Raw genomic sequence first — 144,179 nt, 5'->3', positions numbered from 1 at the left:
TTGAGAACTAAAATTTTCCCCATGCAAGATATACTTAGATTTAGAATTTTCAGTGGGACTGGTAGAAAGGAAATACGTCTATTTTTGTTCACTTACGCTGTCTCTCCCTGTCCGTTTACCTTCTCGAAGCAGATATTTCGGGGCTGACATTTATTTAGCTTCGTTTTAAAAGTTCTAGTGCTACTTTTTTGGAAGTCTTCAATGTCATGAAGTTGACTGCTCTCTTACTGTCAGTTTTAGCACCTAATTAATTTTGAAGTTTCTTTTAGAGTTGTCACGAATATGTCATGTGGAATTTCTGATTTGTCACTATTCCATGTTTTGAATGCCTTTACGGTATCATGATTTAGCAGCTTGTACAGAATCTACATCCCACCAAGGGTGTTTTCTCCGCTTCTGTAAAGGAATTTCGTTTTTCACAGTTTTGATAAACTTGTGTTTGAGTTGATCCCAATTTTGTACTTCATTCGGGTTATGTAATGGTCTGTGTCAGTATTCGCCCCTTTGCGTACCTGATTCTTGAAAATATCCTTGTGATGTCTGTTGCATTATCTGTGCTACAACCAGGAGGTTATAGTTCGATTACTGGGGAAGAAAATGAAGAAAAATAATCTACTCTCTGTAAAATTTTTTGAAACATTCGTTGAAGTATATTGAACACGGTGACAAGCTAACTGAAGAAGAAAGAAAAAAAAATGTACCTCACCGTCACGTGGAATACGAGGTCATTAAAGAATTGCAATTGAATAAGAGATGGCAGCTATATTGGAGAAGTAGGGTTCTTGCCTCTAAGGCAAATGACAAGTCTCACTTGCCTTGGGCATCGGCACGACAGTCCGGCGCAGGGTGGGCAATACCGTCAGATCGTGGTTGGTAATAGTGAATAGACGGGACAAAATGCAACAAATCACTCTGCAGTTCCACGCTAGTGTAGGAGCCACGGCACAACATTTATACGTCTGCACACCGCGACTTACGGGCCACAGACACTTGCCTCAACGCAGGACCAGCACTACTAGCCGCTCGGGTAATAGGAATACATCACTTATAACAGCTGTAAACGGTCTGTACAAGTCTCATTATTTCTGCATAACTATGGCCATACAGGGAGAATTAACAGACTTAGAACGCGTAATGGGAGTTAGACACATGAGAAATTCAGTTTCGGAAATCGTTTGGGAATTCAATATTCCGAGACCCACAGTATCAAGAGTATTCCGAGAATAACAAATTCCAGGGATTATCTCTCACCATGGACAACGCAGTGGCCAGAGGCCTTCACCTAACGACCGAGAGCAGCGGCGTTTGCATAGAGTTGTCAGTGCTAACAGACAAGCAACACTGTGAATCAATTGTGGGACGTACTACAAACATAGAATAGTGCGACGATATGTGGCGATAATGGTCTATGGCAGTAGTCGACCGACGAGAATGCTTTTGCTAACAGCAAGGCATAACACGCTGCGCCTCTCCTGGGCTCGTAACCATGTCGGTGGGACCCTGGACGGGGAGAAAACGGTGGGCTGGTCAGATGAGTCCAGATTTTGGTTGATAAAGGCTGAGTGTAGCCATGTATGGAAGTGAAACGTGGACGATAAATAGTTTAGACAAGAAGAGAATAGAAGGTTTCGAAATGTGATGCTACAGAAGAATGCTGAAGATTAGATGGGTAGATAACATAACTAATGAGGAGGTACTGAACAGAATTGGAGAGAAGAGAAATTTGTGGCACAACTTGACTAGAAAAAGGGATCGATTGGTAGGACATATTCAAAGGCATCAAGGGATCACCAATTTAGTATTGGAGGGCAGCGTGGAGGGCAGAAATCGTAGAGGGAGATCAAGAGATGAATACACTAAACAGATTCAGAAGGATGCATATTGCAGTAGGTACTGGGAGATGAAGAAGCTTGCACAGGATAGAGTAGCATGGAGAGCTGCGTTAAACCAGTCTCAGGACTGAAGACAATAACAAACAAAGGCTGAGGGTAGGATTGCAGGGTTAGAGTGTGGCGCAGACCCCACGAAGCCACAGACCCAAGTCGTCGACAAGACACTGGGCAAGTTGGTGGTAGCTCCATAATGGTGTAGGCTGTGTTTACATGGAATGGTGTGGGTCCTCTGGTCCAACTGAACCTATCATTAACTGGAAATGGTTACGTTCGGCAACTTGGAGATCATCTGCAGCCTTTCGTGGACCTTATGTATCCAAACAACAATGTCATGTCACCAGGCTACAATTATTCGCGATTGCTTTGAGCAACATTCTGGACAATTCGAGCGAATGATCTGCCCACCTGGCCCTCCCAATACGAATCCCATTGAACATTTATGGGACATAATGGAGAGGTCAGTTCGTGCACATCATGCACCAACATCATGCACCTTCAACTCTTTCGGAATTATGGACGGCTATAGAGACAGCATGGATCAATATTTTTGCAGGGAACTTCCTACGCCCTGTGGAATCCATACCACTTCAAGCTGCTGCACTACACGACACGATATTAGGAGGTATCCCATGACTTTTGTCACTGCAACGTAATCTTCAGCGTTGTTCTGTAGCACCACAATTCAAAAATTTCATTCTTTTCTATTATGTTAGATTCTTATCTGAAATGTTTATTGTTCACAGACTACAGTCCAGACCGACACCTTCAGAAAACACTTCCTGACACTCAACAGCAGGTCTTCATCCGTTCCTATGGGCGTTTTATATGCCAACGTCTTTCCGTAACCACAGAGAAAAAATTCCAGACGTGCGAAATCCGGCTATCGCGCTGGACATGGATCAGGCCCTTCCAATCCAATGACCATGGTACGTGTTGCTCAGGTGCTCCCGGACTGTGCACCGTCGTGTTGACACCATATCCTTTCGCGGACAACAGGGGGTACAGTCTCCAAGAACTATTGCAGAACATCTCGCAGGAACATCACGTAAGATGGACCTGTCAAACGAGGAGGCAGCAAATAAATTCCTATTAGGTGATCTTCGACGTTGACAGAGAATCGTTGCTGGTTGCCACTGATGTGAGTGGCGCGGATGTTGTCCTCACGCCAAACATGGCTATTCCGGCTATTGTAAACACCGTCATGGGTGAATCCGTGAACAATACAAACTGCTCAGTGGTGTACGCTTTTTAACACCCGCTTCCTATTCCAACATACTCCCGGGACCTTTGGTAGAGCGCGGCAGAATTGCATCTGCCGTTGCAATATATGCATTGAGGCTGACGGTCGTCTCTTTGAACAAATAGTATCAGCTATGTTGGTGTTATGCTGTATACGTTGTGTATGCCATAACACAATGAATATGCATTTCCAACCATTGGTTCCCTTCCTCAATATAATCAGTTGCGCACCTACTATTACATGTTGTCTGGTCGGACGAGTCTCGTTTCAAATTGTATCGAGCGTATGGCTGTGTACGGCTATGGAGACAACCTCATGAATCCATGAATCCTGCATGTCAGCAGGGGACTCTTCAAACTGGTGGAGGCTCTGTAATGGTGTGAAGCGTGTGCATTTGGAGTGATATGGGATTTCTGATACGTCTAGATACGACTCTGACAGGTGAGACGTATGTAAGCATCTTGTTTGAACACCGGCTTCTATTCATTTCCAGTGTGCATTCCGACGGACTTGGGAAATTCCAGCAAGACAATGCGACACCGGATTAGCCGAGCGGTCTATGGCGCTGCAGTCATGGACTGTGCGGCTGGTCCAGGCGGAGGTTCGAGTCCTCCCTCGGGCATGGGTGCGTGTGTTTGTCCTTAGGATAATTTAGGTTAAGTAGTGTGTAAGCTTAGGGACTGGTGACCTTAGCAGTTAAGTACCATAAGATTTCACACACATTTGAACAATGCGACACCCCACACGTCCAGAATTGCTAGAGAGTGGCTCTAGGAACACTCTTCTGAGTTTAATCACTTCCACTGGCCACCAGACTCCCCAGACATGAACATACTGAGCATATGTGGGATTCCTTGCAACTTGCTATTCAGAAGAGACTTCCATCCTCTTGTACTCTTACGGATTTAAGGACAGCCCTGCAGGATTCATGGTGTCAGTTCCCTCCAGTCATGCTGCCGTACTTCTGCGCGCTTGCGGGGGCCCTACACGATATTGAGCAGGTGTACCAGTTTCTTTGGCTCTTCAGTGTAGTTTGGTACTATTCACGCATATCACCACCTGTTTTATCTCGAACAGTCGTCTTGAAGTCTAAGTCTGTCGCGCTTATTCATATATCTCGCCCATTAGGTTCGACAGTTTTGTCATAGTTGGTTATCATAAATACCTCAACAATTCTGACCAAATGTTTTGTAACCAAGGGTCCTCTTTCCAGTTTTCTTTCTCTGTGCTGATAAAATTTTTCTCACAATATCATATCTTCCATCTCATCTTCATTTACTTCCTCTTCTTTTCAGCATTGCGCAACATGAAGAATAACTTTTTCGTGACCCCGTAAATGTCCCCCATTGCGACACGTAAGTTGCCTCAAAGTTGTTTAAAACTTTCCTCTGTAATAATACAATAGAGTGACGCCCCGCGACGTTGTCTCTATGACGCTGGACGCTGGAAACTGCTAGATGTCGACACACACACACACACACACACACACACACACACACAAAAGAAGAGGGCACAGCTTAGAAATTCGCGTGAGCTGTAAGTTTGGCTAATGATGTCACGTTGGCACCAATTTCACCTTAATTATGCCCACGTCACCGTGGACGTGTCGCGCTATGGGGAGGTCGTCACACCCATCTTACGAACATTTTCCCCCTTCATTTGGCATGTCTGCGATGGAGGTCAGAACCGCGACACCCAGAGTTAATTCACGCAGTTTTCTTATGGATGGCTGAGGAAAACATTTCAGGAACACCGCCGCTCAGAATCGATACGAAAAGGCCTCAGAGGAGGGCATGAATGGCGTCAATGAAATCACCCTTTCCCTAGGGTGTTGATTCCGACGCATTTCGCGGTCTAAAACGATGGTGTGCAGTGTGATAAACAACATGACGACATTCTTGACAACGTTAAGACAGCGTTGCCACCCCCTGGGAGTTTCAACCCTGTTCTAAGGACGATGTGGGGCTGGAAACCGACTGAACCTGTTCTGATCCATTTGGAGCGATGAGCGACCCCAATTTTTGCTCTGGAATACAGCATGGAGGGATCCTCCAAAAACATTCGATGAAATTTGAACGTGATCCCAAGCAGCAAAGACTGTTTACGGGTTCTCAGTCCTACTGTTTTGAACCCTCCCGTGCTGTGATCATGGGGGGGGGGGGTTAATGAAATGGCAGATGGTCCCTCTGAGGCTGCCTCGCTCCCCTCCCAGTTTGGCAGCACCCTCGGTGCAACTCACGAACCTTTGCTGAGCATGTTAAAAATATACCTGTCAGAAATTTAGACACCAGCTCATCCTCGCGACTGCTCTCTGAAGGTAGGCAAACCCATTTAAGTGTTGCTGAAAGGATTGCCTAGCCCTCAGGCACTAGAATGGCCACAAGGTTGAACTGGATTCTGACAGGGACATTTTTAAAGTGCTCAACAAAGTTGCGTGAGTGGTACCGAGGGTGTTGGCAAACTGGGGGTCTTGAAGGGTCCCTTGCTGTTTTATTCACGCAAATGTTAATGCTGCAACCCCCACCCCTCCCCATCTCGCTGGCTGCCACCATTCTGAAGTACACCGCAGAGGCGTCAAAAAGATGAATGAAATATGGATAGCGGGCCAGAGTGGCGGAGCGGGTCTAGGCGCTACAGTCTGAGACCGCGCGGCCGCTACGGTCGCAGGTTCGAATCCTGCCTCGGTCATGGATGTGTGCGATGTCCTTAGGTTAGTTGGGTTTAAGGAGTTCTAAGTTCTAGGGGACTGATGACCTCAGAAGTTAAGTCCCATAGTGCTCAGAGCCATTTGAACCATTTGAAATATGGATAAGAGTGGTTATGACGGCCTTCTCATCGTTTGACTGTCCACGGTATCTGTGGACAGGTAGTGAAATTTGGTGGCAATGTAACATAAATACCCCACTTTAGAACTCACTTGTGACCTTTTCTGAGCATGTGTCGACATCTCGCCGATTGAAGAGTCGCCGTGATAGGGGGGGGGGGGGGGGGGTGGCGGGGGGGGGGGGGGTTGACGTTGTAGGTCGCCACGCTTTTGCGCCATACACAGGTAGGCTTCAGGCAACTTTGAGCCAAATTTCAAACTTGTCCGTTGCAGTGGGAGACAATTACGGTCTTTCGAAAAAGTGATCCTTTAATTCTCTTGTGCAGTTTATAATAATATCTTTATGTACATTTCAATTGTACAGCTCTTCTTCTTCTACAGCGGTGCAGCCACGCGGTGTCAGGTGCCTTGTCACGGTTAGTGCGGTTCCCCCCGTCGGAGGTTCGAGTCCTCCCTCGGGCATGGGTGTGTGTGTTGTCCATAGTGTAAGTCAGTTTAAGTTAGATTCAGTAGTGCGTAAACTTAGTGACCGATGACCTCAGAAGCTTGGTCCCATAAGACATTACCACAAATTTCCAAAAAAGTCTTGTTGTTGTTGTTGTTGATGATGATGTGGTTTTCAATCCGAAGTCTGGTTTGATGAATCTACCCATGCTGTTCCATCTTATGCAAGCCTCTTCACCTCCGAATAACTACTGCAGCCCCAACATCCATTTGAGCACGCTTACTGTATTTGCTCTTGGTCTCCCTCTAAAGTTCCTCCCCCCCCCCACCCCCCCCACCCCCCGCACCCGTGGTTCCTCCAAAACTAAACTCATGATTCATGTCTCAGAATGTACCCTGTCAACCGATCCCTTCTTTTAGTCAAGTTGTGCCACAAATTATTTTCTTCACAATTCTACTCAGCACCTTCTCATATATAACGCGATCTGCCCACCTAATATTCAGAATTATTCTGTAGCGCCACATTTCAAAAGCGTCTATTCTCTTCTTATCTGAACTGCTTATCGTCCACGTTTCACCTCCGTACAATGCTGTAGTCCACACAAATGACTTCATAATAGATTTCATAACACTTAAACTTATATACGAATTTAACAAATTTCTCCTCCTCAGAAACGCTTTTATTGCAATTGGCAGTCTACATTTTATATCCTTCAGCTATTGTCAGTTGTTCTACTGCCGAAATAACAAAACTCATCTATTCCCGTTTGTGTCTTATTTCCTGATTAATACTCCTGTAAGCGGTGTCTATCTTTCCTCTACTTATACGTATTTCTGTAGCCTCGCATTTGTCCTCTAGCCACTCCACTTTCTGTTAATCTGAGTTTTAGACGTTTATGTTATGTTTTATCCTCTCATCAATTAAATTCAATATCTCCTGTGATATCTAAGGATTTCTACTAGTCCTTATCTTTTTTACCTGCTGCCTTCACTATTTCATTTCTGAAAGCTACTCATTCTTCATCTTCTATATTCCTTTCCTCTGTTTCAGTTAATTTCTGCTCAATGCTCGTTCTTAAACTGTCAGCAAACTCCTATTCATTCAATTTATTCAATACACACCTCTTCAATTTTCTATCTTTTTGCAAATTGCTCAGTTTTCATCTGCAATTCATAACTAATAAATTGTGGCCGAAGTACACATCTGCTCCTAGAAATGAATTATCGTTTAAAATCTGGTTCCAAAATCTCTGAAACCTTCCAGCGCAGCCACGCGGGGTAGCCGCGCCGTCTGAGGTGCCTTGTCAAGGCCCGCACCGTTCCCCCCGTCGGAGGTTTGAGTCCTCCCTCGGGCATGGGTGTGTGTGTTATCCTTAGTGTAAGTTAGTTTAAGTTAGATTAAGTTGTGCGTAAGCTTAGGGACCGATGACCTCAGCAATTTCCAATTTCCTTCCAGCGCACTACGGCCGCACAGGGGCGTCATGTATCTGGTTGTGTGGTTGTGTGCATCGCATCGCAACGTACTTCACGCATTCTGCCTAAGTGCCTTAAGGTCCACTCTCCTCCACATTCGAGTATGTCTGTCTACCATCGCGTTCAACGTGCCGTACGTTTCAATAACGTAACAGAAATGTTAATCAAAAAATTGCTTTTTAAATTTCTTTTTCTTTTTCCTGAGAATTGTTTCAAACGTCGGTGAGTTCATTTGTCGCATAAAGCTGCATATTTTAAGCAGGACTGTCCTCGTTTAAGACCAAATGACATAAGCTGTTTTGGAAACAATGTCGGCGACGTCACTATTCTTATTTGCGAAGGCAACTGGGCTAGCTTTAGAAGCTGATATCGACGCCTACTCACTTTGCAGAGGCTGCACGTTGTAACATTACTGTGCAGCTTTGCCACGCATTTTCGGCATACAGTTTTCTGGAAGAAAGGAAATATACAGGCGCACCGAAACGTTTGGCCGAGTCGCAAGGTGATGGATGATGCAAGCAGTAGGGAATCTGCAGGCAGCCGTAAGTTGTATACTCCAAGACCAAGACTTTAACATTTCACGTAGTACAGCTACCAGTGATAGTACTCCTGTTGCAGTACGAATTTTGAAGACAGAGTACTGTTGTACATCTGTATGCTGCTGCTACATCTGTTTTCTGACAGATAACACAGTATGATTTTTCTTCGGTTACATCCCTTACAATCTTCTTATTCATTGCTGAAATAAATCTTAAGGAAAGTTTTTACATATACATAATAAGATGACTTCCTAAACGAGGACTAATAAGTGTTGTCGAAAGTAAGGCTCGTTTACGTAATAGTACACTGATGGAAAAAAAAACTGCAACGCCAAGAACGAGTTGTGCGTCATAAACGAAAGTTGGTAGGCGTGTTTTTACGTCTGAAAAATGGTGTATTTATTAAGTCTAGCGCTAGTAGCGCCACTACGGGGTACAAATCAGGTTTGCTTGAAGTACACGCTGTAGCGATCGTGAGTGCTACTTACCTTGATGTTAGTCAAGACTGCCTTCAAGGCGACAGACGCCACTGTCAGCACCTCACTGAATTTGAACGGAGGCGTGTAATAGAGGTATGAGAAAATGGATGTTCCTTCTGCCATTTGCAGAAAGACTTGCGGGAATGTAGTCACTGTACTTGATTGTTGGCAGCGGTGGTGACGAGAATCGCAAGAAGACCAGGCACCCGAATTCAAAGGCATTGTCGAGAGGGAAGATCACGTTAGGTGTATGACTCTGGTTCATTTTACTGCCTCTGCAGCAGCAATTTGAGCAGCCGTTGGCACCACAGTGACACAACGAACTGTTACAAATTGGTCACTTCATGCACAGGCCCGAGCTGGCAGCACAGTGACACAAGTAACTGTTACAACTTTGTTACTTCAAGCACAGCTCCGAGCCAAACGCCCTGTAGCGTGCATTCTGCTGACCTCAAACAACCGCCTTTTGCGACTTGAGTGGTGTCAAGCGAGAGCTCATTGGATGGCAGGGTCGAGGTCTGTTGTCTGATAAAGGTTGGTTTTACTTCGATGCCACTGATGGCAGTGTGGTGGTTAGAGGGAGACCAGTTGTGGACTGTCCACGTGCTTGACACGGTCAACCTACACCTGGATGGTCATCCCACGCACCATGACTGCAAGTTTGTGCGTCAATCTGGCGATTCGCCACTATGTGCTGCACTAATGAACATAATTCCAGGAGTTGATATCGAACAGGATAACACTCGTCCACACACCCAATATGCTCTACAGTGTGTCCACATGTTGCCTTGGTCTGGTCGATCACAAGATCTGTCTCGAATTGGGCACATGGGCACATATGGCACGTCGTCGGACGACAACTCCAGTGTCATTCACAAACAGCGTTAACCGTCTCTGTGTTGACAGACAAGTGCAATTTCGAACAGGATAACGCTCGTCCATACACTACAGTGTGTCCACATGTTGCCTTGGTCTGGTCGATCACAAGATCTGTCTCGAATTGGGCACATGGGCACATATGGCACGTCGTCGGACGACAACTCCAGTGTCATTCACAAACAGCGTTAACCGTCTCTGTGTTGACAGATAAGTGCAATTTCGAACAGGATAACGCTCGTCCATACACTACAGTGTGTCCACATGTTGCCTTGGTCTGGTCGATCACCAGATCTGTCTCCAATTGGGCACATGGGCACATATGGTACGTCGTCGGACGACAACTCCAGTGTCATTCACAAACAGCATTAACCGTCTCTGTGTTGACAGACAAGTGCAATTTCGAACAGGATAACGCTCGTCCATACACTACAGTGTGTCCACATGTTGCCTTGGTCTGGTCGATCACCAGATCTGTCTCCAATTGGGCACATGGGCACATATGGTACGTCGTCGGACGACAACTCCAGTGTCATTCACAAACAGCATTAACCGTCTCTGTGTTGACAGACAAGTGCAATTTCGAACAGGATAACGCTCGTCCATACACTACAGTGTGTCCACATGTTGCCTTGGTCTGGTCGATCACCAGATCTGTCTCCAATTGGGCACATGGGCACATATGGTACGTCGTCGGACGACAACTCCAGTGTCATTCACAAACAGCATTAACCGTCTCTGTGTTGACAGACAAGTGCAATTTCGAACAGGATAACGCTCGTCCATACACCACAGTGTGTCCACATGTTGCCTTGGTCTGGTCGATCACCAGATCTGTCTCCAATTGGGCACATGGGCACATATGGTACGTCGTCGGACGACAACTCCAGTGTCATTCACAAACAGCATTAACCGTCTCTGTGTTGACAGACAAGTGCAATTTCGAACAGGATAACGCTCGTCCATACACTACAGTGTGTCCACATGTTGCCTTGGTCTGGTCGATCACCAGATCTGTCTCCAATTGGGCACATGGGCACATATGGTACGTCGTCGGACGACAACTCCAGTGTCATTCACAAACAGCATTAACCGTCTCTGTGTTGACAGACAAGTGCAATTTCGAACAGGATAACGCTCGTCCATACACTACAGTGTGTCCACATGTTGCCTTGGTCTGGTCGATCACCAGATCTGTCTCCAATTGGGCACATGGGCACATATGGTACGTCGTCGGACGACAACTCCAGTGTCATTCACAAACAGCATTAACCGTCTCTGTGTTGACAGACAAGTGCAATTTCGAACAGGATAACGATCGTCCATACACTACAGTGTGTCCACATGTTGCCTTGGTCTGGTCGATCACCAGATCTGTCTCCAATTGGGCACATGGGCACATATGGTACGTCGTCGGACGACAACTCCAGTGTCATTCACAAACAGCATTAACCGTCTCTGTGTTGACAGACAAGTGCAATTTCGAACAGGATAACGCTCGTCCATACACTACAGTGTGTCCACATGTTGCCTTGGTCTGGTCGATCACCAGATCTGTCTCCAATTGGGCACATGGGCACATATGGTACGTCGTCGGACGACAACTCCAGTGTCATTCACAAACAGCATTAACCGTCTCTGTGTTGACAGACAAGTGCAATTTCGAACAGGATAACGCTCGTCCATACACTACAGTGTGTCCACATGTTGCCTTGGTCTGGTCGATCACCAGATCTGTCTCCAATTGGGCACATGGGCACATATGTTACGTCGTCGGACGACAACTCCAGTGTCATTCACAAACAGCATTAACCGTCTCTGTGTTGACAGACAAGTGCAATTTCGAACAGGATAACGCTCGTCCATACACTACAGTGTGTCCACATGTTGCCTTGGTCTGGTCGATCACCAGATCTGTCTCCAATTGGGCACATGGGCACATATGGTACGTCGTCGGACGACAACTCCAGTGTCATTCACAAACAGCATTAACCGTCTCTGTGTTGACAGACAAGTGCAATTTCGAACAGGATAACGCTCGTCCATACACTACAGTGTGTCCACATGTTGCCTTCTTCTGGTCGATCACCAGATCTGTCTCCAATTGGGCACATGGGCACATATGGTACGTCGTCGGACGACAACTCCAGTGTCATTCACAAACAGCATTAACCGTCTCTGTGTTGACAGACAAGTGCAATTTCGAACAGGATAACGCTCGTCCATACACTACAGTGTGTCCACATGTTGCCTTGGTCTGGTCGATCACCAGATCTGTCTCCAATTGGGCACATGGGCACATATGGTACGTCGTCGGACGACAACTCCAGTGTCATTCACAAACAGCATTAACCGTCTCTGTGTTGACAGACAAGTGCAATTTCGAACAGGATAACGCTCGTCCATACACTACAGTGTGTCCACATGTTGCCTTGGTCTGGTCGATCACCAGATCTGTCTCCAATTGGGCACATGGGCACATATGGTACGTCGTCGGACGACAACTCCAGTGTCATTCACAAACAGCATTAACCGTCTCTGTGTTGACAGACAAGTGCAATTTCGAACAGGATAACGCTCGTCCATACACTACAGTGTGTCCACATGTTGCCTTGGTCTGGTCGATCACCAGATCTGTCTCCAATTGGGCACATGGGCACATATGGTACGTCGTCGGACGACAACTCCAGTGTCATTCACAAACAGCATTAACCGTCTCTGTGTTGACAGACAAGTGCAATTTCGAACAGGATAACGCTCGTCCATACACTACAGTGTGTCCACATGTTGCCTTGGTCTGGTCGATCACCAGATCTGTCTCCAATTGGGCACATGGGCACATATGGTACGTCGTCGGACGACAACTCCAGTGTCATTCACAAACAGCATTAACCGTCTCTGTGTTGACAGACAAGTGCAATTTCGAACAGGATAACGCTCGTCCATACACTACAGTGTGTCCACATGTTGCCTTGGTCTGGTCGATCACCAGATCTGTCTCCAATTGGGCACATGGGCACATATGGTACGTCGTCGGACGACAACTCCAGTGTCATTCACAAACAGCATTAACCGTCTCTGTGTTGACAGACAAGTGCAATTTCGAACAGGATAACGCTCGTCCATACACTACAGTGTGTCCACATGTTGCCTTGGTCTGGTCGATCACCAGATCTGTCTCCAATTGGGCACATGGGCACATATGGCACGTCGTCGGACGACAACTCCAGTGTCATTCACAAACAGCATTAACCGTCTCTGTGTTGACAGACAAGTGCAATTTCGAACAGGATAACGCTCGTCCATACACTACAGTGTGTCCACATGTTGCCTTGGTCTGGTCGATCACCAGATCTGTCTCCAATTGGGCACATGGGCACATATGGTACGTCGTCGGACGACAACTCCAGTGTAATTCACAAACAGCATTAACCGTCTCTGTGTTGACAGACAAGTGCAATTTCGAACAGGATAACGCTCGTCCATACACTACAGTGTGTCCACATGTTGCCTTGGTCTGGTCGATCACCAGATCTGTCTCCAATTGGGCACATGGGCACATATGGTACGTCGTCGGGCGACAACTCCAGTGTCATTCACAAACAGCATTAACCGTCTCTGTGTTGACAGACAAGTGCAATTTCGAACAGGATAACGCTCGTCCACACACCCAATATGCTCTACTGTGTGTCCACATGTTGCCTTGGTCTGGTCGATCACCAGATCTGTCTCCAATTGGGCACATAGGCACATATGGTACGTCGTCGGACGACAACTCCAGTGTCATTCACAAACAGCATTAACCGTCTCTGTGTTGACAGACAAGTGCAATTTCGAACAGGATAACGCTCGTCCATACACTACAGTGTGTCCACATGTTGCCTTGGTCTGGTCGATAACCAGATCTGTCTCCAATTGGGCACATGGGCACATATGGTACGTCGTCGGACGACAACTCCAGTGTCATTCACAAACAGCATTAACCGTCTCTGTGTTGACAGACAAGTGCAATTTCGAACAGGATAACGCTCGTCCATACACTACAGTGTGTCCACATGTTGCCTTGGTCTGGTCGATCACCAGATCTGTCTCCAATTGGGCACATGGGCACATATGGTACGTCGTCGGACGACAACTCCAGTGTCATTCACAAGCAGCATTAACCGTCTCTGTGTTGACAGACAAGTGCAATTTCGAACAGGATAACGCTCGTCCATACACTACAGTGTGTCCACATGTTGCCTTGGTCTGGTCGATCACCAGATCTGTCTCCAATTGGGCACATGGGCACATATGGCACGTCGTCGGACGACAACTCCAGTGTCATTCACAAACAGCATTAACCGTCTCTGTGTTGACAGACAAGTGCAATTTCGAACAGGATAACGCTCGTCCACACACCCAATATGCTCTACTGTGTGTCCACATGTTGCCTTGGTCTGGTCGATCACCAGATCTGTCTCCAATTGGGCACATGGGCACATATGGTACGTCGTCGGACGACAACTCCAGTGTCATTCACAAGCAGCATTAACCGTCTCTGTGTTGACAGACAAGTGCAATTTCGAACAGGATAACGCTCGTCCATACACTACAGTGTGTCCACATGTTGCCTTGGTCTGGTCGATCACCAGATCTGTCTCCAATTGGGCACATGGGCACATATGGCACGTCGTCGGACGACAACTCCAGTGTCATTCACAAACAGCATTAACCGTCTCTGTGTTGACAGACAAGTGCAATTTCGAACAGGATAACGCTCGTCCACACACCCAATATGCTCTACTGTGTGTCCACATGTTGCCTTGGTCTGGTCGATCACCAGATCTGTCTCCAATTGGGCACATGGGCACATATGGCACGTCGTCGGACGACAACTCCAGTGTCATTCACAAACAGCATTAACCGTCTCTGTGTTGACAGACAAGTGCAATTTCGAACAGGATAACGCTCGTCCACACACCCAATATGCTCTACTGTGTGTCCACATGTTGCCTTGGTCTGGTCGATCACCAGATCTGTCTCCAATTGGGCACATGGGCACATATGGTACGTCGTCGGACGACAACTCCAGTGTCATTCACAAGCAGCATTAACCGTCTCTGTGTTGACAGACAAGTGCAATTTCGAACAGGATAACGCTCGTCCATACACTACAGTGTGTCCACATGTTGCCTTGGTCTGGTCGATCACCAGATCTGTCTCCAATTGGGCACATGGGCACATATGGCACGTCGTCGGACGACAACTCCAGTGTCATTCACAAACAGCATTAACCGTCTCTGTGTTGACAGACAAGTGCAATTTCGAACAGGATAACGCTCGTCCACACACCCAATATGTTCTACTGTGTGTCCACATGTTGCCTTGGTCTGGTCGATCACCAGATCTGTCTCCAATTGGGCACATGGGCACATATGGTACGTCGTCGGACGACAACTCCAGTGTCATTCACAAGCAGCATTAACCGTCTCTGTGTTGACAGACAAGTGCAATTTCGAACAGGATAACGCTCGTCCATACACTACAGTGTGTCCACATGTTGCCTTGGTCTGGTCGATCACCAGATCTGTCTCCAATTGGGCACATGGGCACATATGGCACGTCGTCGGACGACAACTCCAGTGTCATTCACAAACAGCATTAACCTTCTCTGTGTTGACAGACAAGTGCAATTTCGAACAGGATAACGCTCGTCCACACACCCAATATGCTCTACTGTGTGTCCACATGTTGCCTTGGTCTGGTCGATCACCAGATCTGTCTCCAATTGGGCACATGGGCACATATGGCACGTCGTCGGACGACAACTCCAGTGTCATTCACAAACAGCATTAACCGTCTCTGTGTTGACAGACAAGTGCAATTTCGAACAGGATAACGCTCGTCCACACACCCAATATGCTCTACTGTGTGTCCACATGTTGCCTTGGTCTGGTCGATCACCAGATCTGTCTCCAATTGGGCACATGGGCACATATGGTACGTCGTCGGACGACAACTCCAGTGTCATTCACAAGCAGCATTAACCGTCTCTGTGTTGACAGACAAGTGCAATTTCGAACAGGATAACGCTCGTCCATACACTACAGTGTGTCCACATGTTGCCTTGGTCTGGTCGATCACCAGATCTGTCTCCAATTGGGCACATGGGCACATATGGTACGTCGTCGGACGACAACTCCAGTGTCATTCACAAACAGCATTAACCGACTCTGTGTTGACAGACAAGTGCAATTTCGAATAGGATAACGCTCGTCCACACACCCAATATGCTCTACTGTGTGTCCACATGTTGCCTTGGTCTGGTCGATCACCAGATCTGTCTCCAATTGGGCACATGGGCACATATGGCACGTCGTCGGACGACAACACCAGTGTCATTCACAAACAGCATTAACCGTCTCTGTGTTGACAGACAAGTGCAATTTCGAACAGGATAACGCTCGTCCACACACCCAATATGCTCTACTGTGTGTCCACATGTTGCCTTGGTCTGGTCGATCACCAGATCTGTCTCCAATTGGGCACATGGGCACATATGGTACGTCGTCGGACGACAACTCCAGTGTCATTCACAAGCAGCATTAATCGTCTCTGTGTTGACAGACAAGTGCAATTTCGAACAGGATAACGCTCGTCCATACACTACAGTGTGTCCACATGTTGCCTTGGTCTGGTCGATCACCAGATCTGTCTCCAATTGGGCACATGGGCACATATGGCACGTCGTCGGACGACAACTCCAGTGTCATTCACAAACAGCATTAACCGTCTCTGTGTTGACAGACAAGTGCAATTTCGAACAGGATAACGCTCGTCCACACACCCAATATGCTCTACTGTGTGTCCACATGTTGCCTTGGTCTGGTCGATCACCAGATCTGTCTCCAATTGGGCACATGGGCACATATGGCACGTCGTCGGACGACAACTCCAGTGTCATTCACAAACAGCATTAACCGTCTCTGTGTTGACAGACAAGTGCAATTTCGAACAGGATAACGCTCGTCCACACACCCAATATGCTCTACTGTGTGTCCACATGTTGCCTTGGTCTGGTCGATCACCAGATCTGTCTCCAATTGGGCACATGGGCACATATGGTACGTCGTCGGACGACAACTCCAGTGTCATTCACAAGCAGCATTAACCGTCTCTGTGTTGACAGACAAGTGCAATTTCGAACAGGATAACGCTCGTCCATACACTACAGTGTGTCCACATGTTGCCTTGGTCTGGTCGATCACCAGATCTGTCTCCAATTGGGCACATGGGCACATATGGCACGTCGTCGGACGACAACTCCAGTGTAATTCACAAACAGCATTAACCGTCTCTGTGTTGACAGACAAGTGCAATTTCGAACAGGATAACGCTCGTCCACACACCCAATATGTTCTACTGTGTGTCCACATGTTGCCTTGGTCTGGTCGATCACCAGATCTGTCTCCAATTGGGCACATGGGCACATATGGTACGTCGTCGGACGACAACTCCAGTGTCATTCACAAGCAGCATTAACCGTCTCTGTGTTGACAGACAAGTGCAATTTCGAACAGGATAACGCTCGTCCATACACTACAGTGTGTCCACATGTTGCCTTGGTCTGGTCGATCACCAGATCTGTCTCCAATTGGGCACATGGGCACATATGGCACGTCGTCGGACGACAACTCCAGTGTCATTCACAAACAGCATTAACCTTCTCTGTGTTGACAGACAAGTGCAATTTCGAACAGGATAACGCTCGTCCACACACCCAATATGCTCTACTGTGTGTCCACATGTTGCCTTGGTCTGGTCGATCACCAGATCTGTCTCCAATTGGGCACATGGGCACATATGGCACGTCGTCGGACGACAACTCCAGTGTCATTCACAAACAGCATTAACCGTCTCTGTGTTGACAGACAAGTGCAATTTCGAACAGGATAACGCTCGTCCACACACCCAATATGCTCTACTGTGTGTCCACATGTTGCCTTGGTCTGGTCGATCACCAGATCTGTCTCCAATTGGGCACATGGGCACATATGGTACGTCGTCGGACGACAACTCCAGTGTCATTCACAAGCAGCATTAACCGTCTCTGTGTTGACAGACAAGTGCAATTTCGAACAGGATAACGCTCGTCCATACACTACAGTGTGTCCACATGTTGCCTTGGTCTGGTCGATCATCAGATCTGTCTCCAATTGGGCACATGGGCACATATGGTACGTCGTCGGACGACAACTCCAGTGTCATTCACAAACAGCATTAACCGTCTCTGTGTTGACAGACAAGTGCAATTTCGAATAGGATAACGCTCGTCCACACACCCAATATGCTCTACTGTGTGTCCACATGTTGCCTTGGTCTGGTCGATCACCAGATCTGTCTCCAATTGGGCACATGGGCACATATGGTACGTCGTCGGACGACAACTCCAGTGTCATTCACAAACAGTATTAACCGTCTCTGTGTTGACAGACAAGTGCAATTTCGAACAGGATAACGCTCGTCCATACACTACAGTGTGTCCACATGTTGCCTTGGTCTGGTCGATCACCAGATCTGTCTCCAATTGGGCACATGGGCACATATGGTACGTCGTCGGACGACAACTCCAGTGTCATTCACAAGCAGCATTAACCGTCTCTGTGTTGACAGACAAGTGCAATTTCGAACAGGATAACGCTCGTCCATACACTACAGTGTGTCCACATGTTGCCTTGGTCTGGTCGATCACCAGATCTGTCTCCAATCGGGCACATGGGCACATATGGCACGTCGTCGGACGACAACTCCAGTGTCATTCACAAACAGCATTAACCGTCTCTGTGTTGACAGACAAGTTTAATTTCGAACAGGATAACGCTCGTCCACACACCCAATATGCTCTACTGTGTGTCCACATGTTGCCTTGGTCTGGTCGATCACCAGATCTGTCTCCAATTGGGCACATGGGCACATATGGCACGTCGTCGGACGACAACTCCAGTGTCATTCACAAACAGCATTAACCGTCTCTGTGTTGACAGACAAGTGCAATTTCGAACAGGATAACGCTCGTCCACACACCCAATATGCTCTACTGTGTGTCCACATGTTGCCTTGGTCTGGTCGATCACCAGATCTGTCTCCAATTGGGCACATGGGCACATATGGTACGTCGTCGGACGACAACTCCAGTGTCATACACAAGCAGCATTAACCGTCTCTGTGTTGACAGACAAGTGCAATTTCGAACAGGACAACGCTCGTCCATACACTACAGTGTGTCCACATGTTGCCTTGGTCTGGTCGATCACCAGATCTGTCTCCAATTGGGCACATGGGCACATATGGCACGTCGTCGGACGACAACTCCAGTGTCATTCACAAACAGCATTAACCGTCTCTGTGTTGACAGACAAGTGCAATTTCGAACAGGATAACGCTCGTCCACACACCCAATATGCTCTACTGTGTGTCCACATGTTGCCTTGGTCTGGTCGATCACCAGATCTGTCTCCAATTGGGCACATGGGCACATATGGTACGTCGTCAGACGACAACTCCAGTGTCATTCACAAGCAGCATTAACCGTCTCTGTGTTGACAGACAAGTGCAATTTCGAACAGGATAACGCTCGTCCATACACTACAGTGTGTCCACATGTTGCCTTGGTCTGGTCGATCACCAGATCTGTCTCCAATTGGGCACATGGGCACATATGGCACGTCGTCGGACGACAACTCCAGTGTCATTCACAAACAGCACTAACCGTCTCTGTGTTGACAGACAAGTGCAATTTCGAACAGGATAACGCTCGTCCACACACCCAATATGCTCTACTGTGTGTCCACATGTTGCCTTGGTCTGGTCGATCACCAGATCTGTCTCCAATTGGGCACATGGGCACATATGGCACGTCGTCGGACGACAACTCCAGTGTCATTCACAAACAGCATTAACCGTCTCTGTGTTGACAGACAAGTGCAATTTCGAACAGGATAACGCTCGTCCACACACCCAATATGCTCTACTGTGTGTCCACATGTTGCCTTGGTCTGGTCGATCACCAGATCTGTCTCCAATTGGGCACATGGGCACATATGGTACGTCGTCGGACGACAACTCCAGTGTCATTCACAAGCAGCATTAACCGTCTCTGTGTTGACAGACAAGTGCAATTTCGAACAGGATAACGCTCGTCCACACACCCAATATGCTCTACTGTGTGTCCACATGTTGCCTTGGTCTGGTCGATCACCAGATCTGTCTCCAATTGGGCACATGGGCACATATGGTACGTCGTCGGACGACAACTCCAGTGTCATTCACAAGCAGCATTAACCGTCTCTGTGTTGACAGACAAGTGCAATTTCGAACAGGATAACGCTCGTCCACACACCCAATATGCTCTACTGTGTGTCCACATGTTGCCTTGGTCTGGTCGATCACCAGATCTGTCTCCAATTGGGCACATGGGCACATATGGTACGTCGTCGGACGACAACTCCAGTGTCATTCACAAACAGCATTAACCGTCTCTGTGTTGACAGACAAGTGCAATTTCTAACAGGATAACGCTCGTCCATACACTACAGTGTGTCCACATGTTGCCTTGGTCTGGTCGATCACCAGATCTGTCTCCAATTGGGCACATGGGCACATATGGTACGTCGTCGGACGACAACTCCAGTGTCATTCACAAACAGCATTAACCGTCTCTGTGTTGACAGACAAGTGCAATTTCGAACAGGATAACGCTCGTCCATACACTACAGTGTGTCCACATGTTGCCTTGGTCTGGTCGATCACCAGATCTGTCTCCAATTGGGCACATGGGCACATATGGTACGTCGTCGGACGACAACTCCAGTGTCATTCACAAACAGCATTAACCGTCTCTGTGTTGACAGACAAGTGCAATTTCGAACAGGATAACGCTCGTCCATACACTACAGTGTGTCCACATGTTGCCTTGGTCTGGTCGATCACCAGATCTGTCTCCAATTGGGCACATGGGCACATATGGTACGTCGTCGGACGACAACTCCAGTGTCAATCAGAAACAGCATTAACCGCCTCTGTGTTGACAGACAAGTGCAACAGGCATGGAACTCCATCTAACAAACTGACATTCTGCACTGGTACGACACAATGCAATCACATCTGCATGCTTGTATTCAACATTGTAGCCGTTGCAACGGATACTAACGTAGTAGTATTTCACATTTCCAGTTGGTTATAGAACGCTTATATTAACCTGTGGTCTTGCAGTTTCAATCACTTAAATATATTACCTATACAAAGGTATTCCTGAAATTTTATTGTTCTATATGAACTATTTTTTGGTGTTATGTTTTTTCCGTCACTGTATTATTGCAGTCGGTCAAGAAGTTAAGACGCTGTGGTTTCCACAGGTCGTAAGTCAATATTGTGGCGCTATTCCGGAAAGGGGTACTCTTTGAGTAACACGTTAATAACAAAAAGAATGTTGGTGTCGGAACTGGTCATACTTTTTGTTTGTAGGTGTTTTACTTTTTCATTCATGGAACCGACTGTCCATTAACCACTTCGGTTCTCCTCAGCCTACACGGTTTCTAAAAGTCACAGTAAAATTTTCAGTATAAAAGAAGATTAAGATAGAGGATTAAAACACATAAAATATATTGCTGAATATGACAGCACCGACTACTTGGTGGTTGTGAGTCCAGGCGAATAGTAGCTGCTCCTGCGAATTGTGAGAAGGTGGGTGATTGGTGGTAACGCGGCAGTGCGTGTTTCGTGGTAGGGGAGGAAGGGGAGTTGTATGTGGGAGATATGTGTGCTAGATGCGGAGTAAGAATGGGAGGAGTAACTTGGAAATTGGAACAAACTTTGGCTTAGGGAAGGTAGCTCTATACATTTCTGGTCAAAAAGCACGAATTGGTTAATGTTACATACGGCAGGATTTGGTGGTGAAAATGGGAGGGTACATGTTGATAACGCATGTGTTTCATCAACAGAAAAGTAGATGGGAGGTGTTGCCACAAAATGCCTGATCATTTCATCTTCAGTCTTTCCCTGGTGCGTATGTAAAGTCCGGCAGCCCCTCGGTGCTATTTGAGAGGAGTACTGTTCCAGAGGTGTAGGCTGTTTGCTGGCATCCTGTTTCACTTTCTCTCATCATCTTACAAGATAAAGAAAACACCACACTATGCAAACATCCATTACAATCAGCCACATTCAACAGCTACAATTAAGACACAACTCTCGTGCAGCGCATAGCGAGCGACCATTGTACAATGAGGAAGAAAACCAGTAATGCAATACGATTCTTATTTCTTTACCATCAGCCACACAACATGACGCACTCCAGGTCAAATGAGCTTAATTTTGCAGTAATTCTAATAGTATATCAGCAACTAATAGACTTGAGATTGCCACGTTGTTGGAATTTCGGTAAAACGGTAGTCCTGTTACGGACGTTGTGGAAGTATTTGGTTGCAACAGATTTACTGTATAGCTGTCTGTACAGATACAGTAAGCCATCCTCCTGTCACAGAAGATTTCAAATGTTCATAAAAAGTCACGTACACGTTGTAGACCATGAAATTTACACCCAGAAAGTTAATGTGACCGGCGGGGTCAGGGATTTTCTCTGCCTCGTGATGACTGGGTGTTGTGTGATGTCCTTAGGTTAGTTAGGTTTAAGTAGTTCTAAGTTCTAGGGGACTGATGACCATAGATGTTAAGTCCCATAGTGTTCAGAGCCATTTTAATGTGACCCAGCGATAATGCAAGCTGACGTTTTAACGATAGTAAATGGCAAACTCACTCAAAGCGCAACAAAAGGGTGTAAGCTACTCGGAAGTAATTCAGCTGAATTCTGAACAAGTGCATGAAACTATTAACACATGCATCCCAACCTTTCATTGCTGAAGACCGCACCTTATATGTCCGATTTTTGCAAAGGCAGATGACTTTGTCGTCAGATACCTAATTAGCTTAATAACGTATAAACATACAGCATGTGTGGTGAATGCAGTGGTCCGCAATAACGTAGTCTCAATAGCTGAAAATCTCGGAATAATTGTATCAGCTTCAATTTACCTTGTTTGCTGAAAACCATTAATAAAATAGAGAAATAACTCAACAGGGAATTACTTGAGCTTACAGACGAATTCATATCAGCTCGTTTTCGGAATCAAGTACAACGTGAACAAAGACATGATATTCTGTTGGTGAATTCCGCACACAAAACACTCAAAATCGGTACAAATTTACCTAACCTGACTTCTGTTATAATTCCCAATTATATGAAAGCGATTTCAATGTTTGTGGCGGGCTGCTTTCTTACCATAATACGGATGGTTGATGGCCAAATCCCTTCATACTCACACTCGAAAAAATATAAGCAAAACTGCTGACCACGGAGCGCTTTCCCGGACGACGAACAAGGGAGAAGTAGTTTCACCCCGCAAACTGTGGCGGAACGGTATCGCGTTCTGCCGCCTAGCGTTTGCATTGGCAGAAGGCGGTCGAAGCTCTTAGCTACCGGTAAGACAGACCTGCCATTTCTCGGTGTGGCAGCGGTACCTCATTCTGGCAGAAAGAACCGACGTGTGACTGAATAACAGTGATCGAACGAACTGTTTACTCCAAGAACAGAATGATTCTGCGATACGTGAAAGGCGTTCGTTCCCAAAACAGAACGTAATTATCTCTTCGTACACGGTATGTGTGTGCGAGAGGTTCGTACCTCGGCTGGTGCTCACGTCCGCCGCTGGGGTGTTCCCGTAACACCGTGCCGATTGATTGGGGCAGCAAGAGACGCAAGTAACCCGGAAAAGTCTTCTAGCGCCGCAGTCGGTCTGCCTGAAATGGATTCATCACTTCCAGGTCCTCTGTCATATGGTCAAAAATGAAACCGAGCGAGCTGGCTCAGTCGTTAGCACCCTGGACTCTCATTCGGGAGGACGACGGTTCAAATCCGGATCAGGCCAGCCAGATTTAGGTTTTCCGCGATTTCCCTAAATCGCTGCAGGCAGATTTAGGCCGATTTCCTTCCCCATCCTTGACACAGTCCGAGATTGTGTGCCGTCTCTAGTGACCTCGATGTCAACGGGACGTTAAACACAATCTTCTTTCCTTCCTTCTTAAAAAGTGAATTGACAAAACCGTTTTATCATTTGCTAATAGTGGATCGATTTGAAATCTATGAGGTGCGACAATAAAGTAATGAAAGAAAATGTTGCTGACCGTTTTAGTCAAGATTAGGGTTGTCTCCATCAAATTAGTTCTCTTCTGATAGCACACACTTTTTCCAGCGCTTCTGCCATTGATAGTAACATATCTGGAACTCATCTTCTGTAATATCCTTCAAGACGCTCGTCACAGCTTTTTGGACATCTTGTGTTGTTTGAAAATGGTGTCCCTTGACCACCGTTTTGACTCTTGGAAACAGAAAAAAGTCGCACAGAGCGATATCTGGTGGCTGTGGTAGTACTGAAATGTGTTTTGAGGTTAAAAATTGCTGTACTGACAGAGCAGTATGGGATGGCGTATTATTGCATACCGAGATCTGGAGTTATTATTAGACGAACCGTTTCTCGATTGATGTTCATTTCTTCTGCAATCATTTTCACTGATAATCTTCGATCAGACCATACAAGCTCACGCATCCTGGCCAAGTTGACATCCATCCGTGAGGTTGATGGTCGTCCACTGCAGTCTTCATCTTCGACATTCGTTGTGCCTTCACTAAACATTTTATGCCAACGAAAAACTTGAACTCTTGGCATAACCTGCTCTCCATAAGCCTTCTGAAGCTTACCATAAGTTTCACCCAATTTAACGCAAAAAGAAATGGCATACCGTTGTGCAGTATTATGCGGTTCCATTTGAGTGACGAGTGACGCAAACACGTGTTAACTTATTACAGCACAACTCACGACTGAGCAGTTGCATCGATGTCCCACTTGGACTAGAAGCAGCTTATAGACAAAGGTCAAAGATTTTGTGCCTACGCAAGCAAGCAGGGTTGCCACATCTTGCAAAGAAAATCAGCGTCATTACTTTATTGTCGCACCTCGTATCTGCTATAGAATCCGAAACAATGCAGGAGAGTAACCACAGTTACCACTTTGTGCCATGTGTGACTTGGGTTGTAGATGCATTTCGCAGGGCAAATCAAAAGGTGTGTTACAAGGGATCGTGGTTGGTAGGTGGGTACCAAGTGAATATGTTAGAGAAAGCCTCGTTTGCGTGCTAGCGTCCCTGAAATGTGGAGAAGAAAGTAGGCAGCTGGGGCCACAAAAGCTAAGCAAGGAATACAGGAGAAAATGTACTTTTTTTTGGGTCATCAGTCTTCTGCCTGCTTTGATGCGAGCCGCCACGAATTCCTCTCCTGCGCCAACCTTTTCATTTCAGAGCAGCACTTGCAACCTATGTGCTCAATTATTTGCTGGATGTATTCCAGACTCTGTCTTCCTCTATGCTTTTTACGCTCTACAGCTCCCTCTAGTACCATGGAAGCTATTCCCTGATATCTTAACAGATGTCCTGTCATCCTATCCTACTCTCAGTGTATTCCATAATACTCCTTTTCTCGTCGATTCTAGAGAGAACTTCCTCATTCCTTACCTTATCATTCCACCAAATTGTCAACATTTTTCTGTAGCTTCATATCTCAAACGCTTCTACTATTTTCTGTTCCGGTTTTCCCACTGTACATGATGCACAACCATACGTTTCTGTGCTCCAAAAGTACATTATCAGACAATTCTTTCTCAAATTAAGACTTATATCTGATAGTTGTAGACTTGTTTTGGCCAGGAATGCCTTTTTTGCCAGTGTTAGTCTCCTTTTTATGTCTTCCTTAATCCGTCCGTCACGGGTTATTTTCCTGCCTAGATAGCAGAATTGTCCTTGACTTCATTTACTTTGTGATCACCAATTTTTAAGTTAAGTTTCTCGCTGTTCTCATTTCTGCTACTTCGCATTATTTTCGTCTTTCTTCTATTTACTTTCAATCCATATTCTGTACTCATTAGATTGTTCATTTTATTCAAAACATCCTGCAATTCTTCTTCACATTCACTGAGGGCAGGAATGTAATCAGCGAGTCTCATCACTGAGATACTTTCCCCTTGAATTTTGATTCCAGTTTTGATGAAACGTCAGTTTGAAACTTCCTGGCAGATTAAAACTGTGTGCCGGACCGAGACTCGAACTCGGGCCCTTTGCCTTTCGCGGGCAAGTGCTCTACTAACTGAGCTACCCGAGCACGACTCACGACCCGTCCTCACAGCTCTAACTCAGCCAGTACCTCGTCCCCTACGTTCCAAACTTCACACAAGCTCTCCCGCGCACACTCCGCTGCAGAGTGAAATATCCGGCACACATTTTTAATCTGCCAGGAAGTTTCATATCGGTGCACACTCAGCTGCAGAGCGAAAATCTCATTCTGTAAACGTCAGTTTGTCAGTAAATACCAGTTTAACTAACTTACAGAAGGTGCTGAATACAACCAGCTTTTGGATGGCAACTTTGGTGACAGATCGACTTGACGTGGAGGCCTAGTAGCTTGGCCCCTTCGCGCGCTACACCTGATACCACTGGATTTTCATATCTGGGAGTACATGAAAACCTTGGTGTACGAGACTCCCGTGGAGTCATCACAAGATCTCGTAGCACACACGCAAGTACCAGATAGCGCCATCCGTCATACGCCGGGAACATATCCAAGGATTGCCGGCCGGGGTGGCCGAGCGGTTCTAGGCGCTTGGAACCGCGCGACCGCTACGGTCGCAGGTTCGAGTCCTGCCTCGGGCATGGATGTGTGTGATGTCCTTAGGTTTCAGTAGTTCTAAGTTCTAAGGGACTGATGACCTCAGAAGTTAAGTCCTATAGTGCTCAGAGCCATTTGAACCATTTTTTTCTAGGGGACCGATGACCTGAGAAGTTAAGTCCCATAGTGCTTAGAGCCATTTGAACAATTTTTTCCAAGGTTTCCTCATGATTTCATTAGGCGATGCACAAAATGTATCGAAGTTGGTGGTTGTCATATTGAACACCTTCTGTAAGTCACTTATACTGGTGTTTACTGATATTAAAGTACGTTATCTCTTTTACTGCTTTGCCTAGCTTGTGTGGCCCAGACTGCCTACGTCCACCTCCACATTTCAGCGACACTAGCATGCAAACAAACCGTTTTTGAACATAAATTTATTAGGAAAATTTGCTCAAATGCTACCCATCTACCAACCCCATACCTTCTGACACACTCTCTATACGCGGCTGAAACCGCGTTGCGATCATGCGCACTGAGCACAGGCCCTGGTGCCATCACACCCACGCCCCTTTTTCTCGACACGGATCCTTTGTTTGGCGTACTTCTACGAATTTTTAACAGTATCATACATTTTAATTGGAAAACTACTCACATGCGTGCGGAAAAAGAAGATCGCAGCGGTAATTTTTAAGAGCTAAAAACTAAAGAGTTCAAGCTCTCGTGGCGGCTTTTTTATAGGAAACTTGTCCCTCCTGTCCCTCTTCAGGCAATGACTTTGCGGCCGTAGAGAGAGCGCCATATTGTTTGTGGCTTTAGAAATAATTGAAATTAACTAGTGGAATAAAAATGTGAATATATATGAACACCAAAAGGAGCAAAAAATTAAGGCAGTTTCATGACAACACTATCCTCTTGTTTGGAATTAATACCTACTGACCTGCTTGCTGTAGACATAAGCCCTTTCCCCCAAAAAAAACCACCACAATAGAAGGGGCGCAGTGTGGGGTCGAAGCACATGGCTGCGTTAGTCAGTCGGACAGGTTCTTTTACTTTCTGTGTTATAAAATGCTTATAAAATGCTTCTCTTACCTGTCAGGAGCCCAAAATACAGGCAATATATTTCTAATTACACCCATGCTCATAAATTAAGGATAGTTGCAGAATATGGTGCAACACAACGTGGCACTACACGAAACTGCCGCTAATAGCGTAGGCACATACGGAACACACGAGACACAGATGTGTACGTCCACGGTGACAAATTGAGGAAACCGTCCCGAAAGACATGTGCTACAAAACGCCACTGTTTCCTGCGCATGTACCCCGACATCAATATGGGGTATGATGGGGTATGATCACCATGCACACGTACACAGGCCACACAACGGATTGGCATACTCTGGGTCAGGTGGTCGAGCAGCTGCTGGGGTATAGCCTCCCATTCTTGCACCAGTGCCTGTTGGAGCTCCTGAAGTGTCGTAGGGGTTTGAAGACGTGCAGCGATACGCCGACCGAGAGCATCCCAGACGTGCTCGATGGCGTTTAGGTCTGGAGAACAGGCACGCCACTCCATTCGCCTGATATCTTTTGTTTCAAGGTACTCCTCCACGATGGCAGCTCAGTGGGTTCGTGCGTTATCATCCATCAGGAGGAAGGTGGGACCCACTGCATCCCTGAAAAGGCATACATATTGGTGCGAAATGACGTCCCGATACACCTGACCTGTTACAGTTCCTGTGTCAAAGACATGCAGCACCAATCATAATAGCATCCCACACTGTCAAACCACGACCTCCATACAGTTCCCTTTCAAGGACATTAAGGAGTTGGTATCTGGTTCCTGGTTCACACTAGATGAAAAACCGGCGAGAATAACTGTTCAGACTGGACTCGTCCGTGAACATAAACTGGGACCACTGTTCCAATGACGATGTACTGTGTTCTTGACACCTGGCTTTACGGGCTCTCCTGTGACCAGGGGCCAGTGGAATGCACTTTTCGGGTTTCCGGGCGCATAAACCATGTCTGTTCAGTCGTCTGTAGTGTGTTTGGAGACAACTGTTCCAGAGGCTGCGGTAAGGTCCCGAGCAAGGCTACCTGCGGTACTCCGTGGCCGTCTGCGGGCACTGATGGTGAGATATCGGTCTTCTTGTGGTGTTGTACACTGTGGACGTCCCGTACTGTAGCGCCTGGACACGTTTCCTTTCTGCTGGAATCGTTGCCATAATCTTGAGATCACACTTTGTGGCACACGGAGGGCCCGTGCTACGACCTGCTGTGTGTGACCAGCCTCCAGTCGCCCTAGGATTCTACCCCTCACACGTCATCAATATGTGTTCTTTGAGCCATTTTCAACACACAGTCACCATTAGCACGTCTGAAGACGTCTGCACACTTACTCGCTGCACCGTACTCTGACATGCACCAACACACCTCTGCATATGTGGACTGCTGCAAGCGTCACCGTGCGACGACCGCAGGTCAAATGCACCGCATGGTCATACCCCGAGGTGATTTAAACCCGCAAATCTCCCACCAGAGCGTTGTTTCACCATGTATTAGCATTATCCTTAGTTTATGACCATGAGTGTATTTAGAGAGTGCCCTACGCTTTTCTCCAACGCAATGGTATCATCTACAGGTAAGAGAAAATACCAGTTGACTGAGCTGAGAAGAATTCGACTGATTATCGGTGGAATAACATACGACATGCTTGAAGACATACCTGGGTGATAAAAAGTAAGGAGAGTAGCGGCGCATCCTTTCGCATCGTGTACAAAGCACGTTTTCCGTTTCTCCTGTATATTACCTCGGTGTAGGGAAGTCCCGAGATTATTTGTTTTGTTTTTGTGAGCTGCACGATGCGGTGGTAGTTACACGTGTTTTAGGTGTGGTATAAAGGAAATAGAAATAAAAAATATAAAAAATGTCCCACTGTTGATTTCTCCTCACCATTCCTAATACCTAGCCGGCGAGGGTGACACTGTGGTCAGGCCTGGGGTTATGACTCCTGCCCACTCTGCACTCCTCGCACTCGCCTCCAATGAAAAAGATATGTAACTGGAGTCTTTTTATTGAGACCTGTGAAAGAAATGTAACGAAAAAAGTCCTTGCCATGGCATAAATAAAAAAAGAAACAAAAGAAGAAAAGTGTCTCTTCCGGGACGTGGAGGTGCACCTAATCGAATACGCCCGGCGGATTAACGATGAGGCTGGTGTGCCAGCAAGCCTGAATGTAGTTTTTAGACGGTTTCCCTCATCTGACTATGGGAATACTGGGTTGGTCACAAGTCGCACCTGTGTTACACGATTAGAAAACATTTCTCAAACTTAGCTCACTTTCACATGAAAATCGCTGCAAGCAGACAGTTGTGCTACACATTTTCCGTCCCAGGGAGTAGCGGGTTAGCGACAGGAAGGGCATCCGCCCACTCCTTAAACTAACCATGCCACAGCCGTTAGTAGCCATGTCCACCCTGTGCCAATGCGGGACAAAGGCACAAGAAAAAGAAGAACACAAATTCTGACCTCATAGGCGAAAAATAGCTCTAAAGTAACAGATGGCCAGCCGCTGTGGCTGAGCGGTTCTGGGCGCTTCAGTTCGGAACCGCGCTGCTGCTACTGTCACAAATTCGAATCCTGCCGCGAGCATAGCTGCGTGTGATGTCCTTAGGTTAGTTAGGTTAAAGTAGTTCTAAGTCTAGGGGACTGATGACCTCAGATGTTAAGTCCCACAGTGCTTAGAGCCATTTGAACCAGTAACAGATGAAACGACACTGAAAACACTTCAGTCAGTTTTCCACCCTCAAGGCTAACAAACTTGTTAAAATAAGCATTTATCTAGCTTCTTGACGACTCCTGCGCTTCTTCCGCTATTTCTTCATCCACAATTGCTTGCGGGCTGCAGTACTAAATAGATCTTTACAAAGTTACCTAATGTTTCGTTTTCTTCTGCTGAGATGCCTCCGGCAGCTTCCAGTGATTGAAATATCTTAAATATTTATTTATGTATAGACTGTTCCACTGCTCTGATAGTTTGCCTCGAGCATTTGGTAAGGCGGCTTGCCCTTCATGGTATATTGTACACACACCACTCATTTCAAAAATGATTCAATAAACAAAAGTTTCCTCATATATGTATTTTGAGGTACGTTTTGTGTGTTTGCACTGCTTGACATATGAAGCGAATAATGAGAAAGTGAATGTTGTGTCTTCTTCTGTATGACGTGTGTCTCAATTTCGATGCTGAGTGTATTGAGAAGCGGCTCAGTCATTACAGTATTTGTTCCAATACGTGTTTCCAGACAATTGCGAAAAACGAAATGCGTTTAGCGTCCAGTCGCCGACATGGTGGTTGGAGTTCGATCACAAGTTTCGATTAGGTAAAGTTAGGTAAATCTATCTCCAACTCGGTTGGCTTGAAGGAAGGAAGTTTGGGTTTAATGTCTCGTCGACTTCGAGGTCATTACAGACGGAGCACAAGCTGGGATTATGTCAAGGATGGGAAGGGAAATCGTCCGTGCCGTTTCAAAGGAACCATCCCTCCGTTTGCCCGGAGCGATTTAGGGAAATCACGGAAAACGTAAATCTGGTTTGCCGGACGTGGGTTTGAACAGTCGTCCTCCCGAATGCGAGTCCAGTGTGCTAACCACTGCACTGCGCCACGTCGCTTGGTGGGTTTGTTTGTACACGCCATTGCTTTAGTAGTAGTAGTAGTAGTAGTAGTAGTAGTAGTGATATTGTTGAAAGTGGTATGCCCTTTCCTTCCTGCTACTTCTCAGTTCATGGACTGTACGGCTGGTCCCGGCGGAGGATCGAGTCCTCCCTCGGGCATGGGTATGTGTGTTTGTCCTTAGGATAATTTAGGATAAGTAGTGTGTACGCTTAGGGACTGATGACCTTAGCAGTTAAGTCCCATAAGATTTCACATATATTTGAACATTTTTACCTCTCAGTTGACTTACCCAGCTAATTATAGGTGAGTTTAGCATAGGTTCCAAACCATGGCGCAACTTGGCGTTTTGCACATATACAGATCATCGGCAAACGTGAACGAAACGATAATTAACTGTAAAATTCTTGGTCTACTCATATTTGAATCCCAGACTTTCGAATTTGTAGTCTGACACAAATCCAGCTCGGCTCTGAGGTACAGAAAATCGATGGTGTCGTTCTTTAATGGAGCCCTATCGGTGTTGGTCTTTAATGTAGGAAAATCACAGGAAATCTGTGAATGACTGGATGAAGAACTAAAATACAGAGTGTAATGGAAGTGCTCGATAGCTCATCTTTGGCTACGTATAGTACTTGCAGTTAAATTAAAAGAAATTGATTACTTGATGCATTCTATGAATTTACTATAGGATGCAGAGAAGTTTGAAACTGTAGTTTTACGTTCTGTATTATTTTAACCCCTCCAATAAAATCGTCTTGTTCTGTTACATACTGAATATGTTTTCAAACATGGATCTCACATAAATGATTTTAATTTCATTATTTTTAAGAAAGTTGATTATTTCTCTTATATTAGATTTACTTAAAGCTTTTGACTGTGCAATTGAAGACATTTACATTAACACTGTTAACCATAAACTGTAAGAGTAACTTCAAAGAAAAGGTTATCGATAAGTGACTCCTTTGTTGCGTAAAAGGATTTCGTTGGTACATGTAAAAGTAGTTGTAGGAAGTGATTGTCGTATGTAGCTGAGAGGAAGTTGTTGCACTGTGTATGCCACGCCGTATTCTGAACTTCAGACATATTTGAATGCTGACATTATGACGTCCCCTAATGAAGAGAATTAAATGCTATATGAAAGATAAAGTGTCTGCAGCAAGTTATTTCAGCGTACATATTTTAAACAAAAAACTTGAATATTCTCCTGCAAGCAGAAATATACCTCCTGCTGTAGAGCCAACAAATAAGTTATAATACATCGAAGAAAATGAAAATTACTAAATTAACTTTTATAGCAATCTTTATTTGATGAATAATTCAGCCTTTGCTCCTATTTGTTCCCAGTGGTAGAACATATCACGCAAGGAGCTGCAAATAAATAATTTGCGAGGTTTGTTGTAAAATTAAGTACTGAAGACTGCTACAGAGGTGTGAAGAGTCTAGTGCACCACCTCTCGCAGTAGTATAATTATCTGTTCTCTTTTGCACTGCGTGATATGAGAAGCGAGGTATGAGAGAGTGGATGTTGTTTGTCCTTCGGTACGACTAGTTAAGTTCCGATATTGAGTATACTGAAAAGTGGCTTCCTTTTTTTTTTGGCCGAGTTGCGCCATAAATTTCTTTACTCCCCCACTTCAATTCAGAGCCTCCTCCTTAGTTTCTTCATCTATCCATCTAATCACCAGCATTCTTCTGTAGCTCCACTTTTCAGGTGCCTTCGCTTCTTGTCTGAACTGTTTGTCCCTACATGTTGGATAACTCTAGTGTTAAATGTTTGCTGTTCGGTCAAGAAATCTTCAACTACCTTGGAGTAGGAAAATGGAATGCTGAAACTGGAACGTCTTAATTTAGTCTAACTTCTTACATGTATCTGTTGTCGTGACTCTACCAAATTCTACAATAGCTTTTTTCTCGGAAATGGGTGTCTGTGTGTTTCATGTAGCTAAATGTTCATATTATAATAAAGGAGAACGCTTACAAATTACTCGTGCGACAGGTTCTAGAATATTGCTCAAGCGTGTGAGAGCCGTACCAAATAGGAATAAGAGGGATATTGAAGGTGTATAGAGAATGGTCGCACGTTTATTTGATGCGTGGGAGAGTGTCACAGAGATACTTGAGGAACTGAACTGGAAGTCTCTTGAAGACAGACGTAAACTATCCCGACAAAGTTTCGAGAACCGCCTTTAAATGATGTCTCTAGGAATATACTACGAGGATCGCCCAGAAAGTAACGCACCACATTTTTTTTCTCATCCAACAACAATGGTAGGAATGCGAAACTTTATATACGCATTATTTGAAGTTTCTGGAGTGTGCGTGCAAATTTTTCGTTACCTCCAACAGATAGCGTAGCTGCAGTAATGTTTCAAAATGACGTCTGTAAGCCGGCCGGAGTGGCTGAGCGGTTCTAGGCGCTACAGTCTGGAACCGCTCGACCACTACGGTCGCAGGTTCGAATCCTGCCTCGGGCATGGATGTGTGTGATGTCCTTAGGTTAGTTAGGTTTAAGTAGTTCTAAGTTCTAGGGGACTGATGACCCCAGAAGTTAAGTCCCATAGTGCTCAGAGCCATTTGAACCATTTTTGGTCCGACAGGGCATACACAGCCTTGTGTCCCGCTGGAGGAAGGCCATGGGAGAGGAAGGAGATTACGTGGAAAAATAGGAAGTGTGGAAGAAATATCAGTGTTTCTTGTGTGTACGTTTCATTGTGTTCAATAAATAATTTTTGAAGAAAAAAATGTGGTGCATCGGCGGCCCTCCTACAACTCTCTATGTAACTTCCTGGCAGATTAAAACTGTGTGCCCGTGCGAGACTCGAACTCGGGACCTTTGCCTTTCGCGGGCAAGTGCTCTACCATCTCTTTTCTCTTTTTTGCATTTTGTTCATTATTGATCGTTGTGTTCGGTCGTTGCGGACGTCGCAAGACACCCTGTTCAAGTTCGGTGGTTGATCCTTCCACTCAGTTTTTTATTACAGAAGCCAACCGGCTCTCTGGTCGAACACGCTGAGCTACCGTGCCGGCGACCATCTGAGCTACCGAAGCACGACTCCCGCCCGGTCCTCACAGCCTTACTTCAGTGAGGAGCGGGCGTGAGTCGTGCTTCGGTAGCTTAGATGGTGGAGCACTTGCCCGCGAAAGGCAAAGGTCCCGAGTTCGAGTCTCGGTCGGAGACACAGTTTCAATCTGCCAGGAAGTTTCATATCAGCGCACACTCCGCTGCAGAGTGAAAATCTCATTCTGGAACTCCCTACGTATTGATCACATTGGGATCGTGAGGATAAGATTAGAATAATTACTGCACACACAGAGGCATTGAGACAATCATTCTTCCAGCGATCTGTACCAGAGTGGAATGGGAAGAGAGTCTAATAATTGGTACAATGGGACGTATCCTCTGTCACGCATCTCACGGTGGTTTGCTGAGTATAGATGTAGATGTTAAGCTACGGTTTTATGACTTTGGTAACAAATGAGCCGTTTCAGCATGTTTATTATGGAGTGCGTGGCTGTGATTCGTACATAGTCAGGAAGCGTAGCACACCTATGTCGATACTTTCATTATGAAAGAATTGTATAAATACTGCAATTTGCACTACAGTACACGTAGCTTGACGGAGACGATCGCGTATCGCCGTGCCGTCGGCCGGTCGGAACTAGGAGCTGACGGTGAAGACACTCCTGCCGCCGTTGAGGTCCCTGAGGATGCTGTCCAGAGGCCGGCCTTTGGTCTCAGGCAGCGCCGCCAGTCCGACGACGGTGCACGCGATGCTGACGGCCGCGAAGAACCAGAAGGAGCCGTACTCGCCCATGGCGTCGGACATGAAGGGGTAGAGCTTGCTCATGAGGGCGGCCAGCCCCCAGATGGTGCAGAAGCCGAGCACCGAGGCGAGCCCGCGCAGGCGCGGCGCTACCAGTTCCATAACCAGCACGTAGGGCAGCGGACCGGGGCCCACGGCCATCACCATCACGAACAGCGACAGGCACAGCACCGGCAGCCAGCCCACGGACGATACGTCCGTGGCCGTCTCCATCCGCAGGTAGAAGTACGCGCCCAGGGCTATCAGCGACGCCGAGGCGAACACGTTCGTCACGAAGAATATCGTGCGTCGGCCGACGTAGTCCATCAGCGGGGTGGACAGGGCACCGCCGGCCACCTACGCGTACAGACACACTTGCGACAATGGCCACCACTACTCTCCTTCATAGTCAGTTCGGTATGTTTTTAATGTACAAAGTGCTTCTTGCTTACAAGGGAACCTCCCCATCGCACCCCCCTCAGATTTAGTTATAAGTTGGCACAGTGGATAGGCCTTGAAAAACTGAACACAGATCAATCGAGAAAACAGGAAGAAGTTATGTGGAACTGAAGAAAATAAGCGAAATAAACAAACTGAGTAGTCCATGCGAAAGATAGGCAACATCTAGGAGAGTGTGAGCTCAGAAGCGCCATTGTCCCGTGGTTATCGTGAGCAGCTGCGGAACCAGAGGTCCCTGGTTCAAGTCTTCCCTCGTGTGAAAAGTTTAATTTTTTATTTTCAGACAATTATTATCTGTCTGTCCGATGCGAGGTAACTGCGCCGTAGTATGGGGACGCTACACCTAAACAAACATCGAAACACAGGACGTCACTCGACTACAGCGCACGGAAGAGAGAGTATTCCTGTTAACGAGGCTCCCTGGCTTTCAGTTGACTGTTCGCTACTTTGGACGAGAGTGCATTAAATACGTGAGGTGTACTCCGTGGGCAATATGAATCCAGCAAATATAGCTCGCGACTTCAATAATAATCGCACGGTTTTGCGGTGCGGTCGCAAAACACAGACACTAAACTTATTACAGTGAACAGAGACGTCAATGAACGAACGAACAGATCATAAATTTGTGAAAATAAAGAAAGTAAACTTTTCGCTCGAGGGAAACTTGAACCAATGACCTCTCGCTCCGCAGCTGCTCACGCTAAACACGGGACCACGGCGCTCCTGAGCTCAATCCTTGATGTTGCCTATGTTGTGCATGGACTACTCAGTTTGTATATTTTACTTACTTTTTTCATAGTTACACACAACTTCGTCCTGTTTTCTCGATTGATCTGTGTTTAGTTTTTCAAGGCCTATCCACTGTGCCAACTTATAACTAAATCTAAGGGGAGTGCGATGGGGAGGTTCCCTTGTTAGTAGCATGCCATATGTTGAGTGGTAAATTCGAGGGCGAATTTCTCCGAAGAGTGGAGGAATGTTGAGTGGTACTTAAGATAGGTAAATAAACTAGTGAAATCAGTGTGAAGTACAAATTAGAAAATAAATGAAAAACTTAGTTTAGTTTAGAAGAATTAGACACTGGCAAACAGCGGACAAAGCAGCAGTGGCAATGGCCGGCGCTTGAAGTCAGCACGTTCAGGAGAGAAGCGGAAACTGTCGATTCAGCCGTCAGGGCATCGCCCGACCGGCTCACGTGTTTCTCAATTGTCACATGTGATCAACGGCCCTCGCCTACATTCCAAGAGCCAATGACCAACGTTAAGAAGATTCTTCGAGAAGCTTTTCAGCGTGACAGAAGAGGCAATGACCGTGAAGTCGTTCACCTCCAGCGAACTGAAGTGAATAAACACGCGAGACGCAGTGGGCCCGACAAGAAGAGTAGTTTCAGTTCAGTTTCGGAGCTGAAGACCGTCATGCAGGAAGAGACTACATCGTACACAGAAGCACCAAGTCCGCCGCTGTGATGGAATAGCAAGCCGCACCTTCGCCGCCAGAAGACAGAACTAAAAGGTATTTGAAGACTGATTTTTACGTACCCCGGTGACTCGTGAGGACGGGAAGGAGACGGCCTCACATCAGCAATCACCTGTGAGCTGGGATGAAGATCGGAAAGCCGAGGACTGGCAAGCTGGAGTCTGTTGTTCGAGTCCGGGACACTAGCCTTCGCCCGCCGCGCCGCTCCGCTGGCCGTCGCACAACACTGACACACGCGGTCGCTTAGAGAAGAGAAACACTGGGACGCCACATCCGAGTTATCACCATCCGATTCACGACTTCGTTCTCAATAATTAAACGGGTCACCACGATGCGCGTCTCCAGTCAACTGGGCGAGACGGCGACACGAAATACACACCGTCAGGCGTAATCAGACGCCGCCGCTGCCGCAGCAGAAGGCTTCACAAACGACACAGCTGCCGCTCTACCCAGCCAGGACAATCCAGTAAGAAAAGCGTTGTACAAATCTTCAATAAAATTTATCTTATGTAAAAATGCTGTTTCATTCTACCTCATACCCGAGCCAAGGAAGAACCCACCCTGCCCACATGTTGTTAAGAAAAAAAAAGTATTTTATTTTGTGTTTTTCACCCTGACATAAAGCTTTAGAATCAAATGCCCTTTGCAGTAATGCTCATCCTGACAACTGACTAGCATCAAAAGAGAAAACTCAGTTACATTTAGTGCCAGAAGTGTTACACATAAATAACGCAAAATCTCCAAAATTGGCGAAGTTTTGCAGAAGTTCAAAATTTGGCACGAACTTAAAGGCGCGATGCTTTTAATCCACCAGAAAACCCAAAGACATTCTTGTATGTCCAACCTTTTGACTGGAGGTCCGGGGGACTAGAGCCGTTCACTCCAGTAAGAAAATGAAACACCTACAGCCGTCCTCTTTGTGTCATTTACTATGTAGGTACCAGTTTCGGCGCTTCAATGAACCATCTTCAGGCCTTAGTTGATGCTGAAGGGCTTATCACCTCCATATACAGGGTGAGAAGTATTTAAACCGACAGCCGCGCGGGATTAGCCGAGCACTTAGCCGGCAGGGTAACTCAGCGTGTTCGGTCAGACGGTTAGCTACCCTCCGTAATAAAAAAAACTGAGTTAATGGATCAACGACGAACTGAAACGGGTGTCTTGCGACGTTCGCCCCGAGCAGATACAAGAAACGAAAACGAACAAAATGAGATTTTTTTTTATTTTTTTATTTTTTTTAAAGCGGTCTAAGGCGCTGCAGTCATGGACTGTGCGGCTGGTCCCGGCGGAGGTTCGAGTCCTCGCTCAGGCATGGGTGTGTGTGTTTGTACTTAGGATAATTTAGGTTAAGTAGTGTGTAAGCTTAGGAACTGATAACCTTACCAGTTAAGTCCCATAAAATTTCACACACATTTAAACCGACAAACTCTGGGAGGTTGTAGGGGACATCAATACAAATATTTTTCCCTAATGTCATTTTTTCCTATGAGGAATATTTAAACCGGCAGAGGAAGATTTCTCTGGCAGCAAATTAATTAAACCAACAAACACTTTTCCATTTTTTTATGACCAAGAGACAACACATTAACACAACCCAATTTCAATGACTGTAGATTTTCAGCCGGCCGCGGTGGTCTCGCGGTTAAGGCGCTCAGTCCGGAACCGCGCGACTGCTACGGTCGCAGGTTCGAATCCTGCCTCGGGCATGGGTGTGTGTGATGTCCTTAGGTTAGTTCGGTCTGTTCTAAGTTCTAGGGGACTGATGACCACAGATGTTAAGTCCCATAGTGCTCAGAGCCATTTGAACCATTTTTTTTGTAGATTTTCAAAAATGCCTCCATTGACACGTAAACAAAGGTTACACCGTCGGATCGTGTTCTGTCTACAAGGGCAAAAACCCCAGGAGTATCCTGAATTGGTCCTGCTGCTGCTACTATCCGGGCAACCAGATCCTCACACACAAAAAAGTCCAGAGGGGACATATGTGGGGATCGAGAAGGCCATCGTACAGGACCACCTCTGCCAATCCACGTTTCTGGGAACCGTCGGTACAGGAATCGACGCGCACGACGACTAAAATGTGCCGGCACCCCATCGTGTTGGAACAACATGCGTTGTCTTGTAAGGAGCGGGAAGTCTTCCAGCAATTCTGTCAGTGCTCTGGCGAGAAAATTGTAATAGTGCCTGCAATTTAATGGCCTATGTAGGAGATACGGCCCAATAAAACAGTCCCCAACAACACCGCCCCACACATTAACGAAGAACCGCACTTGATGAGCGCTATTAACTTTGGCATGGTGGTTATCCTCACTCCAAACATGCGAATTGTGCATGCTGACGATTCCATCACGCGCGAACGTTGCTTCATCGGTAAACAACACAGAGAATGGAAATGTACGATGCATTTCACGCTGTTCCAGGCACCACTGCGAAACAGTGCTCTGAGTGGATAATGAACTGGTACCAGGTTGTGGACACACTGTAAGTGAAATGGACGTAACAATTGCTCTCGAAGGACTTTTCTTACATTCTTCTGATTCGTCCCCATGTTACGTGCAATTGCACGAGTGCTGATTGAAGGATCCCGCTCCACATGCTGCAAGACAGCTTCCTCAAATTGCAGCGTTCTTACCGTGCGACGGCGTCCCTGTCAAGGTAATCTGCTAAATGACCCGGTCTCACGCAGACGTTGGTACACAGCAGCAAAGGTCGTATGATGCGGGATACGGCGATTAGGATATTGTTGTTGATAAACCCGCTGTGCAGCTCGTCCGTTGTGGTGCGCTACGTAGTACGCACCAACCATACCAGTGTACTCGCTCCATGTGTATCGCTCCATTAGTGAACAGAGAAAATGTGCTACTACACTGGTGGACAGCAGTTGCCTACAACTGAAGTGCATATTACGGCCTCCACAGGTTTAAATAATCCTCATTGGGAAAAATGACATTCGTGAAAAATATTTATTCTGATGTCCCCTACAACCTCCTAGAGTCTGTCGGTTTAAATACTTTTCACCCTGTATACGATGCATCAGTGGCCAACATAACTGGTTTAAGCAGTTACAGATAGTCTGCATACAACGGTTATGTTGAAGAGGAATGCAAATCTCTAAAAAGGACATCACGGAAGTTGGAAAGAAAAACACAGGTTCAAGGAAGGAAACTGCGAAGAAACCATGGGTAACAGAGGAAATACTTCAGTTGATCGACGAAAGGAGGAAGTAAAAAACGTGTTCAACGCAATTCAGAAATAAAGAAATACAAGTCACTTAGGAATGAAATAAATGCGAAGTGCAGGGAAGCTAAGGCGAAATGGGTGTATGAGAAATATGAAGAAATTGGAAAAGAAATCTGTGTCGGAAGGACTGAGTCAGCGTATAGAAAAGTCGAAACAACTTTCGTTGAAATTAAAATAAAGGGTCGTAACATTAATAGCGCAATGGGAATTCCTTGGTTGAATGCAGGGGAGGTAGCGGATAGATAGAAAATGTAAAAATGGTTCAAATGGCTCTGAGCACTATGGGACTCAACTTCTGAGGTCATTGGTCCCCTAGAACTTAGAACTAGTTAAACCTAACTAACCTAAGGACATCACATACATACATGCCCGAGGTAGGATTCGAACCTGCGACCGTAGCGGTCTCGCGGTTCCAGACTGCAGCGCCTAGAACCGCACGGCCACTTCGGCTGGCAGAAAATGTACATTAAAGGCCTCTGTGACGTGGAGAACATGTCTGATGACGTGATAGAAGAAGAGATAGGAGTCGACAGAAAAGAAATAGTCGATAGTTAGAGTTAGAATTTAAAAAAACTTTGAAAAATCTAAGATCAAATAAGGAAGAAGGGATAGACAAAATTCCATCGTAATATCTCAAATCATTGAGGAAAGTGGCAACAAAACTGCTGTTCAGGTAGGTGTGTATAATGTATGAGACTGGCAATATACCATCACACTTTCGAAAAAAAAACCATCATCCAGACAGGTCTAAATATAGCAAGAGCTGACAAGTGCGAGAATTATCGCACAATCAGCTTAACAGCCATACATCCAAATTGCCAAAAAAATAATATAGAGAATAATGGAAAAGAAAATTGAGTATCTATTATACGACGATCAGTGGGAGAATTATCCAACTGTCAGTTTAACAGCTCATGCATCCATGTTGCTGACAATAATAACAACAAAAGAATGGAAAAGAAAATTGGGGGTCTATCAGATGATAAGTTGGTTTTAGGAATGGTAAAGCCACGAGAGAGGCAGCTCTCACATTGTGGAAAATTCTGTAAATTTGTGGTAAGGTCTTATGGGACCAAACTGCTGAGGCCATTGGTCACTAAGCCTAAACACTACTTAAACTAACTTACGCTATGGACTACACACACACACCCATGCCCGAGGGAGGACTCGAACCTACGACGGGTAGAGCCACACGGACCGTGACAAGGCGCCTCAGACCGCGTGGCCACCGCGTGCGGCTCTCACATTGTGGTTGTTAAGGGAAGCAAGACTGAAGGAAAATTAAAACACTTTCACAGGGTTCGACGACATGGAAAAAGCGTTCGACAGTGTAAAATGATGCAATATGTTAGAAATTATGAGTAAAATAGGAGTAAGCTGTAGGAAGAGATGGGTAACAAAATGGTTCAAATGGCTCTGAGCACTATGCGACTTAACTTCTGAGGTCATCACTTGCCTAGAACTTAGAACTAATGAAACCTAACTAACCTAAGGACATCACACATATCCATGCCCGAGCCAGGATTCGAACCTGCGACCGTAGCGGTCGCTCGGTTCCAGACTGTAGCGCCTAGAACCGCACGGTATGGGTAACAATCAGTATTTACAAGAACGAAGGCGGGAAAGGTACAAGATTGCGATTAAAATTCAGGGTGAAGGGATGTAAATGATAAGATTTGCTGGCGACATTGCTAACCCCAGTGAAAGTGAAGAAGCAGTACAGGATCTGTTAAATGGAATGAATATCCGAATGAGTACAGAATACGGGCCGAGAACAAATCGAAGAAAGACGAGAGTAACGACAAGTAGAAGAAATGAGAACAGCGAGAAACTTAACATCAGAATTGGTGATCACGAAGTAAATGAAGTCAGGAGGAATTCTGCTACCTAGGCAGGAAAATAACGCATGACGGACGGAGCAAGGAAGACTCAGAAAGCAGACTAGCACTGGTAAAAAGGGAATTCCTTGCTAATACAAATCTGCTAGCCTCAAACAAAGGTCTTAATTTGAGGAAGAAAGTTTTGGGAATGTACGTTTGGGACACAGCAATGTATGGTAGGACATGGACTATCGGAAAACCGGAGCAGAAGAGGAGTATTTGAGATGTGATGCTACAGATTAATGTTGAAAGTTAGGTGGCCTGATAGGGATAGGATGAGGGGGTTACCGCAGAATCTATAATTATAAAACACTTATATTTCATTTAAACGAATCATTTACTACTTTGTTCTTTCGGAGTGTATTTTGCACCCTTGTAGACGCTAAGTATGAAGCACAAGGCACAGGGATAGTGTCTGCACTAAGTGAGGAAGGCAGCGTTTGTTTCCTCTGGAGCTCCAGGCAGTCTATGCCACACAGAGTGGAAACTGTTGCCTCTATTATTCGTAACTTCATGCCACGCTGTACGATTAAATATATCACGAATATACACTACTGACCATTAAAATTGCTACACCACGAAGATGTGCTACAGACGCGAAATTTAAGCGACAGGAAGAAGATGCTGTGATATGCAAATGATTACCTTTTCAGAGCATTCACACAAGGTTGGCGCCGGTGGCGACACCCATAACATGCTGACATGAGGAAAGTTTCCAACCGATTTCTCATACACAAACAGCAGTTGACCAGCGTAGCCTGGTGAAACGTTGTTGTGATGCCTCGTGCAAGGAGGAGAAATGCGTACCATCACGTTTCCGACTTTGATAAAGGTCAGATTGTAGCCCATAGCGATTGCGGTTTATCGTATCGCGACATTGCTGCTCACGTTGATCGAGATCCAATGACTGTTAGCAGAATATGGAATCGGTGGGTTCAGGAGGGTAATACGGAACGCCGTGCTGGATCCCAACGGCCTCGTATCACTAGCAGTCGAGATGACAGACATCTTATCCGCATGGCTGTAACGGATCGTGCAGCCACGTCTCGACCCCTGAATCAACAGATGGGGACGTTTGCAAGACAACAACCATCTGTACGAACAGTTCGACGACATTTGCAGCAGCATGGACTATCAGCTCGGAGACCATGGCTGCGGTTACCCTTGACGCTGCATCACAGCCAGAAGCGCCTGCGATGGTGTACTCAACGACGAACCTGGGTGCACGAATGGCAAAACGTCATTTTCTCGGATGAATCCAGGTTCTGTTTACAGCATCATGATGGTCGCAGCCGTGTTTGGCGACATCGCGATGAACGCACATCGGAAGCGTGTATTCGTCATCGCCATACTGGCGTATCACCCGGCGTGAGGGTACGGGGTGCCATTGGTTACACGTCTCGGTCATCTTTTGTTCGCACTGACGGCACTTTGAACAGTCGACGTTACATTTCAGATGTGTTACGACCTGTGGCTCTACCGTTCATTCGATCCCTGCGAAACCCTACATTTCAGCAGGATAATGTACGACCGCATGTTGCAGGTCCTGTACGGGCCTTTCTGGATAGAGAAAATATTCGACTGTTGCCCTGGCCAGCACATTCTCCAGATCTTTCATCATTTGAAAACGTCTGGACAACGGTGACCAAGCAACTGGCTCGTCAAATACGCCAGTCACTACTGTTGATGAACTATGGTATGGTGTTGAAGCTGCATTGGCAGCTAGCTGTACCTGTACACGGCATCCACGCTCTGTTTGCCTCAGTGCCCAGGCGTATCATGGCCGTTATTACGGCCGGAGGTGGTTGTTCTGGGTACTCATTTCTCAGGATGTATGCACCCAAATTGCGTGAAAATGTAATTTCATGCCAGTTCTAGTATAATATATTTGTCCCATGAATACCCGTTTATCATCTGCATTTCTTCTTGGTGTAGCAATTTTAATGCCCAGTAGTGCACGAGTTTGTTACTTCGGAGTGTCTTTTGCACCCTTGTAGACGCTAAGTATGGAGCACAAGGCACAGGTATAGTGACTGCACTAAGTGAGAAAGGTAGCGTTTGTTCCCTCTGCAGCCCCAAGCAGTCTATGCCACACAGAATGGAAACTGTTGCCTTTATTATTCGCAAGTTTATGCTACGCTGTACGATTAAAAATATCACGAATATAAGTATTTGCTGTTACTCTGGAATATAATTTAAATAAGTGACGATGGCAATTCTTTGATGACACTAATTTTGGGCCTATAAATAAAGTACTTTGCATCGGTGTGGCCTCAACGCTGCACGTTACCTGTAGAAGCCCCATGATGATTGTGGCGAGCTCTGGAGACAGGGCGTTGCCCCCTTCCTCGAAGATGAAGACGGCGTAGTTGATGACGGCGAAAAGGCCGCACAGCTGCTGGTTGACGGCGACCATGACGATGAGGCACAGCCCGACGACGGCGGCCCGCGAGCACGCCTGTCGCTCCAGCGCCGGCCGCTCCGCCCCCGCATCCGCCCCCGCCCCCGCCTTGGCCTTGTGCCGCCCCAGGGAGGCCTCGATCAGCGCCATCTCGTGCTCCAGCTGATCCTCCGTGATGCCGCGCCTCAGCCACCGCAGCGACTGCCGAGTTTGTGCCATTACTATCACAACTCACGCTCTTCTCACAAGGTGTGACATAGGGTACTAAAGAACAGTGTTCGGGAACTTCCTAATAACGTAACCTATAATTATAATGACAGGTCGTTATTTAACGTTGTTACCAAGAACCCCGAAGATTTCTTCACCAATGTTCTTCAAATTTTTACAGGATACTCTACTAAACATTTGGACGGACATACGTTACACATACTTTTACATACATAATATATCTATACTGCTACAAAAGGAAAGGCCTTGTTTAACGTTGTTACCAAAAATCTTGAAAAGTTCTTGACCAATTACTTAAGATTTTTACACAATACTGTACTAAATGTTCGGACGGACATAGACTACATATTTTTAAAAATATACTACATAAATATATGTGTACTATATTGACAGTAAAATCCAAAAATAGCGTAAATGAGAATGGCAATGGTGTTTGTTCCAGAAAGCTGCGGCAAGTAGTTAACAAGTTTTCGAGTATTGTGGACGTTGTTAACACCGGCAGCCGTTTGCTCCATCCTATTGCTTTAATACCAGGCGACGATGTCAAAATTGTTTACATTTTGTTGTGTGTACACTGCAATTGCATTGCGACGCTCATGTAACTTATTGTGTGATAATGGACATAACTGGACGTGCTTGGAAGATGTCATTTTCCAGCCTGAAAAAAGCGGACGTGCTCATAGTTGCCTTTTCCGTAAATAATAGCCTGAAACAAAGAGCGATTCATACTATTGGGGCATGGGAAGAATTTGGCACTAAATCCGGAGTTTACAAAATTACTTGTAACGACTGCCCAAACTATTGCATTGGACAGACAGGTAGACCCATTAAAGTAAGGTATAAAGAACACATGCTAGGTAAAAATGGGGGAAATGTATATAATTCTACGTTTGCTGAACATCTATGGCTCTTACAGCATACGCCACGTGAACTGGATGACCTAGAGTTGCATCACGAATTGAGTAAGGGTTACAGATCGGACTTGCTCGAAGAATTAGAGATTTTCAACCGTCTTTCTCAAAAAGAAAGCCTAGAAACAAAAACTTTTTAGATAGTTTCAAACTCCTCCTTGCTTTAATGTAATATAGTCTGGCTGACTAGAAGTTCGTTTCCTTGCCTGTTGTTGCTGGTGAGATGCGCTTTTCCTGTCTTGTTGGGATTTTACGTATTTTCGATGTTTGCTGTTTGTGGCTTTCGATGTGTATGTGTTGTTAAATGACTCTGTTATGTTTTTATTCACAACGACAGATGATTTCGTTATACTTTATCATTTTGGTTGTTTTCGCTAGTATGTATTTTACCCTTAAGTTACGCGAGATTCTCGCTTATAACACTAGTGCCCTCTCTCGTTAGATGTGTTCCGTAGCGCAAGCTTCATCTGCTTGACACTAGGACACAGATAAATTGGTTTCATATTTTTTATTGCACTTAGGTGTTTTTAAATGGTTCTGATATGTTTTATTTATTAAGACAGAAGGTTTGAATTAGCACAACTTTTAATGATTTTGATGCTCATGAGTATGTATCCTCGAGTTTTAATGTGCGCGAGTGTCTCGCGCTAGAGAGCCTGTATAGGGAGAGAGTGGCCAACCGGACGATACATCGGCCATTTTTCTGCCAAACTGCGGGCAGTAAGTGACTAAAAGTTATTGAGCTTGTAATACTTTGGTAATTTTACAGTTATCTAAGCTATAAGTGCTTTTTCTTTCTCAGTTCTGGTGCTCAGTTTTTGCTAATGAAGGTGTCTTCCCTGTCAGTAGCTCCATTGAAATATTTGTACCTTTGGTTTAAAATAAATACACTATTGAAACTCAAGACACTCTGTGTATGGGCTGCAAAGCCGGGCTCCTGCCCATCATTTCAATCTTTGAAATCCGCATATCAATGGCGCCTTACATTATAGAAATATTTGCGATATGTTGCTAACAAAATGTCAAAATTTTCTTGACTGATTTACTTCAGATTTTTACTCTATGCTTTACTAGACGTTTCAACGGATATAGGGTCCATATGTTTTAAACATACATTGCATATAAAGATGTATGTAATATAGTCATTAGCAAAAATTTCGAAAAGTTCTTTATCGGTTTACTTCAAATTTTTACAAGGTACTGTAATAAAATTTTGACGACCATAGACTATATATTTTTAAGTATATGTAATATGTAAATATAATAATAGGCAAATGTCAGCAAAAATCTCGAAAAGTTCTTGATCGATTTACTTCAAGTTTTTGCACAATGATTATAATTCAGACAGATAGACAGTTTCTTTAAACAACATTGCGGGAAGTTGTCTGTTAAATCCGACTGCGAGAAAAAAAATGTTTTGCTATGAAAATGTGTGGTTTAGTTTTCTTCCTCACAGTCAACTTCAACTATGATATAAGGGCATTTAAACCATTAGAAAAATTGAATTGTTTCTAATATATATTCCTCCTCATATATATATATATATATATATATATATATATATATATATATATATATATTCCTCCTCACATACAGTTTTAAACAAAATTTTCGTACGCAGGTATGTGCTGTTTCGTTTTATTCCTCAGAATCGGTTTTAATACAAAACAGGAAAGTTTTATTTATGGCTCATCGCTTTGTAATTAGATTACTACTGGTAGTGCTACTTCTACAATACAGGATTTGAATCGTCTGAAACTGTTTAATCCTTCCAATCCGCAGTTTAAAACCATGCGATATACTGTCATTGAAGCCACTGTCCTGATAGTTACAGCACCAGAAGACATATCTCCCACACCCCGTATAGTGTATACCGATGATCCTAACCGTTTTACCAATTCATTTCAAGGGACTTCAGTTTCCCATCAAAGTTTCTTTTGCAACACCAACAAATAAGGCTGCAAGTCCGAGAAAGAGGAGGTGAGCCGACAGGAAGGATGTAATGAACGGAGAGAGGGAGGGGAGGAGATGCATAGAGAAGAGGGGAGAAGAAGTTGGACAGAGAGAGGATGGAAGACGGAATTTAGGGCTTACATCCGATTCCTATACATATTCAGCAACTGCGAAGCATTGCTGGGTTCGCTAGCAATACATACTGTCAAATATACTTTGCATAAAGGAAATGCAACCATGACAACCATTGTAAAGATTGTGCGGAGTAACTGTTCCATGTCTGTTAGGCCTCAACGTAAGCTGACTGATTCTGGCGTATGCCGTTTCGGTACAGAGGTGGTCAATCCTAGTAAGCCAAAAACTGGCGCGTGGACCAAGTGAAGTTGAGACGGAGTTCGTGATACACTTGGCTTACTCGGAACTGACGTCAGAGCGGCTTGTACATGTCCATCAGCGCATTTCGAGTGAGCCGAACGTGACACTGACACCAGCTTCTCCCGTGTCAGAGCTGGCCCTCGAAAATCGCAACATATTCGCTCGAAAATAGCTAAATTTTTGTGACAAGGAAGAACATAAATGTCATTGGTGCTTGTTTCAGTCGTAGCAATTTTAGCTGTTCACTTAGGTTTCTGCCTAACCACACCCTTGGAAGCTGCAACATATTCGGAAATGAACAGCCATATTTTTGTGACAAGCAATAAATATAAATATCATTGCCCGTCGTTTCACTCACAGCAAATTCATTGTGCGTTTTTAATCTACATCTACATCATACTACGCAAGCCACCTACTGGTGTGTGGCGGAGGGTACTTTCGGTACCACTATCTGATCCCTCCAACCCTGTTCCTCTCGCGAATAGTGCGTGGGAAGAATGATTGTCGGTAAGCCTCTGTATTGGCTCTAATTTCTCGAGTTTTCTCCTCGTGTCAATACGCGCGACGTATGTGGGGGTAAGTAATATGTTGTCCGACTCGTCCTGAAAAGTGCTGTCCTGAAATTTCAATAGTAAATCTCTCCGTGATGCACAACGACTCTCTTGTAACGCCTGCCAGAGGAGTTTGTATAGCATCTCCGTAACGCTCTCTCTCCAGCTAAACGATCCCATGACGAAACGCTCCGCTCTTCGTTAGATCTTCTCTGTCTCCTCTATCTGTACTATCACATAGGGATCCCAGATGGATGAACAATACTCAAGAATAGGGCGAACAAGCGCCTTATAAGCCACTTCTTTCGTGGATGAGTTACAATTCCTTACGATTCTCCCGATGAATCTGAGTCTGCTTTGCCCACTATCTGTTTTACATGGTCATTCCGCTTAAGGTTGCTCTGGATAGTTACGCCTAGATATTTTACGGCAGACGCTGTCTCCAGCTGTTTGTCACCCAAAGCGTAGCTGTACAGTAGTGGATTTCTTTTCCTTTAATCAGACAGAAGTCATAAAATCGAAGAAACTGCGCCCTGAGCGAGTGCACTCTTACATGCAAATAACGTCTAATATTGCAGAACATTTTTCTATTTCATTCACAATAATATGTGTGCTATTTGTTCTTTCGGACATTTCTGAAAGAACAGACTCCATTTTAATCCTGCACCAACTATGAATCAACACACAAAGGAATTAGTGACATTAGCTGCCAGTGGGCATTGATTAATATCAATGAGGCAAGTTGAAAATTTGTGCAGCACCGGGATTCATACCCACGCTGAACACAGAGGTAACCATAACCGCACGGACAGCCCCAGCACCCTTCCCATCAGACCCAAATTCTCAACTTATATCACACACTACTGGTGTACACTATGTGATCAAAAGTATTCGGACACCTGGCTGAAAATGACTTACAAGTTCATGGCACCCTCCATCCGTAATGCTGGAATTCAATATTGTTTTGGCCCACCGTTATCCTTGATGACAGCTTCCGCTCTCGCAGGCATACGTTCAGTCAGGTGCTGTAAGGTTTCTTGGGGAATGGCAGCCAATTCTTGAAGGAGAGGTATCGATGTCGGTCGGTGAGGCCTGACACGAAGTCGGCGTTCCAAAACATCCCAAAGGTGTTCTGTAGCATTGAGGTCAGATCCCTGTGCAGACCAGTCCATTGCAGGGATATTATTGTCGTGTAACTACTCCGCCACAGGCCGTGCATTATGAACAGGTGCTCTATCGTGTTGAAAGATGCAATCGCCATCCCCGAATTGCTCTTCAACAGTGGGTAGCAAGAAGGTGCTTAAAACAAAATGTAGGCCTGTTCTGTGAGGGTGCCACGCGAAACAACAAGGGGTGCAAGCCGCTTCCATGCAAAACACGACCACATCATAACACCACCTCCTTCGAATTTTGCTGTTGGCACTACACACACTGGCAGATGACGTTCACCGGGTTTTCGCCACACCCACACCCTGGCGTTGGATCGCCACTTAGGGTACCGTGATTCGTCACTCCACACAACGTTTTTCCACCGTTCAAGCGTCCAATGTTTACCCTCCTTACACCAAGCGATTCGTTGTTTGGCTTTTACCGCCGTGATGTGTGGCTTATGTGCAGCCGTTCGACCATGAAATCCAAGTTTCCTCACCTCCCGCCTAACTGTCACAGTACTTGCAGTGGATCCTTATGCAGTTTGGAATTCCTGCGTGATGGTCTCGATAGATATCTGCCTATTACACATTACGACCCTCTTCAACTGTCGTTGGTCTCTGTCCGTCAACAGACGAGGTTGGCCTGTACGCTTTTGTGCTGTACGTGTCCCTTCACGTTTCCAGTTCACTATCACATCGGAAACAGTGGACCTATGGATGTTTAGGAGTGTGGAAATATCGCGTACAGACGTATAATACAAGTGACACCCAGTCACCTGACAGCGTTCGAAGTCCATGAGTTCCGCGGAGGGCCCCATTGTGCTCTCTTACGGTGTCTAATGACTACTGAGGTCGCTGATATGGAGTACCTGGCATTAGGTGGCAGCATAACGCACCTAATGTGAAAAAGGTATTTTTTGGGGTGTCCGGATACTTTTGATCACATAGTGTAGTGTGGTGTCTGAAAGAACAAACACCACATATATAGTGAAGTGATCAGGGGCACTACATCGGTAGAAGTTGGGAATCTGAGTGTGACGGGAGGCGCGCTAGAATAGTTACCGCAGTTGTGGTGACCACTTTGCTCGGATGGAGTACTGGTCAGCGGATCAGTTTAGTTAAGTAGGAGACCCGGGTTCGATTCCCAGCCTGGAACAAATTCTTAAGTTGCCCCATTGATATAGATCATTTCCCACTGGCAGCTAATGTCTTTAATTCTTCCTTGTCTTGATTTATAAGAATAGCACAGGATTTGTTACAAATGTGAGGATATGGAAAAACAGGACACGAACGTTCTATTTTCGCCTGTGTAACTTTGTGTCCCTAATCACAAGACGACGACGAAATGACAGAATTCTCAACAATACTGTAATTCATCTTAGGCTATTACCGCCGATCCAAAATAACTGATATTCAATTATAAGAAATTATACGAAGGGTGACGCGCCTGTGATAAATCTACAATGTGCCGTTGCCTCGAAACAGCATCCTACCATACCACACAAGTTATAATGCTAAAACAACGAAATACGGGAAATCAGTGTGGCTTTTCCAAATTTGTTGACTGTCTACATCTCATCGAGTTACATGTCATTTGGGTGCTACAAACGCGACCCGGCGTGAGGCTGCGGTCGGAAGGCATACAATAGGAGAACTGTCAGGGGAAATCCTTCAGTATTCCGGAGGCAGGAAATGGCTTCAGTTCTGAGCTCGGCGGAGTGTGGTGGATGATGGAGAATATTCGTATTGAGAGACTATGTAGCTATACAAGACACATAAAATAAACAACAGGCAGAAGTGAAGAGCGTAAAAGGACGCAAGTACTGTCGACAAACGTCTTTGCTTTGGAGCAACTACTTAAGAAGCTGTGCTATATGAAGTGCACTGGATCTTATAAAATTTATACTTTTATTATTATTAATTAGATTGTGACTAATAAGGTATCGTTGATCAACTCTTGTTAAGGGCAATCAATTTATCTGCAAAGACTTTAAGTGGGATACCTGATACAGATGCACTAGCACGAACTAATGGAACTGTACAATTAATCATAGAGGTAAAATACGCCACCACTATTAATTTGTCTTGACAAACGAAAACTTTTGTTACAACATAAATAAAAGAAGCTTCCTGTGTAATAAAGCTGTTTCCTGAAACATCATTTTTGTCATATAAACTTTACTCAACGTACTGTCTGAGTATTTTCAACATACCTCATTAAAATATCTAAACATTAATTAATATTCTAATTATTTATTTTACTTATATTTGTTTTATGTTTTAAGTGTTATTTTACGTCTTACATTCCTGGCTTTTTGGTTATTTAGTTTTCAAAAGATAATAATGTTAATCTGTAAGGAAATGCTTAAAACAACATTTTTTTGCACCATACACATAAAACGAACGAAATATCTTCACGTAATACGCACGACGGAGAAGGCAATTAAAACAAAACTGACCCGGATTTCGAATTTTCACAGGTGATTCTCTAAACGTCTTGATTTGTATGAGACATATGTCAGTACATTGGTAATGCTTGGCGAAGAGAACTGATTACGTACTAGTGATTGCAGCTTCTACGGTCGCAGGTTCGAATCCTGCCTCCGGCATGGATGTGTGTGATGTCCTTAGTTAGGTTTAAGTAGTTCTAAGTTCTAGGGGACTGATGACCTCAGAAGTTAAGTCCCATAGTGCTCAGAGCCATTTGATTGCAGCTTGATTGTATTGTATCTCAAATGGTGATTGACATCATAATGATTCCACAAAACTAGGTCTGAAAATTTTCTCACAACATTCTTCCAAATATCGAAACCCGTATACTTCCGCGGCTGTATCTGTGCCATCGCGACCTCTGGGATCAGCGGATGTTTCTTGTCCTTGGATACAGCGTCAACACTTTTTTTTTTAATCTGACCACCCGTCTTTTCACGGAGGATTCGAGAATCTCTTTTTGAAGGTCGAAATCTTCTTGTAACAACACCGAAATCTGGTAAACGAATGTCTGACCAGGACAAAAGATATTTGAAAGATGATTTCTTTGCCAGTATACAACTTTCGATGTCAGAAGAAATTTATGAGAAAACTTCCTGTTGAACGATTATGATGTCAGTCTCCACTTGAGAAACAATAAAATTTGGCTGCATTCACAGTATATAATTAATTCTCTCCGCTAAGGCTTACCAAAGTGCTGAAATATGCCTGATACGAATCAGGATATTTAGAGGATCAATCGTGACAATTTGAAATCCTGCTGAATTTCGTTTTACATTGGATTCTCCACCATTTCCACTAGCGCAACGATCCCAGCGCCTCGTTCAAAATGAGAATTATCTGTAGTGGCCAAACATTTGAAGATGAGTCTTCATTGACTCTAAAGCTAATTATTAAAAGATTATAGTATTTTTTTAAATAATAATAGTGTAAAGCGGCTGGTTGTAGTATTAATTCAAAGCATCCGCTGGAATAAATACTCTGCCTGAAAAAAGTCAAGCATCCTGTACAGAAAAGGGAGGGGGGGACGAAATGAAACTTCACGGGTTGAGACGATATGTGATGTTCTTCTAATGATTACAAAATCGAGTCAAATTGAGAATGAACTTGGCAGTACGAGCCTACTTATTAGTATGACCTCGCACACCCTCAGACCTGGAAGCACGCATTGATTCGGTTGGGAAGAATGTTACAAAGTCATTGTATACTCCTCTGAGGCAAGCTGGCCACAGCTGTAGTAAGTGGTCCAGTATGTCGTGGATGCTGGCAATGGGACAGAGCTGACATCCGAGCTGGTCCCACAGATATTCTGCAGGGAACAGATCTGAGGATCTTGCTCGCCTCGAGAGTATGTCAACATGACGGGGACAGTGCTTAGAGACAGGTGCCATGTGTGTCCGAGCATTGTCTTGCTGAAAAATAACACCACGATGCTGTCACGCGAGCAGTAATACGTGAGGACGCAGGATATCCGTAACGTAGGTTTGTGTTGTCAGTTCCCTCACTCGCTACAGTCGTGATCTGAAATCATAGCCGATGGCTCCACACTTCATGACGCCAGGAGTGAAACCGCTGTCCCTCTCTAAAACCTCCCTAAGTATGAACTCCCTCCTCTCTCCGTCCGAATAGGCCTTGGAAGGCCCAACGGCACCGACCGGTCGCCGTGTTATCCTCAGCCCACAGTCGTCACTGGATGCGGATATGGAAGGGCGTGTGGTCAGCGCACCGCTCTCCCGGCCGTATGTTGTTTACGAGACCGGAGCGGCTACTTCTCAATCAAGTAGCTCCTCAGTTTGCCTCTCAAGGGCTGACTGCAACCCACTTGCCAACAGCGCTCTGCCCATCCATGTGCTAGATCTGATGGGAGCCGGTGGCAGGGCCGTTGGCGTCTTGTAAGTAACCTCTACCAAAGATGCCGCCATTATCGCTAACGATAGATGTCTGGAAAGTGCGAAACAATGCAACGTCATTCGTCTGCATCTTCCCGATCACAGCACCACTCCAAAGGCAGCAATTTTTGTTGTGGTGTTAATGGCAGCGTTTACATGGGACGGTATTCCCTAGTCTGGCTGCTGCCAGTATGTGATCAATGGTGCGAGAACACAGAATCTCTGTCTTCCCCTACAAATTTTACTCTCTGTAGCTCTCTGTAGTACCATAGAAGTACTGATGTCTTGAGAGATGTCCTACCGTCCTGTCCCTTCTTCTTGTCAATGTCTTCCACATCTTCCTTTCCTCGCTGATTCTTCGGAGTACCTCCTCGTTCCTTGCCTCATTAGTGCACCTAATTTTCAACATTCTTCTGTAGCACCACATCTCAAATGCTTCGATTCTCTTCCGTTCTGGTTTTCCCACAGTCCATGTTTCACTACCACACAATGCAAACGTATGTTCTCAGATATTTCTTCCTCAAATTAAGGCCTATGCTTGATACCAGTAGACTTCTATTGGCCAGGGATGCCCTTTTTGCCAGCGCCAGTCTGTTACCTGTGTTGTTGTCCTTTACGGGTTATTTTGCTGCCAAGAGACCAGAATTTCTTAACTTCATCTACTTCGTGATTATAGATCCCGATTTTAAGTTTTTCGCTGTTCTCATTTCTGCTACTCTTAATTAATTTCGTCTTTCTTAGTCTCAGTCAATGTTCTGTACTCATTAGACTGTTCATTCAGTTGAGCAGATCCTCTAATTCTTGTTCACTTTCACTGAGGATAGCAATATCATCAGCTACTTTTGTCATTCTCATCCTTTCAGCTTGAATTTTAATCCAACTCTTGAACCTTTCTTTTGCTTTCGTCATAGCTTCTTCGATGTATAGATTGAAGAGAGGCGGCGAAATAGTACATCCCTGTCTTATTCCATTTTTAATCTCAGCATTTCCTTCTTCGTCATCGACACTTATTGTTCCTCCTTGGCTCTTGTACATATTGCATATTAACCGATTTTCCTTATAGCTTCTCCGTATTTTTCTCAAAATCTCCAACATTTTACACTATTTGACGTTGTCGAACGCTTTTCTCAGTTCGACAAATCCTTTGAATGCTTCTTGGTTTTCCTTTAGTCATGCTTCTATTATCAGCCGCAACGTCAGAACTGCCTCTCTGGTGCCTTTACCTTTCCTAAAGCCAAACTGATTGTCATCTAACACTTCCCCAATTTTATATCTTGTTGTTGTGGTCTCCGGTCCGAAGACTGGTTTGATTTTTATTTATTTATTTTTTTTTAAATTTTACACGTCCAGTTCCTTAGGACCAAATTGAGGAGCAGATCTCCAAGGTTATGGACGTGTCAGTACATGAAATTACAACATAAATGTAATAACAGATATAATCAAATGTTTATGAACCCAAAAAAAGAAAGCCATAAGTTTACGTAAACGCAATCAACAACATAACGTAGGAATCAGATTAATTTTTCAAGGAACACCTCGACAGAATAGATGGAGTGATCCATGAGGAAATTCTTCAGCTTCGATTTGAAAGCGCGTGGATTACTGCTAAATTGTGGTAAATGGATGCAGCAGTATACTGCACACCTCTCAGCACAAGTGTTAAGTAAGTGCAATCCAGATGCAGATTGGATTTCTGCCGAGAATTAACTGAGTGAAAGCTACTAATTCTTGGGAATAAACTGATATTGTTAACAAGAAACGAGAGTAGAGTATATATATCTTGAGAGACCAGTGTCTGAATGCCCAGACTAGTGAACAGGGGTCATCAAGAAGTTCGCAAACTTAGACTACTTACTGCCCGAACCGCCCGTTTCTGAGTCAAAAATGTCCTTTGAGAATGAGAAGAGTTACCCAAAAATACACACATCAAAAAAGTTTTGCATCACCTCGGTTCCGAGAGTTACGGAACTTGTACAGAATACTGGAATAGAGATCATCATAAACATCATTTCCCCCCTTTTTATTTTTCATGAAAACCATACATTGTGCGTTGTACCAGCATACAGCGAGGCGAGACCTTCAGAGGTGGTGGTCCAGACTGCTGTACACACCGGTACCTCTAATACCCAGTAGCACGTCCTCTTGCATTGACGCATGCCTGTATTCGCCCCAAGTTCATCAAGGCGCTGTTGGTCCAGATTGTCCCACTCCTCAACGGCGATTCGGCGTAGATCCCTCAGAGTGGTTGGTGGGTCACGTCGTCCATAAACAGCCCTTTTCAATCTATCCCAGGCATGTTCGGTAGGATTCATGTCTGAAGAAATGCTCGCCACTCTAGTCGAGTCATGTCGTTATCCTGAATGAAGTCATTCACAAGATGTGCACGATGGGGACGCGAATTGTCGTCCACGAAGACGAATGCCTCGCCAATATGCTGCCGATATCGCATTCACGTATCGTACAGCCGTTACGGCGCCCTCCATGACCAACAGCGACGTACGTCGGCCCCACATAATGCCACCCCAAAACAACAGGGAAACTCCACGTTGCTGCCTCAGTGGACAGTGTTTCTAAGGCGTTCAGCTTGACCGGGTTGCCTCCAAACACGTCTCCGAGAATGTATGGGTGAAGGCGTATGTGACACTCATCGTGATGCCAATCCTGAACGGTCAATTCGACATGTTGTTGGGTCCATCTGTACCGCGCTGCATGATGTCGTGTTTGCAAAGATGGACCTCACCATGGACGTCGGAAGGGAAGTTGCGCATCATGCAGCCTATTGCGCACAGTCGTAACCCGACGTCCTATGGCCGCACGAAAAGCATTATTCAACATGGTAGAGTTTCTTTCAAGGTTCCTCCGAGCCATAATCCGTAGGTAGCGGTCATCCACTGCAGTAGTAGTAGCCCTTGGGCGGCCTGAGCGAGGTATGTCATCGACAGTTGTCCCTTTGTGTCTCCTTCATGTCCAAAGAACATCGCTTTCGTTCAATCCGAGACGCCTGGACACTTCTCTTGTTGAGATCCCTTCCTGGCACAAAGTAACAATGCGGACGCGATCGAAGCGCGGTATTGACCGTGTAGGTTGAACTACAGACAACAAAGGCCGTGTACCCATTTCCTGGTGGAATGACTGGAACTGATCGGCTGTCGGACCCCCACCTTCTAATAGGCGCTGCTCATGTACGGTTGTTTACATCTTGGGCGGGTTTAGTGACATCTCTGAACAGTCAAAGGGACTGTGTCTGTGATACAGTATACATAGTCAACGTCTATCTTCAGGAGTTCTGGGAAGCGGGGTGATGCAAAACTTTTCTCGATGTGTGTGTTAATTGTTCTCGGACGGCAGGCCAAGATATGAAGCCGTATGTAGCAAAAGCTTTAGAATTATCAAGGTTTGTACCTTATATCTGGATAAAGTCTTCAGTTATTGAGAACTTTTAACACTGCAGTGCGTCAGCAATCGTGAATAATTTAATGATTATAAAGAATCCGCCTCGATTGCGAATTGAAACCGGATGTTGACCTAGGTTTCGACGATGATAACCACACCTTCTTCGAAACACACTAAAACTACAAACTGCCTAAAGAGGCTTGGTCCAACATTAATACAGAACGTTCAAAAGGGCAAAAGACTAGCATAAGATGTAAAATAAACAGTACGTGTGTACCATGTCAATAGCTGTACTTAGGTCAAACGTTCTTTGGGTCGCGGGCTCTCCGTTATTTGCTGGATGTATTCCGTCTCTGTCTTTCTCTACAATCTTTACTCTCTATAGCTCCCTCTAGTATCATGGCAGTACTGAGGTCTTAACAGATGTCCTACCATCCTGTCCCTTCTTCTTCTCATGTCTTCCACACATTCCTTTCCCCGTCGATTCTTCCGAGTATCTCCTCGTTCCTTGACTCATTCAACATTCTTCAACAATCCCAAGGGCCATAGATGAGAGATTAACGCTGTAAAGAAATACGTTTAATGGGAAATACAGGGTGTTACAAAAAGGTACGGCCAAACTTTCAGGAAACATTCCTCACACACGAATAAAGAAAAGATGTTATGTGGACATGTGTCCGGAAACGCTTAATTTCCATGTTAGAGCTCATTTTAGTTTTTTCCACCTACGCTCAATGGAGCGCGTTATCATGATTTCATACGCGATACTCTACCTGTGCTGCTAGAACATGTGCCTTTACAAGTACGACACAACATGTGGTTCATGCACGATGGAGCTGTTGCACATTTCAGTCGAAGTGATCGTACGCTTCTCAACAACAGATTCGGTGACCGATGTTTTGGTAGAGGCGGACCAATTCCATGGCCTCCACGCTCTCCTGACATCAACCCTCTTGACTTTCATTTATGGGGGCATTTGAAACCTCTTGTCTACGCAACCCCGGTACCAAATGTAGAGACTCTTCGTGCTCGTATTGTGGACGGCTGTGATACAATACGCCATTCTCCAGGGCTGCATCAGCGCATCAGGGATTCCATGCGATGGAGGGTGGATGCATGTATCCTCGCTAACGGAGGACATTTTGAACATTTCCTGTAACAGTGTTTGAAGTCACGCTGGTACGTTCTGTTGCTGTGTGTTTCCATTCTATGATTAATGTGATTTGAAGAGAAGTAATAAAATGAGCTCTAACATGGAAAGTAAGCGTTTCCGGACACATGTCCACATAACATATTTTCTTTCTTTGTGTGTGAAGGTTTGGCCGTACCTTTTTGTAACACCCTGTATATCCCCGCGAAATGGTTAAGTGCCTCGTTCCCAAATCTAATTCCCTCTGCATCACCTGATTTAATTCAGCTACAATCAGCTATTCTTATTCCGTTTTTTGTTGATGCTCGTCTTATATCCTTCGTTCAAGACACTGTCCATTTCATTCAACTGCTCTTCCATGTCCTTCCCGTCTCTGACGGAATAACAATGTCATCGGCAAATCTCAAAGTTTTTATTCCTTCTCCCTGAACTTCTTATTCAAGTTTTTTCTTTGGTTCCCTTTGCTGCTTCTTTACTGCACAGTTTGAATGACATCGGGAATAGGTTACAACCCTGTATCACTCTCTTTGCAACCACTGCCTCCCTTTCGTGCCCTATTTTCTTAGAAATTTTTTGATAGCTTTGTGTTCTTTTGTTGCAGGTAAGTGGATGTGAGCGCCAGCCGCCCGCACCTGCCGGGCCTCCGGGTACTGGCGCTTCTTGGCCAGCCAGTAGGGCGTCTCAGGGAGGAAGGCGAAGCCGACGGCGAAGAGCACAAGCGGCACCAGGTTGAGGTAGAGCACCGCCGAGTAGGGCAGGTAGGCGCCCACCACGTACGAGAAGAGCACGCCCGAGTTGCTGATCAGCCCCAGCAGGCAGCCGAGCGCGCCGCGCACCTCGTTGCTCGCGATCTCGCTCACGTAGATAGAGGGCAGCACCAGCGACGCCGCCGCGTTGATGCCCGCCAGGATCCTGCCGAATCCAAATGTCTCGCCTGTAGAGGAAGGCCACGTAACCGACGGGGTCAACATTAAAGGGGAGAAAGGCGGATGGTACTTTAGCAATGGTAAAGGCGCCAGAGGGGCTGTTCTGACGCTGCGGTTGATAATGAAAGCAAGACTAAAGACAAGTCAAGACGAATTCATACGATTTGTCGACCTGTAAAAAGCGTCCGAAAGTGTAAATGAAGCAAGACGTTCGAAATTCTGAGAAAAGTAGGTTAAGCTATAGGGAAAGACGTGTAATATACAAGAAGTACAAGACACAAGAGGGAATAATAAGGCTGGAAGACCAAGAACGAATTATGACGGAAATAAAACAAATATTCAGCAGGGGGATTGAAATTCAAGGTGAAAGGATTTCAGTAACAAGATTCGCTGATGACATTTCTACCCCCCGTGAAAATGAAAAATAATTGTAGGATCTGTTGAATGGAATGAACAGTGTAATGAGTACAAAATAGAGACTGAAAGTAAATAAAAGAAAGACGAAAGTAATGAAAAGTAGCAGAAATGGGAATACCGAGAAACTCAACATCAAAATTTGTGATCACGACGTACCGGGTGATCAAAAATTCAGTATAAATTTGAAAACTTAATAAACCACTGAATAATGTAGATAGAGAGGTACAAATTGACACACATGCTTGGGGGGACGTGGGGTTTTATTAGAACCAAAAAACAAAAAAAACAAAGTTCACAAAATGTCCGACAGATTGCGCTGGACAGCAAAACGTCAGCTAAAATCCACATGACAATCGTGTACGAAAGGAGCTGTAATGAGAGAGAGAATCAGATGCGCCAGCAGTCGCAGCATGTTGACAATACCTGAAAAGGCGCTATTAGTGAAGCTGTATTATCAGAATGGTGAATGTGCTAGTTCAGCGTTACGATCCTATCGCCATAGGAAGGGGATTAGAACGGTTAAAGGTCCGTTGACAAATGCAGCTGTGGCGAGAATGATTTCGAAGTTCGAAGCCACGGGCTGTTTAGACGACAGACCCCGTAGTGGCCGACTGAGCACAAGGCGTAATGCTGCTGAGACAGTTCAGGAAGAAATGGAGACTGTAGCGGGTTCGTCTATGCACGGGGAAGGCAGCGGTCGTGCAGTCGCACGTCGCACCGGGATTCCATACACTACTGTTTGGTTAGCACTGAGGCGTACCCTCCGAATCTATCCGTACAAAATCCATCGGCATCGTCAACTGTTACCTGGCGATTTAGTGAAGCGGAGGGCATTTTCGGTGTGGGTGTTTCAAAAGATGGCGGAAGATGACGACTGGTTGAGTAACATGTTGTGGACCGACGAAGCTCATTTCACGCTCCGAGGGTCCGTCAACGCCCACAACTGCAGAATTTGGGCTACCGAAAATCCTAGAACTGTCGTGGAAATTCCACTGCACGACGAGAAAGTCACGGTATGGGTTGGATTTACCACATCTACAGTTATCGGGCCTTTTTTCTTCGAGGAAATGCGGTATTCTGGTTTTGTAACTGCTACCGTGACGGGTGAGAGGTACGCCGATACGTTACAGAATCGCATCATCCCCAGCCTGGCTGATAAACATCTGCTGGAACGTACGATGTTTATGCAGGATGGCGCTCCACCCCATATGCGTGAAAGGTCTCTTGTGCGCCTCGTTTGGTGATGATCGTGTGCTCAGCCGCCACTTTCGTCATGCTTGTCCTCCCAGGTCCCCAGACCTCAGTCCGTGCGATTATTGGCTTTGGGGTTACCTGAAGTCGCAAGTGTATCGTGATCGACCGACGTCTCTAGGGATGCTGAAAGACAACATCCGACGCCAATGCCTCACCATAACTCCGGACATGCTTTACAGTGCTGTTCACAACATTATTCCTCGACTACAGCTATTGTTGAGAAATGATGGTGGACATGTTGAGCATTTCCTGTGAAAAACATCATCTTTTCTTTGTCTTACTTTGTTATGCTAATTATTGCTATTCTGATCAGATGAAGTGCCATCTGTCCGACATTTATGAAATTTGTAATTTTTTGGTTCTAATAAAACCCCATGTCATTTCAAGCATGTGTGTCAATTTGTACCTCTCTACCTACATTATTCCGTGATTTCAAATTTATACTGACTTTTTGATCAGCCGGTACAATAAGCACAAGACCCAAGAGGGAACAATAAGGTTGGAAGACCAAGAACGAAGTGCTCGGAATAAAAAGGGTGTAAGAGATAGATGTGGTCTTTCGCCCATTCTGTTCAATCTATACATCGAAGAAACAGTGATGAAAATAAAAGAAATATTCAGCAAGCGGATTAAAATTCAAGGTGCCGGCCGCAGTGGCCGAACGGTTCTAGGCGCTTCAGTCTGGAACCGCGCGACCGCTACGGGCGCAGGTTCGAATCCTGCCTCGGGCGTGGATGTGTGTAATGTCCTTAGGTTAGTTAGGTTTAAGTAGTTCTAAGTTCTAGGGGACTGATGACCTCAGATGTTAAGTCCCATAGTGCTCAGAGTCATTTAAAAATTCAAAGTGAAAGGGTTTCAGTAATAAGATTCGCTGATGACATTGCTATCCTCCGTGAAAATGAAAAAGGATTGTAGGATCTGTTGAATGGGATGAACAGTGTGATGAGTACAGAATACAGACGGAAAGTAAATAAAAGAAAGACGAAAGTAATGAGAAGTAGCAGAAATGGGAATATCGAGAAACTCAACATCAAAATTTGTGATCACGAAGTAGATTAAGCTAAGAAATTCTGCTACCTAGGCAGCAAAAAACCCATGATAGACGAAGTGAGGGGTGGCAGCTGTGGCCGAGCGGTTCTAGGCCGTTCAGTCCGGAACCGCGCTGCTGCTACCGTCGCAGGTTCGAATCCTGCCTCGGGCATGGATGTGTGTGATGTCCTTAGGTTAGCTAGGTTTAAGTAGTTCTAAGTCTAGGGGACTGATGACCTCAGCTCATAAGTCCCATAGTGGTTAGAGCCATTTGAATCATTTTGAACGGTGTGAGGTGGACATAAAAAGCACGCTAGCACTGACAAAATTGACATTCCTGGCCGAGAGAACTCTACTCGTATCAAACACAGGCCTTAATATGAGGAAGAAATTTCTGAGAATGTACGCCTGGAGCACAGCATTGTATGGCAGTGAGACATGGACTGTGGGAAAACCGGAATAGAAGAGAATCGAAGCCTTTGAGATACAGTGCTACATAAACGTGCTGAAAATTAGGTGGACAGATGAGGTAAGGAATGGGGACGTTCTCTGCAAAATCGGCGAGAAAAAGAAAATTGAAAAACACTGACAAGCAGTAGGGACAGAAAGGAAAGACATTTGTTAAGACATCAGGGGTTAACTTCCATAACTTCCTTGGTACTAGAGGAAGCTGTAGAGGGTAAAAAGTATAGAGGAAGACAGAGATTGGAATACATCCAGCAAATAATTCAGGACGTAGGTTGCAAATGCTATTCTGAGATGAAGAAGTTGACACAGGAGAGGAAATTATGGCGGGCCTCATCAAACAAGCCAGATGACTGATGACAAAAAATAAAAAAGCTCTTTCGAAATCATAACTTATTATGAAGACTATATAGGAATATTCTTCACACTAAATAGTAGTGCAACACGTTACTCGATGGTTAGTTAGTTACATGTTCCATACATAACTTGAATGATTGTTTTATCCTGAGTGGCCGAGCGGTTAAAGGCGCTACAGTCTGGAACCGCGCGACCGCTGCGGTCGCAGGTTCGAATCCTGCCTCGGGCATGGATGTGTGTGATGTCCTTGGGTTAGTTAGGTTTAAGTAGTTCTAAGTTCTAGGAGACTGATGACCACAGCAGTTAAGTCCCATAGTGCTCAGAGCCATTTGAACCATTTTTTGATTGTTTTATCGAGATAACGTGGAACAAGTCAATTTACGGTATATGTGGCATGATTAGTGGTAACAGTAATAAACACATTATTTTGTTAGTCTTACTCAAGCAACTATTTTCTTTGGCAATCAGTTTTCTGCATGGAATGAAAGGAATTGGCAAGGAGAAATGATCTTATATCAGATTTAAAATTTTGCTGCCTGTCAGACGTTTCATGTTGTGGGGCAAATGATCAAAGTATTTTGTTGAAGCATAGTGAACTTTTTCCTTAGCCACTGACAGATTTAATAACCTAAGTATATAAATTAAATTAAGGCAGTGTCCTGACTGACTGATTGACTGACTCATTATTGCCCAGCTCAAATAGCTAAGGACAGAAACCTGCAATTTGGAGAATGTATGGATCTTAAACCGTAGACGTCGTTTAAGAAGGGATTTTTCGAAATTCCAACCGTGAGCATGATACATCAGACTGATACGGGTTTTGTCCGGCCCTTTAACCGGCTAATATATTTTTTATTATATTATTCTTCTCATCCCAATTGCTTATAGAGCACGGGGAGAGTACCTAGCTAGTACTGTAATTTTGTCTTCACGGTTCCAACAGAAACGATTCGTAGGGCGCTCAACGATATCCCTACATGTTTCACATATGCTGGTTATTGAAATGTTTTAAGTAGGCTTCCTCTTTGTAATTTGCTTCTGTCTTCAACGTCTTTCAATTCAGGTTCATCGACATTTCCGTGACACTCTCGCGAGAGTCAAACGAACGTGTGGCGATTCGTGTCGCCCTTATTTGTATACTTTTAATATCCTCTGTTAGTCCTGTTTGGTGATGGTTCCACATGCTTGAGCAATAAGAGGATGAAAGTTCTTTATTTTAAATGTCGCTATTAAGGCAATTTTGAAGCTAGATCTATGAAAACTGGTATTTGGTTTCGCAGTCAGAAATAAATAAATGTCTGTTTCAGTGGTTCTGGAAATACTGGGTGAAAGCTTTTTTCGGTAATAAATCATTATCAGAGAACTACTAAAGTACTTTTAAAGATAGGTCTGTGAACACTGTTATTTGATTTCTCGGTTGCAAATAAGAAAATGCGTGTTTGAGTAGTTTTGGAAACTGAATCCCTAAGGAGAAGAAACAGGGAGTGAGAGTTTTTATGAAAATATTTTATTGTGAAAGCAACTACGAAAATTTAAGTTTGTCTTCTCAGTTAGAAATTAAAACGATATGTGTTTTTGTCCGCCCCGGTAGCTGAGTCGTCAGCGTGACAGACTGTCAATCCTAAGGGCCCGGGTTCGATTCCCGGCTGGGTCGGAAATTTTCTCCGCTCAGGGACTGGGTCTTGTGTTGTCCTAATCATCATCATTTCATCCCCATCGACACGCAGGTCGCCGAAGTGGCGTCAAATCGAAAGACCTGCACCAGGCGAACGGTCTACCCGACGGGAGGCCGTAGCCACACGACATTTCCATTTCCAATATGTGTTTTACTGTTTTTAGAAATTCAGTCCCTAGCAGCTGAAACGGGGGGCTGAAAGATTTTATGGAAGTAAGTCACTGTGAAAGGGTTTTTGAAGAAAACTATGAAAATTTGTATTTGGATTTTTCTGTTGGAAGTAAAACATACATTGTGACTGTTTTTGGAAACTCAACCCCCAAGGGGCTGAAACGTTACAAGAAAATATTTCATAGCAAAAGCATTTTTAAAGTTAAGTCTTTGAAAATTGGTGTTTGGCTTTTAGGTTAGATCTGAAAAAATACTGTCACTGTTTTTTGGAAATTCAACCCCTAAGAGGGTTTTCCCACAGTTGGTCTTCAGATCAGCCTGTGTTTGAGTGTACCGATCTTAAGAGTAAGGTTCTCTCCATGTTCTCCTGTGACAAATAACGCACAAATTTAATGTTCAACCACGTTACAGTGTAGAGCCCAGTACGTTTTCCTATGCCTCCCCGCCCCCCCCTCATCAGCCCATCAAAGCTTTTAGTAATGGTGTTTTCGTATTTCTGTAGGATGAATGCTTGAACTAAATTTTTTAGTACGTTTTATCTGTTTCATTTACACCTTCCCGTTCACTTAGTTAGGTACAGCTCTTGGTCAAAAATATGGAATCACCGCGAGAAATGCATGCTTGATCATAAATGAAGGTGCTAGCCAAGACTGCAGATTGCGCTGTTGTATTTGACCACGAACGGCAGGTCGGAATGGTGTTCTGTGTACTTGTGAGTGCAATACATCGCAGATAAGTGAATTCGAACGTGGGTAAGCTGTTGGTGCTCGTATTCTGGGTCTCTACCTCCGTAGCCGACGGTCAAAGCGACAGACACTTCTGCGGGGGACCCGGGTACGATTCCTAGGACTACCAGGGGTTTTTTTATTCGTGGGAGAACTGGACAGGATGCACTCAGTCTCGTGATGAGAACTGAGGAGCTTCCTGATTTTGAGTTAGCTGCTCCAACGTCGAAACGACGACAACGGCCGGGAGTACGGTATGCTGACCAAGTAACGCTTCATATCGCATCCGATGATGAATGCTGAGGATAACACGGCGGTCGGTCGATTATCGCCTTGTCTACAGGGCATTATCACGAGCCTTCTTTTTTCTGTAAGAGATGTGCTTCCGAAATACAGGTGGCCGAAGCGTTTGGTGTTCAAGAGGCACCATATTGAAGATTTGTACCGCATACCAGGAAATCAGAAAAACAGCATTCGCTAAGTCACAGCGCGGAAGAACGTATGTGTTGAGTGATAGTGACAGACGGTCATTGAAGAGGATTGTGACGGAAAATAAGAGGACAACAGCTGCAAAAGTCGCTGCAGAACTGAATGTCGCACTCACAAACAATGTCAGCAGCCAAAATAACACGAATGGAGCTCCGTCAGCAAGGACTTTAGGGGAGAACTCGAATTTCAGAAACTACTCACAGTCCTGCAAATGCCCGTAACAGGAAAATATGGTGCCGAAGGCATAAAACCTGGACTGCGCAGCGATGAAAGAAAGTCATTTGGTCGGACGAATCTTGTCGCACACTGTTTCCAACTTCTGACCGAGTTTATGTCAGATGAGTGAAACATGGCAAGTGTTCTTTTATCATTTGGGTAGCCATGTCGTCGTAATCAATATCCCCCCTCCGTCCCCCCCCCCCCTCCCGTAGAAGGTCACATTATTGTCAAGGGTTATAACACCATCTCTGCTGATCAGAATCCCCTAGTACAATGTTTGTTCCCCAAGGTGTCGTTGTGTGGCCCTGCTACGCAGCTCACGTCGTCCAGGACTGGTTTTGTGGGCTCGAGGAGGAATTGTCGTATCTCCCCTGGCCCCCAAAGTCACCAAATCTCAATATTATTGAGCCTCTGTGGTCTACTTTGGAGAGAAGATTACGGGATCGCTATCGACGCCCATCACCGTTACCTGAACTTGATACTGCTTTGCAGGAAAAATAGTACAAAGATTTCGTTGAAAATCATACAGCACCCGTATTTAACCATTCCGAGACGGCTGGAAGCTGTTTTGAGTGACAACGGTCTCCCTGCGCCGTTTTAGACATACTAATCTGTTGTGTTTTTGATGTTTCCATAAATATTGTCCACCCACATAACACTGAACATTAGTAAGCATTGACGATTCACTAGGGGTCACAATTCAGGGAATAGGTCAGCATTATCCACTGTGCAAATCAGTGTGCTTGCTCAGCGAGCGTGAAGAACTTGAATATCAAACATGAGTAAAAAACTAATTATACTGAAGAGTCAAATAAGCTGGTACACCTGCTTAATATCGTGTAGGGCCCCCGCGAGAACGCAGAGGTGTCGCAACACGACGTAGCATGGACTCGACTAATGTCTGAAGTAATGCTGGACGGAATTGACACCATGGATCCCGCAGTGATGTGGATAAATCCGTAAGCGTCCGGGGGCTTTGAGATCCCTTCTGAACAGAACGTTGCAAGGCATCCCAGATATGCTCAATAATGTTCATGTCTGGGTAATTTGGTACGCAGCTCGTGGTCTTGCGGTCGCGTTCTCGCTTCCCGAGCACGGGGTCTCGGGTTCGATTCCCGGCGGGATCATGGATTTTCACCTGCCTCGAGATGACTGGATGTTTGTGTTGTCCTCATCATTTCATCATCATTTATGAAAGTGGCGAGATTGGACTGAGCAAAGGTTGGGAATTTGTACGGGCGCTGACAACGGCGCAGTTAAGAGCCCCACAATCCAAACTTCATCGTCTGGGGAGTTTCGTGGCCAGCGGAAGTGTTTAAACTGAGAAGCGTGTTCCTAAAGACACTCTGTAGCAATTCTGCACGTGTGGGGTGTCGCATTGTCCTGCTGGAATTGACCGAGTCCGTCGGAATGCACAGCGGACATGAATTGATGCACGTGATGAGACAGGATCCTTACACATGTGTCACCGTAGACCCATATCACTCCAACTGCATACACCCCACACCATTACAGAGCCTCCACCAACTTGAACAGTCCGTTGCTCACATGCAGGGTCCATTGATTCATGATGTTGTCTCCATACCCGAACATGTCCATTCGCCCGATACAATTTGAAACGAGACTCGTCCGACCAGGCAACATGTTTCCAGTCATCAACAGTCCAATATCGGTTATGACGCGCCGGGACGAGGCGTAAAGCTTTGTGTCGTGCAGTCATCAAAGGGTACACGAGAGGGCCTTTGGTTCCGAAAGCCCAATCGACGATGTTTCCTTGAATGGTTCGCAAGCTGACACTTGGTGATGGCCCAGCATTGATATCTGCAGCAATTTACGGAAGGGTTGCACTTATGTCACACTGAACGATTCTCTTTAGTCGTCGTTGGTCCCGTTCTTCCAGAATCTTTTTCCACCCGCAGGGATGTCGGAGATTTGATATTTTACCGGATTCCTGATATTCACGGTACACTCGTGAAATGCTCGTACGGGAAAGTCCCCATTTCATGCAACCTCGGAGATGTTGTGTCCCATGGTTCGTGCGCCGACTATAACAACACGTTCAAATTCACTTAAACCTTGATAAGCAGTCGTTGTAGCAGCAGTAACCGACCTAACAACTGCGCCAGACCCTTGTCTTATATAGGCGTTGCCGTATTCTGCCTGTTTACATATCTCTGTATTTGAATACGGATGCCCATACCAGCTTATATATACCGAAGCGCCAAAGAAACTGGTATAGGCAAGCCAATTCAAATACAGAGATATGTATGATTTTTGTAGATACACTCCTGGAAATGGAAAAAAGAACACATTGACACCGGTGTGTCAGACCCACCATACTTGCTCCGGACACTGCGAGAGGGCTGTACAAGCAATGATCACACGCACAGCACAGCGGACACACCAGGAACCGCGGTGTTGGCCGTCGAATGGCGCTAGCTGCGCAGCATTTGTGCACCGCCGCCGTCAGTGTCAGCCAGTTTGCCGTGGCATACGGAGCTCCATCGCAGTCTTTAACACTGGTAGCATGCCGCGACAGCGTGGACGTGAACCATATGTGCAGTTGACGGACTTTGAGCGAGGGCGTATAGTGGGCATGCGGGAGGCCGGGTGGACGTACCGCCGAATTGCTCAACACGTGGGGCGTGAGGTCTCCACAGTACATCGATGTTGTCGCCAGTGGTCGGCGGAAGGTGCACGTGCCCGTCGACCTGGGACCGGACCGCAGCGACGCACGGATGCACGCCAAGACCGTAGGATCCTACGCAGTGCCGTAGGGGACCGCACCGCCACTTCCCAGCAAATTAGGGACACTGTTGCTCCTGGGGTATCGGCGAGGACCATTCGCAACCGTCTCCATGAAGCTGGGCTACGGTCCCGCACACCGTTAGGCCGTCTTTCGCTCACGCCCCAACATCGTGCAGCCCGCCTCCAGTGGTGTCGCGACAGGCGTGAATGGAGGGACGAATGGAGACGTGTCGTCTTCAGCGATGAGAGTCGCTTCTGCCTTGGTGCCAATGATGGTCGTATGCGTGTTTGGCGCCGTGCAGGTGAGCGCCACAATCAGGACTGCATACGACCGAGGCACACAGGGCCAACACCCGGCATCATGGTGTGGGGAGCGATCTCCTACACTGGGCGTACACCACTGGTGATCGTCGAGGGGACACTGAATAGTGCACGGTACATCCAAACCGTCATCGAACCCATCGTTCTACCATTCCTAGACCGGCAAGGGAACTTGCTGTTCCAACAGGACAATGCACGTCCGCATGTATCCCGTGCCACCCAACGTGCTCTGGAAGGTGTAAGTCAACTACCCTGGCCAGCAAGATCTCCGGATCTGTCCCCCATTGAGCATGTTTGGGACTGGATGAAGCGTCGTCTCACGCGGTCTGCACGTCCAGCACGAACGCTGGTCCAACTGAGGCGCCAGGTGGAAATGGCATGGCAAGCCGTTCCACAGGACTACATCCAGCACCTCTACGATCGTCTCCATGGGAGAATAGCAGCCTGCATTGCTGCGAAAGGTGGATATACACTGTACTAGTGCCGACATTGTGCATGCTCTGTTGCCTGTGTCTATGTGCCTGTGGTTCTGTCAGTGTGATCATGTGATGTATCTGACCCCAGGAATGTGTCAATAAAGTTTCCCCATCCTGGGACAATGAATTCACGGTGTTCTTATTTCAATTTCCAGGAGTGTATGTACGACGTATGATCTTTGTAGTTATACAGGGTGAGTCACCTAACATTACCGCTGGATATATTTCGTAAACCACATCAAATACTGACGAATCAATTCCACACACCGAACGTGAGGAGAGGGGCTAGTGTAATTGGTTAATAGAAACCATAAAAAATGCACGGAAGTATGTTTTTTAACACAAACCTAGGTTTTTTTAAATGGAACCCCGTTAGTTTTGTTAGCACATCTGAACATATAATCAAATATGTAATCAGTGCCGTTTCTTGCATTGTAAAATATTAATTACATCCGGAGATATTCTAACCTAAAGTTGACCCTTGAGTACCACTCCTCCGCTGTTCGATCGTGTGTGGTGGTGGTGGTTGTTGGGATGTTTAAGGGGGACTAAACAGCGAAGGTCATCAGTCCCCCAGATCGTGTGTATCGGAGAGCACCGAATTACGTATGGATCCAAAGGGAACGGTGATGGTATTGGTCTTTTTCACTGACGCACATGTACATTACCATGAGGGGTGAGGTACACGTACACACGTGGTTTCCGTTTTCAATTACGGAGTGGAATAGAGTGTGTACCGACATGTCAGGCGAATAGATGTTCAATGTGGTGGCCATCATTTGCTGCACACAATTGCAATCTCTGGCGTAATGAATGTCGTACACGCCGCAGTACATCTGGTGTAATGTCGGCGCAGGCTGCCACAATACGTTGTTTCATATCCTCTGGGGTTGTAGGCACATCACGGTACACATTCCCCTTTAACGTACCCCACAGAAAGAAGTCCAGAGGTGTAAGATCAGGAGAACGGGCTGGCCAATTTATGCGTCCTCCACGTCCTATGAAACGCCCGTAGAAACATCCTGTCCAGGGGCAGCCTAGTGTTAATTGCGGAATGTTCAGGTGCACCATCATGCTGATACCACATACGTCCACGCGTTTCCAGTGGGACACACACTATTCCACTTCGTAATTGAAAACGGAAACCACGTGTGTACGTTTACCTCACCCCTCATGGTAATGTACATGTGCGTCAGTGAAAAAGACCAATAAAAATATGTTAGCATGTGGACGTAATGTGCTGTTCCAGTCTCTTCTGTACCTAAGGTCCATCACCGTTCCCTTTGGATCCCTAAGTAATTCGGTGCTCTCCGATACACACGATCGAACAGCGGAGGAGTGGTACTCAAGCGTCAACTTTAGGTTACAATATCTCCGGATGTAATTAACATTTTACAATGCAAGAAACGGCACTGATTACGGATTTGTTTATATGTTCAGATGTGCTAACAAAACTAACGGGGTTCCATTTAAAAAAACCTAAATTTGTGTTAAAAAACATACTTCCGTGCATTTTTTTATGGTTTGTATTAACCAGTTACACTAGCCCCTCTTCACGTTCGGTCTGTGGAATTGATTCGTCAGTATTTGATGTGGTTTACGAAATATATCCAGCGGTAACGTAAGGTGACTCACCCTGTATATCCCTGTCACAGGATTGCTCAGAGCGTATGAATGAATGTAATGACAATTCAGAAAAATAAAAATAAGCATAACCCCTATCTTTCCGTAATTCATACAAAGGAGTGTATTTTTGTAGCTAATTCAGTGAATCATATAATATTGACAAACTGTCTGTTGGCTTCTGTCTCGGGTTCTTCGGCCGGCGTTTGTTTGATGTTTTTCTGGCGTTTCACCAGCGCATATGGCTGGTGTTGTTAAAGCTTCCCCTCTCAGCCCACCACCCAACAGCCAGTCGTGCTGGCAATAGGTCAGAAAAATCATCAAACAAACGTCGGCCGAAGAACCCGAGAGAGAAGCCAATAGGCATTTTGTCAACAAGAGGTCACGAAAGTCTGAACAGTTATCTAATATTGCCTGTCGGTTAAGTGAAAAGCCAAGACTGCTGACGCAGCAGATGTTTACACAGTACAGTTGCAGAAACAGGGGTCCATCTCTAGTGTTGGTTTTGATATTTAGCCACAGTTGCTTCGTTATCACATAAAACTTTACAGCTAAATACTCGCTGTACGGTAACTTACTGAAAACACTTGTTTTAATGGTTTCAGTGATTCCAGAAGTATTACATTGCTTTCAACCATCGCTGCGTAGTGGGTTGTACATGCGACACTCAATCGGAGCTCTAGCTACTTCATGCCTATACCAAGAGCTGACCCCTACTGGAGTCTTAAAATATCTTACAATATCACCAACTTCACCTCGTAATTTAAAGAGAAAAGCTCGCAAGTAAGATATCAACACCACAACTCGACCTTGTGAGAAATTTTGGGCCTTAAGTGTGATGTAATGACCTCCTGACGTCCAGCTTTTAAACTTGTCACTCGCTGCGACTCGCTCGGCCTGTCCAAGGGCCAGGCACTGAAGACGGAGTGATAGCTCAGCACCCCTATTCGCGGGGTGTTAATGGTGAGGGACACGTCTAATGAACCTGTTATGAAATCTTGTTCGAGAGCACGTTGTTGCGTTGTTTTATGCGAAAAGCGTACATAATGTCGCTCTCACGCACATGTACCGGGTGGTTATAAATAAAGTGTAGTTACTGACGGAAGTCGAGTGTGGGCTGTAATTACAGTATGGCAGCGAAGCGTGGTAGATACGCTGATGCGTGAAACTGATTTACGCAGGAAAATAATTAGTTCCAGTTTTGGTCGTCAGTTGCAAATCTGCCACTGTACAGCATCTCGTAGACATCTCTGGTACTCATATTGAACAAATTGCGCAAGTGGTGTGTGAGGTAATGGGCGAGTTGTGTAGCCTTGAAAATATTCTAAGTTTGGAATTGGCGTGGCAGCACGGGCCGCCCGGCAAGCTGGTTCTCGTCAGCAACTGCGTGTTGCCGAACATTAGCCGGAGCAAGAGGGGTAGCCCCAGCGTGTGGTCCAGGCTGACCGCGTGGCTGCGAATTCCATGTTGACGCTGTGCCGGGGAATGGGCTTTGTGTCGACGAAGGAGATTTATATGCTCGGAGTGCCAAAGATGGCGGACTTTGTGAAACCATAATGGCAGCATTTCACAGTTCATGTAGAAATTAGTAATAGCCAGAGGAATCATGATACCTTACAAAGAAACATGTACATTACCAATATTTGTACGACGATTCTGATGGTGTAATCAGATTTTCAATATCTTTATAAGTTTAAAGTTTAGTATCTGACTTCCGGCATAAGAAGTCAGCCTCATTCTGCTAACGGCCTTGTCAAAGAGGGCGGAGGAGCGGATAGAGGTTCAGGGCACTCTCTTGTCCTAGGGGTGAGAAATTGCCCCTAAAGGCGGAAGAATCAGCGATGATCAACGACATGAGGATGCAGAAGGCAATGGAAACCACTGCATTAAAGACACGTAACATGTATCCACAGGACATGTGGCCTGTATTTGAAGAAGTGTCATGATGATCTCTCCATTGGCAAAAGATTCCGGAATAGTCCCCCATTCGGATCTCCGGGAGGGGACTGCCAAGGGGGAGGTTACCATGAGAAAAAGATTGAATAATCTACGAAAGGATAACGTTCTACGAGTCGGGGCGTGGAATGTCAGAAGCTTGAACGTGGTAGGGAAACTAGAAAATCTGAAAAGGGAAATGCAAAGGCTCAATCTAGATATAGTAGGGGTCAGTGAAGTGAAGTGGAAGGAAGACAAGGATTTCTGGTCAGATGAGTATCGGGTAATATCAACAGCAGCAGAAAATGGTATAACAGGTGTAGGATTCGTTATGAATAGGAAGGTAGGGCAGAGGGTGTGTTACTGTGAACAGTTCAGTGACCGGGTTGTTCTAATCAGAATCGACAGCAGACCAACACCGACAACGATAGTTCAGGTATACATGCCGACGTCGCAAGCTGAAGATGAACAGATAGAGAAAGTGTATGAGGATACTGAAAGGGTAATGCAGTATGTAAAGGGGGACGAAAATCTAATAGTCATGGGCGACTGGAATGCAGTTGTAGGGGAAGGAGTAGAAGAAAAGGTTACAGGAGAATATGGACTTGGGACAAGGAATGAAAGAGGAGAAGGACTAATTGAGTACTGTAACAAGTTTCAGCTAGTAATAGCGAATACCCTGTTCAAGAATCACAAGAGGAGGAAGTATACTTGGAAAAGGCTGGGAGATACGGGAAGATTTCAATTAGATTACATCATGGTCAGACAGAGATTCCTAAAACAGATACTGGATTGTAAGGCGTACCCAGGAGCAGATATAGACTCAGATCACAATATAGTAGTGATGAAGAGTAGGCTGAAGTTCAAGACATTAGTCAGGAAGAATCAATACGCAAAGAAGTGGGATACGGAAGTACTAAGGAATGACGAGATACGTTTGAAGTTCTCTAACGCTATAGATTCAGCAATAAGGAATAGCGCAGTAGGCAGTACAGTTGAAGAGGAATGGACATCTCTAAAAAGGGTCTTCACAGAAGTTGGGAAGGAAAACATAGGTACAAAGAAGGTAGCTGCGAAGAAACCATGGGTAACAGAAGAAATACATCAGTTGATTGATGAAAGGAGGGAGTACAAACATGTTCCGGGAAAATCAGGAATACAGAAATACAAGTCGCTGAGGAATGAAATAAATAGGAAGTGCAGGGAAGCTAAGACGAAATGGCTGCAGGAAAAATGTGAAGACATCGAAAAAGATATGATTGTCGGAAGGACAGATTCAGCATACAGGAAAGTCAAAACAACCTTTGGTGACACTAAAAGCAACGGTGGTAACATTAAGAGAGCAACGGGAATTCCACTGTTAAATGCAGAGGATATAGCAGATAGGTGGAAAGAATACATTGAAAGCCTCTATGAGGGTGAAGATTTGTCTGATGTGATAGAAGAAGAAACAGGAGTCGATTTAGAAGAGATAGAGGATCCAGTATCAGAATCGGAATTTAAAAGAGCTTTGGAGGACTTACGGTCAAATAAGGTAGAAGGGATAGATAACATTCCATCAGATTTTCTAAAATCATTGGGGGAAGTGGCAACAAAACGACTATTCACGTTAATGTGCAGAATATATGAGCCTGGCGATATACCATCTGACTCTCGGAAAAGCATCATCCTCACAATTCCGAAGAAGGCAAGAGCTGACAAGTGCGAGAGTTATCGCACAATCAGCTTAACAGCTCATGCATCGAGGCTGCTTACAAGAATAATATACAGAAGAATGGAAAAGAAAATTGAGAATGCGCTAGGTGACGATCAGTTTGGCTTTAGGAAAAGTAAAGGGACGAGAGAGGCAATTCTGACGTTACGGCTAATAATGGAAGCAAGGCAAAAGAAAAATCAAGACACTTTCATAGGATTTGTCGACCTGGAAAAAGCGTTCGACAATATAAAATGGTGCAAGCTGTTCGAGATTCTGAAAAACGTAGGGGTAAGCTATAGGGAGAGACGGGTCATATACAATATGTACAACAACCCAGAGGGAATAATAAGAGTGGACGATCAAGAACGAAGTGCTCGTATTAAGAAGGGTGTAAGACAAGGCTGTAGCCTTTCGCCCCTACTCTTCAATCTGTACATCGAGGAAGCAATGATGGAAATAAAAGAAAGGTTCAGGAGTGGAATTAAAATACAAGGCGAAAGGATATCAATGATACGATTCGCTGATGACATTGCTATCCTGAGTGAAAGTGAAGAAGAATTAAATGATCTGCTGAACGGAATGAACAGTCTAATGAGCACACAGTATGGTTTGAGAGTAAATCGGAGAAAGACGAAGGTAATGAGAAGTAGTAGAAATGAGAACAACGAGAAACTTAACATCAGGATTGATGGTCACGAAGTCAATGAAGTTAAGGAATTCTGCTACCTAGGCAGTAAAATAACCAATGACGGACGGAGCAAGGAGGACATCAAAAGCAGACTCGCTATGGCAAAAAAGGCATTTATGGCCAATAGAAGTCTACTAATATCAAATTCCGTCCTTAATTTGAGGAAGAAATTTCTGAGGATGTACGTCTGGAGTAAAGCATTGTATGGTAGTGAAACATGGACTGTGGGAAAACCGGAACAGAAGAGAATCGAAGCATTTGAGATGTGGTGCTATAGAGGAATGTTGAAAATTAGGTGGACTGATAAGGTAAGGAATGATGAGGTTCTACGCAGAATCGGAGAGGAAAGGAATATGTGGAAAACACTGATAAGGAGAAGGGACAGAATGATAGGACATCTGCTAAGACATGAGGGAATGACTTCCATGGTACTAGAGGGAGCTGTAGAGGGCAAAAACTGTAGAGGAAGACAGAGATTGGAATACGTCAAGCAAATAATTGAGGACGTAGGTTGCAAGTGCTACACTGAGATGAAGAGGTTAGCACAGGAAAGGAATTCGTGGCGGGCCGCATCAAACCAGTCAGTAGACTGATGACAAAAAAAAAAAAAAAAAAAAAAAATCTGACTGTAAATTATACAGGTAACATCCAGTAACGAATTTCCAAAATCTAAACGGTTCATCCGATTTTGTCGATCGACGTGTCTTGTAGTATGAACCTAAATTGGTATGAATTACAGGCATGCAACTTGAATAGTACATGAGTTATTGGAGGTCAAAGTGGCCGATCACTGTTGATCGTGTCAGGCCGTAAGTACTCCACAGTTCCACGAAAAAACGGTAGCAGCATGCTTATAAATGTATTTATTCATCTATGTCTTTGTTTATATCCGATATATACTATTAATGAAGAAATTGGTCAAACTTTTCCGGTGTTTTAGAATGTACGGAGACATCAGGCTACTGGCCTACATTTGTTTCTATTCCTTTGATATATGTTTATTTAATTTGTTTATGTATTTAATAATGTGTGTTAAAGCGTGTTTATGGTCCAGCCGTAGGGATATTTATTTAATTTCAAGTTATTTAAATGCAAATACAGTATTTCGTATGTGTTTCAATATGTTTGTGAGTGTACGTTGGCTTGGAGACATGGCGGGAGCGCTCTAGCCAATCACAACACTCGTTATTACACTAGGCGACTACCCAAGTCAATGGAGAGAGTATGGAAGGGAAGTGCTGGACGGGAAGGCGCGATGAACGGTTGCAGGAAGTACTTGGAGAGTGTTGAGAGTTAGCGCGTGTTCACGGGAGACAGAAACATTTCGTAGTGCCGACTTGTGCACTTGTGAGATTTCCGTGGCTTCTGCAGTGAAGACGTAGTGTGCGTTTATAAGTGAATATCTCGCGAGCTATGTTGTTGCTAATAACTAATTATGTGAAGTAGGAATCTATTATTTCCATGTTATTCAACTTATATTTTTTTTAATTGCTGGACCATTGACAGCAATAAGTGTTTTGCAGCAATAAACGGCATTCTTAAAGGTACTTCTGGTATCGTACTCATCATTTAAAGTCGTTAAAATAGTACCTGCAGATTTTATTTAATTGCAATCTTTCATTTATAAATTTCTATGTAACATTCAAAATTCGCAATTGCCGAGTGATAGGAACCTTCAACCATTCGATTCAAGTGTATACTCGTATTGTATACTACAGACTCTGCAGTATTTGGCTTGTAATACGGCAACTACGTATTCAAGTCCCTAAACAACGAAACCAGCCAACACTTTTAATATTTCAACTCTGAGTCAGAGGGTACGTAGTTGAGGGTCACTTTTTTTTTTTTTTTTTTTATAGCCCTCAGGCGGTTAATGATAAAGTCAACATTATGCCTTTCTCACTTGTATGTTCTTTTTCTGCCCACGTCCCATTCCTAATCCATTACATTCGAAAACATTTCTATGCGTCTTTCTTGCATTCACAGTGACAGATTTGTTTTGGTGGCCAAAATCGGAACTAATCTTTTTCCAGTGTAAGTCGGTTCCGCATTAACGCATTCGATGATCAGAATATGTGCCAAATTTCGCTGCCATACGATATTTCAGCCCACACTGTATCTCTGTGAGTAGCTGCACTTTAGTTACAGTCACCCGGTACAGATCAGCGGACTGGCAACCAGCACAATCCTATTCGCGGGATATTGCAGGCGGATCAGGGAAGATTATGGAGGAGGAGCAGACATCTCGCGATCGTGTTCTGAAAGCTTGTTTGAGAACACGTTATTTCGTTGTTTTGCGCGAAAAGAGTGCGTAATATGTAAACCTCACTCACACATACACTGATCAGCCAGAACGTTATGACCACGGGCCTATTACCGTCATAAAACCGTCCAGGGATGGTAGAGTCACCTGGCGTGGGATGACTGCTAGTCATACACACTCACGGTTCACGTAGTATTAGTGAGCGTGCTGTCCTTGTGTAGAATGGGGCGGGCGCGCCATCTGTCGTGAGTTTGACCGAGGGCTGACTCTAATGACCCGCAGGCTCGGCACTTCTTGTCGGATGTTCGAGGAGTGCCGTGGCAAGTGTCTTCAACATGTAAGGCGACAGCTTGCGATAATCGGGAAACCTGGGTTCGAGTACCGATCCGGCACTAATTTTCATTGTCGTCATCCCATTATACAGCTGGTGGTTGTCCATATTCGCATGTGGGAATACATTTAATGTAGTTTAATTATAACCACGCTGTATTTCGCATTCGCGCACGAAGCGACTGCAGTGAATTGGATCGAGTAATGAACAGATGTGCGCGAAGATTAGAAGCTATAGATTCAAAAGGTCATAACTGCATACTGTCAGAATCTTGGCCGGAATTTTCAAGCAGCATGGACTGAGGGGGCTAATACCTTGCTACTGTGTTTTTCTCTCCTTAAGATATGAAGTCAAGTTGATGATGTTTCATTGAAAATTCGACAGCAAGTATCAACGATAATATGAAATACCTCGTAAACAATTACTGACAAAGGGAGGTAAAGATCTGGGATCGCAGATTTACTTCAAACTTTGTGGACCTTTAGTAGGCCATTAAAACAACATAATGTCCAAGTGGTGAGGTGCACTACTCTGCTAAATCGCAAGTGAACTTTTACGCTTGTGCTATGTAACTGACGTATCTATGCGTAGGGGTACTGGACGTTAGAGTTGATGGTGGTCAAGCTGTTTTTCTCCAGTTTCCTTTGAGGTGTCTTCCTTAACCCACCCCAGAGCAGGTGTTTTCTTGCCATGAAGAGTTGGTCCACGCCTCTTCCACGCTTAGAACCGATATATTCTCTGGTCATCGGAATGTTCTGGGCGGAAAAACTATACGTAGGTAGTCTCAATGGGTCTGAGGTCTTGCTGCGCCCACCTCCTGTTAATTTTTCTAAAAAAGTAAATAAATAAACCAGTGATGTCCATTGTACATCAACGTCCCCTACACTTTCTTTGGTTCCCGGAGGGTGGGAACGGGACGTGGTGGGCTAGGCCTTGGGTTGCGACACCCGCCCACGTTGCCCCCACTCCTCCCTTTGGGCGCCAGGAAGGTCCTTAAAAAAAAAAAAAAGAAGTGATTAGCTTTCGAGCTTTGTAAGATGAACGTGGCTGGGGCAGCGTTTCCACTTCCGCCCAAACCTACATTTTTGTAGCGCAAGTGTAAATTCTGTGATGTTCAAAAAATTTTCACCTACGCTATTCGTCCTTGCTACATTAGCAACGTTTCACCGTCACGCAGGATAACTGCCAAATGCGGCCTACCTCTGTGTCTGCAGCTCCAAGCGTCGAGGCGCAAAGTAGTTTCGGGCACCTTACCAGATTGCATGTGTAAGGCATTTCACAAATGACGACAGGCATACGTTTTCAAGAAAACCAAATATGTCCATTTACTTGTCGATAGTTATAAATTTCTTTGTTCTAATAATTAAATTTAATTAAAAATAGTAAGTTGCCAAATAATATGAAATTCACTAAAACTTCATGCAAATATACGCGCTTTTTTTAAAAATTCTATTATCTCTCAAATGCCATATAAATTGATATGACCAGTAATAAAAAAAATACAGCAAACAATCCTGTCGGAGGAACATCCGCAACTGAGCATTATAGCAGAGGTAGAAAATACCGATTCAGTATTAAGGTTCTTTTTATTTAGAACACGACCGGTTTCGGGCTCTAATATGCCCATCATCAGGTGTTTATAACTTCATGCGGTGACCCCGAGCGCCGCGGTGGACAGGTACAGGACTTGGTGCATCCCCAGCGAGCGCAGAGCTGGTGATACACTGCGTCCTGTACTTGTCCACCGCGGCGCTCGGGGTCATCGCATGAAGTTATAAACACCTGATGATGCGCATATTAGAGCCCGAAACCGGTCATGTTTTAAATAAAAGGAACCTTACAATTGAAACGGTATTTCCAACCTCTGCTAAAAAAATATAGATCAAAAATTAAAATTGAGCTGGAGACGAACCGTCGCCTCATAAAAGTTCGTCTCACAAGACTGTGAACAAGTCCTTGCCTTAACCTCATACATTAAGTCAGGCTTTCAAAGGGCCCAAAAAACCTGTGTGGCTTTTGTGGACCTCTCGGCGGCCTATGATACCATTTGGTTCGACGGACTCAAGCTGAAATAGCGATCCCTTGCCACAACACAACTAACCTTCTAGAAAACATGTTGAAAAATCGCTACTTCAGAGTGAACGTAGGTCAATCTACGAGTAAATCCTACTCAATAAACAATGGGATCCCACAGGGATCAGTGTTGCCTCCCCTTCTCTTCAACCTATGCACGAGTGAGATGCCAGAAACAAAATCGCAAAAATTCTGGTATGCAGATGACATTTCAATAGCCACTCAGAGCAAGGCATTCGAAGAGGGGGAAGGTAGTCTGTCAACGGACTTTCAACTTCTTAACCAGTATTATACGAAATGGAGATTCTGCCCAAATTCAAATAAAACTGAGGTAAGCGTATTCCACCTGAACAATCATGAGGGCCGCACCGGATTAGCCGTGCGGTCTGAGGCGCTGCAGTCATGGACTGTGGGGCTGGTCCCGGCGGCGGTTCGAGTCCTCCCTCGGGCATGGGTGTTTGTGTTTGTCCTTAGGATACTTTAGGTTAAGTAGTGTGTAAAAATGGTTCAAATGGCTCTGAGAACTATGGGACTTAACATCTGTGGTCATCAGTCCCCTAGAACTTAGAACTACTTAAACCTAACTAACCTAAGGACATCACACACATCCATGCCCGAGGCAGGATTCGAACCTGCGTCCGTAGCAGTCGCGCGGTTCCGGACTGAGCGCCTAGAACCGCTAGACCACCGCGGCCGGCAAGTAGTGTGTAAGCTTAGGGACTGATGACCTTAGCAGTTAAGTCCCATAAGATTTCACACACATCATCATCATCATCATCATCAACATCAATCATGAGGCAAGATGAGAGTTACAAGTAACATTCTGCAGTGAGCGATTGACGCACAACAGCTATCCAAAATATCTACGAATCACTCTGGACCGGTCAATAACCTATAAAAAACACCTAGAAATAACCAGTCAAAAGAAAAAAAAATCGAAATAACATATTAAGAAAGCTGACTGGAACCTCCTGGGGAGCTCAAGCTACCACCCTACCCACCGCAGCATAATCTCTTGTTTACTCGGCGGCAGAATACTGCGCCCCAGTCTGGTACAAGAGCACACACACGAAGAAAATAGATGTCCAGTTTAATACCACCATGAGGATTGTCTCAGTAACTCTGCAATCAACTCCACTTCCCTGGCTTCATGCCCTTTGCAATATAGCTCCTCCCTCCCTCATAAGGCAACAAGCAGCTATCCGAGAATAGAAGAAAATTAGCCGGCCGCAGTGGCAGAGGGGTTCTAGGCGCTTCAGTATGGAACCGCGCGACCGCTACGGTCGCAGGTTCGAATCCTACCTCGGGCATGTATGTGTGTGATGTCCTTAGGTTAGTTAGGTTTAAGTAGTTCTAAGTTCTAGGGGACTGATGACCTCAGATGTTAAGTTCCATAATCGTCAGAGCCATTTGAACAATTTTTTTGAAGAAAATTAATGACCCCTCTATCTCTGAAGAAAAATATTGGACCATATACCAACTACCCGCCTAAAATCCAGGAAACATATATGTGAAGAAGAAGTCCTCAAATTCCCAGAAAGGTACGACATAGCAAAGGAATACTGGTCGCTGAATAATCACCATCCTCTCATCATTGAATTTGATCATTCGACACCGGTGGAACTTGGTGCAGACTTAATCGTGTGAGGACTAACCACGGCAGGTGTAAGGCCATTCTTCACATATGGAAACGCACTGATGACCCACGATGCGACTGTGGTGCAGAAGAGCAAACAATTCCTCACCTGATCTTCGAATGTCCTGCGAGGAGGTTTGAAGGAGAATGGAGGGATAACATGAATGATACTCCACGTGCTGTTCAGTGGGTGACCTGCTTAGATGTGGACTTGTAATAGCTGCAGTGGCTGTCTCCCTAATCTTTCGCATATTGTTGTTTGAAATCAATCATTTAATAATATATTTGTAATTCGTTTATTATAAGAGTTTATTATAAGAGTCGAGGGACATGAAAGGGAAGCAGTGGTTGGGAAGGGAGTGAGACAGTGATGTAACCCCTCCCCGATGCTATTCAATTTGTATATTGAGCAAGCAGTAAAGGAAACAAAAGAGAAATTCGGAGTAGGTATTAAAATCCATAGAGAAGAAATAAAAACTTTGAGGTTCGCCGATGACATTGTAATTCAGTCAGAGACAGCAAAGGACTTGGAAGAGCAGTTGAACAGAATGGACAGTGTCTTGAAAGGAGGGTATAAGATGAACATCAACAAAATCAAAACGAGGATAATGGAATGTAGTCGAATTAAGTCGGATGATGCTTAGGGAATTAGATTATGAAATGAGACTCTTAAAGTAGTAAAGGAGTTTTGCTATTTGGGGAGCAAAATAACTGATGATGGTCGAAGTAGAGAGGATATAAAATGTAGACTGGCAATGGCAAGGAAAGCGTTTCCGAAGAAGACATATTTCTTAACATCGAGTATAGATTTAAGTGTCAGGAAATCGTTTCTGAAAGTATTTGTATGGAGTGTAGCCATGTATGGACGATAGTTTGGACAAGAAGAGAATAGAAGCTTTCGAAATGTGGTGCTACAGAAGAATGCTGAAGATTAGATGGGTAGATCACGTAACTAATGAGGAGGTATTGAATAGAATTGGGGAGAAGAGGAGTTTGTGGCACAACTTGACAAGAAGAAGGGACCGGTTGGTTGGACATGTTTTGAGGCATCGAGGGATCACCAATTTAGTACTGGAGGGCAGCGTGGAGGGTAAAAATCGTAGAGGGAGACCAAGAGATGAATACACTAAGCAGATTCAGAAGGATGTAGGCTGCAGTAGGTACTGGGAGATGAAGCAGCTTGTACAAGATAGAGTAGCATGGAGAGTTGCATCAAACCAGTCCTAGGACTGAAGACCACAACAACAACAACAACAATTATTATATTAATTAATAGTATGTGTGCAGTTTTAGTCTGTAGATGCCATAAGCTAAATAAATAAAATAAAAATAAAGTTCGTCTCACGAAGCACGAACGCTAACCACCCGACCGCCATGAACTCTACCGTCCGGCACCTACGCACGGATACATACGCCACATAATAGACGCGTAAAACATCTTTTGCGATTTTCTCGGAATTGCCGGAAAAGTCCACCTTGCACATTATGTTGTTTAATGGCCTACTAAAGGTGTACAGAGTTTGAAGTAAATCTGTGATCCCAGTGTGGTGGCCTCCCCTTGTGAGACTGCAGGTTTTCCCGTCCAATACCGATTTGGTAAGACGGTCGTTGAGCTCACCTTGCGATGTAGAGGTACGCCGTGTTAGTGGAGGCGATCTTGAAGATCCAGGAGACGAACAGCGGCGCCACGGTGAGGTAGCCGAACGGCTTGCGAGGGACGAACTCGGTAAGCGCCGAGAAGACGGGCGTGAAGACGACGGCTGCGACGGCGAGCAGCGACGACACCCAGGAGCCCTCGTCGACCGTCAGCGGCTGCGACACCACGCCGTCCTCGGCCGACTGCAGCTGCGGCAGCGCCATCGCCGGCCACACCATCGACGAGCCGAACGCGAAAGTGTTCAGGTTCACTGCGCACAACGCCATCAATGCACACTGTACTGTCTGTCACTCGAGCGGACGTAATGTGAGCAAGTGCACAATACAATGAGGGCAATGAGGTCACAGAAGTCGTGGGACAGCACATACACAGATGGCGTTAGTACCACGAAGGTCGGCTGCTGTGGCCGAGCGGTTCTAGGCGCTTCAGTCTCGAACCGCGCTGCTGCTACAGTCGCAGGTTCGAATCCTGCCTCGGGCATGGATGTGTGTGATGTTCTTAGGTTAGTTAGGTTTAAGTAGTTCTGAGTCTAGGAGACTGATGACCTTAGATGTTAAGTCCCATGGTGCTCAGAGCCATTTGAACAATTTTTGAGTACCACGTACACGAGGTATAAAAGGCCAGTGCTTTGGCGGTGCTGTCATTTGTACTCTGGTGATTCAGGCGAAAAGGATTCCGACGTGATTATGGCTGCACGACGGGAACTAACAAACTTTGATTGCGGAATGGCAGAGGGAGCTACAACCAAGGGACAGTCCTGTTCAGAAATCGTTAGGGAATTCAGTATGCCGAGATCCACAGTGTCAAGAATGTACCGAGAAGGTCAGATTTCAGGTATCTCATAACCAACAAATTGTGGTCAGAATCCGCATCTGCCCCTGCAAATGTCTTCAGTTTAAAATTTGGTTCCGAAAATTTTGTTTTACCTTTATACAACGAGTCAGAAACCTTGTACTGTCTACAGGTCTCTTCCACGCATAGAGCCTTCTTTTATAGTTCTTGTGCGGCCCCGGTAGCTGAGTGGTCAGTCGGCTCGCAGCCGTGCTAGCGTGCGGAGCTGCTCCGCGCGCCGTGTGACGCTCCGCTCCTGGCGGTGTTTACTTCCGCGTCGCGGTGTTTGTGTCTATCGAGTCCAGTACTAACGTACACCATGGCGTACTCGTACCGCCGTGCAACGATCAAAGTAACGTTTCAGGCCGAACATCCACGACCCAGAGCTTTCGAAGTCGAACAGTTCATACGTGAGGATCTACGTTTGAACCCCCAGGACGTAATCGGCATACTTTTTCCATCACTGGAAGTGTTGACATCAAGATGTCGACGGAGGAAATTTGCAATGACATAATTCACCGTCATGCCACCGGACTGAAATTTAAACACTCTGATGGACATATGGGTGCTGTGACAGTCGCCCATGCTGGATTCGGTCTCCGGACATTGCGGGTGTTTGAGCTCCCGTTCGAGGTGCCTCAGGATGTGGTCATTGCCGCTTTCCAACCATATGGCACCGTCTTGGGTCACGTCGCGGAGAAGTGGCAAACATTTACGACCTACCCGGTATTAAATGGCGTCCGGCAAATAAAAATTGAGCTGACGAAACATGTCCCATCGTACCTGCTGATTGGCGGTGTGGGGCCATCGTCATGTATGATGGACAGCCGCGAACGTGCGCAGGATGTGGCCAGGAGGGACATGTACGTTCCGAATGCTTACACCGCCGTTTAATACAGACGCCGTTACGTGAAGAGACCCAGGCTTCGACGGTCACGTCCTTACCCATCACCTACGCCAAGGTTGCACAGGACCCCGTCGTACCAATCTCGATTGCGCCAGCAGCATCGTCAACGCCACCCGCCGCAGCACAACGCGCCGAGGACACAAGCATGGCGTCACCTCCAGTGCTCGCTTCAGGACCGTCCGGTTTGCAGACCGAAACCGATGTTCCTGTTGGAACCATGGACGTCGACCTCGGTGTCGTGCCGACGTCTGCCTTTGTCCAGACGGGTTCGGCGTCAGACGACGGGCGACCACATTCTGATTCAGAAGGCCACATCAGAAAACAGCGCTCGCCTCGCAAATACAGGAAACGACGACGAACGCCTTCCGATGACGCCCTTTCTCAGACGGCCCCACGAGATGTCGACCTGATGTCTGACGGTGATTTCCCACATTGCGTCCAGTCACGCGATGTGGCAGCAACAGGAGCCCCTCCTGTGACGCCTACTGTCCCAGCCAGGGACGTGTCCTCGCCGTTGTCAACGAATGATGACGGCGGTCCCCCTGCCACTCATATTGCGGAATCCACAACACCCGTTCTGGAAGTACGTGACCGTCACGTGTCCACGTCGTCAGCTTCCTGGGCCGATGACGTTGAAGAAGAAGCGGAACAGACTGCCAGCGTGTCTGCACAGGAGTCCACCTCGGCGACACTGGGGCTGGCGCCCCGCCAGTAATTATCACCACTGCGGGACCACCGGCGGGTCTCCACCTGCCGGCTACTTCTACCGCACGTTCTGCAAATACTGAGGATGGCCGCAGACAGCAATATCGTATCGCCACGATGAATCTTGCCACCATTCGTGCCCCCCATAAACTGGCCATGTTCAGAGACACTATTTACTCTGCGGATGTGGATATAGCACTCTTACAAGAGGTGTTTGTGGCTGACTTCCTAGTTCCCACCGGATACAACGCCCATGTTTCCCCCGCATCCGATACCGGTAGCGGCGTCGCCATCCTGCTACGTGACGGACTCCCTGCAGAGGACGTCATCTACCTCCCCACTGCGCGAGGTATGGCCCTCACACTGTTCGGCGTGCGTATTATTAATATCTACGCTCCGTCCGGCACTGGCCGCCGTCATGACCGACAAACTTTTTTTGCCGAAAGCGTCACACCCCTCTTCACCCGTCCGCAGGACGATTTGGTACTCGGTGGGGATTTTAACTCGACACAAGAGCCCGCGGACCAACTCCCGCGACATTCCCCTTGTGCATCTCTCTCAGTGGTCATCGACCGTCTCCGACTTGTTGACACACGGAATTCAACCGGGCTATACATTCTACACCTCTCACTCGTCAAGCCGCATAGATCGCATCTACGTTACCCGCTCCCTTGCTGATGGCACACGTCATGCGGAAGTCTGGCCCTTGGCCTTTTCAGACCATGATGCATACCTCTGTGACGTCACTCTCGCCCGACAGCAAGTGTGGCATAGTCGTGATCTGTGGAAACTCAATGTCGCTCACCTGACCTCCTCAGACTGTCGCCGTATGGTCGAAGAAGCGTGGGCACGCTGCCACCATCGTCGAGAAGCCTATGACTCCACCTTATCATGGTGGCTCTCCTGTGCAAAGCCGACCCTCAGGAAGACTCTGATGAGTTTTGGGAAGGAATTAAAAGCGTGGCAAACTAATACCCTGCACTTCTACTACACCATTCTACGTGACTGTGCGACGATGCCTTTCTCGCCAGCCCGGCAGTCGATGGTCCATCGCACGAAGGCGCAGATCTCCTTGATCATGCGGCGTAACTTGGAAGGCACTGTAGTCCGTTCTCGAGCTTCTAATCGAATCTCTCAAGAACGTCCGTCGATGTACCACCTCCTTCAGGAAAGACAACGACGACGACGAACTCTGATCCAAGTCCTCACTGATGTGGAAGGGCGCCGGCACGACACCCAACAAAGCATCGGTCGTGCTCTCCATGCTCATGTTGCCGGTTTATACGCAGCCGTACCGCATTCTGCAGCACTGATCACAGAAGTCGCTCAGCTCACTACGAACACTCTTCCGGAGGATGCAGTGCATGACCTCCAAGACGACGTAACCACAGATGAAGTGGTAGATGCTATCAAGGCGGGTTCCGATAACAGGTCTCCTGGACCTGACGGTATACCCATCGAATTTTATAAAAGTTTTCAGTATTTGTTGGCTTCCACGTGGACGCCAATCGCACAAGAGCTGATGTCACCGAGGACAGTGGTCCCGAGCGCCTTTCTAGAAGGAATTATTATCCCCGTACATAAACCGCGCGGGTTATCGAGGGTCCAGGACTATCGACCAATTACTTTGCTCAACAGCGACATGAAAATATTCACACGGCTACTGGCATCGCGACTCAAGAAGGTCGCACGTTACGTCACATTCTGCGACCAGACTTCCCTAGGAGGCGACAACAACATCCGTACGGCCCTTTGCCGTTACAGAGACATGATAGCATTAGCGCATCATCAGCGTCTCCCTGGCGCCTTGGCTTCACTGGACTTTAGCCAGGCTTTCGACCGTGTTGACCACTTCTATTTACGGACAGTTCTTCAGCATATGGGTTTTCCTGGCGGTATTGTAACAGTGGTTATGCGCCTGTTGAGTAGTGCAACCTCTAAAATCATGTACAATGGTCGTCTTACACCGTCCCTGGTCATCGCACGATCTGTACGGCAAGGATGCCCTCTTTCCACGATTTTGTATGCTTTCGCCTTGGAACCCCTGCTCCAGGGCATGCGCCAACGTTTGGAAGGCATGGCTGTGCAAGACCACCGTTTTTGTTGTACAGCCTACGCAGACGACATAGTACTATATCTGCGCAGTGAAGATGAAGTACGAGCAGCACTGACATGGGTGGCGACTTACGGCGAAGCGTCGGGGAGCTGCCTCAACGTGTCAAAATCCAAGGTCATGCTCATTGGTGAGGGCTTGCCGGAGGGATGCGCTGCCCCCCTTAGTGTCGCCGCCACCATACGGTGTCTTGGACTTGATTTCACAGCAGACCTGCTCCGCTCAGCGGCTATCAATGGTAGACGCTTGCTACAGACAATCAGAACAAATCTCGCGGATCACCGGCTACGAGCTCTCGACGTTATCCAACGCGCGCAATACGTGAACATGTATCATGCTTCCCGTATACCACACGTGGCTCAAGTACTACCAGTCCCAAATCTCCTGGCGCGACGACTGTTGATGGCTTTCGGCTCCTTCGTCAGCTCGGGGATGTTATTCAAGGTGCAGTATGAATCCCTTGCACTGCCACGAGATCGTGGCGGGGTGGGACTCATCCACGTGCCGACTCGTGTCACGGCACTATACGTCAGCTCCCAACTCAAACTTTGGCATCGTTGCCCGCAGAGCCTTACTAGCCTTCTGCTTCACAACTTTGCACCGGCCTCCTTGTCCGCCCCAGTACTGATATCGACCATTCCAACCCCCTTTTATTACATCCAACGATTTTTCCTGGAGTTCAGTTATATCTACCGGTCCTTACCACTTACACGTTTGTACCTCACGAAAACAGTCTCCGAATTGTTACAACAGTGCCGCCCGTCCAACCCCATCGAACGTAAGTATCCACAGTACGTGTGGCGACACATATGGAAGGCGATCCATGCGCGTTTTCTCGAATCAGACGTTCAATCAGCGTGGTACATCACCGTGAATGGCAAACAAGTTAACCGAGATCGTCTGCACCGCATCCATCTCGCCGATTTATCCCTCTGCACCCACTGTGGCATGGATGACACGGATGTCCACCGGTTCCACTGTGGCACAGCGCTAGACGTCTGGACACTTGCGCGGCGAATTTTGGCGTTTCTTACTCGCCAGATACCGGCTCAGATCGACGTCCACATGCTTTTGTACCCCGATAAGACTTTCTACCCCTCTGCCAAAACTAACTCTGTGAATTGGATCTGTGGCCACACGATCCGCTGTCTTTTTACTTCAGGCGACAAGTCTACGCTAGGATATTGGACTTATCTCAACGAACGACACTGCGTCCTGATACGCAACCCACGCTATAAACAATATTTTTCTAATTTCTTACGGAGCACTTTCGATGACCCACCTAGTAGCTGGAACGTCCAAGCCCTGAGAAGCTGAAAACTGTATAAAACGAACCGAACTGAATAGATCTGCTGCCCAGATCTCACGCCTACGCCATGAGAAGACACGTTTGGACGAGCTGGCATGCTGTAGGCGGATACACTTTAGGAGCTCCTCTAAGAACTGGACTTTAACTACAAGTCGCATGACGACTTAAAAAGCTTTTCCTTATTTCTTCCTCATAGTTTGTTCTTAAAGGAAAAAGAAATTTGATTTTGACTTTGAGAAACTTTTTGTTGTTGCAAAGGATTGCTTCTTCGCCAACAAGACGAAGGAGACTCATTTTTGTTTACTGGAAGGAGAAACCAGTATAATCGGAGTCTTTGTTTTCTTTCGAGAAAAAAAAGGGGGGGAGGGGGGTAAAAAAAAAGTGGTCAGCGTGACGGAATGTCAATCCTAAAGTCCCGGGTTCGATTCCCGGTTGGGTCGGAAATTTTCTCCGCTCAGGGACTGGGTGTAGTGTTGTCCTAATCATCATCATTTCATCCCCATCGACGCGCAAGTCGCCGAAGTGGCGTCAAATCGAAAGACCTGCAGCAGGCGGACGGTCTACCCGACGGGAGGCTAACCACACGACATTTCATTTCATTTCATTATGATTCTAAATCGAAGTGTTAGCGATGATAAAATTGTGCACTGTACAAAATTATCCAAGTGGCTGCCTCTTTCGTCCCTTTCTCCCAGTCCATATTCATCCACTATTTTTCCTTTTCTTCCTTTTCCTGCAATCGAATTCCAGTCCCCCATCACAATTAAATTTTCGTCTCCCTTAACAATCTGAATACTTGCTTTTATCTCATCATCATTTCTTCAATCTCTTCACCATGTGCGGAGCTAGTTTGCATATAAACTTGCGCTTGTGTCAACCTTGGCTACAATAAAGCGTTCACTATGATGTTGGTGGTAGCTTACTCACATTTATGTTTTGATCTGCTATTAGACTTACTCCTCTCTTACCACTATTTGGTTTTGCATTTATAATCATGTATTCACCTGACCAGAAGTCCTGTTCCTCCTGCCACAAACCTATCCATTTCCCTTTTTGTAAATTTTGTAACCTACCTGCCCGATTAAGGGACCTAACATTCCGCGCTCCGATCTGTAGAACGCCTGTTTTGTTTCTCCTGATGACTACATCCTCTCGAGTGGTCTCCACCTGGATATATTTTAACCAAGAGGACGCCATCATCATTCAACCATACAGCAGAGCCGCATGCCTTCGGGCAGAATTACGGCTGTAGTTTCCCATTGTTTCGCAGTGCCAGCGCACCAAGGCCGTTTCGGTTGTTGTTACAGGGCCATATCAGTTAATCATCCAGACTGTTGCCCCTGTAACTAGTGAAAAGGCTGCTGCCCCTGCCCATGAACCACAGTTTGTCTGGCCTCACAACAGACACCCCTCCGTTGTCGTTGCACCTACGGTACGGCCATCTGTATCGCTGAGGCACGCAAGCCTCCCCACTGACGGCAAGGTCCATGGTTCATGAGAGGGGGGGGGGGGGGGGGGGGATTTACAGAAACCAGACGACAGAGGGAGGTTCGAGGGGCATGAAAGGCATGCTATGGTTGAGAAGGAGAGTGACGGGGTTGTAGCCAATGTAATTCAAATTGTGCAAGGAGCAAGCAGTAAAGGAAACCAAAGAAAAATTGGGAGTAGGAATTTAAATCCAGGCCGAAGAAATAAAAACATTGAGGTTTGCCGACGACATTTTAATTCTGTCAGCCTAGGGCTTGGAAGAGCAATTGAACAAAATGAACAGCGTCTTAAAATGAGGATGTAAGTAGCAGGAAAATATATGTCTCACCCAACTTCCAAAATAAGCCATTTTTATACAATTGTAGGCCATTTTTAGACATTTTTGATCGAAATTAACAAATCCTATAGCTTTATCCAACGTTCATATTTCGAAAATCTCCTTTTTATGCAAAATCAACAGTTTTTTTTACTTTTACAATTAAATTTATGATGATGATAAATAACGGATATTAATAGTGATGATGATGGCATGTCACATTATTATATATGAACTTGGTACCTGAGTGCCATAGGCATTACTAATATGACCAATTTGATTAAAAGCTGCAATACATCCTACACATTGCCCTCCACGCAAGCTACGTGTTTCGGATTCGTCTGCACCTACGTACATAGTGCCAAACGAAGACTAACTTCAGAATGGAGAGCTGCATCAAACCAGTCTCTGGACTGAAGACCATAACAACAGTAGCTAGTGAACCTTCACATTCATAACAAAATCATGAGCGGCTGCTCCGTCCGAGCAGATATAGAAGTGCGTTGCATCAAACTCAACAGCAAAGTGTTGTGCCAGTGGGTGCATACCTCTTCCACAAGCGTTCCGCAAAATTTTGCTCAGGGCGTGTCCTTACATACGAATGGCCAGCTTGGAGTTTTCATTTCATGGTGATAGCAACTGTCGCTGGTACGCCAGAAAGCCATTTTTCTCACTCTACATAATATACATATAGTTTCCAGAATGAGATTTTCAGTCTGCAGCGGAATGTGCGCTGATATGAAACTTCCTGGCAGATTAAAATTTTGTGCCGGACCGAGACTCGAACTCGGGACCTTTCCCTTTCTCGGGCAAGTGCTATACCAACTCTTTTTTTTATGTTCTCGTTTTGTTCGTTTTTCGTTCGTTGTATGTGCTCGGGGCGGACGTCGTAAGACATCCGTTAAAGTTCGTCTTTGATCGGTTAACTCAGTTTTTTTTTTTATTACAGAGGGCTGCTAACCCTCTGACCAAACACGCTGAGCTACCGTGCCGGCTTCAGCTGAGCTACCCTAGCACGACTCACAACCCCTCATCACAGCTCTACTTCCGCCAGTGCCACGTCTCCTACCTTCCAAACTTTACAGAAGCTCTCCTGCGAACCTTTCAGGAAGTCTCATATCAGCGCACACTCCGCTGCAGAGTGAAAATCTCATTCTGGAAACATTCCCCCAGGCTGTGGCTAAGCCATATATCCGCAATATCCTTTCTTTCAGGAGTGCTAGTCCTGCAAGGTTCGCGGGAGAGCTTCTGTAAAGTTTGGAAGGCAGGAGACGAGGTACTGGCGGAAGTAGAGCTGCGAGGACGGGTCGTGAGTCGTGATTGGTTGGTAGAGCACCACTTGCCTCCGAAAGGCAAAGGTCCCGAGTTCGAGTGCCGGTCCGACATACAGTTTTAATCTGCTAGGAAGTTTCATAGATATAGCTTTTTTTTTTACTAAAACTTTATTTTGCTGAGTAATGTGTAATTTGCCAATATCTCTTGAAATCTGCAAACTTCTTGTTCATTTGAGTCATGCATTTAGAAGGTCCATCGCCTAATGCCTTCATTTTGCTTTGCCTTACAGAGGATTGGAAAGGCGTTCCGTGGCGGTATTGTTATTGGGTCCCTGTGCCTTTTTCTGTCTCCAGAAACCTTTTGGTCGTCCAAACAGAAATATCGCAATAGTAAAATACCCTGGATAACTGTTGGATGGTGGTGTATAAGACGATTATTTTATAAATCTATTACTTTACTCCGAATTAATTTTACACTCAGGTGACAGTTTTGTTGACCTCTCCGTAAAGAGTACGTAAGAGCGAGAGGACTCTCAGTTGCCATATAATGGAGCCTATGTAACGTGTTTTGTATGACTGTGGCAGACATCTTAGTGTTGCTTTTGTTGGTGGCACTGTTCTTAACACTGCAACCACCTTGAGATATCGCCCGTAAACTCGCGGAAGTAAACACTGATGATGAGCAACGCGCTCCGATGATATCTGATCATTCAGTGCCGACCGGTCGCAGCATCATCCTCTGCCATTGGCGTCATCCGGATGTGGGGCGGAGGGGCACGGCGCCAGCAGATCGCTCTCCCCATCGTTGTCAGCTCCCAGACCTTGGACTCGCTACTTCTCATTCAAGTAGGTCCTCAACTGTCATCAAGAAGCTGAGTGGACCCCGTTCCAGTTCTCTCGCAAAGGAAAAATCGCTAGCCGTTCTGGGAACTGAAGTCGGATCGTCTGCATGGCCGTTACGTGAGCTGACCACTCAGTTGCGTTGGTAGAAAACACCGAACAAGTAAAAGACTGAGACTTTTTGGCGGATTACAACTGTTGTGTGGACCGGGACTCGAACCTGGGACTTCCGCATTCTCGGGTCAAGTGCTCTACCTGCTGAGCTACCCAAACACGATTCACGACCCGTCTTCACACTTTTATTTCCGCTAGAAACTTATCTCTTACCTTCGAAACTTCCGGAAAACTTGCAGGAGTAGCACTCCTGGAAGAAAGAATAGAGCGAGGGTACTGCTTAGCGACAGGCTGGGGGATGGTTTCTAGAAAGATTTCATTCTGGAAGTCAATGGCTGTACTGTAGATTTAGTGCTGCATTTGTTTTAAATCTGTAGACACCGAACTGAGGCTGCAGTGTTGGCCATGTTTGTAATGATCGACCACGACGCTACCTCTTCCCCCTCCAAGAATTCGAGATGGACCTGCAGTGGACGCTTCGCTCATTCCGAAATCGACGGGTGGTGCTGCATACACAAACAGAGGTCGCCGCACCCTCACCCTAGTGTTCATCCGCTCCTCCTTGAAAGTCGGTGCACGCGGAGAACCTGGGGGAGAAGTCACGTCGAACATTGCAAGACTGCCATCGAAGCCTCATCTAGATGCCGAGTCCGTATGTCTGCCACTGTCACCATCTTACAAGCGCTACTAATTGGTGAACTAAGGACATTATTCTGGTAGATGATCGACTGCTAGTTCTGTAGAGAAAGATAATTACTTTCTGTTTTGCTTTTGTTGTGCTTGACTATGAATATTTTAAGTAAAAGAGTATAAATTCTGCCCATGCAGCTGTATATCTAGTGTTTGTTGTTTAAAGGGCTATCCACATACCCATCTCCTGCAACTGCAGACATCTCTGATCCTTACATCCCGCATTTTTCGCCAGAGCAAGTTGTATCTGCAGTCGTAGGAGCTGGATTCATGGTACATCTTTTAAACTACAAACTCAGACATACAAGTTGAATGGGTAAAATTTACACACTTTTATTTACAATGCTCAAGAAGCCAAACTGGACAAAGCAATAATTGAAAGTAGCTATCTTTACATGTTGAACTGACAATTGTTCATCCAACTGAAAACTGTCCTTCGTTCACTGACCGCAGTGAGTTATGGTGTCACTATCTCGATGGAGTTACGACGTTTGTGGTTTGTTCTACCCTAGGTAATCCGCGTGGGCAGAGTTATAACGAGGCGCCGATGGGGTTAATGCGACCGCTTCGGGGACGGGGAAGTATCCGCCCGGCGTATTAACGACTGTGAATCTGTGTTCCTGTCAGTCTGGATGTGGTTTTTAGGCGGTTTCCCTCGTCTCACCAGGTTAATATCGATCTGATTCCCAAATTTCGCCTCAGACAAACGCTTCGCAAACATTTAGAACAATTTCTCTTATTTTTATACATAATTCACTCTACACGCTGACAGATTGGGTACACTGTTTGTGTTCTGGGTTGCGAACAGGAGACCTACGACCTCCGCTGTGTGGTCTACTTAAGAACTCAGTCACCATTAGCATCAGATACTGGTGAACACCAGTAGTGCGTAGTTACTAGCTGTGACGTCTATTTGGGTATGTAGTGCCTACCGAGTGATGGAGATTCCAAAAGGGAACCCCCCCCCCCCCCCCCCGGATAACAATGCGTGTTAAAGCACCGCTTACGGAATGGTGAGGGGCACCGGTGCCGGATCGAATCCTCCAGGTATACTCACTATAAGAGTCGGTGCAGCCTGGATGTTGTTTTAACGTTGTTTTTCACACGCATCTAGATGAATAATGGGTTGGTACCCAAGTAAAGAAACTTCAAGACGTGTTCGAAAATTTGTCAATCTGCAAAAAGCTTTCGACAATGTCAAATGGTGCAAGATGTTCGATATACTGAGAAAAACAGGGGTAAGCCGTTGGGAGGGACGGGTAATATACAGTGTGTAGAAGAGCCAAGAGGGAATAATAATGAACGACCAAGAACGAAGTGCTCGGATTAAAAAGGGTGTAAGACAGGGATGTAGTCTTTTGCCCCTGCTGTTCAATCTGTACATCGAAGAAGCAATGATGGAAATAAAAGAAACGATTAAAACTGGAATTGAAATTCAAGTAAGAGGATATCAATGGCTGGATTCGCTGATGACATTGCTAACCTGAGTGAAAGTGAAGAAGAATTAAATGATCTTTTGAATGGAACGAACAGTCTAATGAGTCCAGAACATGGACTGAGAGTAAACTGAAGAGAGACGAAAGTAATGAGAAGTAGCAGAAATGAGAAAGGTGAGAAACTTAACATCAGGATTGATGGTCACGAGGTAGATGAAGTTAAGGAATTCTACTACCTAGGAAGCAAAATAACCAATGGCGGAAGGAGCAAGGAGGATCAGAATTGTCAAGAGAAGTCTACTAGTATCAGACATAGGAAGAAGTTTCTGAGAATGTATGTTTGGAGCACAGCATTGTATGATAGTGAAACACTGATTGTGGGAAACCCAGAACAGAAGAGAGTATAAGCAACTGAGAAATGGTGCTACTGACGAAGTTTGAAAATTAGGTGGACTGATAAGGTAAAGAATGAGGAGGTTCTGCTCAGAATCGGAGAGGAAAGGAATATATGGAAAACACTGATAAGGAGAAGGGACAGGGTGATACGACATCTGTTAAGACAACAGGGAACGACTTCCATGGTATTAGACGGAGCTGTAGAGGGAAAAACTGTAGAGGAAGACAGAGACTGGAATACATCCAGAAAATAACTGAGGACGTAGCAAGTGCTACTCTGAGATGAAGAGATTGGCACAGGAGGGGAATTCGTGGCGGGCCGCATCAAACCAGTAAGAAGACAGGTGACTCAAAAAAATAAAAAAAACCAAGTCTTGCCTGAGTTACACGATTTGCAGACACTTGGAAGATTTTTCATCCATTCCTTCCTGGCCTGGTACAGAAAGGGCATCCGTCCACCATTTAAATTAACTGTGACAAACCCGTTGTGCCGACTCTGCGCAGATTCAGGACAAAGGTACAAGAAAAAAAAAAAAAAAGACGGGGATACCGGAGGAAGCGAAGCCCCCACTGGCGGCCAGTCTAGAGAGTGACTGTTGACTTCGGAGGGGCGCGATGGCGGCGTAGTGTGCGGTCGGGGTAAACATCGCCGATTCTGCGAGGATGACAGACTTGAGAAGGGCTTTCATCTACATCTACATCTACATTTATACTCCGCAAGCCACCCAACGGTGTGTGGCGGAGGGCACTTTACGTGCCACTGTTATTACCTTCCTTTCCTGTCCCAGTCGCGTATGGTTCGCGGGTAGAACGACTGCCGTAAAGCCTCAGTGCGCTCGAATCTCTCTAATTTTACACTCGTGATCTCCTCGGGAGGTATAAGTAGGGGGAAGCAATATATTCGATACCTCATCCAAAAACGCACCCTCTCGAAACATGCAAAGCAAGCTACACCGCGATGCAGAGCGCCACTCCGTAACGCCATCACGCTTACCAAATAACCCTGTGACGAAACGCGCCGCTCTTCTTTGGATTTTCTGTATATCCTCCGTCAGCCCGACCTGGTACGGATCCCACACTGATGAGCAATACTCAAGTATAGGTCTAACCAGTATTTTGTAAGCCACCGCCTTTGTTTTTTTTACATTTTCTGAGGACTCTCCCAATGAATCTCAACCTGGCACCGGCCTTACCAACAATTAATTTTATATGATCATTCCACTTCAAATCGTTCCGTACACATACTCCCAGATATTTTACAGAAGTAACTGCTACCAGTGTTTGTTCCGCTATCATATAATCATACAATAAAGGATCCTTCTTTCTATGTATTTGCAATACACTACATTTGTGTACGTTAAGGGTCAGTTGCCACTCCCTGCACCAAGTGTCTATCCGCTGCAGATCTTCCTGCATTTCGCTGCAATTTTCTAATGCTGCATCTTCTCTGTATACGACAGCATCATCCGCGAAAAGCCGCATGGAACTTCCGACACTATCTACTAGGTCATTTATATATATTGTGAAAAGCAATGGTCCCATAACACTCTCCTGTGGCACGCCAGAGGTTACTTTAATGTCTGTAGACGTCTCTCCATTGAGAACAACATGCTGTGTTCTGTTTGCTAAAAAAATCTTCAATCCAGCCACACAGCTGGTCTGATATTCCGTAGGCTCTTACTTTATCAGACGACAGTGCGGAACTGTATCGAACGCCTTCCGGAAGTCAAGGAAAATGGCATCTACCTAGGAGCCCGTATCTAATATTTTCTGGGTCTCATGAACAAATAAGGCGAATTGGGTCTCACACGATCGCTGTTTCCGGAATCCATGTTGATTCCTACAGAGTAGATTCTGTGTTTCCAGAAATGACATGATACGCGAGCAAAAAACATGTTCCAAAAATCTACAACAGATCGATGTCAGAGATATAGGTCTATAGTTTTGCGCATCTGCTCGCCGACCCTTCTTGAAGACTGGGACTACCTGTGCTCTTTTCCAATCATTTGGAACCCTCCGTTCCTCTAGAGACTTGCAGTACACGGCTGTTAGAAGGGGGGCAAGTTCTTTCGCGTACTCTGTGTAGAATCGAATTGGTATCCCGTCAGGTCCAGTGGACTTTCCTCTGTTGAGCGATTCCAGTTGATTTTCTATTCCTTGGTCACTTATTTCGATGTCAGCCATTTTTTCGTTTGTGCGAGGATTTAGAGAAGGAACTGCAGTGCGGTCTTCGTCTGTGAAACAGCTTTGGAAAAAGGTGATTAGTATTTCAGCTTTACGCGTGTCATCCTCTGTTTCAATGCCATCATCATCCCGGAGTGTCTGGATATGCTGTTTCGAGCCACTTACTGATTTAACGTAAGACCAGAACTTCCTAGGATTTTCTGTCAAGTCGGTACATAGAATTTTACTTTCGAATTCACTGAACGCTTCACGCATAGCCCTCCTTACGCTATTTTTGACATCGTTTAGCTTCTGTTTGTCTGAGAGGTTTTGGCTGCGTTTAAACTTGGAGTGAAGCTCTCTTTGCTTTCGCAGTAGTTTCCTAACTTTGTTGTTGAACCACGGTGGGTTTTTCCCGTCCCTCACAGTTTTACTCGGCACGTACCTTTCTAAAACGCATTTTACGATTGCCTTGAACCTTTTCCATAAACACTCAACATTGTCAGAGTCGGAACAGAAATTTTCGTTTTGATCTGTTAGGTAGTCTGAAATCTGCCTTCTATTACTCTTGCTAAACAGATAAACCTTCCTCCCTTTTTTATATTCCTATTAACTTCCATATTCAGGGATGCTGCAACGGCCTTATGATCACTGATTCCCTGTTCTGTGTTCTGTTTGCTAAATACTCTTCAATCCAGCCACACAGCTGTTCTGATATTCCGTAGGCTCTTACTTCGTTTATCAGGCGACAGTGCGGAACTGTATCGAACGCCTTCCAAAAGTCAAGGAAAATGGCATCTACCTGGGAGCCTGTATCTAATATTTTCTTTGTCTCATGAACAAATAAGGCGAGTTGGGTTGGGTCTCACACGATCGCTGTTTCCGGAATCCATGTTGATTCCTACTGAGTAGATTCTGGTTTTCCAGAAATGACATGATACGTGAGCAAAAAACATGTTCTAAAATTCTACAACAGATCGATGTCAGAGATATAGGGCTATAGTTTTGCGCATCTACTCGACGACCCTTCTTGAAAACTGGAACTACCTGTGCTCTTTTCCAATCATTTGGAACCTTGCACTTGCATAGCGAATTTAACCTGGAACGGAATTGAGACCGGGTCGCTGTATTACATTTTTACCGACGGTTGGCGTAGAAGTAGCACAGGCGATGCCGCCGCCGCTGTGAGCCGTGCAGCTTACCGACGCAGGCGGCGAGGAACTGCGGCCATACAGCCGGCTTGGTGTCAGACCGCGACGCCTCCGCCCCCGGAGGCTGCTTCTCTGGAGGGCCCAGGCCGGCGGCATTGGCGTTGGCGTTGGCGGCAGTCTCTGGGGCCGCGCGTGGTACGTACACACCGGTAACGCCGTAGCCGTTCGCCACCTCTCCAGAAAACCGCTTCATGCTGCCGACCAGAAGATTGCAAACAGTGTCTGCCGTGACGGCACGTTAAATACCACCCGAGCGTGCGCCAGAGGTTGTCGCCGTAAATCACTGAGGCGGCCTGTCTACACACCGAACAATGGAGGGTGTTTGCAGCGGTGACATCTGCACGTGATTACCGGAACGCAGCTGGGCGTCGTGTAGTAGTAGAGATGTTTTGTATCGTTGTGCGGTAACAACGGCCACAACACTGCGTGTTACGCCTGGTTACACCAGGAGGATCGGCGAACGAGAATTCTCTCGGGTGTAATCGGTAGGCGAGCGCGAGGGAACTGCATTCAGTCGTGCTCGGTTCACATTCGCTAGTGCTCGCTCGTGTTCCGCTAGTTCTCGATCTTTTAGCGAAACGTTGAAGGCAGTTCGCATCCTTTCCGCCTCGGCGCTAGCAGTGCAGAAAAATTTACTCCGCTATTTTGTCTACTTTTGATGCTGACATGAGTTGCATGGCGGTTGCAGTGGTCTGAGGAGAATGTAACGTTGCTGATAAAGGAGAAAAGTATCATAGATTCTTCTGGGATCAGAGGTTCACGGTATAAATGCTGAAGCAAAAGAAGTGTGATTGGTAGAAAGAGGGCAGAAGCACTCAAAGGTCACACTGGGAACATAAGTAAGACGATAAATTCGTTACATAGCAGCAACAGGTGGGAAAGGAGTGAATAAGCACAATCTGTGCATTTCTATGTTACTTATAATCCGTCTTGATTGCATAAATGTTTATTCACATGACCGGTTTCGATTCCTCTAGAACCATCTTCAGATCTGCAATTTCGGTTACAGGAGTAACCCGTCCACACTCAGTAACCTTCACATGCTGCGTCACATGAATGTGACAGGTTACGCCTGTAACCGAAATTGCAGATCTGAAGATGGTTCTAGAGGAACAGTAACCGGTCATGTAAATAAACATTTCTGCAGTCAAGATGGATTATACATATCAATGTATAAAAAGTGATTGCGGTATCCCTGCAGACATTATGTCTGTTTTTGCAAACTTTGCATTTCTTTTTAATACGCCTCTGAAAAATAAAGCCTCCGAATTTTGTGATCTGTTCTCAATGTTGGTTGAGATATTACATTTTATGTAAATTACTCGGTTAACTTTCCCTCTTCGTTCACGCAAGTTGCAGCCCTCTGCCGCTAGAGGGCTCCGGATTGTAACGTGTAACTTGACCAGTGTGTAACGTGACTATGTCTGTATACTGCGAGCCTCTCAGAAAACTGAAAGAACGAATTACAAGAGTTCGTCCACATATGCAGCACCCTCTCCTGGCGTAAGGAAATTGCTTATTAATAATAGTGATGCTGTAACTGTTGGCTGGTAATATTTACTGACAAAATGCAACCTAACTCTAGATTGCGTACTTACGGCTATCCTGTGTGGCCGATTTTAGTAAGACTTTAAAAGAGAGAGAGATTATTGATTGATCACCGGTGCGTCAGTTCTCGATTGTGTTCAGGAGACGTACGGATTGATTACGCGAATAATTGCCTTTTGACCCAGGATTGCCTTCACACAATCAGAATCTTCGATGAAAATACCTAAGGGACCTATTTGAATACAAAAATAGAAATGAAAGCAAATTAGTGGGATTTCGTAGGAGAAAGATTAACAGATCGGAAGTTGAACACATTAGTGGTCTCCCAAACACAACTGAGACGCCGCGATAAAGAGCGAACCTGTAACAAAGCTCATATACAATTTGAACATCATTTTTGGTTAGTGAAAGAAAAGAATAAGTAGAAAATTACTGCATCGTAAAATATTAATATATTTTGAGCAAATTGGCTTTAAACTTCTACACATTGACAAATACACAATAAATGCATGACTTACGTCTGATATTTCTTTTGTAAATGGCGCAGTCCAATAATCGCTGCTTTGTCAGTCCGTTCCTTCTTAAAATTAAATGTCCTTGCGTGTGCATAAGTACATTGTATCCACAACCGAGTTACCGAAATATTTGTTTGTCGTTTCACATAGATTTCACACAAAATAAAAATACAACTTGTAGCAATGCTATGTAGTACGTCTTAATATGTCGGCGACCAAAAGTACAAGGGATAATGAAGTCTCTAGAATATTTCTTAACACAAGATAGATTGTTCTTTCTTCTGTTTCGCAGCTTCTTGCTATCAAGCTCTGGGGCAATGATTTTAAATATCTGCGCACAGCGGGACATAGTGTTTATTTAGAGTATTTAAACGCTGGACGCGCGTTTTGGTATAGGTGCGCATTAAAAAAACTACTCTCGCGCTGTGATGCTTAGCATCTTTACGAACTGCAGCTCGTTGGCTGTCCTTTTCTTTAAAGACAAATATCTCACATGCAAAGTAACTGAAATCCAATAATATTACACTCTCTTTCAGCTCGACAATGCTAGATCACACACCAACGCTGCGACATCTGCAACAATTAGACACCTTGGTTTCGCTCTCATCGATAATCCTACATACAGTTGCGACTCGACCCCATCCGATTTTCATCTGTTTCCAAAAATTAACCGGCAGCTTCGAGGACTTCACTTTCGTAGTGATAAAACGCTGACTGATTGTTCACGGTTACTATTCACTCGAATTTGCAACTCATTTGATGTCCATAATAATTAGCAGTTGCCTTTGAGCTATGGAGAAAAAGTGAATTGCTTTTCTTTGGCATTTATGGTATACGAGTGCTGATAGCATTACAGGAAGTACGAAATATGCGCCAAAATAAAACTCACAAAAATGTGAAAGAAAAACTATTGGAAGGAGTGAGAACTGCTCGTGAAATTCAGTGCACTGTTACTGAAGTAGATCTACGAGACTGTGCCCTCTGGTTAGACAGATTTAGGAAATTGTACAGAAAAGGAAGTCACAAAATTACGAAGTTTACTTAAAGTAAACATGTAGAGGTATCATTAATATGTAATACTATAGAGAAATTCGTAGCTGATGTGAGGACGAAGCTACTTCTTACCCCTTAAAATGTTGTATGTAAAGAGTGCACTTTATCATTTCAAGTGAAAGAAAGACAGTGTCCCTTGTGTAGTCGATGAATGCTATGATGCATTTGTATGCTACAGTGCCAGTGGTAAGTATCAGTTGATTACTTTTTCCATAATATATCACTGTCTTCGGGAACATCAAGGCGAATTAGGACCCAAAATTTTAAAAAGACACTGTTTACTAGTAAAAGTCTTGTAATCGACGTAGAAAAATCTGTTAAAATAGGAGAGGATAATACTCAACGTTACATCGGAAACATCTTCTTATCATTGACAGAGAATAATTCATTGCTTTTGTTTACTCTTGGCCTGGAAATAACGACACCTCTGTTTTTAGTAGGACTTCAAAACGACTGCTAATATAATTTGGATTCCACCAGGACCTAATTACGTGATTCACCATCTCAATAAAAAAATTGTCAATAGTGTAAAGCATTTGTCAGATATATAAGTATTCAAATCATGACTGGAAATTAATAGCAATTTGATAGATAATTACAATACTAATCAGTCTTGATTGCAAGGATTTACTAAAGACTAAAAATTACACGTCAAGATCGTGACGTGTGATTTTTAGTCTTTAATAAAACCTTGCGATGAAAGCTAGTTAGTTTTTTATGTCAGACAGCATATTTTTCTATTGGTTTTTGTCATTACAGCTGTATCAGCGGAACAGTATTGTTAAACTACAGTCATTACTACATTGTCAATTTGCATCAATACGTCTGACGAATTTGATCAACTACGCATCTCAATATGCAGAGCAACGACCATGACCACTTCATATTCCATTTCTCCTCAATCTAAATAAAACTAGCCATTTTTTAAATGACTGAATGCATTAATTTTTCTTGTATCATATATGTCTGGTGTAAGAAACATGTTTGTTTTTGTTACACAACAGAACTTCCAATTTTTGTGACGTCTGCAGGGAGTAAACAAGGCACTGTTTCATTGTTAGCAAAATATGGCTCTTGGTCAGTCTGTCTTCATTGATATGAAGAAAAAGAAGTTCTACATTGACGGATATAACAGTGACACACTTCAGTTTTGGCGCAAGTTGGAAAGAAATGCTGCAATCAAGGGAGCTGCATTCTCCGCTTTGTATGCATGCCGCCGATCGCAAGCCCTTCAGCCCGGTGCTCTTCTGTAAAACCTTTTGCATTTTTGTTCATATTTTTCCTCCCACTTCATATGGCGCTCCATTAATTTTCCAATAAAGAAACTTTGTCTTAGATAGTCTTCATCAACCTTCCAAATAATTCTTGCATAATCTTAGATTCATTAAACGTCGTTGTTAAAAGTGTTTACTTCAGTTTTTAATATTCGTTCAACATTTGCCTTACGTAACGCTCCATGTATGCTTAGTTGAGACTTTTTATCACTCGAAACCTGATACAAGATAGGAAAGAGATCCTATCCAGAAGTGCGTACAAAAATTATTTGGTATTTCTGAGGGAATTTAAGGAAATGGGACCTGGATAAACTGACTAAACCAGAGGTTGTACAGAGTTTCAGGGAGAGCATAAGGCAATAATTGACAGGAACGGGGGAAAGATATGCAGTAGAAGAGGAATTGGTGGCTCTGAGGGATGAAGTAGTGAAGGCAGCAGAGGAGCAAGTATGTAAAAAGACAAGGGCTGGTAGAAATCGTTGGGTAACAGAAGAAATATTGAATTTAATTCATGAAAGGAGAAAATATAAACACGCGGTAAATGAAGCAGACAAAAAGGAATACAAACGCCTCAAAAGTGAGATCGACAGGAAGTGCAAAATGCCCAAGCAGGCATGGCTAGAGGACAAATGTAAGGATGTAGAGGCTTATCTTACTAGGGGTAAGATAGATACTGCCTTCAGGAAAATTAAAGAGAGCTTGTATGAAGAACTTGTATGAACTTGTATGAATATCAAGAGCGTTGATTGAAACCCAGTTCTAAGCAAAGAAGGGAAAGCAGAAAGGTGGAAGAAGTATATAGAGGGTCTATACAAGGGCGATGTACTTGTGGACAATATTATGGAAATGGAAGAGGATGTAGATGAAGATGAAATGGGAGATACGATACTGCGTGAAGAGTTGGACAGAGCACTGAAAGACCTAAGCCGAAACAAGGCCCCCGGAGTAGACAACATTCCATTAGAACTACTGACAGCCTTGGGAGAGCCAGTCCTGACAAAACTCTACCATCTGGTGAGGAAGATGTATGAGACAAGCGAAATACCCACAGACTTCAAGAAGAATATAATAATTCCAATTCCAAAAAAAGCAGGTGTCGACAGATGTGAAAGTTACCGAACTATCAGTTTAATAAGTCACAGCGGCAAAATACTAACGCGAATTCTTTACAAACGAATGGAAAAACTGATAGAAGCCGACCTCGGGGAAGATCAGTTTGGATTCCATAGAAATTCCGTGAGGCAATACTGACTCTACGACTTATCTTAGAAGAAAGATTAAAGAAAGGAAAACCTACATTTCTAGCATTTGTAGACTTAGAGAAAGCTTTTGACGATGTTGATTGGAATACTCTCTTTCAAATTCTAAAGGTGGCAGGGGTAAAATATAGGGAGCGAAAGGCTATTTACAATTTGTACGGAAACCAGATGGCAGTTATAAGAGTCGAGGTGTATGAAAGGGAAGCAGTGGTTGCTTAGGGATTGAGACAGGGTTGTAGCCTATCCACGATGATATTCAATCTGTATATTGAGCAAGCAATAAAGGAAACAAAAGAAAAGTTCGGAGTAGGTATTAAAATCCATGGAGAAGAAATAAAACCTTTGAGGTTCGCCGATGACATTGTAATTCTGTCAGAGACAGCAAGGGACTTGGAAGAGCAGTTGAACGGAATGGACAGTGTCTTGAAAGGAGGGTGTAAGATGAACATCAACAAAATCAAAACGAGGATAATGGGATGTTGTCGAATTAAGTCGGGTGATGCTGAGGGAATTAGATTAGGAAATGAGACACTTAAAGTAGTAAAGGAGTTTTGCTATTTGAGGAGCAAAATATCTGATGATGGTCGAAGTAGAGAGGATATAAAATGTAGACTGGCAATGGCAAGGAAAGCGTTTCCAAAGAAGAAAAATTTGTTAACATCGAGTATAGATTTAAATGTCAGGAAGTCGTTTCTGAAAGTATTTGTATGGAGTGTAGCCATGTATGGAAGTGAAACGTGGACGATAAGAAGAGAATAGAAGCTTTCGAAATGTGGTGCTACAGAAGAATGCTGAAGATTAGATGGGTAGATCACATAACTAATGAGGAGGTATTGAATAGAATTGGGGAGAAGAGGAGCTTGTGGCACAACTTGACTAGAAGAAGGGTATCGGTTGGTAGGACATTTTCTGAGACATCGAGGGATCACCAATTTAGTATTGGAGGGCAGCGTGGAAGGTAAAAATCGTAGAGGAAGACCAAGAGATGAAGACACTAAGCAGATTCAGAAGGATGTAGGCTGCAGTGGGTACTGGGAGATGAAGAAGCTTGCACACGATAGAGTAGCATGGAGAGCTGCATCAAACCAGTCTCAGGACTGAAGACCACAACAACAACAACATGAGATTCTTGAATGCACTTCCTTGGAGCTTATTTTTAACGATAAACTTCAATCCTTTGATTAAAACACTAACTCTTTCTCAGTAAAAACGATACCTGTTAAATTTTTTAACTCTTCTAAGAAATTTAAAATTACTATGAAAATTTTCGTAGACCTTAGATAGATTTCCTCATGTTGTTTTGTAACTAAATTTAGTATTTTCTTAGAAATCGTTTTAATAAATGAAATGTAGACTCGACATGTCATTGTATTGGAAGAATGTGATTTATTGTATCAGTCTACTTTAACAGTGATTCATAGAACTGTACAGTTATTTTTGGACACTTATCGAAAACATCTTAAGCAATTTCGATGGAACAGTATACATATTTACTAAGTCTTGTTTGCTATGATGGAGCCTGGTTGAACGATGCCTCCTGTACTTGTGCGGAGGCATTGTGATATTTTGTCCCGATTTGTGGTATTGCACAGTGAATTGGATTACTGGCGAGCTTTTTGCGCCATTCATATTCGTAAAAAGCATACGCACACAAATTATTGTATGTCAGAGCTCTGTCTTCATCTCATTTACGAGCACTTAAGTCAATGTGAGAGCTTTTTAACAGATAACACATGTATTATGCTCTATTATGTTATAAATAAATATTCTCTTCCTGTCCTACTGCCCCTTACAATCATAGCACTATTTAGAAAGCACTATTTAGAAAGCACTCCTTCCATATTTCTGCTTTCCCTTCTTTGCTTAGAACTGGTTTTCCATCTGAGCTCTTGATATTCATGCAGGTGGTTCTCTTTTCTCCAAAGGTCTCTTTAAATTTCCTGTAGGCAGTATCTATCTTACCCCTACTGAGATAAGCCTCTACATCCTTACATTTGTCCTCTAGCCATGCCTGCTTAGCCATTTTGCACTTCCTGTCGATCTCATTTTTGAGACGTTTGTATTCCTTTTTGCCTGCTTCATTTACTGCATTTTTATATTTTCTCCTTTCATCAATTAAATTCAATATTTCTTCTGTTACCCAAGGGTTTCTACTAGCCCTCATCTTTTTACCTATTTTATCCTCTGCTGCCTTCACTATTTCATCCCGCAAAGCTCCTCATTCTTCTTCTACTGTATTTCTTTGCCCTATTCCTGTCAATTCTTCCCTTCTGCTCTCCCTGAAACACTGTACAACCTCTGGTTCTTTCAGTTTATCCAGATCCCATCTCCTTAAATTCTCACCTTTTAGCAGTTTCTTCAGTTTTAATCTACAGTTCATAACCAATAGATTGTGGTCAGAGTCCACATCTGCTCCTGTAAATGTCTTACAATTTAAAATCTGGTTCCTAAATCTCTGTCTTACCGTTATATAATCTATCTGATATGTTTTAGTATCTCCAGGGTTCTTCCATGTATAGAACCTTCTTTCATGATTCTTGAACCAAGTATTAGCTATGATTAAGTTATGCTCTGTGCAAAATTCTACCAGGCGGATTTCTCTTTCATTTCTTAGCCCTAATCCATATTCACGTACTATGTTTCCTTCTCTCCCTTTTCCTACTCTCGAATTCCAGTCACCCATGACTATTAAATTTTCGTCTCCCTTCACGATCTGAATAATTTCTTTTATCTCATCATACATTTCATCAATTTCTTCGTCATCTGCAGAGCTAGTTGGCATATAAAACTGTACTACTGTAGTAGGCGTGGGCTTCGTGTCTATCATGGCCACAATAATGCGTTTACTATGCTGTTTGAGTAGCTTACCCATACTCCTATATTTTTATTCATTACTAAACCTACTCCTGCATTACCCCTGTTTGATTTTGTATTTATAACCCTGTATTCACCTGACCAAAAGTCTTGTTCCTCCTGCCACCGAACTTCTCTAATTCCCACTATATCTAACTTCAACCTATCCATTTCCCTTCTCATAGCAAATACTAAAGTAGCGTTAGATATGGCAAAACTCCCAGTAGACGAACAAAATTTAATCACATGTAAAATCGCCAAAATTATACAGAACCAAATACGTTATCAGGATCATTTTAGCCATTCAGAACGCGAAGACCAGTTAACTATTAGAGTATTAACAAAAAATTTAGGACACAAAATGTCGTTTGTTTAAAAGCCGATAAAACGAATACAGTCGTTATTATGGATGAATCTGATTATGATGACAAAGTTTTACAGTTTTTTGATAACAATGCAATTACCAAGATAGATAAAAACCCCATTAAAAATTCAACGATAATTTAAAGAAAAAGCTTAATTCGTGTAACTTCCTTTTTACCGATGCGCAAATAGAGGAATGTATTAACATGAATCCTAGCGCTCATAAATTGAGGGCCCAACTTAAAGTGCATAAACAGCTGATCCCGATCCGCCCAATTTGTAACTATATCGATAGCTCAGCCTGTAAAGTTAGCAAAAAATTCGATGCTTGCTTAAAGAATTTTATACATTCGAAAAAGAGTACACTGTGCGCAGGTGATATGAAGCTGCACATGACATTAAGTCTGTACCCATACCAGAGGACGGGATATTTGTATCATTTGACATCACAAATATGTACACAAATGTCCCAGTTAAGGAGACGATAGAAATAATAATAATTTAATTAAGCCTAAAAAATTGACTGTGGCGATATTTGCGAACTTGTTGACTTATTGGAATTAGTCACTTCCCAGAATTACTTCACATTCCAGGGTGCCATTTATAAACAACAGGAGGGTCTTGCAATGGGCCAATGTTTGGGGGGAACTTAAGCTGACATCTTCATAAATACATTAGAGATACGTTTTTTCGTTAATTGTGCACAGACAAACAAGAAAATCCGGTATTACAAACGTTATATGGATGACGCTTTAGTAATTCTTGAGGGATCTGTTACCGACATAGATATAATGCATGACCAACTAAATAGCTTGCACCCAAATATAAAATTTACGGAAGAAATAGAAGCTAACAAAAGTATAAATTTCCTGGTCGTCCAAATTTCAAATATTAACAGCCAGCACAAATTTGGAATTTTCCGTAAGCCAATCACCACAGATTGCATAATAAGTAGTGATTCTTGCCATCCAGTGTGCCATAAGCGAGCCTATTTTAACTCGATGATACGCAGCTTAAGTAACCTTCTGCTAGACGAAGACGAAATAAACAAGGAGCTAGATATCTTGCAGGAAGTAGCGATTAACAATGGTTTCAGAGTAGAAATGATCGCAGAACTATTTGAACGGAAAGTTAGAAAATGCAAGGCTAGTATAACCGATAAAACCACGCTTCAAAGAGATGATGTTAAGTATAAAAAAAAACAAAGTTTGCCAAATTACCATATTTGGGAGTAGTATCAGATAAAATTGCCCGGGTGTTTAAGAAAACCAACGTAGGAATCAGCTTTCACACAGACATTACATTAAGTAAAAAAATCAGGCATGGCACAGGTAGAACAAACCAGTTTGCAAGATCAGGGGTTTACAGAATATAATGTGGCTCACGCACAAAATGTTATATTGGATAAACTGGGCGGGCGTTTAACGACAGGTTTAAAGAACAAATCATGAGTAACAAATTTTATCAGTAATCCCGGTGTTTTTACTGTAAAGAAAAGTTTATGGACTACAACGAGCGAAGAAAAGCATACTCCAATGTATTATATTTTTGAATGTTTTTGTAAATGAAATGTAGACTCGACATGTCATTGTATTTGAAGAATGTGATTTATTGTATCAGTCTACTTTAACAGTGATTCATAGAACTGTACAGTTATTTTTGGACACTTATCGAAAACATCTTAAGCAATTTCGATGGAATAGTGTACGTATTTACTTAGTCTTGTTTGCTATAATAGAGCCTGGTTGAAGGATGCATCCTGTATTTGTGCGCAGGCATTGTGATATTTTGTCCCGATTTGTGGTGTTGCACAGTGAACTAGATTGCTGGCGAGCGTTTTACGCCATTCATATTCGTAAAAAGTGTACGCACATAAAATATTATATATCAGAGCTCTGTCTTCATCTCATTTACGAGCACTTAAGTCAATGTGAGAGCTTTTTAGCAGATAACACATGTATTAGCCTCTATTATGTTACATATAAATATTCTCATCCTGTCCTACTGCCCCTTTCAATCTTGGCACTATTTAGAAAGCTGTATGATGTCGACAGATGAAAAGACTTTGCGATATAAAGCTTATAAGCTGTATCCTTGGTGTGCACTATCTTTGATGTGTGCACAGGCAGTATCTTTAGAAAATGTATTTTCGCGCTAACAGACTTAGTTCCACATGTTGTCAGTGCGCCTGAGCTTTTATTTATGATAGATTATTAGAAAGATGGTAACATTGACAATACAGCACATAGTTAACAACATTTTACGATGTAACAAGTGTCGTACTCATAGGATCCTGTGGGACTGTCACAGTCAAAAGGCTGCATTTTGATGACGACATGTACTCATGTTAGATAGTCTTATATTCTGATAGAATGTAAGTTATGTAGATTTCTCAGCAATTTTAAAGTAAATTACGCTACTATCTTAATGAAATATTTGTTTAATTATGTATATACACCTTGTGCTTCATTTTTGTGTGTTTTTTTTGGTGTTTAGGTAACTTTTGCAGTGTTACTTGAAAATGACCCTAAGACTGAAATTGCAATCGTAATAATAAGTATTTTATACAGCTACCGGCGCCTATGAAGTCTTTTAAGAAATACTTCTTTTCAGTTTTCTTTATCATCAGCAACATGTTCTCGGTATTATTATAATAACAAATAATATGGCGGGACTACTGTATCGAAGATAATTCTTTTTTAAAAGGAATGGTCCTTTCTTTCGCAGATTGATACCCATACATTAAATCGACCTGAGTAGTAGTTACAGCTTAAATGTCGTCTGTAGTTAAAGTAAAACTAACTTTAGAGAACTGTGATCTAGGGGCAGCGTATTTGACCAGTAATCAAAACGTTCTGGTTCTTTGGTTCGAAGAGATAAAGTGTCTGAGCACACTGAACAGATAATTTAGTACGTAAAAAGAGATGATAATCAAATAATCACGTGGAACTGGAATGCAGTAGTAGGAGAAGGAGTACGAGAAACCGTTACGGGATATTATGGACTTAGTAGTAGGAAGGGAAGAGGAGAAAGACTAATTGAGTTCTGCAGTAAATTTCAGATAATGATAGCGAATACACTGTTCAAAAATCACGAAATGACGGGGTATACCAGGAAAAGACCTGGAGATACGGAAAGATTCCAGCAGGATTACATCGTCGTCAGATAGGGAGTCTGAAATAAAACATTGAATCGTAAGGCGTACCCAGGAGCGGATGTAGTCATGAAACACAATTTAGTAATGTTGAACAGTAGGCTGAAGTTAAAGAGACTCACCCGGAAGGGTCAGTGTGTTACTGAAGTAGTGAGGATTGGTGAGAACCGTTTGAAGTTCTCTGCGGTATAGATACTGCGATAATGAATTCAACAGTGGGCAGTTCACTTGACAAGGAAAGGACATCCCAAAAAAGGGCAGTCATAGATGCTGAACAAACATAGGTAGAGGGAAGGTAACGACGACGAAACTTAGGCTAACAAAAGAGTACTTCAACTGATCGAAGAAAGTAGGAGGTTCGAAAATGTTCATAGAAATTCAGGAATACAGAAATAAAAGTCACTTAGGAATGACGAAGTGAGAAGGGCAGGGAAACCAAGACGAAATAGCTATAGGAAAAATGTGAAGTAGTCGAAGAAGAAATGATAGTCGGAAGACCTTGTCGGGTTCAGCTAAACTGGTGGCTGTCCGACCTTTGCTTAACGTGATTCAGAAGAATGAAGACCTTCAGTTGAGCAACAATAACTTTATTGCGAGCGCGTATCTGACGACGCCCGGCAGGCATGGACAGATCGGAGCTATAAAATTTGCTTCCGGCCTATACAGAGGATCCTTAATCCTCAGAAACTTCCGTAGTTAGGAGAGAAAACAGTACTCGTCCACACAAGTCAGGAGGCACGGAACTACTCACTAACTCAAAAAACAAGGAATAATAATAATAATAGTAATAATAAACAGAACGTATATAAAAGCTAGAAAACACAGCGCCTCTAGAGGCTGGGCGCGGAACTACACTGACGTCGTGTAAAGTAATTGCGACCGCACACCACTGCACTGACACACGCGCACAGCACACACACACACACACCGGTGAGCTTGAATTAGCGCGCGGCAGCGTCGCTACATCAGCCCCCCGGGCGGAAGCGCAGCGTCGGCGTCGAGCTACCGCGCCGGAAAGTGCACCCGACGTCCAGAACGGGTCGTCCTCGTCGGAGGAGGAGGAACAACGTCAGGAGGCGGATGTTGTGCTGCGTTGGGCGGCGGATGTTGAAGAGCCGGCGCCGGAGATGTGGCGTCAGTGTCTGGAACAGCGGTAGGTGGACGCCTACGACGAGGTGCCGCTAGTGGGGTGTCAGGAAAAACATACGCAGGTTTAACCCGATTCAACGCAACAGTCGTGGTTTTGCCGTTCACTAGGATATCCATGGTGTGGGCACTGCGCCTTAGCACTTCATATGGACCAGAATAAGGAGCTTGTAGAGGCGGTTTAACGCCCTCAGTGCGGAGCATGACGTGACGACATTGTTCCAGGTCCTGGTGCACGAAAGTGGGCGGCTTGCCATGACGTGTGGCTTTCGGAGGGCGAATCTTTGATACATAGTCTCTCAATCGTCGCAAGAAATCCGGCTGGCCAGTAGCAACTGTCTCTGTGCCATCAGCGTCTACAAAGTCACCAGGAAGGCGCAGTGTTTCTCCATAAACCAGTTCTGCCGCTGACGACCCCAGGTCTGGTTTGAAAGTCGTCCGTAAGCCTAACAAGACCACTGGTAGTGCGGTTGTCCGGGTTTCTTCGTGGCACATCAGCGCGGCCTTCAAACAACGGTGCCAGCGTTCGATCATTCCGTTGCTTGCTGGGTGATAACTTGTGGTCTTATGGTGGGTGTAACCACAAAACTTGGCCAGCTGTGAGAACAGGTCTGATTCAAATTGCCGTCCGCGGTCAGTGGTAATATGTAGTGGGCATCCAAATCTTGCCAACCAAGTCATTGCAAAAGCGGAAGCTAATGTGTCTGCTGTGATATTATCCACCGGCACTGCCTCCGGCCAACGCGTAAAACGGTCGATCATTGTAAACAGATATCTTTGCCCGTTCGAAGGTGGAAGTGGTCCGACTACATCTAAACGAAAGTGGGCAAAGCGGGCGGTGGTATCCGGAAAATCACCGATCGGTGCGTGTACATGGCGGTTAATCTTGCAGCGTTGGCACTGAAGACAAGATTGGACCCACTCGCGGCAGTCTTTTGGCATGCCTGGCCACACGAAACGTTGCGATACTAGGCGGAATGTCGGGCGTACCCCGGGATGGCACAATCCATGTACTATATCAAAGGCTTGTCTTCTAAAAGCCGGCGTCAGAAAGGGACGAGGTCGGCCGCGAGAAACGTCGCAGTATAGCTGTGTATCTTCCCCCGGAACATCAACGAGTTTCAGTTGCAATGCGGAAGCCGTGTCTTTAACATAGGCAAGGAGTTCTTCATCGTCTCTCTGTGCCTGTGCCAGTGCAGGAAAGTCTATGGTACTGGAAACACTGCTGATCCGTGAAAGGCAATCCGCAACAATGTTGTCGATGTTGATCGTGGTCAGCAGAGAACACTAACACATCGTCCAGGTAGGCGAAACAGAACGGCAGCCCCTGGAGAACCGAGTCTATAAACCTTTGCCAGGTCTGAGCGGCATTGCGTAAACCGAAAGTCATAAATTTGCTTTCAAATAAACCGAAAGGCGTTATTATTGCAGTCTTTGGAATGTCGTCATTGGCCACCGGAATCTGTGTATACGCTTTAGCGCAGTCCAGAACTATGAACACCGTGGCACCATGTAAAGCTGTAAAGCGTGATTATAATCCCTCAGTAACGGAACGGGATATCTGTCCGGCACTGTTCGCGCGTTAAGCGCACGGTAGTTACCTCATGGGCGCCAAGCTTCACCCTTCTTCGTAACAAGATGTAATGCGGAGGACCACGGGCTCTTAGATGGCCGCATTATGCCCTCGCGAATCATGGCGTCAAATTCTGCCTTCGCTATCTTCAATCGGTCCGGAGCGAGACGCCTAGGTCGGCATGCTACTGGGGGACCATCAGTCGTTTGAATGTGATGCACCGTGTCATGTGGTATGAACCTGGGAGCGCCGGGCGGCCTGGTCAAGTTCGGATAGTTAAGCAGTAATTCAGTGTACTCACCCCCCGTAGCATGGACCAACTTGGCACTGTGCGTTGGGGTGTTGCGACGGAAACCCGTGACTGCTAAGCCAGTGACGCTGTCTACCAAGCGTGCGTTCGCGACGTCCGGCAGCAGGTGGTAGTGCGCGAGGACATCAGCCCCGACGATCGCCTCCGTGACGTCAGCCACTGTAAAATTCCACTCGTACGCGCGACGTAGGCCGAGATTATGCTCCATCCTCTGTGTGCCATATATTGCGATGGAAGAATTGTTGGCAGCCGTCAGACGGAAGGCAGCTGGCGGCCGGCAACGATGTATGGCTGTTCGTGGTATGATACTCAGGTCCGATCCAGTGTCAATTGAAAACTTAACGCCGGAACTCCTATCGGTAACGAACAGGCGCTTGGAGGATAACTGGCAGTCGGTTGCGCCTATTGTCGACCGCCGGTGGCGTTTGGGTGCGAGCATGGCGATGTGCACTTCCTTGCCTGATCGTCGAATCGTCGGTGGTACCAGCACAACGGTACCTCGCCTTGCGAAGTGGTAGTACTGCCGGAAGATCTACTTCTCGAACGCCGCCGTCTGTATCGGCTTCTTCTATTGTTGTCGTCGTCACGTGCCAGCAGCGCACTGACCTGGGCGCACAAAAGCTCAACCTTGGCCGCGAGAGAATCATGGTCGGCTCGTGCTACAGACGCGGTACTGTTTGCACTGTTGTCCAACGCCGCGACTGCGCTGACCGGAGCCGGTGTGATCGCGTCCTGAATCCGGTCTGCTAGCTGCGCCACGTCATCCAGCGGCATGTCCGTTTGTGAGGCGATTATGGCTTTTATTTGCGGCGGCAACCTACTGCTCCACAGTGTTCTGAGCAGACTGTCTGGCACAGTAACGGTGTCAACTTTGCTGCGTAGATGTCGCAGGTATTGAGAAGGCTTCCTGTCGCCAATTTCTTCCTGTGTCAGAACCTGACGTATCCCGTCCTCTTGAGACGCGGCCACCCGTCGAATCAACTCTGATTTTAGCCTGGCATAAGCTCCAGCCTCGGGCGGTGCTGTGATTATGTCCTGCACCTCGGCTGCATAACGTTGGTCGAGTTGGCTCACAATCAGCGCAAATTTAGTTGCTTCGACCGTTATTCCAGCGCAGCTAAAACCTGCCTCTGCCTGCGCGAACCAGAGTACCGGGTTGTCGGGCCAGAACGGCGGCAAACGGACTGCAATCCTGGAGACGGCCTGCTGTTCGGTCATTATGTGCTCGTTACTTAACGTAGCTCACGACTGCTTCTTCTTAATCACGCCGGTCTCTGCTTGAATCACGTCGGTCTGCTTGTGTCACGTCGGGGTCACCGTTTGTCGGGTTCAGCTAAACTGGTGGCTGTCCGACCTTTGCTTAACGTGATTCCGAAGAATGAAGACCTTCAGTTGAGCAACAATAACTTCATTGTGAGCGCGTATCTGACGACGCCCGGCATGCATGGACAGATCGGAGCTATAAAATTTGCTTCCGGCCTATACAGAGGATCCTTAATCCTCGGAAACTTCCGTAGTTAGGAGAGAAAACAGTACTCGTCCACACAAGTCAGGAGGCACGGAACTACTCACTAACTCAAAAAACAAGGAATAATAATAATAATAATAATAATAAACAGAACGTATATAAAAGCTAGAAAACACAGCGCCTCTAGAGGCTGGGCGCGGAACTATACTGGCGTCGTGTAAAGTAATTGCGACCGCACACCACTGCACTGACACACGCGCACAGCACACACACACACCGGTGAGCTTGAACTAGCGCGCGGCAGCGTCGCTACAACCTTATTCAGGATACAGAAAAGTCAAAATAAGCTACAGTGAAATTAAAAGAGTATATTGAAGATCTCTTACGACGTGCAGGATTTGTCTGATGGAGTGTTTGAGGAAAAAATGGGAGTCGATATATAATACATGAGAATCCAGCGTTAGAGTCAAAGTTTAACAGAGATCTGGGAGACTTGCGATCAAATAAAGCAGAAGGTATAGGTAACGTTCCTTCAGAAAATCATAAATCATTGGTAGAAGTGTCAACTAAGTGACTATTGAAGTTGGGGTGCAGAATTCTTGAATCTAGGAACATACCATCAGCCTCTCGAAAAAATATCATGCACACAATTCCGAAGGCACCAAGGGCGGGTAAGTGCGTGAACTGTCACATAGTCAGTTTAACGCCTCATGCAGCCTCGTTGCTGATCAGAATCATATAGTGAAGAACCCAAAAGAAGAATGAGGATCTATTAGATGATGAACAGTTTGGTTTTAGGAGAGGTACGGGCACCAGAGAGGTACTTCTGACGTTGCGATTCACAGTGAAAACCAAAAATTAAGAAAAATAAAGGCAGGTTCATGGACTTTGTTGACTTAGAATTAGCGTTCGACATTTTAAAATAGAGCGAGTTATTCAAAACTCTGAGTAAAATACGACAAGATATAGGGAAAGAATGACAATATACAGCATGCACAAGAACCATAAGGGAACTGTAAGTATGGAAGATCAAGAACTGAGTGTTCATATTAAAAAGGATGTAAGACAGGGATGTAGTCTTTCGCCCTATTGTTCAGTTCATACATCGAAGAACACGGAAATAAAAGTTCAAGAGCGTAGACGAACGTAATGAGGAGTAGCAAAAATAAAATTAACGGCAGACTTAACAGCAGAAGAAGTATCGAAGGAAGGAACATATGGAAAACACTGACAAGAAGAAGAGGCATGATGATAGGACATGTGTTAAGCCACTATGGAATAACTAACTTGGCATTAAAGGGGGATTTAAGAGATTAAAAACTGTAGCCGAAGACAGAATTGGAATACAACCAATAAATAAGTAGGGACGTAGGGTGCAGGGGCTACTCTGAGGCGAAGAGGTTGCCACGTGAGAGGAATTAGTGACTGGCTGCAACAAACCAGCCAAAAGACAAAAAAAAAAGTTCAGAATTTCTACCACAAGTATTACAGGAAAAGAGCTTCATTGACGGAAGCCAGGCAGTAATTGGCCTCGCCGAGTCCTCATCAACGATAAATGGTATCATAGGGAACAATCCCCCCATGAACCATGGACCTTGCCGTTGGTGGGGAGGCTTGCGTGCCTCAGCGATACAGATGGTCGTACCGTAGGTGCAACCACAACGGAGGGGTATCTGTTGAGAGGCCAGACAAACATGTGGTTCCTGAAGAGGGGCAGCAGCCTTTTCAGTAGTTGCAGGGGCAACAGTCTGGATGATTGACTGATCTGGCCTTGTAACATTAACCAAAACGGCCTTGCTGTGCTGGTACTGCGAACGGCTGAAAGCAAGGGGAAACTACAGCCGTAATTTTTCCCGAGGACATGCAGCTTTACTGTATGATTAAATGATGATGGCGTCCTCTTGGGTAAAATATTCCGGAGGTAAAATAGTCCCCCATTTGGATCTCCGGGCGGGGACTACTCAAGAGGACGTCGTTATCAGGAGAAAGAAAACTGGCATTCTACGGATCGGAGCGTGGAATGTCAGATCCCTTAATCGGGCAGGTAGGTTAGAAAATTTAAAAAGGGAAATGGATAGGTTAAAGTTAGATATAGTGGGAATTAGTGAAGTTCGGTGGCAGGAGGAACAAGACTTTTGGTCAGGTGATTACAGGGTTATAAATACAAAATCAAATAGGGGTAATGCAGGAGTAGGTTTAATAATTAATAAAAAAATAGGAGTGCGGGTTAGCTACTACAAACAGCATAGTGAACGCATTATTGTGGCCAAGATAGACACAAAGCCCATGCCTACTACAGTAGTACAAGTTTATATGCCAACTAGCTCCGCAGATGATGAAGAAATTGATGAAATGTATGACGAGATAAAAGAAATTATTCAGGTAGTGAAGGGAGACGAAAATTTAATACTCATGGGTGACTGGAATTCGTCAGTAGGAAAAGGGAGAGAAGGAAACATAGTACGTGAATATGGATTGGGGGAAGAAATGAAAGGTGAAGCCGCCTTGTAGAATTTTGCGCAGAGCATAACTTAATCATAGCTAACACTTGGTTCAAGAATCATGAAAGAAGGTTGTATACCTGGAAGAATCCTGGAGATACTAAAAGGTATCAGATAGATTACATAATAGTAAGACAGAGATTTAGGAACCAGATTTTAAATTGTAAGACATGTCCAGGGGCAGATGTGGATTCTGACCACAATCTATTGGTTATGAACTGCAGATTGAAACTGAAGAAACTGCAAAAAGGCGGGAATTTAAGGAGATGGGACCTGGATAAATTGAAAGAACCAGAGGTTTTAGAGAGTTTCAGGGAGAGCATAAGGGAACAATTGACAGGAATGGGGGAAAGAAATACAGTAGAAGAAGAACGGGTAGCTCTGAGGGATGAAGTAGTGAAGGCAGCAGAGGATCAAGTAGGTAAAAAGACGAGGGCTAATAGAAATCCTTGGGTAACAGAAGAAATATTGAATTTAATTGATGAAAGGAGAAAATATAAAAATGCAGTAAATGAAGCAGGCAAAAAGGAATACAAACGTCTCAGAAATGAGATCGACAGGAAGTGCAAAATGGCTAAGCAGGGATGGCTAGAGGACAAATGTAAGGATGTAGAGGCTTGTCTCACTAGGGGTAAGATAGATACTGCCTACAGGAAAATTAAAGAGACCTTTGGAGAGAAGAGAACCACTTGTATGAATATCAAGAGCTCAGATGGCAACCCAGTTCTATGCAAAGAAGGGAAGTCAGAAAGGTGGAAGGAGTATATAGAGGGTTTATACAAGGGCGATGTACTTGAGGACAATATTATGGAAATGGAAGAGGATGTAGATGAAGATGAAATGGGAGATAAGATACTGCGTGAAGAGTTTGACAGAGCACTGAAAGACCTGAGTCGAAACATGGCCCCGGGAGTAGACAACATTCCATTAGAACTACTGATGGCCTTGGGAGAGCCAGTCATGACAAAACTCTACCATCTGGTGAGCAAGATGTATGAGACAGGCGAAATACCCACAGACTTCAAGAAGAATATAATAATTCCAATCCCAAAGAAAGCAGGTGTTGACAGATGTGAAAATTACCGAACTATCAGTTTAATAAGTCACAGCTGCAAGATACTAACTTGAATTCTTTACAGACGAATGGAAAAACTGGTAGAAGCGGACCTCGGCGAAGATCAGTTTGTATTCCGTAGAAATGTTGGAACACGTGAGGCAATACTAACCTTACGACTTACCTTACAAGAAAGATTAAGAAAAGGCAAACCTACGTTTCTAGCATTTGTAGACTTAGAGAAAGCTTTTGACAACGTTAACTGGAATACTCTCTTTCAAATTTTGAGGGTGGCAGGGGTAAAATACAGGGAGCGAAAGGCTATTTACAATTTGTACAGAAACCAGATGGCAATTATAAGAGTTGAGGGGCATGAAAGGGAAGCAGTGGTTGGGAAAGGAGTGAGACAGGGTTGTAGCCTGTCCCCGATGTTATTCAATCTGTATATTGAGCAAGCAGTAAAGGAAACAAAAGAAAAATTCGGAGTAGGTATTAAAATTCATGGAGAAGAAGTAAAAACTTTGAGGTTCGCCGATGACATTGTAATTCTGTCAGAGACAGCAAAGGACTTGGAAGAGCAGTTGAACGGAATGGACAGTGTCTTGAAAGGAGGATATAAGATGAACATCAACAAAAGCAAAACGAGGATAATGGAATGAAGTCAAATTAAATCGGGTGATGCTGAGGGGATTAGAATAGGAAATGAGACACTTAAAGTAGTAAAGGAGTTTTGCTATTTAGGGAGTAAAATAACTGATGATGGTCGAAGTAGAGAGGATATAAAATGTAGACTGGCAATGGCAGGGAAAGCGTTTCTGAAGAAGAGAAATTTGTTAACATCGAGTATAGATTTAAGTGTCAGGAAGTCGTTTCTGAAAGTATTTGTATGGAGTGTAGCCATGTGTGGAAGTGAAACATGGACGATAACCAGTTTGGACAAGAAGAGAACTGAAGCTTTCGAAATGTGGTGCTACAGAAGAATGCTGAAGATAAGGTGGGTAGATCACTTAACTAATGAGGAGGTATTGAATAGGATTGGGGAGAAGAGAAGTTTGTGGCACAACTTGACTAGAAGAAGGGATCGGTTGGTAGGACATGCTTTGAGGCATCAAGGGATCACAAATTTAGCATTGGAGGGCAGCGTGGAGGGTAAAAATCGTAGAGGGAGACCAAGAGATGAATACACTAAGCAGATTCTGAAGGATGTAGGTTGCAGTAGGTACTGGGAGATGAAGAGGCTTGCACGGCATAGGTAGCATGGGGGGCTGCATCAAACCAGTCTCAGGACTGAAGACCACAACAACAACAACAGGGAACAATAGTTTGAACAACTGAGATATTTTATATGCAGGTTTGTTTGTGTTTTGTAAATGTTTACTACCAATTAAATACTTTCAGGAGAATTTAAAATAATATCCATGAGTAATTTGTTTACCTCGGCGCAGTTAATGGTAGATGGTATCGAATGTTAATAGTATTCACACATGAGATTAAGAAACGAATGGATTTGTTTGAATAAGCAAGATTGTGGTGCGGACAGAAGGACACTGATAAAATGTGAGGGGATAACTGTGTAAGGAAAAAGAGAGAGGGAGAGATAGATAGATAGAGAGAGAGAGAGAGAGAGAGAGAGAGAGAGAGAGAGGGAGAGAGATAGAAAGCTCTGCCCGGAGAAAACGTTTTAGAATAGTGAAAAAAGGCTCTGCGAGGGTGCTCTTCAATAAACTGTATGGCGTTGCAATATTTCGAATGCACATGAAGTCGAGCTAAAGGAAGAGAGTGTAGAAACTGAGAAATATACATATAGTTATAGGTAATTTGCACCGACACTTAACTCGCGTAGGTATACGTGTTCCTTGACGATCGCTTGTGCGATTTCATTATACGCGGTTTGAATCCAGGTGCTCATAGTTTTTTCTCAACAGTGATGGTAAATAAGCGTTTGGCGTCAGTGGTCGGGAGGCCCCTTACGGGGCAGGTCCGGCGGCCTTGCTGCAGGTCTTATTACATTCGACGCCACATTGGGTGACCTGCGCGGCGGATGGGGATGAAATGATGATGAAGACAACACAACACCCAGTCCCTGAGCGGAGAAAATCCCCGACCCAGCCGGGAATCGAACCCGGGCCTCTTAGGACGGCAGTCCGTCGTGCTGACCATTCAGCTATCGGGGCGGACTTCTCAACAGTGATTCACCACAAAAGGAGGAGAGACGGTGTGAAGTGATGATAATCATTACACTTCGCGACAATGTCCTGTGTCAGTAAAGTCTCGTGGAGTGAGAAAATGTAACACTGCCCATCTGTCCGCTAGAAAGGTATTAAGGTTGATGGGACCATGAATGAAATTCGAGAAGTAGAGTCTATGTCGTGGTAACCAATTTTACTCTTTTCTTTCTCTCATCATCATCATCATCATCATCGACAGAATCACGATAGGCAACAACAAAAAGAAAGACCAAAGCAACAACAGCAACTACTACTATTACGTGTTAAAGAAGATGCACTAGGAAGGAGCTATGAAAATTAGTCATAAATTGTAATTTATTTAGTCATTGATGGAAAATGCTAAATTGTACTCTGGCGACCGATAGATGAGTGGTGGGACGTTGCAGCGCAGTTTCACCGCACAGCTGGCAAGGGTAGTAAACAACGAACATGTCGATACCAGGGCACAAAGCGAATTTCATTCCGTGTGCAGATGGACAGTAATTGCGCCTCACAGATAGGCACATGAACAAAATAAACAGATGGCAGTATTTTGAGAGTGGACGTATAGTTGGGCTCAAAGAGGGCCATTGGCGTAATGGGAGAATCGCTCAACATTTGAATGGAAGGGATGCCACTGTCCGACGACGCTGGCAGGAATGAGTGAACCATGGCCGAACGCACCATCAGGAAGGGAGCTGACAGAACGTGACGACCGAGCAATCGTCTGAGAGCAGCTCCTGATTCGCCATTATCATCGATCCGACGTGCAACTGGACCGTTAATAGGCGGCTGTCAGAATGAGTGCTGAGCTACCTTGCGCCGAATACCATTAACCTCTGTACACCAACCCATGGTGCAGCCCAAAATCGGCCCTGAATCTCATTGACTAGATGTAATGTCTCTTGCAACGGTCTCTCCGCTTTCAAAAATATAAGCTTACGGAACTGATGACTATTTTGTAGAATTTATTCCATTCTGTTCTGACAGACTGGTACAGCAACGATCTCGATTTATTTCGGATAGAGAAACAGCCTGCGTTGCAAAGTTATTTATTCCGGTGACGCTTTTCAACTTTTTGGGGAATCACCACCCTTGTAACCTCCCAGCAGAAATATTAAAAAATAAAAAATGCAACCAAATGTAACCCCCCAGCAGAAATACTGGAATGGAAATGGAAATGGAGCCAAGTGTAACTTCCCCACTCAAATAATAATTAAATGAATTTTTCTAATATTGCAACCTCTGAACAAAATTGGCTCCCATTTATTGTCTGTGTGCAGAAATGCATTCACATTTAATGTTACCACAAAAATTCTTTTCTCATTTAATTTCAAGTTCGAAACAGAAAAATTCCTAAACACCAAAAATAATAAAAAAGTTTTGTAACCTGATGAATCTTATGAGGACAGCGGCGCTGACCTTCGGCCCTGTATTCTGAATAACAAAAGCAAAAATTCGTACCTCATTAAAACTGAATTATATCTGCACTTAATTAGTCATTTTTCAACACAGCTTCGTGCAATGCTGGCATATATTTTTTTTGATTCTTGGAAGCAATAATAATGCGTTGGAAATTCTTTAAATTGAAATGAATGCTTTTCTTTAAAAGAGTTGCTTTATATTATAAAATTATTATTGGGGCATTTTTTGAACAAATTAAGTTACAATTAACATACATTATTAATTATGCTCAAGGCTGCTTCTTTACCTTCTACAACAATACTCATCCTCCAGAATCCTGACCAGAGTCGCGAGCAGAGCACACAGCCGACGCATGCCGACTCCCGCCGACTCACGCAGCCTACACCAGACTACTACCGACTCGCTACTAAAGCCGACCGACTACTACCGTTGACTCGCGCAGTCAAGTGCAGACAAGCGACAAGCAACAACTAACGATAAACTACTCTCTGGTCAGAGATTCTGTCATGCCTCGCCCATCGCCGGCAAAGCATACGTCTTACATAGGGCTTTTCTTTGAACAAATTAAATTACAATTAACATACATTATTAAATATGCGCAAGACTGCTTCTTTACCTTCTACAACAATACTCATCCTCCGGAGTCCTGACCAGAGTCGCGAGCAGAGCACACAGCCGACGCATGCCGACTCCACCAGACCACTACCCACTCGCTACTAAAGCCGACCGACTACTACTGACGACTCGCGCAGACAAGCGACAAACAACAACTAACGATGAACTACTCTCTGGTCAGAGATTCTGTCATGCCTCGCCCATCGCCGGCAAAGCATACGTCTTAGACCCTGAATAACAGTAACTGGACATGAAATCCATCCGTCATACGCTGAGGTGACAAAAGTTACGGGATAGCGATATGCACGTATACAGATAGCGGTATAATCGCGTACCAAGATATAAATGGGCGGTTCTGTCATTTGTACTCAGGTGAAAATGTTTCCGGCGTGATTATGGCCGCACGACGGCAATTAACAGACTTTGAACAAGAAATAGTAGTTGGAGAATATGCCGGCCGGCTGGTGTGGCCGAGCGGTTCTAGGCGCTTCAGTCTGGAACCGCACGACCGCTACGGTCGCAGGCTCGAATCCTGCCTCGGGCTTGGATGTGTGCACTGTCCTTAGGTTAGTTACGTTTAAGTAGTTCTAAGTTCTAGGGGACTGATGACCTCATAAGTTCAGTCCCATAGTGCTCAGAGCCATTTGAACTATTTTTGAACATTCCATTGCGGAAGTCGTTAGGGAATTCAGTATTCCGGGATCCACAGTTTGACGACCGTGCCGAGAATACGAAATTTCAGGTATTACTTTTCACCACGGACAAACAGTGCCGACAGCTCTCACTTAACGACCGAGAGCAGCGGCGTTTGCGTAGAGTTGTCAGTGCTAATTAACAAACGACACTGCGTGAAATCAACGTGGGATATACTATGAACGGGTACGATGAACAGTGCGGCGAGATTTAGCGTTAATGGACTACGCTAGCAGACGACCCTCGTGAGTGGTTTAACTAACAGCGTTATATCGCCTTTAGCACCTCTTTTGGGCTCGTTACCATATCGATTAGAGCCTAGACGACTGGAAAGATGTGGCCTGTCAGATGAGTCTGGCCTGTCAGATGAGTCTCGATTTCAGTTGGTAAGAACGCCACGAAGCCATTGACCCAAGTTGTCAACAAGGCACTGTACAAGCTGGTGGTGGATCCATAATGGTATGGGCTGTGTTTACGTGAAATGATCTAGGTCCTCTGGTCAAACTGAACCGATCATTGACTGGAAATGGTTTATCTTCGGCTACTTCATTTGCAACCATTCATGGCCTTCAGTTCCCGAATAGTGATGAAATTTTTATGGATGACAATTTAACATGTCACCAGGTCACAATTGTTCGCGACTGGAGTGAAGAACATCTGGACAATTCGAACGACTGATCTGGCCACCTAAATCTCCGGACGTGAATCCCGTTGAACATTTACGGGACATAATCGAGAGGCATTCCATCAGAATTTCTAAAATCACTGGGGGAAGTGGCAACAAAACGACTATTCACGTTGGTGTGTAGAATATATGAGTCTGGCGATATACCATCTGACTTTCGGAAGAGCATCATCCACACAATTCCGAAGACGGCAAGAGCTGACAAGTGCGAGAATTATCGCACAATCAGCTTAACAGCTCATGCATCGAAGCTGCTTACAAGAATAATATACAGAAGAATGGAAAAGAAAATTGAGAATGCGCTAGGTGACGATCAGTTTGGCTTTAGGAAAAGTAAAGGGACGAGAGAGGCAATTCTGACGTTACGGCTAATAATGGAAGCAAAGCTAAAGAAAAATCAAGACACTTTCATAGGATTTGTCGACCTGGAAAAAGCGTTCGACAATATAAAATGGTGCAAGCTGTTCGAAATTCTGAAAAAAAGTAGGGGTAAGCTATAGGGAGAGACGGGTCATATACAATATGTACAACAACCAAGAGGGAATAATAAGAGTGGACGATCAAGAACGAAGTGCTCATATTAAGAAGGGTGTAAGACAAGGCTGTAGCCATTCGCCCCTACTCCTCAATCTGTACATCGAGGAAGCAATGATGGAAATAAACGAAAGGTTCAGGAGTGGAATTAAAATACAAGGTGAAAGGATATCAATGATACGATTCGCTGATGACATTGCTATCCTGAGTAAAGTGAAGAAGAATTAAATGATCTGGTGAACGGAAAGAACAGTCTAATGAGTACACAGTATAGTTTGAGAGTAAATCGGAGAAAGAGGAAGGTGATGAGAAGTAGTGGAAATGAGAACAGCGAGAAACTTAACATCAGGATTGAAGGTCACGAAGTCAATGAAGTTAAAGAATTCTGCTATCTATGCAGTAAAATAACCAATGACGGACGGAGCAAGGAGGACATCAAAAGCAGACTCGCTATGGCAAAAAAGGCATTTCTGGCCAAGAGAAGTCTACTAATATCAAATACCGGCCTTAATTTGAGGAAGAAATTTCTGAGGATGTACGTCTGGAGTACAGCATTGTATGGTAGTGAAACATGGACTGTGGGAAAACCGGAACAGGAGAGAATCGAAGCATTTGAGATGTGGTGCTATAGACGAATGTTGAAAATTAGATGGACTGATAAGGTAAGGAATGAGGAGGTTCTACGCAGAATCGGAGAGGAAAGGAATAAGGAGAAGGGACAGAATGATAGGACATCTGCTAAGACATGAGGGAATGACTTCCATGATACTAGAGGGAGCTGTAGAGGGCAAAAACTGTAGAGGAAGACAGAGATTGGAATACGTCAAGCAAATAATTGAGGACGTAGGTTGCAAGTGCTACTCTGAGATGAAGAGGTTAGTACAGGAAAGGAATTCGTGGCGGGCCGCATCAAACCAGTCAGTAGACTGATGAAAAAAAAAAAAATCGAGAGGTCAGTTCGTGCACAAAATCATATACCAGCAACCCTTTCACAATTATGCTCGGCTATAGAGGCAGCATGGCTCTGTTTTTAATCAGGTGACTTGTTGAGTCCTTGCCACGTCGAGTTGCCGCAGTACGCCAGCCAGAAGGAGATCTGACATGATATTAGGAGGTATCCCACGACATTTTTCATCTCAGTGTAGAGTCATACAGGATGAGAGGCGGAACTTAATCACACCAGAAACAACGCCTTAGCAGCGCAGTATAGGACCACTCTTACAGAACTATGTACTTGGCATCAGCTGTGGGCGTCACAACAGGTCCATTCACTTGCGCAATCTGATTGTGACCCAGAAGGATGAAACGCGTTACTGAAATAAATAACTTTGCAATTCAGAGCGTTTTTCAACCTGAGACACTCTTTTGTAATCGACTTGCTTTTATGGGCCTTGTAAGCGATTACGGCCACAACATGTTGGTGTCCAGCAGTTGTGATTTAGCAGCTGGAAGAGAGAGTGCATGCTCAACTGAAGTACGTCTAGTGACATAATTTCGAACTCTAGTGGTTGAGGTAAGCTGCGCATCGCCTTTGTTCTCAGCAACTAGTCTTTCGAGCAAATACAACAAGGGAAAGATAAGAAAGATTACAGCGTGTGCACCTTCAAATAAAGAAGCGTTGTTTCGTCTTGCTACCTTTGCGGTTAGAAGCAGAGAGTAAATACGTAATCTTCTTAATGAAATTCTCTCCGATACCATACCCACCGAAGAGTCTACACACCTTAGATATGTATAATTACCGTAATCTAAACGTATTTATAACAATACCAAGAGGAGATGGCAGTGAAAGTCTGAACTGCGGTCAACCTCAAGTGGCTTCGTCGACGATGGACAATTGAAACTTAATCTGCCTTCCATTTTATCCTTTAAGGTCAATAACTTCTTTACCGACGTTATTACGGTTTACATCCCATAAATTTAGAACCGTAGGCTCTGAAAAAATCGAAGGAAGCCATTTGCATAGCACTCAATATGTTTTCCATATATAAAATGCTTTCTATCGTACGTGACAATAGTTGGATACCATTATGAGCAAAATCCGATAAGCGTGTTGCTGTTAATTGTGTTTCAAATCAATTAATTTATCCACAGTCAAATCACTAAATTTTTCACGGCCAAAGAACTTATCTGCGTAGGTGCATTGTGCTTACGAAAAATTATATCTTCTGCAATTCAGGCATTTGGTCACATTTTTGTCATTTAGCTGGACAAGACGACTTGCCTGCGAGTAGCAAGTTATTATTTTATCCCTTGTAACAGCAATTAAAAAGTACCCTTCTTGTAGTCCAGAAATCTCTGGTCATAACGTTATAGAGAGACGAAAGTGATTTCGTTTTTTTTTTTTTTTTTAGCGCAGCTGTCAGCTACGTTGTTTTGATTGTTCTCTCGTCCACAGTAACAAGTTTTTCGTAGTCTCAGATACTAAAACCGTATGTATCCCATCTGATAACAAAAAAAAAAAAAAACTATTCGACGACGTTGCTAACAATCAGCAACGTCATGGAACTGTTTTCTTTTATATACTCCTGGAAATTGAAATAAGAACACCGTGAATTCATTGTCCCAGGAAGGGGAAACTTTATTGACACATTCCTGGGGTCAGATACATCACATGATCACACTGACAGACCCACAGGCACATAGACACAGGCAACAGAGCATGCACAATGTCGGCACTAGTACAGTGTATATCCACCTTTCGCAGCAATGCAGGCTGCTATTCTCCCATGGAGACGATCGTAGAGATGCTGGATGTAGTCCTGTGGAACGGCTTGCCATGCCATTTCCACCTGGCGCCTCAGTTGGACCAGCGTTCGTGCTGGACGTGCAGACCGCGTGAGACGACGCTTCATCCAGTCCCAAACATGCTCAATGGGGGACAGATCCGGAGATCTTGCTGGCCAGGGTAGTTGACTTACACCTTCTAGAGCACGTTGGGTGGCACGGGATACATGCGGACGTGCATTGTCCTGTTGGAACAGCAAGTTCCCTTGCCGGTCTAGGAATGGTAGAACGATGGGTTCGATGACGGTTTGGATGTACCGTGCACTATTCAGTGTCCCCTCGACGATCACCAGTGGTGTACGGCCAGTGTAGGAGATCGCTCCCCACACCATGATGCCGGGTGTTGGCCCTGTGTGCCTCGGTCGTATGCAGTCCTGATTGTGGCGCTCACCTGCACGGCGCCAAACACGCATACGACCATCATTGGCACCAAGGCAGAAGCGACTCTCATCGCTGAAGACGACACGTCTCCATTCGTCCCTCCATTCACGCCTGTCGCGACACCACTGGAGGCGGGCTGCACGATGTTGGGGCGTGAGCGGAAGACGGCCTAACGGTGTGCGGGACCGTAGCCCAGCTTCATGGAGACGGTTGCGAATGGTCCTCGCCGATACCCCAGGAGCAACAGTGTCCCTAATTTGCTGGGAAGTGGCGGTGCAGTCCCCTACGGCACTGCGTAGGATCCTACGGTCTTGGCGTGCATCCGTGCGTCGCTGCGGTCCGGTCCCAGGTCGACGGGCACGTGCACCTTCCGCCGACCACTGGAGACAACATCGATGTACTGTGGAGACCTCACGCCCCACGTGTTGAGCAATTCGGCGGTACGTCCACCCGGCCTCCCGCATGCCCACTATACGCCCTCGCTCAAAGTCCGTCAACTGCACATACGGTTCACGTCCACGCTGTCGCGGCATGCTACCAGTGTTAAAGACTGCGATGGAGCTCCGTATGCCACGACAAACTGGCTGACACTGACGGCGGCGGTGCACAAATGCTGCGCAGCTAGCGCCATTCGACGGCCAACACCGCGGTTCCTGGTGTGTCCGGTGTGCCGTGCGTGTGATCATTGCTTGTACAGCCCTCTCGCAGTGTCCGGAGCTAGTATGGTGGGTCTGACACACCGGTGTCAATGTGTTCTTTTTTCCATTTCCATGTGTGTATTTTTGTACCAGCTGGGTTATCCAGATTCGATCAGGGAGTTGATATGAGATTGTGTGGTAGTTGGAATGAAAGGATAAACTTTAAAGTACAACAGGTAAATTTTTTTATTGAAAACATGTTTTAACTATTTAAAATACTTGCGAAAGTATAAGAGGTAATTTTTTTTATTGAAAACATATTCTAAGTATTTACAATACTTTTTGACAAACAACATTTTTCCTTTTGTCATCCGGGGTGTATATGAACAAATTTTTGGAATTTTCTATGCGTATACTACTGGTACAGTCGTCCGTGAGAGAAGCAGGAATGTGTGAAGCTGCTGTCGCAAAATTTTAAAGTTTATCCTCGCGCTTTGTTGATTGTAAAACTGTAGGCTAATTTGATTGGAAAGTGCAGTCTTTTAAATTGGAATGGAAATTCAGTAGATATCTGTAGTATTCTGCAGATAAATAGTGTGTGTGTCCTTTGTACTTTCTAGTCGTAAGTTCAGCTTCGACGACGTTATTCGAGACCTTTCTGACGCTTGTCCTTGTTCCATTACATAGTTTTGGCGAGTTGAGATTTCTGAGCAGTACGATCGGAGATCCAGTTTTAAGTCGAAGGCAGTGTAATGGTATTCCTGGTACTTGCAAAGACTTCAGAAATTCTGCAGGGAAGTTCACAGCCGGCCGCGGTGGCCGTGCGGTTCTAGGCGCTTCAGTCCGGAACCGCGTGCCTGCTACGGTCGCAAGTTCGAATCCTGCCTCGGGCATGGATGTGTGTGATGTGCTGAGGTTAGTTAGGCTTAAGTAGTTCTAAGTTCTCGGGGACTGATGACCCAAGATGTTAACTTGAAAGGTGGCTACACTGAGCCACAGCGCCAGAGATTGCGCCAAAGAGTTTTATTCCGCCGCCTCCACTGGTGTGCTTGTCGAGATGTGGCAGTAGTCTGTGCTTGTCGAGATGTGGTAGTAGTGAGTCGGTGTTGAGATGTTGTAGTAGGGAGTGCTTGTTCCATGTTTTATGCAGTTGTTTGATGGGCTAGACAGCAGATGTTGTTCGAATGGAGATATTGTAATGATCAGAGTGCTTTTCGTCAATATATATGAAGGTAAAAAAATTCCCTTTTCTTTTTATTATTTCAATGTCTTAAATAATGCGTCATTACAGGTTCAGTCAACAAAGCATCTGGCTTGTGTTCTTGTATTAGAGTGTAATTCTGGTTTTCTTGCGCAATTATAGTATTTCTATTTTTTTTAATTACTTCAGTATAAATGGTATTTAAAATTCTTGTCTTATCGAAGAAGAACCGTGCCAGATGTGTACGTTGAATCACACTTCCACACACAGAACAATTACACTTGTGTTTTGGTTTCGTAGGTTTTATAGTTGCTGGGGACTTAATTATTTAATTGTATTAACGGAAATTTTCTTTCATTCTTTGTTGTTGTTCTATGCAGTCAGATTGCGTACTAAAACTAGTCAGGGCCAACCGTTTACGAGACTTCGTAATCGGACAGACAGCTACTAAAAATAAAAAGTATTTGCATTTCATATTTATATAATTAAGCCCCCATGCACGTGGCGACCGCTGCTTCGGATCGTCCCTTGGAAATTTTCTGATAGTAAAAATAGCAGACAGTAGTATTGTTGTAGTAATTTGTAGTTTAGTAATTGTAGTCTATATTGCATGTTTAGATTTGGTAATTGTTATTCTTCTAGTGGTATTTTTTTGCACAATTTAATTTTTGTTTTCTTGTATACGGGTTTGACGATTTTGTGCAATTATGAAGCTTTCAATTGTTCGTTAATCGTGTTTGAGGGAAGCATTTCGTGTGAATGGTATTGTTGGTGATAAAGTGTCATATTGTGTTTATTTTTCGTACAGTGACGAGTTTTGTATGTTTTGTAAATGATTACGCGATCGATGAAAAAGGCAAAAATGATGGATAGTGACAATGACGAAATTGTTAACATGGCGAACTCGCCAACACATGAGAATAGTATGATGAATAATGAAGTTGAAAACAATTTAATAAGTCGGGAAAATAGTCCGCAACCATTTCAAAACTTTTCACAATCAAAAAATTTTCAGAATACGAGATTAACGACAGAAGATTCTGGAATAGTATCGAACTCAGATAGCTTTACAGCTATGATGAACGAAGCTGGTTTAGCGGGAAATTTTAGGAGCGAAAAGAATTTCGAACCAGTTAATATGGAGCAGTTGATGGGTGCAATATTAAATCTGGGATCACAGTTGGGATCTAAATTTAAAACAGAGATGGGAACTTTGGCAACACGGTTAGACTCACAAATAGGAACAATTAAAACTGATATGGGAACAATGGAAACACGGTTAGGATCTGAATTAAAAACAGTGGCAACACGTTTAGAAACAGAGATGGAAACAATGGAAACACGGTTAGATTCACGGATAGGGACATGTTTCAAAAACATGAAAGATGAATTAAAGAAAGAAATTAGAGAAGAAGTACAACCGTTTTTGAATGCTCACAATAATAGATTAACAAAAGGAACAGGATAGAGAACAGGAAGAAAGAGATTGCGTGATAGTACAAAAATTTTCAGAGTTAAATTTACAACGTGCACATGATAAGGAAGAAATACTTGAAAGTATCGAGGAATCCGTACCAAATGACAGAATAAATAACTTAACACAACAGTATGAACAATTAACTACTAAATGTGTCAATACTGAAACCCGAGTCGCGACACTTACGGAAGACGTAAATAAACAGAAAGAACAAATAGGTGACTTATCGGAAAGAGTTGAGGAGATTGCAGATAAATTGACAAGTCTTAGTTTAAATGGGGACAGAGATTCAGATGATACAGCACCATTGCCTTTTGCAGAAACAGAAGAGTACCAGAACATAAATAAGCATGTTGAAAAACAGGGAAAATTTAATGAACGCGTTAAAAGGGAATTTGAGGCATTACAAAAGCAAGTCAAACAAATTGAAGGCGAAATCGTAGGAAAAGACAGCAGAAGAAATTTAGAATCACAGATAGCAGAGGGCTTTGAAGACAATAATTTATTTCATTTATGGGATGAAACAAGAGAGCGCTAGGCGCGTGAACTTGACAATAATCGACATTCGGACTGGGACAGACGCGGTAGGTTTTTGTCGCCATGAGGAGAAAACTTTGACTATAAACACTTCTTAACTGTTCGGAAATTTAAGATCTTTCGTCATTCTAAGAATGACATACATCCACGTTCATGGCTAGATCAATTTATGTACGCACTCCCACCAAATTGGCCACTAAGTCACAAACTGGAAATTATGTGCGGCTATTAAAGTCCTCGGGGGATTCACTACACTAGGTGAATATGTGCCGTAGCGTGCATGGGGGCTTAATTATATAAATATAAAATGCAAATACTTTTTATTTTTAGTAGCTGTCTGTCCGATTACGAAGTCTCGTAAACGGTTGGCCCTGACTAGTTTTAGTACGCAATCTGACTGCATAGAACAACAACAAAGAATGAAAGAAAATTTCCGTTAACAAAATTAATTAATTAAGTCCCCAGCAACTATAAAACCTACGAAACCAAAACACAAGTGTAATTGTTCTGTGTGTGGAAGTGTGATTCAATGTACACATCTGGCACGGTTCTTCTTCAATAAGACAAGAATTTTAAATACCATTTATACTGAAGTAATTAAAAAAAAATAGAAATACTATAATTGCGCAAGAAAACCAGAATTGCACGCTAATACAAGAACACAAGCCAGATGCTTTGTTGACTGACGCATTATTTAAGACATTGAAATAATAAAAAGAAAAGGGAATTTTTTTACCTTCATATATATTGACGAAAAGCACTCTGATCATTACAATATCTCCATTCGAACAACATCTGCTGTCTAGCCCATCAAACAACTGCATAAAACATGGAACAAGCGCTCCCTACTACAACATCTCAACACCGACTCACTACTACCACATCTCGACAAGCACTGACTACTGCCACATCTCGACAAGCACACCAGTGGAGGCGGCGGAATAAAACTCTTTGGCGCAATCTCTGGCGCTGTGGCTCAGTGTAGCCACCTTTCAAAGTCTCAGAGCCATTTGAACCATTTTTGAAGTTTACACTTCTTCAATGTTTACTATCGCGTCGATCGATTTGTATATTCTCTCCCCACCGGGAATTTTTTTTTTTTTGAATATTAAAGTTGATGCCGTCGACAATATTGTTTTTAGTCACCAAAATTGCCCTTTCAAATAGCCAGTCCGGATTGGTATAGTTGTGAACAATGTTTGGATAAATTTAGTCCATGAGTTCATTTTCATCAGTGCCTATGTCGCAGAAATCACTGTTAAGGTTAATGAGGACGGTCGTGCGGTCAGTAGGATATGTGCCATCTCGCTATTTGTAAAAGTTGTTGAGCAAAATGTGCTGTTGTTTCGTCTTTCGATAGTTCAACTCTCGTACTGTTTGTTAGTCGCAGTATTTGTATGTGGGGCCAGAGATGTGATTTTTTAAAAGCGTGTATTGATCTCGATCTCATCTGCTGGTGTTTGCCGAAAATCTCCTGAGAGTGTGAGTGCAGCTCCTTACATCAGTTCAGAATTTCCTCGTAAGTCTTGTGATGTTATGTCCATGGCTTCGAGTGATTATTAAAATGCCATTGTGCATTTGTTTCAGAAGATATTAGCTTGCTTTAGAAGTTCACACTGCGCATACGTTCTTGAGATTTTTGACACCGGAAACTATTCTGCGGCTATATTCAGCGATAGTTGTAGGGCGAAATGGGCAGTTCGTCATCCTCCCACAAGTGTGGCTGCAATGCCGGATGATGCTAGTGCAAGTGAGATGTCTTGTTTAGCGCTTACCTGTACTTCCGTCAGCAACAGATTTATCACAAACGTTTTCTCCGTGCCGCCTGGTGCGTCCAAGTAAATAATTCCGCCAGTTTTGTTGTCGATCTGGTCCATTATAACGCTGTAAATTTGCTTTTGATTGTCATTGATGAGTGGTCTGTTGTGAGCAATGTATCGAAGTAGTTCGTTGATGTTGTAGCTTTTTTCCTTTGTTATTTTTTAAGTTTAGCACACTGATAGCATCTTTTCGTGGCGCTTGCATCCCAAGTTGTGCTAAGGTCTGGTTGTTTATTGCTAAACATTTACCTTCTTGGCGAATGAGTGTTTCATTGAAGATGTCGTCGTTGAATTCGATGGTCATTTCAGGATGAACTTGTCGGATATGGTACAGTCCATCATCACTCGTACTCTTCTTGAAGGAGTCCTACAGCTGTTTTGGAGTCGGTGTGTTACTTGTTATTGGAATTATGGCGAATAAGTCTCTCATTTGTTCGGCTGAGCTCGTGAGGAGTGTTAACTCCCAGTGGTTGTCGTTTTCCAGTAGTCCTAAGCGCTGGCATCTTTCTACGTACGTCTGGCACAGGTAACCCTCAACAGTCTTGAGATCTGTGAAACTTGTTGGTTCCCGTATTTCGTGTAACAACATCCGTAGATAGGTGCAACGTTTTTCGGATTTACGGTGTATACTCGGCCTATTGCGCTAATTTGGATGATTCCTGGATGATCTACTGGAATTACTTGTTTTCACCATTGAAAGATTTTTCTTCCTGTCTTCCAAGTCGACAAAATAGCAATGTTTTCGGGAATGGATCCATTTGGCACAATTGGTAAAAAGCTCTTAATGTTGTGTTCTGGGGTGGTTCGCTTGCAATTTTTCTTGTGGTATATTTTGTGAAGTAAACTCTCTGTCTATTCTCCAAACGTACTGCTGGATATTTTACAGTTGGTTTGCGCTCGTGTATAGAAAAACAGCAAATCCGCCACGCTGCTTCTTTACAGTTGATGTATCTTACCTTTTGCTACATGAAAATTCGGCGTTTCTCTCTTCTTGTTCGATGTCTTTGGCTGTTTCAAATATTGACGTGTCACTTCTTTTGTTCACATACTTACGGACATATTTTATGGATTTAAATGAGCGCAGTATTTTACGTTTAAGTGTGCTTGGAAAATTTTGGAAAGCACTGTGTTGAATGGTACTACTCGTTGATTATCTATTTCCAGTTCGTCGCTTCCTGGTATTGGTATTTTTGCTGTGAAGCCACCGTTTTTGGGTAATCGTCTTCTCTACTGCGATAGCCATAAATTCTGGTTCGTGTGTCGTCCAAGTATGGTTTTCAGTATTTTTTCTACATTTTCCATCATGGCGAATTGGGCTTTAATCGCCCGCAAGGTCCGTGAATCATGTTTTCCGCTACTATGTAGTATAGTTCCGGATCTTCTTACAGACTCGCAAATTCAGCTTTGATTTTTCCCGGTACCCGTGGGATGGATTCCGTCGTGTAGCCATATGAGATTGTGCGAGTGAGGCAGTCTCGTTTTTGCCATACGATAGTGTACATGCAGCATCTAACTGTTCCAAAGATGTGGTACTTTGTGATGGCTTCGGAAAACTCGGGCTGTTATGTCACGTAGATGCATGGGACTTGTCCGTATCTTCGTTGTTGTTTGATTTCTGGCCACAACGAGTTGCATGTGAATGTTATGAAGAGCTCAGGTCGTCCACATTCTCTTACGTAGGTCATGGCATCTTGAATCTGTGTCTCGGACTTCATATGTATGATAAGGGTAAGATTACCATTGTTCCAATGTCGTCAATGTTTCCGTCATTCATGATTTCGTCTCGAAGGTGCATGTATTTTTCCGTATGTAGTTTCTTCTGATTAAGTCTTGTGTAAAGCATACGTTGAGCTTCTGTTTTTATACACATATCAAGGAATTGTTAGAATTAACGGCGAGTGCTGAGAATGTGATTCTACACTGTAGAACCAAAGAAAATCTCATACCTGCCTAATATAGCGCAGGGCCCATGCGAGCACGCAGAAGTGCCGCACCATGACGTGGCATGGACTCGACTGATGTCTGAATTAGTGCTGGGGATGGGGGGGGGGGGGGGGCTGAACTGACACCATGAATCCTGCAGGGCTGTCCATAAATCCGTAGGATTGCAAGGGGGTGGAGATCTCTTCTGAACAGCACGTTCCAACACATCTCATATATGCTCAATAATGTTCATGTTTGGGGAGTTTGGTGGCCAGCTGAAGAGTTTAAACTCAGAAGAGTGTTTCTGGAACCACTCTGTTGTAATTCTGGACGTGTGGGGTATCGCTTTCTCCTGCTGGAATTGCCCAAGCCCGTCGGAATGCACAATAGACATGAATGGATGCAGGTGATGAAACGAGATGCTTACGTACGTATCACCTGACAGAGTCGTATCTAGACGTATCAGGGGTCCCATATCACTCCAACTGCACACGCCACACACCATTACAGAGCCTCCGCCAGCTTGATCAGTCCCGTGCTGACATGCAGGATCCATGGGGCATGAGGTTATCTCCATATCAGTACACGTCCATCCGCTTGATACAATTTGAAACGAGACTCGTAGGATCAGGCAACATGTTTCCAGTCACCAACAGTGTCGGTGCTGACGGGCCCGGGCGAGGCGTAAATCTTTGTGTCGCGCGGTCATCAAGGGTACACGAGTGGGCCATCGGCTCCGAAAGCCCATATCGATGAGGTTTCGTTGAATGGTTTGAACGCTGACATTTGTTTGTAGCCCAGCACTGGAATTTGTAGCAGTTTTCGGAAGGGTTGCACGTCCCTTATGTAGAACGATTCTCTTCAGTCATCGATGGTCTCGTTCTTGCAGGATCTTTTTCCGGCCGCTGGTTTGATATTTTACCGGATTCCTGATGTTCACGATACACTCATGAAATGGTAGTACGGGAAAGATCCCCACTTCATCCCTATCCACCGAGCGAGGTGGCGCAGTGGTTAGACACTGGAGTCGCATTCGGGAGGACGACGGTTCAATCCCGCGTCCGGCCATCCTGATTTAGGTTTTCCGTGATTTCCCTAAATCGCTCCAGGCAAATGCCGGGATGGTTCCTTTCAAAGGGCACGGCCGACTTCCTTTCCCGTCCTTCCCTAATCCGATGAGACCGATGACCTCGCTGTCTGGTCTCCTTCCCCGGAACAACCAACCAACCAACCATCCCTACCTCGGAGATGCTGTGTCCCATCGGTTGTGCGCCGGCTATAATACTACGTTCAAACTCATTTAAATCTTGATAATCTGCTGTTGTAGTAGCAGTAACCGATCTAACACCTGCGACAGACACTTGTCGTCTTATATAGGCGTTGCCGACTGCAGTGCCGTATTCTGCCTGTTTACATATATCTCTATTTGAATACACTTGCCTATACCAGATTCTTTGGCGCTTCAGTGTACGTTTCTTATCATTAATCGGTGTAATGGTGCTCCTTTTGCAATTAGAAAAAATATTATGTTTTCCCGATAAGAGCAAAAAGAACAAACAGACAGGTAGCCTCGAAACTTTCCGCTGCAAAATTAATTTTATCTACTGTTCCCTAATCTTACCAGGTCGTCTTTCCTTCCTAGCATTAAATGATTTAAATAAATCTGTACTTTGGTGATACTTTTGGGTATGAAAGTAGAAACTGACCTTTTCATCAAAAATAAAATATTTAGTGCAGTGGATCTTAATTCTTGGCTGAAAAAGAGTAAATTATTAATTTTGCAGTAATGCGTGGTGTCTCCAGAGTGCAATCAAGCGCACCCAAGGTTAAAGTTCTTAATAGTCAGCGATAAGAAACAGATTTTCAAGATATACATCATAATGTAGCTCTGAAAAATTCTTGACGCTGTTGTTGAAGAGCAAGTCAGACGGATACGATTCTAAGCAACTATGATAGTCTGTGTCGGTAGGGTAAGTTCCACAAATGTTTGCTTTTCACAAAAGAGAATCTGTTCATTCCAAAAGGCCGTGTTATTAATCAGGGATCGCACAGTAGTACCTAGCATTCAAAATCCTAAGTCTTCTGCTTGCTTGCACTTTGTATCGTAATTAACTTCAGAAATGAGAAAAATTTTACCTTTTAAGACAACAATTATTATTTCATAAAAACGTTCTTCTCTGTGCTCAACTATTACAGTATATATTTAGACAAGAGCGTATACTGACAAAAATTAACATTTTATGATATCTCAGAGCAATGGCGGCTGTCGTTTCCCTTTTTAACAATAAAATTACTCCTCCTTTGAAAATACGTCCATCCGTATTTAAGTCTGCTATCAGAAAAGAATACGAAAGTTTGTTAAAAATCACGGAACGCTAACAAGCCAACGATATTATTTACAATTCTACGCTCTCACAAGTGAAAATAATAATCCAGGCTATTTAAAGCGGAGAGGTTGTCCCCTGGCACAAGTAATTGATAAAATTATTTCCAACGGCTTACATACACGTCACGGCTTGTACGTGTGCTGCCCAGTGTGATAGAAAATTCGTCTGTTGTGATAGAAAATTCGTCTGTTTGAGGGGGATTAAATCGATTTTAATGTTTTACACCATGTGGTTCTTTGTCGGCTCGAAAAGTATTTATATGTTCATTAGAAATCAGTTGGTCTACTGCTGGCGTTGATTATGTGAATCAGCTGATTGTATCCGTGCAAGATCTCGGACTACTTCTCGTCTCAAACCACTTATATTTGTGCATCGTTGATCAATTTCTGTCTCTTCATTTCCGATGAAATATACTTGCAGAAATGTATGGTCTCCGTTGGGTAGTGGTTGTAAAGATGTGACAGATTAGTCCTTGGATGGAAAAACTTTATTTCACCTCGGTTAGTCTATTCGAAGTGACACCGAAATAAGTCATTTGGAAGCAGGCATTGTACGCTTTTACATTTTGAAGTAAGTGTTTTGATTCAGGAATTTCTACGGTCATGTAATGTTACCGAATGTTCCGATTACGATATATTTGTTTTTGTAATATTCTTTCATCGTGTCGTACTGGAATGCTTCATTTGTTAGGTTGCACTATTTACTTGTCCTAGTGCGTCCTACTCGTCGGGTGATATTTTCATGGCTGGCTTGAGTTCGCAGTCTTTTATTATGAGATTGTGTTGCAATTCTCGATTCTTCACTCCAGTCATTTCGTTGTTCTCCGGTTTCTCTGCTTCTCACGGTGCTCATTCTCGTTCGTTGGGGACATAAACGTGCTTCACGCCCTTCGCGTGTTTCGGTTTTTCGCTGTTCTTTTTGTTTTCGGTGTTATGTTCCAGAACTGGCAAATTCTCCTCCTCTTTTACATTTGGGGATTCTCTAAAATATAAATCAAATCGACCTTTTATTAGTAAATACACTTCGTACACTTTACCCACTTTATTTTCGATTTATATTCAGTCACCGTATCACTTTGATTACCCACATTTCACTATATTTTTTATTCATTCTCTACACTACTGTTTCGCAATTCTTGATATTTCAGTCCGTTCATTTCGTTGTTCTCCTTTCTATGCTTCTCACGGTGCTCATTCTCGTTCGTTAGGAAGTCAAACGTGCTTCGGGCTCTTCATCTGTTTCGTTTTTTCGCTGTTCTGTTCGTTTTTGGCGTTTTGCTTCAAAACTGGTAAGATCTCCTCTTTTACTTTTGGGCTTTGTCTAAAATATAAATCAAATAAACTTTTTATCAACAAACACGCTAAGTATACTACAATATTTTTCACGTTTGATTTTCAATTTATATTCAGTTACTGTATCACTTTGACTACTCACACTTCACTAATGACTAAGTGCACCAAAGCCGATTAAAAAACAAGATAACTGAGGGTCCCGTGATCACGGTTAAAACTTAATCGCGATTAAGTTGCCTCTGTGCTGCACCAAAGTTAAACACCGATTACCAAAACGCTGTTAGCTAATCGGGAGTTTGACCGCGGTTAACTCCACATGCTACAAAGGAAAGCGCCCATATACATGCAAAGATAACGATATTCGCTGTCTGCCTGTGGCAAGGGTGTTGTAACCGCCTAGGTTTGTGGTACTTAGTGCGCTTTTCATATGGTTGGCGCAACGTGAACGTTGTTACTGCACTATGGAGAAAAAGAAAAGAAGGACAAATTTTTCCAAATTCGAAGTAGACATTCTTTTGGAGTTGGTTTCCTTCAATTCAAGTATATTAGAGTGTAAAAAAACGGATGGTTGCACAGTTAGGGAAAAACTGGATGCATGGGAAAATATAACAACACAATTTAATTCAACTGCAGGTAAGATAAAATTTGAATCATAAATCGATAAATATCTGTTACTAATGTAAATTAAAACACTGTTTTTCATGGTGCTTAGATTAATATTGAATAACAATTCTAGATACACACAACAAAAATGATATTAGCTACTACAAAATATGTCCATTTCAGGTGTAACAAAAAGAAGGCCTGAAAGGCTTAAAACATGTTATGAGAATTTGACGAGGAGGTTGCGGAAGGATTTGGCTGAAGAGAAGGTTCAAGTCTATAAAACAGGAGGAGGAAGGCAGTACCAGCACCTAAAAAGAGTCCATACGAGGCAAAACTACTGGAAATAGTTGGCTCATCATTGAAGCCACTGGAAAATACCTTTCATTCGGATGCACAGTACAGTGTAATAATGGATCTAAATGTAGATGTAGTTGATGATGCAGGAGTTGGCGATGCCAGCAGTATCACAAACAGTAATGGAACTGTAATTGCTGCTGAAGCTGTCGAAAGTCTGATCCCAGCACGTGTTGCTATGGAGAATGTTCAACAACCCTTCTCCAGACCTTGAAGTGCAGGAACACATCGGAGAAGGATGCCACCGAGTCCTAAAACAACCTCCTCCTCTGCACTGGACAGTGTGATGCAGAAGAGGGTGGAAGTACTCCAACAGCAGCTGGAAATGCTGAAGAGAGAACATATGAAAGAAATGAGAATAAAAAATCTCAAAATTATGGCATTAAAAGAAAAATTAAAATATTGGAAGCGCAAGAATTCTACCGAATGTAATGTAAATGTTTAAAAACATTTTGTTATTTGTGCACTATAATAATTTCAAATAAAAATAATTACATATTTTACATGCATTAAGTAACAGTTTATCTCAGTGAAAATGTTCATCAATTGTAGAGCGACAAACAGCCCGTCCTGGTAATGTGTCATCATGATACATTTGTTGACGGGGAGGCTTTGGCTCATTATCGTCGATATCGGGGACCCTCTCGCTGCGTAATAGCCTCAGCAGCCGCATAATTTCCGTATCCTCTGGTGGCTCTTCTTTGCTTGTGTTCATTGCAATATTATGCAAGACAGCCGTACTCACTATAATTGCCATTGTCTTTTGTGGATTACACCGCATTCCCACAGATAAAATGGGGAATCTCCTCTTCCGCAAACCATATTGTCTCTCCACAGTGTTCCTTGTTGTAATGTGAGACCTATTATATCGGTGCTCTGCCGCATTCTGTGGATTTGGAAGTTGTGTCAATAAGTAAGGTCTGCATGCATAGCCACTATCTCCTAGGAAGTGACCGACTGGTATTTCACCATTTTCAAACTGTGCCCTTCGAGTTCAATTACGAAATATTGTACTATCGTGCACAGAGTCAGCCCACCGAGACAGAATGTCCCGTGTTATTAAATTGTGGTCGCTGATTGTTCGACAATTAAAGGAAAAATATGATTACCTATTGCGGAAAAGTTCTGCATTCTGTCCCCCAGGTGACTGAATCCTTATGTGAGTGCAATCCACTGTACCAATGACTTCAGAAAATCCAGCCAGTGTGTTGAAACCATCCATCACAGAGCGTACTTCCGCTCAAGAACGAAACTTTATGCACTGACGAGACATTGTTTCTATGATTCCCGACATTTCACTTACAATTCTTTGTGCCGTTGTAGAATATACATTGGCACTGTCAGCAATTACTATATCAAATGCTCCAGTTGCGATGCCCTTAATGTCATCAGAATTCTGTTCATGGGCGAGACAGGATTATTTCGGTAAGTTGGAAATTCTAACCTATCGTGGATTTGATCCAATAACCACCACACTGTTTCTTTTGAAAGACGAAACCTCTCTTCAAATTTCCGGTCACTGTAATCTTCGAAAGGATTTCCCCTTTCCAGAAGTACACCAACACGGTTGCGACGATTTACATGTTGAAGATATAGCTTTTCTTCGTCTTCTATGCCATCTAAAATGTCAAAACGCGCTGCCGTGTTACGTGTTTACAATACGTTAACCGCGATCAGTTCAAGATAATGGACCCTTCGGGGATCGGTTAACTTTAATCGCGGTCAAATCCCTCGATTAACTTTGATCGAGGTTGGTGCAGCCGAATATCGAGTTAATCAGAGTTAAATGCTGACTTGACCTCGGTTAACTTTTAATCGGCGTTGGTGCAGTCGGCCCTAAATGTTTTAATTCACTCACTGCACTAGTTTTTCGGTTCCTCCCTTCGTCATCGATAAGAAACTGAACCCAGGACGGCTCTTGCTTTATATATCTCTACCAGTGAATAGCCCCACCAGTGGCGAATTCCGGAACATACCAAAAATTCGAATGGTCCACAATGTTCCAGAACATTCCACAACATTTGAGAGTGTTCTGGAATGTTCCACATTGATCTGGTATGTCCCCGAACAGTCTGGAATCTTCCCGAATGTTCCAGACTATTCCAGAACATACCGGATCACTGTGGAACATTCTGGAACATTCTGGAATGTTGTGGGATGCTCTCGAATTCTCTCGCTTTTTTTGGAATGTTTTCGATTACTCTCGAATATTCCGCAATGTTTTAGAAATGTCTAGAGGCCTTATATTTTCAAAACCATGCCCTTAAGGTAAAAACGGGAATCGTCATGGACACACCATATAACTCCCTTGATCGCACCGGGACTCGTTGCTAAGTTTCAGCGGCAAGCACATTGTACATTCACTTTTAAATATATTGTATATTGATTATATTACGTGATATAACCATATGTGCACTAGCATTCGACAGACAATTTTTGTTCTGCATCACGCACTCATTAAAGTCTGAAGTGGTTGCAGTCTCAGCGACTGACACTCTTCAAAAAACAAAGTTATTGGCAAAAGAATACTGCTGTGACTGTTCACTGAAATTGTGTATACCAATACAGCGTTCCACCTCCACCCTCTACATCTACATCTATACCTACATGGATAGTCTGCAAATCTCATTTAAGTGCCTGACAGAGGGTTCATCGAATCTCGGCTCTGGCTCTGAGCACTATGGGACTTAACATCTTAGGTCATCAGTCCCCTAGAACTTAGAACTACTTAAACCTAACTAACCTAAGGACATCACACAACACCCAGCCATCACGAGGCAGAGAAAATCCCTGACCCCGCCGGGAATCGAACCCGGGAACCCTGGCGTGGGAAGCGAGAACGCTACCATCGAATCTCTTTCACAATAATTCTCTATTATTCCAATCTCGTACAGCGCGCGGAGAAAACGAACACCTGTATCTTTCGGCGCGAGCTCTGAAGCTCTGATTTCCCTTATTTTATTATGGTGATCGTTTCTCCCTACATATATCGGCGTCAACATAATAGTTTCTCATTCAGAGGAGAAAGTTGGTGATTGAA

At 44.5% G+C, this 144,179-nt stretch overlaps 1 protein-coding gene across 1 annotated transcript; it reads right to left on the bottom strand.

Moving 5' to 3' along the window:
* Positions 1-34,671: 34,671 nt before the first annotated feature.
* LOC124620237 (facilitated trehalose transporter Tret1-like) lies at positions 34,672-99,702 on the bottom strand. Its single transcript, XM_047146905.1, has 5 exons — positions 99,501-99,702; positions 83,678-83,966; positions 59,175-59,454; positions 44,341-44,652; positions 34,672-35,352 (listed from the first exon to the last, which is right to left on the bottom strand). Exons 1-5 carry the CDS (start codon positions 99,700-99,702, stop codon positions 34,852-34,854), a joined length of 1,584 nt encoding a protein of 527 aa, XP_047002861.1. The 3' UTR covers positions 34,672-34,851.
* Positions 99,703-144,179: the final 44,477 nt, after the last annotated feature.

The sequence above is a fragment of the Schistocerca americana genome, chromosome 6, assembly GCF_021461395.2.
Source record: "Schistocerca americana isolate TAMUIC-IGC-003095 chromosome 6, iqSchAmer2.1, whole genome shotgun sequence".
Classification (NCBI taxonomy): Eukaryota; Metazoa; Arthropoda; class Insecta; order Orthoptera; family Acrididae; genus Schistocerca; species Schistocerca americana.
Note: the sequence above shows the minus strand (reverse complement) of the source record. Positions and strands in the feature narration are given on the sequence as shown.

Bases quoted from the DNA above. Each gene is read 5' to 3' on its own strand.
- LOC124620237 (XM_047146905.1), bottom strand. From the start codon at position 99,702: ATGAAGCGGTTTTCTGGAGAGGTGGCGAACGGCTACGGCGTTACCGGT. The intron at 83,967-99,500 runs GTAAGCTGCACG...CGTTGTGCGCAG, and splicing joins GTTCCTCGCCGCCTGCGTCG to TGAACCTGAACACTTTCGCG. The intron at 44,653-59,174 runs GTGCGGGCGGCT...CAAACTCGGCAG, and splicing joins AGTACCCGGAGGCCCGGCAG to TCGCTGCGGTGGCTGAGGCG.